Source organism: Anabrus simplex, chromosome 10 (genome assembly GCF_040414725.1).
Source record: "Anabrus simplex isolate iqAnaSimp1 chromosome 10, ASM4041472v1, whole genome shotgun sequence".
Classification (NCBI taxonomy): domain Eukaryota; kingdom Metazoa; phylum Arthropoda; class Insecta; order Orthoptera; family Tettigoniidae; genus Anabrus; species Anabrus simplex.
The window spans coordinates 103,432,649-103,576,827 of NC_090274.1; positions in this window are offsets into that span (position 1 = coordinate 103,432,649).

The window sequence follows — 144,179 nt, forward strand, 5'->3', positions numbered from 1 at the left end:
ATCCCGTTTGCGAGGAAGGGATACGACTCTTCGTCCGTCATGGATGCGGTAATTGTAGTGGAACTCTTGAAGAATAGCAGCATCCGTGTCGTCTAGTCGTCTGTGTTTCGTCTCTCGAATGCCGATTGTCTCGAGGTCCCAAAAACGTCGCATGGAGTCGTCAGATATCTCGTCATTGTTGACTGAGACGTGGTTCGTCATGACATTAGGACTAAAGAGGGTGTGATGGGCTGTGGTGGATCTAGTTTCACGACTTTCCAATAATTGTCTGCACCAATAAGGATTTCAATCGGCAAGTCATCTGCATCGTTGGTTTTTGGATCAGCGAGTGGCAGATTGCTGTGGTTAAGAGTGACTGCTGGATGAGATGAATAAGTGTTGGCACTTTCGAAAGCGGTTTTTGTCGAAAATCCGATAATTTCAAATTGGGTGAGTCGACGTGGCTGAAAGCTATTGCTAGTTGTTTCGAAGGCTGTGACTGCTAGGTCTCGAGTACAGATTACTGGTAGCTGTAGAGTGTCCAAAAATGACGTGGCAATAAAACATGATTGACTTCCAGCGTCTAGGAGGCATCGTGTGATTTTGTGTGCCCCTGTTGGTCCTTGTATGTGAACACGGGCTGTCTGCAGAAATGAAAAACTGGGTGGCCCTGTTTCAATCTTTCCGACAGAAGTTGACTGGGATTGGCTCTGGTTGCAGATGGATACGTGGTGAAGTTGTTTGCATTTAGAGCATGACACTCTTCCCTTCTTGTTGCAGTTCTGGACGTTGTGACCTCGATTGAGGCACAGAAAGCATCTTTTGGAGAGTTTCAGCTTCTCCACCCTAGCTTGGGGTAGGACTACTTGTGTGCATCCCTGTGCCCAGTAACCTCTGTTTTCGCAGAAGGCACAGAATGGTGTTATTGCGGACTTGTTCTGCTCCCTTCTTAACTTTTGTGGCTTAGTACTGACTTGGAGAGCAGCTGCTGTAGGTTGGTAAAGTGATGGAAGTGCGATGCTGGTCTCTCCCCTGAGTTTCTGAGTGCTAAGGGCAGCTTCTACCTCCTCACGAAGAAATTCTATCAGAGATTTTGTTGCGCTTTGCGTGAATTAGCCAACGTGTGCAGATTGGCGCTGGAAAAGCTCGTAAAACCTTCGGGGCAATCACGCGTCCGTAAACATTAATGTCTTCGCCGAGCGCCTTGAGGGCTTGAACTCTACGGTGGCACTCCAGGTATGTCACGTTGAGATCATCAGGATTCTCTGATAATGTGGGTGGTAAATTTTCCAGGTAGTTCAGATGAGCCTGAATTATTTTATCCTTGTCGCCATAACGTTTAGTAAGTAAAGTCTTGACCTGGGCGTAGGTTTCTGAACTAAGTGCTATACCATCGACGAGTTGCTTGGGTTCCCCTCGTAGATATCCTCGTAATAACACGTGCTTGCTAATGTCTGGAATCGTGGTGTTGTTGTCAACTGCTGTCTCGAACTGTTCCCAGAAACGAGACCAGGACTCTATGTCACCTGAGAATGGCTCAATGTGTATTGTCGGGAGTTTAAATTCTGGAACAACTGGGGGTGGAACGTAATAGCTAGAACTGGGAATGGATGCTGACGCATTTGTCTCTGCCGGTTTCCGTGTAAGAACTTTGTTGGCATGCTGTATAGCTCTTGTTGCACTGTCGACATAGTTTTCACATGCCTGTACATCTGTTTCATAATCTGTGTCGGGTAACTGGTCGTGTATAACATCGTCTGAGGAAACTAATAATTGCAAAGTGTTCTGAAGTCTATCACGAAGATATTCTATTTCGTCATAGTCTGGTGTACTTGTTTTGTCTTTTAAAAGATTAGCTCGCAGAGTACTTCGCTTTCTTTTCAGAAGGGACAGGTCTTGTATAGACATCGCTGACGGTGAGACAAACTGGCGATTTATGACGGCTGAGGAGGGGGTGCAGATGAACGTGCTGCAGGCAGGGCTTTGTTCCCGTGACTGTAGGTAGTTGGGCCGGTAATAGTCCGCCTTGTTTCCAGTCGGTGGCAGCACTTGTCACACAGACCGGCGTGTAGTTGTTCTAGAAAGAACGATATTCTTGAAGCATGCAGAAATAATATCTACACCAATGCAATAATGCCGTATAATCCCCATATAGCATGCTACGTTAGTGATTCAGTACATTGTATCTCAGAAGAAAGAACTGTTCTACTCATCGTGATCCTGGGTCGAGTGGCGTGATGAAACATTCCCTTTACAGGAGATCCATGGTTACTTGGCGTGAATGTTCTCCAAATCTTGAAAGTTCGTGATGAAACGTATCGTAACTTGAACAGATGGGTTATTTCGGCCACCATAAATGTTGGGGATATCACTAATAAATTAAACACTGAATCACTTTACTTCGTCATGGCTGCCATCTTTATTCTTACTTACTACAAACCAGTACAAAACAAAAGCAAAAATACAAGCGATATGGCAGTTCCCAGTAGCTCCGCTAGATAGCAGGAGCTCATACTTGAAATACTAAACTATGTACAGGGAGATTGCATATCCAAATCACATAACGCCGTTAGAGTGTGTACGAGGCCTTTTCTATGAATCTCCAACACAGTGTGCCATCTTCTCTATATAACGGAACCTGGTGTGTAGGTTAGTAGGATATAATGGATTGGCAATTTTCCCCATCTAGCAGAACCAGGTGTGACACTTGCTGACTTGCTGGGAGCCCTTTTCTCTATATGATCCTACCTGATGTGTCCGATCTAAGATGGATGGTTGGATGGATTCACAGTTGCAGGGAGCCATTTTATCTATATAGCCCTTTTATCTGTATAACAGTACATTGTGGGTGAGATCGCGGATGGTTACATTGGCACGGCGTGAACTTGCATGGTGCCACTTCCTTTAAATAACAGTAACTGGTGTGTCAGATTTACAGTGGTGACAATACACAGACTAACGCTTGCAGGTAGCAATCTACAGTATAAAACCCAACCAGAAGCGTCAAAAGAAGGAGGGTGAAGTTTTCACAGATGGACAGTTCCAAAATGCACAATTCTCTATGCAAAGGTTGTGTCAAAATAAGACGGTGACTTGTGCTTGGATGGTTACTTTTCTCAATGTAACAGTACCCGATGTGTCGGATCTCGGATAGTGACATTAACAAGGAGTGATACTTCCAAGGAGCCCTTCCACCTGTATAACCGTACGTAGTGTGTACGTGCAGGATAGTGACATTTGCACGGTTAGACACTTTCGCACGGATGGACAATTGCAGGGAGCCCTTTTATCTGCATTACAGTACCTTGTGGGCGAGATCCCGGATGGTTTCATTGGCGTGGAGTAATACTTGAATGGAGCCCTTAAATCTATTTAACCATACCATACATTAGCAAGGATTGGCATTAGAAAGTTATTTCCTCCATATAACCATACGTGGTGTGTCAGATGTAAGATGGTGACATTTGCAAGATTTTAAATTTACAGGGGACCATCTTGTCTATATAACCTTACCTAATAAGGCAGTTTGCACGGTTTGGGACATACAGGGATCATTTTTCTCTTAAGAGTACCTGGCTTGTCATATATAATGTTGAGACATCAGCACGGAATGTCACTTTCAAGGAGCAAGTTTCCCTATTTAAGACAATGTATCGGTGAAATTTGTTGAAAATTGTGTAAAAATCTCCTTTTAGTTTTTTACGTTCTAATATTGTTTATACCTTGTGCTTTCTTTTTGAGCTTTGTTTTATTTAAATATCAGAAATTTCAAGCCCTTAGCGGCCATTGAAGAGGCCCAGTGCAAGTGGAACACTATTCTCATGAAAATCTTTCGGTTGTTTTGTGAAAATTTTGAATTGAGCGCGGGGTTTGAATGTAAGAAATTTTGTTCCTGTGGGTCTTCTGACGGACTATCGATATATCGAGTTGAATTGGCTCTTATTTCAGTGATGGAGATTGTCCTTGTGTTGAATTTAAACAAAGAGTTGTGATCTCACGTTTTGAGTTTATCATTTGTGTTTTGGCCTACTCTGCTTTTCTGTAAATTCTTAAATGTTATATTTGTAATAAGTGTGTTATAAATGATCCATAAACATAACAGGATCTACTTAGTGCAAGCAATTTAGTTTTTGAGGTTGGGATTTGTGAAATTGTGCAATTATCAGTGTACATCATGGGAAGAGAATTGAGACTTGTCGTCGCCGGAAGAAACGTCCTAGTAAAGTGTTGGATAAAGTGAAAAATGCCATTTGTAACAGGAATAAGCATGTGAGTACTAGTTTACAGGATCAAGTAGGAAAAATTAAAATCCCTACACCATACATTGTACATAGTGTAATTTGATCTGTGTCCGAAGGAAGTGTTTATGTCAAATAACTGGAGATGGCAGTAACATCAGCAATTGCTGAATTCAACATTAGTGTCATGAGGGACAAGCGTTGAATTGACCACAATGGAGTGTCTGGGCGACAAGGGTTTAAAACAGCCTTAAGGTATGTATTAACGTTCGAAACCGACTTTTTCGCCCAAAAGTGCCATTTTAATTTTTTCACTCGAAATTAAAGCTTGAAGTCTCTACTTCAAAATGAGATATAATTCATACATACAGTATATTCCAACTGTATGTATCCGAAAATAATAAAATAGCCACGTGCTCGCGTGTCAGATTTTCTTATTCAAATTTACCTCTTTGGTGTGACATGCCTCCTGAGTACATAGTACACAGTTCTGACTAACAGATACTTGTATATACTTTGTATATTCCAAAGACTTTTATTCCATCGATAGGCAACGGATATAAACAAACCTTCCTTGTGGCCAAGTGGTCTTTCACATTGTGACCAAAGAGTTTGTTTCTCTGTGAAAGTGTATAAAATGTGTTCTAAAAGCCGATGTAGAGCAAAGAAAAAGGGAAAGTTTCATGTAAACAGACATAGCAAGGTGAATGTCAGTGTTGTGCTATCAGTATAAATAGTGAGACGGAAGGTAGGCCTAATGTAAGGGAATTATTTGCTAGTGATTCTCAGTCCAATCTTTCGTCTGTATATATTGAATCTGATAGTGTTAGGGGCATTTACAATATCATTATAGTCATATAGTCCTTTACACGTATATTATCTGCATTAGCTTGCCCTAGTTGCTTCAGCTGTAATACAGTTTTTGAGATTTGGTTGGAGAATGTCCCTTGCATTGTTTTGCAGCTGTGATTATGAATTCCGCAACTGACAGGAGCACTCATCGATTAGATGCAAAATTATTTGGAATTGCTTTACGTTCGAACACAAGCAGTATTCACGCCATGTCAAATGGCATATGGGCGACATTGTACCATTTGACAGCAACAAAGCACCGTCCCACCCACCATTGGTGTCCTCTAGGAACTGACAGCTGGTGCTCATATCAGTGAGCTAAAGCAAATAATTAGATAGAACAATTTTAATTCAAACCAGGCCTGTCCTTTGGCATTCTTCAAGCAGTGAAGCCTATATATGAGCGACTCACCGACCCAGAAATGCTAAGTCCTTGCATGGATTGATTGAAAATAATGAGTCATTCAATGCCATGGTATGGAGAAGGTGTCCTAAAGAGACATAAATGTTGATACCTTAAAATTAGGAGTTTGCCATTTCACCTGGGAGAACGGAGCGGAAATACAAATACTGAAGAGGATAGGAATTGCTCCTGGCAAGTACACATCATCGGGTGTACTTGAAGCTAATGCAGTACGGTTGTAGAAAGGTGCAAATCGAAGTACTGCAGAACACAAGCCGAGTAGGCAGTACTTGAGAGGCAGAAGAAAACTAAAAGAAGACAAGAAACTTCTAAACGACGGTCCAACCTATGGAGCAGGCAAGTTTTAGGTTCCCAAATAAGTGGGTTATGTTCATAACTTAGTCCTAAAACTTCAGTGCTGTTTTTCTTGAATGTAATTTTTTGCACACCTTCCCACATTTCAAATAAATTCAAATATCCTTAAAACTGAGACAGAAAAATCAATGATAGATTAAATTAAAGCTAATGAATGTGGGAATGTTTAAACTTCTTCTTCTTCCTCTACTTCTTTTCTAGCCTATTTCAATCCACTGCTGGATATAGGCCTCTTCCATGTGCTTCCATCGTCTTCGGTCTTGAGCCAGTTGGAACCAGCGTGTTCCAGCCAACAGCTTTATGTCGTCGAGCCATCTCTTCGGGGGTCTTCCAATGCCTCTCTTGTGTCCCCATGGTCTCCAGTGAACAATCCTAGAGGTCCACCTGTTGTAGTCTTGTCGAGCTACGTGTCCTACCCATTGCCATTTTAGTTTTGCTACTATCTCTAGGATGTCTGTTACATTAGTTTTTCTCCTGATGTCCTCTGAACGGATCTTATCCCTAAGGCTGATCCCTAGCATCTGTCGCTCCATGGCTCGTTGTGTTCGCTGAAGCTTGCGAGCACTTTCCTTCGTCAGAGTCATCGTTTCCAGACCGTAAGTTGTAACTGGCAGCACGCACGTATTATAAACCTTGGTCTTCAGGTTAATTGGAACATCCTTGTTAGTGAGGATGAATCTTAGTTTTCGGAATGCAGTCCAACTCATACCTATTCTGCGAGGAATTTCTGCACGTTGGTTGTCTTTTCCAAGTTTTATCTTGTGTCCAAGATAGATGTACTCATCGACAGCTATATATTGGTTTCCCGTTTTAAGTGGTCGACTCTCTGGGCTTAGTATTTTCGTTTTATTAATGTTCATTTCCAAACCAATCTTAGCAGAAGCAGTTTTTAATTCTTGGATCATGCTTTCTAGCTCATCTAGATTTTCACTTATGAGCAGAATGTCATCGGCAAAACGCAGGTGGTTCAAGTATACCCCGTTGATTTTTATTCCTTTATTATCCCAATGAAGGGTTTTGAATATATCTTCCAAGGCAAGGGTAAACAGCTTTATAGAGATTGTGTCACCTTGTCGAACTCCTTTGCCAACTGGGATTTTATTGATGAGGCCTTCGTCCACTCTGACTACCATTGTTGCTTGATCATAGGTTTTCTCCAGAAGAAGACGAATAGTCTGGATGTGTTCAACAGTTGAGAAGCCTTTACGAAATCCCGCTTGCTCGGCAGGTTGATAAAAATCCAGTTCTCTTGTGAGGCGGTTGGTTACAATTTTAGTCAGGAGCTTATAAAGGTGTGATAACAAACTCACAGGACGATAGTTCTCTAAATTTTCCTTATCACCTTTCTTGAAGAGAAGTGTCACTTCAGCATTTTTCCAATTTTCTGGTATTCTTCCAGAGTTAATACACTTGTTCATGAGTATTCTCACGGCTTCTAGCAGATCTCTTCCACCTAATTTCAGCATTTCATTCGTTATTTTATCCTCCCCAGGGGATTTTTTATTCCTTAGTTGTTTAAGAGCACTTTCAATCTCAGCAGTGGTGACTTCCGGTGTTACTTCATGTGTATAATTCTGGGCTAGTTGTTCATCACTGGATGGTTTATTAATGGTTGATGTATACAGCTTGTGGTAGAAATCTCTAATAACTTCAGTAATCTTTTGCCTATCTGTGACTATTTCTCCATTTTGGTTCTTAAGTTTTGTAATTTTTGGTCTTCCTGTAGACATGCTGTTCTTTAAAATCTTCATGTTTTTATTTTCTTCAATTGTCTGTATGATCATGTTATTATTAAATTTCCTTAGATCTTTTCTTATTTCCTTGCGAATGGTCTTGTTAAGATTTTTGTATTCTGCTGTATCCCTGTCCATTGTCTTCCTGTCCTTAATGAGCTGCATGGTATTGAGTGAAAGTCGGCTCTTCTTATTAGTTTTCTTCAATGGGATCTCCTTTGCTGCATTTTGAATACTGACTGTAATTTTCTCATTAAGTTCGTTCACGTCCAAGTATTTCAAATCTTCTGTTGGGTTAAGTTTTTTGGTAAGAGCTTGTTGAAATGATGATTGATGTGTTTCTAAGTCCTCTACTCTTGGAAAAGTGTACCCCCTTGTCAATTTGGACCGTTCAAGTTTGAGGTCAAATGTAAAGGTTGCTCGAACTAGCCTATGGTCGCTTCCTGTATCAAATCTATTGAGAACAGTAACATCTGTACAATATTTCTTCTTGTTGGTCAGGATAAAATCTATCTCATTCTTGGTTTGTCCATCGGGGCTCTTCCATGTCCATTTTCGTTGGATGGGCTTTTTAAAGAAAGTATTCATGCAATAGAGATTTTCGGCTGTGAGATATTCTAGCAATCTTTCTCCTCTTTCGTTTCGATCGCCTAGTCCATATGTACCAATGTTCTCTGGGTCTCCGATTTCCTTTTGACCCACTTTTGCATTGAAGTCTCCAATGATGATACAGAGTTGTGTCTTTTCTGAATTTTTCATACAGCTGTTCCACTGCCTCTTCGTCAGAAGTACTCGTTGGAGCATAGACATGTATGACTTGTATGGAGAATTTACTATTCAATTTGAGGACGATATATATCACTCTGAAAGAGACACAAATCTTCTTGAGTATGAATTCTTTGATATTTTTATTGACAAGAATAGCAACCCCATGTGTAGAAGCATCCCCGTTATTACGTAAGATGACATGACCTGATGGAAGGGTCTCAGCTTTTTCTCCTTGAAGGCGAGTCTCACAAATACGCAGAATATCCCATTTTATGTCATGCAGTTCATGTTCTAGCCTTTCAAGGTCTTCAGCTAGTCTCATAGTTCTTATGTTGTATGTGGCTATTCTTACTTTTTTAGTCGTTCTTTTCGAATTTATGCCTCCCCCAGAATCCTTGAGGCAGACTGACGTATTGTCAGTGTGAGATTCTGAGTCTTTCACTCTACTCACCTGGGGTAGTTTCGTTTGAAAATTCGAAGTCATAGGAGTTTATGGAAGGTGTTCGGCAATAAAACACCACGCTTGCCAGACGTGTTGGTGAGTTGTGATTCAGCCGCCCCTAACATGGGGAACAGACGCTGTCGGGGTACCGCCACTAACATGTGGAACCGTCGTGCCCTTTGTGTGTTGTACACGTATTAATCCCCATGTACAGGGCTGCCTCTTCCAACATCTCCGCCGTACCGAAGGTCACCCTCTCCGCCGTTGATGTCGTTGAGGTCTTCACTCGTAACCCTGAGCTGGGACCCTTACCAGATACTACACACCGGGTCAGCGTGCTCTGGGACTCGCATAGGCAGGGGCGCCACTCCCTGGGTAGAGCTGCCTCCAAGGAGGGTCTCTACCTGCTTTCAAACCCGTTGCCTTATCCTGTATGAATACAGCCGCTCCTAACATGGAGATCAGACGCTGGGTGTAGCCGCCCACTCTGGATCAGACGCTACACGTCGTATCAAAATTTGCCCTTCTTAAGATGGCTGACAAAATGGGCAGGCTCTGTGTCCTAGGCAACCGCGTGAAAAGAGAGTAGAGTGCACATCTTCTTTGTGGTCTCCATGGTACTGATGGCAGACGAGACAAGATGGGTGCCAGTTAGGGCAAAATGTTTAAAAGAGATATAGCGAGTTTCCATCTAAGTAGTGATATCTGTGGAACTATTGTAGCAGTGAACAAGATGGCAGATATTTAGGGCACAAAACTGAGAATACATATGACCCTAAAACACTATTAAATGAACGTGGACTCCCTAGATAACACTAGCATAAACTCAGCACCTAAAAGAAAATCACAAATACCCTCTGGAAACCACAAACGAAGTGCAGTTCTTCTTAACAGATGGATATAAGACTCACTGCCACTACACACCTCATTTTGCTGCACCAGAATATATGCTTAAACTAGTACTTTCTTAATATTGTGAATATTTTATAGCCATTGTCACACGGGTAATTAATTATTTTTAAACTTTTGTCAAAAATGATGTCTAGCTCCCTTTCTGTTTTTGTTTTATAGAAGATCCTAGTTCACAACATTCTATGAATGAAATACTTCAACTTGGTGAAAACAATTTCAAGGTTATAACATTTTTCCTCAGAATATATTTTCCAGCACTTTTCAAGATTCAAAATGCTCCTCATGCCAGAATTTTTTATCAGTCTACTTGAAACTTTTAGGATAATTTCAGATACAACACAATAACAAATTGATGTGCAAATTTTAAAATACATGCAATCTAGTTTTTTCTCATGATCATCATAAAAGTATAAAACCCAACCAGAAGCATCAAAAGAAGGATGGTGACGTTTTCACAGATGGACAGTTCCAAAATGCACTACACTCTATGCAAAGGTGACTAGTGCGTCGGTTCTGGGATGGTGACATTTCCAGTGATAGACACAGCCAGGAGCCCCTTCCTGCATATAGCCCTACTTGGTGTGTCAGATCTGGGATGGTTACACCGCAAGTTGCTTCTTCTTCATTTAACCGTACCTGGTTAGTAAGAAGTTTGTGACATTTGCACACATGCTTGGAACCATTTCCTCTATACTTGGTGAGATCTAGGATATTGACATTTGCATGGTTTGAAAAGTGCTGGGAGCTCTGTACTCTTATTGTACCTTCCACCTGTTTAACCGTACGTGGTGTGTCAGATACAGGTTGGAGACATTTGCACGGTGTGACACTTTTGTACGGATGGACAATCCGAGGGACACCTTTTATCTGCATAGAAGTGCCTTGTGCGTTAGATCATATAGGTGACATTGGCACGGTTTGAAACTTGCACGGCGCCATTTCCCCTATGTGTCAGATCTAGAATGGTGACATGTGCACTTAGTAACACTTGCAGGGAGCCCTGTTCTCTATGTAACTGTACATGATGTGTCAGATCCCTACCTTGTGTGTCAGTTTTAGGACGCTCACGTATGCGCGGTGCGACACATGAATGGAACCCTTCCTCTATACAATGGTACCTGGTGTGTCAGACCTAGGATGGTGACATTTGCACTGATTGAACATGGCAGGGAACACATATTCTCTCTCTTCCTGTACCTGGAGACTAGGATGGTGACATTTGAATTGAGTTACACTTTAGGATGACTCTACACTATATGACGTTACCTGGTGAGTTAGAAGTAATATTTTGATATTTGCACAGAGTGACATGCTTGGATTCGGAAATAAGATGGTCACACTTCATATATATATATAACCGAAAGTGATATGTCACACGCTTCTTCTGCATTATCTAACCTTGTGTGTAAGATCTAGGATGGTAAATTTTGTAGGGAGCCAATACCTGGTGTGTCATATCTAGGATGGAGATATTTGCACTAAATTATACTTACAAGGAACCCTTTCCCCCCAACCGAGTGTGTTGTGTCAATTCTCTGATGGTGACCTTTAGGGACCCTTTTGCACAGATGGACAAATGCAGGGAGCCCTTTTATGTGTACAAGAGTGGATGATATCACGGATGGTTACATTAGCACGGAGTAAACTTGCATGGAGCCTTTTTTTTCCTAAATAACAGGACGTGGTGTGTCAGTTCTAGTGGGGTGACAATGCACGGACTATCACTTGCAGGGAGTCAAAAAGAAAGTGGTGACTTTCTCACAGATGGACGGTTCCAGGATGCACTTTTTTCTATGTAAACATGCATGGTTTGTGAGATCTCGGATTGTGAGAATAGGATCTTGACATTTACACGATAGAAAGGTGCTGGGAGCCATCTTCTCTTATTGACCGTACCTGGTTAGTAGGAAGTAAGATGGTCATATATACATGGATTGGTAATTTTCCCCTATCTAGCAGAACCAGGTGTGACACTTGCTGACTTGCTGGGAGCCCTTTTCTCTATATGATCCTACGTGATGTGTCCGATCTAAGATGGATGGATGGATGGTTTCACAGTTGCAGGGAGCCATTTTATCTATATAGCCCGTTTATCTGCATAACAGTACCTTGTGGCGAGATCACGGATGGTTTCATTGGCGTGGAGTAATACTTGAATGGAGCCCTTAAATCTATTTAACCATACGTGGTCACGGATAGAGACATTAGCAAGGATTGGCATTAGAAAGTCATTTCCTCCATATAACCATACGTGGTGTGTCAGATGTAAGATGGCGACTGCAAGATTTGGAATTTACAGGGGACCATCTTCTCTATATAACCTTACCCCAGTGAGGCAGTTTGCACGGTTTGGCACATACAGGGTTCATTTTTCTCTTAAGAGTACCTGGGGTGTCACATATAATATTGAGACATCAGCACGGAATGTCCCTTTTAAAATTGTGAAAAAAATCCCCTTTTAGTTTTTTACGTTCTTATATTGTTTATACCTTGTACTTTCTTTTTGAGCTTTGTTTTATTTAAATATCAGAAATTTCAAGCCCTTAGCGGCCATTGAAGAGGCCCAGTGCAAGTGGGCGTTGCCGCCCATCAACACTTTTCTCATGAAAATCTTTCGGTTGTTTTGCGAAAATTTTGAATTGAGCGCGGGGTTTGAATGTAAGAAATTTTGTTCCTGTGGATCTTCTGACGGACTATCGATATATCGAGTTGAATTGGCTCTTATTTCAGTGATGGAGATAGTCCTTCTGTTGAATTTAAACAGAGTTGTGATCTCACGTTTTGAGTTTATCATATGTGTTTTGGCCTACTCTGCTTTTCTGTAAATTCTTAAATGTTATATTTGTAATAAGTGTGTTATAAATGATCCATAAACATAACAGGATGTACTTAGTGCAAGCAGCTTAGTTTTTGAGGTTGGATTTGTGAAATTGTGCAATTATCAGTGTACATCATGGGAAGAAGAATTGAGACTTGTCGCCGGAAGAAACGTCCTAGTAAAGTGTTGGATAAAGTGAAAAATGCCATTTGTAACAGGAATAAGCATGTAAGTACTAGTTTCCAGGATCAAGTAGGAGAAATTAAAATCCCCACACCATACATTGTGCATAGTGTAATTTGGGCTGTGTCCGAAGGAAGTGTTTATGTCAAATAACTGGAGATTGCAGTAACATCAGCAATTACTGAATTCAACATTAGTGTCATGAGGGACAAGCGTTCAATTGACCACAATGGAGTGTCTGGGCGACAAGGGTTTAAAACAGCCTTAAGGTATGTATTAACGTTCGAAATCGACTTTTTCGCCCAAAAATGCCATTTTAATTTTTTCACTCGAAATGAAAGCTTGAAGTCTCTACTTCAAAATGAGATATAATTCATACATACAGTATATTCCAACTGTAAGTATCCGAAAATAATAAAATAGCCACGTGCGCGCGTGTAAGATTTTCTTATTGAAATTTACCTCTTTGGTGTGACATGCCTCCTGAGTACATAGTACATCTGATAGTGTTAGGGGCATTTACAATATCATTATAGTCATATAGTCCTTTACACGTATATTATCTGCATTAGCTTGCCCTAGTTGCTTCAGCTGTAATACAGATTTTGAGAATTGGTTGGAGAATGTCCCGTGCATTGTTTTGCAGCAGTGATTGTGAATTCCGCAACTGACAGGAGCACTCATCGATTAGATGCAAAATTATTTGGAATTGCTTTACGTTCGAACATAAGCAGTATTCACGCCATGTCAAATGGCATATGGGCCACATTGTGCCATTTGACAGCAACAAAGCACCGTCCCACCCACCATTGGTGTCCTCTAGGAACTGACAGCTGGTGCATTTTCCAGCACTTTTCAAGATTCAAAATGCTCCTCATGCCAGAATTTTTTATCAGTCGACTTGAAAGTTTTAGGATAATTTCAGATACAACACAATAACAAATTGATGTGCAAATTTTAAAATACATGCAATCTAGTTTTTTCTCATCATGATCATCATAAAAGTATAAAACCCAACCAGAAGCATCAAAAGAAGGATGGTGACGTTTTCACAGATGGACAGTTCCAAAATGCACTACTCTCTATGCAAAGGTGACTAGTGCATCGGTTCTGGGATGGTGACATTTCCAGTGATAGACACATCCAGGAGCCCCTTGTGCATATAGCCCTACTTGGTGTGTCAGATCTGGGATGGTGACATTTGCACGGTGTTACACCGCAGGTTGCTTCCTCCTCATTTAACCGTACCTGGTTAGTCAGAAGTTTGTGACATTTGCACAGCGTGACACATGCTTGGAACCATTTCCTCTATACTTGGTGGGTGAAATCTAGGATATTGACATATGCATGGATTGAAGTGTGCTGGGTGCTCTGTTCACTTATTGTACCTTCCACCTGTTTAACCATATGAGGTGTGTCAGATACAGGTTGGAGACATTTGCACGGTGTGACAGTTTTGTACGGATGGACAATTCGAGGGAGACCTTTTATCTGTATAGAAGTGCCTTGTGCGTTAGATCATAAAGGTGACATTGGCACGGTTTGAAACTTGCACGGCGCCATTTCCCCTATATAAGTGTACGTGGTGTGTCAGAACTAGAATGGTGACACGTGCACTTAGTAACACTTGCAGGGAGCCCCGTTCTCTATATGATCCTACCTGATGTGTCCGATCTAAGATGGATGGATGGATTCACAGTTGCAGGGAGCCATTTTATCTATATAGCCCTTTTATCTCTATAACAGTACATTGTGGGTGAGATCGCGGATGGTTACATTGGCACGGCGTGAACTTGCATGGTGCCATTTCCTTTAAATAACAGTAACTGGTGTGTCAGATTTACAGTGGTGACAATACCCAGACTAACGCTTGCAGGTAGCAATCTACAGTATAAAACCCAACCAGAAGCGTCACAGATGGACAGTTCCAAAATGCACAATTCTCTCTGCAAAGGTTGTGTCAAAATAAGACGGTGAGTTGTGCTTGGATGGTTACTTTTCTCAATGTAACAGTACCCGATGTGTCGGATCTCGGATAGTGACATTAACAAGGAGTGATACTTCCAACGAGCCCTTCTACCTGTATAACCGTACGTAGTGTGTACGTGCAGGATAGTGACATTTGCACGGTTAGATACTTTCGCACGGATGGACAATTGCAGGGAGCCCTTTTATCTGCATAACAGTACCTTGTGGGCGAGATCACGTATGGTTTCATTGGCGTGGAGTAATACTTGAATGGAGCCCTTAAATCTATTTAACCATACGTGGTCACGGATAGAGACATTGGCATTAGAATGTCATTTCCTCCATATAACCATACGTGGTGTGTCAGATGTAAGATGGTGACATTTGCAAGATTTGGAATTTACAGGGGACCATCTTCTCTATATAACCTTACCTAGTGAGGCAGTTTGCACGGTTTGGCACATACAGGGTTCATTTTTCTCTTAAGAGTACCTGGCTTGTCATATATAATATTGAGACATCAGCACGGAATATCACTTTCAAGGAGCAAGTTTCCCTATTTAGGACAATGTATCGGTGAAATTTGTTTAAAATTTTAGTTTTTTACGTTCGTATATTGTTTATACCTTGTACATTCTTTTGGAGCTTTGTTTTATTTAAATATCAGAAATTTCAAGCCCTTAGCGGCCATTGAAGAGGCCCAGTGCAAGTGGGCGTTGCCGCCCATCAACACTATTCTCATGAAAATCTTTCGGTTGTTTTGCGAAAATTTTGAATTGAGCGCGGGGTTTGAATGTAAGAAATTTTGTTCCTGTGGATCTTCTGACGGACTATCGATATATCGAGTTGAATTGGCTCTTATTTCAGTGATGGAGATTGTCCTTGTGTTGAATTTAAACAAAGAGTTGTGATCTCACGTTTTGAGTTTATCATTTGTGTGTTGGCCTACTCTGCTTTTCTGTAAATTCTTAAATGTTATATTTGTAATAAGTGTGTTATAAATGATCCATAAACATAACAGGATCTACTTAGTGCAAGCAGCTTAGTTTTTGAGGTTGGGATTTGTGAAATTGTGCAATTATCAGTGTACATCATGGGAAGAAGAATTGAGACTTGTCGTCGCCGGATGAAACGTCCTAGTAAAGTGTTGGATAAGGTGAAAAATGCCATTTGTAACAGGAATAAGCATGTGAGTACTAGTTTACAGGATCAAGTAGGAGAAATTAAAATACCCACACCATACATTGTGCGTAGTGTAATTTGGGCGATGTCCGAAGGTACTACACGGCAGTATAGGCACTGTACTCCACTCAGTACTACACGGCAGTATGGACACAGTACTCCACTCGGTACTACATGGCAGTACAGGCACTGTACTCCACTCGGTACTGCACGGCAGTATACACACAGTACTCCACTCGGGACAACATGGCAGTACAGGCACTGTACTCCACTCAGTACTACACGGCAGTATGCACACAAACCCCCACTCGGTACTACACGGCACTATACACACTGTACTCCACTCAGTACTACACTGCACTATACACACAGTACTCCACTCAGTACTACACTGCACTATACACACTGTACTCCACACGGGACTATTCTGCAGTACAGGGAATGTACTCCACTCAGTACTACACGGCAGTATGCACACAGCACTCCACTCGGGACTACACGGCAGTACAGGCACTGTACACCACTCAGTACTGCACGGTAGTATACACACAGTCCCCCACTCGGTACTACACGGCAGTACAGGTACTGTACTCCACTCAGCACTACACTGCACTATACACACAGTACTCCACTCCAGACTACTCGGCAGTACAGATACTGTACTCCACTCAGTCTTACACGGCTGTATACACACAGTCCCCCACTCGGTACTACACGGCAGTACAGGCACTGTACTATACTCAGTACTACACGGCAATATACACACTGTACTCCACTCGGTACTAGACGGCACTATACGCACTGTACTCCACTCGGTACTACACGGCAGTACTGGCACTGTACTCCACTCAGTACTACACGGCAATATACACACAGTACTCCACTCGGTACTACACGGCAGTACAGGCACTGTACTCCACTCAGTACTACACGGCAGCATGCACGCAGTACTCCACTCGGTACTACACGGCACTATGCACACAGTACACCACTCGGTACTGCACGACAGAACCGGCACTGTACTCCATTCGGTACTACACGGCAGTATACACACAGTACTCCAATCGGGACTACATGGCAGTACAGGCACTGTACTCCACTCTGTACTCCACGGCAGTATGCACACAGTCCCCTACTCGGTACTACACGGCACTATACACACTGTACTCCACTCAGTACTACACGGCAGTATACACACAGTCCCCCACTCGGTACTACACAACAGTACAGGCACTGTACTCCACTCAGTACTACACAGCACTATACACACAGTACACCACTCAGTACTACACTGCACTATACATACTGTACTCCACTCGGGAATACTCCGCAGTACAGGGACTGTACTCCAATCAGTACTACACGGCAGTATGCACACAGTACTCCACTCGAGACTACACGGCAGTATACACACAGTCCCCCACTCGGTACTACACGGCAGTACAAGGACTGTACTCCACTCAGTACTACACGGCAGTATACACACACTCCCCCACTCGGTACTACACGGCGGTACAGGTACTATACTCCACTCAGCACTACACTGCACTATACACACAGTACTCCACTCGGGACTACTCGGCAGTACAGGTACTGTACTCCACTCAATACTACACGGCAGTATACACACAGTCCCCCACTCGGTACTACACGGCAGTACAGGCACTGTACTATACTCAGTACTACACGGTATGACAGGTACTGTACTCCACTCAGCACTACACTGCACTATACACACGGTACTCCACTCGGTACTACACGGCAGTACAGGCACTGTACTCCACTCAGCACTACACTGCACTATACACACAGTACTCCACTCAGTACTACACGGCAGTATACACACAGTCCACCACTCGGTACTACACGGCAGTACAGGCACTGTACTCCACTCAGTACTACACGGCAGTATACACACAGTCGCCCACTCGGTACTACACGGCAGTACAGGCACAGTACTCCACTCAGAACTACACGGCACTATACACACTGTACTCCACTCGGTACTACACGGCAGTACAGGCACTGTACTCCACTCAGTACTACACGGCACTATACACACTGTACTCCACTCGGTACGAGACGGCACTATACACACTGTACTCCACTCGGTACTACACGCAGTGCAGGCACTGTACTCCACTCGGTACTACACGCAGTACAGGCACTGTACTCCACTCGGTACTACACGGCACTATACACACAGTACACCACTCGGTACTACACGGCAGTACAGGCACTGTACTCCACCCAGTACTACACGGCAGTACAGGCACCGTACTCCACTCAGTACTAGACGGCAGCATGCACACAGTACTCCAATCGGTACTACACGGCAGTACAGGCACTGTATTCCTCTCAGTACTACACGGCACTATACACACAGTACTCCAATCAGTACTACACGGCAGTACAGGCATTATACTCCACTCGGGACTACACGGCAGTACAGGCACTGTACTCCACTCAGTAGTATACGGCAGTACAAGCACTGTACTCCACTAGGGACTACACGGCAGTACAGGCACTGTACTCCACTCAGTACTACACGGCAGTACAGGCACAGTACTCCACTCGGTACTACACGGCACTATACACACAGTACTCCACTCAGTACTACACGGCAGTACAGGCACTGTACTTCACTCAGTACTACACGGCAGTACAAGCACTGTACTCCACTCGGGACTACACGGCAGTACAGGCACTGTACTCCACTCAGTACTACACGGCAGTACAGGCACAGTACTCCACTCGGTACTACACGGCACTATACACACAGTACTCCACTCAGTACTACACGGCAGTACAGGCATTGTACTCCACTCGGGACTACACGGGAGTACAGGCACTGTACTCCACTCAGTACTATACGGCAGTACAGGCACTGTACTCCACTCGGTACTTCACGGGACTATACACACAGTACTCCACTCAGTACTACACGGCAGTACAGGCACTGTACTCCACTCACTACTACACGGCAGTACAGGCACTGTACTCCACTCGGGACTACACGGCAGTAGAGGCACTGTACTCCACTCAGTACTACACGGCAGTACAGGCACTGTACACCACTCGGTACTACACGGCACTATACACACTGTACTCCACTCGGTACTACACGGCAGTACAGGCACTGTACTCCACTCAGTACTACACGGCAATATACACACTGTACTCCACTCGGTACTAGACGGCACTATACGCACTGTACTCCACTCGGTACTAGACGGCACTATACGCACTGTACTCCACTCGGTACTACACGGCAGTACAGGCACTGTACTCCACTCAGTACTACACGGCAATATACACACTGTACTCCACTCGGTACTAGACGGCACTATACGCACTGTACTCCACTCGGTACTACACGGCAGTACAGGCACTGTTACTCCACTCGGTACTACACGGCACTATACACACTGTACTCCACTCAGTACTACACGGCAGTACAGGCACTGTACTCCACTCGGTACTACACGGCAGTATACACACAGTACTCCACTCGGTACTACACGCAGTACAGGCACTGTACTCCACTCAGTACTACACGGCAGTACAGGCACTGCACTCCACTGAGTACTACACGGCAGTACAGGCACTGTTCTCCACTCAGTACTACACGGCAGTATGCACACAGTACTCCATTCGGTGCTACACGGCAGTACAGGCACTGTACTCTACTCAGTACTACACGGCACTATACACACAGTACTCCACTCAGTACTACACTGCACTATACACACAATACTCAACTCGGGACCGCACGGCAGTACAGGCAATGTACTCCACTCGGTACTACACGGCAGTACAGGCTCTGTACTCCACTCGGTACTACACGGCAGTACAGGCACTGTACTCCACTCAGTACTACACGGCAGTATGCACACAGTACTCCACTCGGGATTACACGGCAGTACATGCACTGTAATCCACTCAGTACTACACGACAGTACAAGCAATGTACTCCACTCGGTACTACACGGCAGTACAGGCACTGTACTCCAATCAATACTACATGGCAGTACATTCACTGTACTCCACTCGGGACTACACGGCAGTACAGGCACTGTACTCCACTCAGTACCACACGGCAGTACAGGCACTGTACTCCACTCGGTACTACACGGCAGTACAGGCACTGCACTCCACTCAGTACTACACGGCAGTACGGGCACTGTACTCCACTCAGTACTACACGGCAGTACAGGCACTTTAATCCACTCGGTACCACACGGCACTATACACACAGTACTCCACTCGGTATACACGGCAATACAGGCACGGTACTCCACTCGGTACTACACGGCACTATACACACAGTACCCCATTCGGGACTACACGGAAGTACAGGCACTGTACTCCACTCAGTACTCCACGGCAGTACAGGCACTGTACTCCACTCAGTACTACACGGCAGTACAGGCACTGTACTCCACTCGTTACTACACGGCACTATACACACAGTACTCCACTCAGTACTACACGGCAGTACAGGCACTGTACTCCACTCGGGACTACACGGCAGTACAGGCACTGTACTCCACTCAGTACTACACGGCAGTACAGGCACTGTACTCCACTCGTTACTACACGGCACTATACACACAGTACTCCACTCAGTACTACACGGCAGTACAGGCACTGCACTCCACTCAGTACTACACGGCAGTACGGGCACTGTACTCCACTCAGTACTACACGGCAGTACAGGCACTTTAATCCACTCGGTACCACACGGCACTATACACACAGTACTCCACTCGGTACTACACGGCATTACAGGCACTGTACTCCACTCAGTACTACACGGCAGTAGAGGCACTGTACTCCACTCGGTTCTACATGGCACTATACACACAGTACTCCACTCGGTACTACACGGCAGTACAGGCACGGTACTCCACTCGGTACTACACGGCACTATACACACAGTACCACATTCGGGACTACACGGAAGTACAGGCACTGTACTCCACTCAGTACTACACGGCAGTACAGGCACTGTACTCCACTCAGTACTACACGGCAGTACACGCACTGTACTCCACTCGTTACTACACGGCACTATACACACAGTACTCCACTCACTACTACACGGCAGTACAGGCACTGTACTCCACTCAGGACTACACGGCAGTACAGGCACTGTACTCCACTCGGTACTACACGGCACTATACACACAGTACTCCACTCGGTACTACACGGCAGTACAGGTACTGTACTCCACTCAGTACTACACGGCAGTATGCACACAGTACTCCACTCGGTACTACACGGCAGTATACACACAGTACTCCACTCGGTACTACACGGCAGTACATGCACTGTACTCCACTCGGTACTACACCGCACTATACACACAGTACTCCTCTCGGTACTACACGGCAGTACATGCACTGTACTCCACTCGGTACTACACGGCACTATACACACAATACTCCACTAGGTACTACACGGCTGTATGCAAACAGTACTCCACTCGGTACTACACGCACTATACACACAGTACTCCACTCGGTACTACACGGCAGTGCAGGCACTGTACTCCACTCGGTACTCCACGGCAGTATACACACAGTCCCCCACGCGGTACTACACGGCAGTACAGGCACTGTACACCACCCAGTACTACACGGCAGTACAGGGACTGTAATCCACTCAGTACTACACGGCAGTACAGGCACTGTACTCCACTCGGGACTACACGGCAGTACAAGCATTCTACTCCACTCAGTACTACACGGCAGTACAGGCACTGTACTCCACTCGGTACTACACGGCACTATACACACAGTACTCCACTCTGTACTACACGGCAGTACAGGTAATGTACTCCACTCAGTACTACACGGCAGTATGCACACAGTACTCCAATCGGTACTACACGGCACTATACACAAAGTACTCCACTCGGTACTACACGGCAATACAGGCACTGTACTCCACTCGGTACTTCACGGCACTATACACACAGTACTCCACTCGGTACTACACGGCAGTACATGCACTGTACTCCACTCGGTACTACACCGCACTATACACACAGTACTCCACTCGGTACTACACGGCAGTACATGCACTGTACTCCACTCGGTACTACACGGCACTATACACACAATACTCCACTCGGTACTACACGGCTGTATGCAAACAGTACTCCACTCGGTACTACACGCACTATACACACAGTACTCCACTCGGTACTACACGGCAGTACAGGCACTGTACACCACCCAGTACTACACGGCAGTACAGGCACTGTACTCCACTCACTACTACACGGCAGTACAGGCACTGTACTCCACTCGGGACTACACGGCAGTACAGGCACTGTACCCCACTAACTACTACACGGCAGTACAGGCACTGTACTCCATTCAGTACTACACGGCAGTATACACACAGTCCCCCACTCGGTACTACACGGCAGTACAGGCACTGTACTCCACTCGGTACTACACGGCACTATACACACAGTACTCCACTCAGTACTACACGGCAGTACAGGCACAGTATTCCACTCACTACTACACGGCAGTACAGGCACTGTACTCCCCTCGGGACTACACGGCAGTACAGGCACTGTCCTCCACTCAGTACTACACGGCAGTACAGGCACTGTACTCCACTCGGTACTACACGGCACTATACACACAGTACTCCACTGGGTACGACACGGCAGTACAGGTACTGTACTCCACTCAGTACTACACGGCAGTATGCACACAGTACTCCACTCGGTACTACACGGCAGTACAGGCACTGTACTCCACTCGGTACTGCACGGCAGTACAGGCACTGTACTCCACTCAGTACTACACGGCAGTATGCACACAGTACTCCACACGGGACTACACGGCAGTACAGGCACTGTACTGAACTCGGTACTACACGGCAGTACAGGCACTGTACTCCACTCGGTACTACACGGCACTATACACATAGTACTCCACTCAGTACTACACGGCAGTACATCCACAGTACTCCACTCACTACTACACGGCAGTACAGGCACTGTACTCCACTCGGGACTACACGGCAGTACAGGCACTGTACTCCACTCAGTACTACACGGCAGTATACACACAGTCCCCCACTCGGTACTACACGGCAGTACAGGCACTGTACTCCACTCAGTACTGCACGGTAGTATACACACTGTCTCCCACTCGGTACTACACGGCAGTACAGGCACTGTACTCCACTCAGTACTACACGGCAGTACGGGCACTGTACTCCACTCAGTACTACACGGCAGTACAGGCACGTTAATCCACTCGGTACCACACGGCACTATACACACAGTACTCCACTCAGTACTACACGGCAGTACAGGCACTGTACTCCACTCAGTACTACACGACAGTACAGGCACTGTACTCCACTCAGTACTACACGGCAGTACACCCACTGTACTCCACTCGGTACTACACGGCACTATACAAACAGTACTCCACTCGGTACTCCACGGCATTACAGGCACTGTACTCCACTCAGTACTACACGGCAGTAGAGGCACTGTACTCCACTCGGTTCTACACGGCACTATACACACAGTACTCCACTCGGTACTACACGGCAGTACAGGCACGGTACTCCACTCGGTACTACACGGCACTATACACACAGTACCACATTCGGGACTACACGGAAGTACAGGCACTGTACTCCACTCAGTACTACACGGCAGTACAGGCACTGTACTCCACTCAGTACTACACGGCAGTACACGCACTGTACTCCACTCGTTACTACACGGCACTATACACACAGTACTCCACTCACTACTACACGGCAGTACAGGCACTGTACTCCACTCAGGACTACACGGCAGTACAGGCACTGTACTCCACTCGGTACTACACGGCACTATACACACAGTACTCCACTCGGTACTACACGGCAGTACAGGTACTGTACTCCACTCAGTACTACACGGCAGTATGCACACAGTACTCCACTCGGTACTACACGGCAGTATACACACAGTACTCCACTCGGTACTACACGGCAGTACATGCACTGTACTCCACTCGGTACTACACCGCACTATACACACAGTACTCCACTCGGTACTACACGGCAGTACATGCACTGTACTCCACTCGGTACTACACGGCACTATACACACAATACTCCACTCGGTACTACACGGCTGTATGCAAACAGTACTCCACTCGGTACTACACGCACTATACACACAGTACTCCACTCGGTACTACACGGCAGTATACACACAGTTCCCCACGCGGTACTACACGGCAGTACAGGCACTGTACACCACCCAGTACTACACGGCAGTACAGGGACTGTAATCCACTCAGTACTACACGGCAGTACAGGCACTGTACTCCACTCGGGACTACACGGCAGTACAAGCATTATACTCCACTCAGTACTACACGGCAGTACAGGCACTGTACTCCACTCGGTACTACACGGCACTATACACACAGTACTCCACTGGGTACGACACGGCTGTACAGGTACTGTACTCCACTCAGTACTACACGGCAGTATACACACAGTACTCCACTCGGTACTACACGGCACTATACACACAGTACTCCACTGGGTACGACACGGCTGTACAGGTACTGTACTCCACTCAGTACTACACGGCAGTATACACACAGTACTCCACTCGGTACTACACGGCAATACAGGCACTGTACTCCACTCGGTACTTCACGGCACTATACACACAGTACTCCACTCGGTACTACACGGCAGTACATGCACTGTACTCCACTCGGTACTACACCGCACTATACACACAGTACTCCACTCGGTACTACACGGCAGTACATGCACTGTACTCCACTCGGTACTACACGGCACTATACACACAGTACTCCACTGGGTACGACACGGCTGTACAGGTACTGTACTCCACTCAGTACTACACGGCAGTATACACACAGTACTCCACTCGGTACTACACGGCAGTACAGGCACTGTACTCCACTCGGTACTGCACGGCAGTACAGGCACTGTACTCCACTCAGTACTACACGGCAGTATGCACACAGTACTCCACACGGGACTACACGGCAGTACAGGCACTGTACTCCACTCGGTACTACACGGCAGTACAGGCACTGTACTCCACTCGGTACTACACGTTACTATACACATAGTACTCCACTCAGTACTACACGGCAGTACAGCCACAGTACTCCACTCACTACTACACGGCAGTACAGGCACTGTACTCCACTCGGGACTACACGGCAGTACAGGCACTGTACTCCACTCAGTACTACACGGCAGTACATTCACTGTACTCCACTCGGTACAACACGGCACTATACACACAGTACTCCACTCAGTACTACACGGCAGTACAGGCACTATACTCCACTCGGTACTACACGGCACTATACACACAGTACTCCACTGGGTACGACACGGCAGTACAGGTACTGTACTCCACTCAGTACTACACGGCAGTATGCACACAGTACTCCACTCGGTACTACACGGCAGTACAGGCATTGTACTCCAATCCGTACTCCACGGCAGTATGCACACAGTACTCCACTCGGTACTACACGGCAGTACATGCACTGTACTCCACTCGGGACTACACGGCAGTACAGGCACTGTACTCCACTCGGTACTACACGGCACTATACATACAGTACTCCACTCAGTACTACACGGCAGTACAGGCACTCTACTCCACTCGGGACTACACGGCACTATACACACAGTACTCCACTCAGTACTACACGGCAGTACAGGCACAGTACTCCACTCACTACTACAGGGCAGTACAGGGACAGTATTCCACTCAGCACTACACTGCACTATACACACAGTACTCCACTCCAGACTACTCGGCAGTACAGGTACTGTACTCCACTCAGTCTTACACGGCTGTATACACACAGTCCCCCACTCGGTACTACACGGCAGTACAGGCACTGTACAATACTCAGTACTACACGGCAGTACAGGTACTGTACTCCACTCAGCACTACACTGCACTATACACACTGTACTCCACTTAGTACTACACGGCAGTATGCACACAGTACTCCACTCGGTACTACACGGCAGTACAGGCACTGTACTATACTCAGTACTACACGGCAGTATACACACGGTCCCCCACACGGTACTACACGGCAGTACAGTCACTGTACCCCACTCAGTGCTACATGGCTGTACAGGCACTGTACTCCACTCGGTACTACACGGCAGTAGAAGCACTGTACTCCACTCAGTACTACACGGCAGTATGCACACAAACCCCCACTCGGTACTACACGGCACTATACACACTGTACTCCACTCAGTACTACACTGCACTATACACACAGTACTCCACTCAGTACTACACTGCACTATACACACTGTACTCCACACGGGACTATTCTGCAGTACAGGGAATGTACTCCACTCAGTACTACACGGCAGTATGCACACAGCACTCCACTCGGGACTACACGGCAGTACAGGCACTGTACACCACTCAGTACTGCACGGTAGTATACACACAGTCCCCCACTCGGTACTACACGGCAGTACAGGTACTGTACTCCACTCAGCACTACACTGCACTATACACACAGTACTCCACTCCAGACTACTCGGCAGTACAGATACTGTACTCCACTCAGTCTTACACGGCTGTATACACACAGTCCCCCACTCGGTACTACACGGCAGTACAGGCACTGTACTATACTCAGTACTACACGGCAATATACACACTGTACTCCACTCGGTACTAGACGGCACTATACGCACTGTACTCCACTCGGTACTACACGGCAGTACTGGCACTGTACTCCACTCAGTACTACACGGCAATATACACACAGTACTCCACTCGGTACTACACGGCAGTACAGGCACTGTACTCCACTCAGTACTACACGGCAGCATGCACGCAGTACTCCACTCGGTACTACACGGCACTATGCACACAGTACACCACTCGGTACTGCACGACAGAACCGGCACTGTACTCCATTCGGTACTACACGGCAGTATACACACAGTACTCCAATCGGGACTACATGGCAGTACAGGCACTGTACTCCACTCTGTACTCCACGGCAGTATGCACACAGTCCCCTACTCGGTACTACACGGCACTATACACACTGTACTCCACTCAGTACTACACGGCAGTATACACACAGTCCCCCACTCGGTACTACACAACAGTACAGGCACTGTACTCCACTCAGTACTACACAGCACTATACACACAGTACACCACTCAGTACTACACTGCACTATACATACTGTACTCCACTCGGGAATACTCCGCAGTACAGGGACTGTACTCCAATCAGTACTACACGGCAGTATGCACACAGTACTCCACTCGAGACTACACGGCAGTATACACACAGTCCCCCACTCGGTACTACACGGCAGTACAAGGACTGTACTCCACTCAGTACTACACGGCAGTATACACACACTCCCCCACTCGGTACTACACGGCGGTACAGGTACTATACTCCACTCAGCACTACACTGCACTATACACACAGTACTCCACTCGGGACTACTCGGCAGTACAGGTACTGTACTCCACTCAATACTACACGGCAGTATACACACAGTCCCCCACTCGGTACTACACGGCAGTACAGGCACTGTACTATACTCAGTACTACACGGTATGACAGGTACTGTACTCCACTCAGCACTACACTGCACTATACACACGGTACTCCACTCGGTACTACACGGCAGTACAGGCACTGTACTCCACTCAGCACTACACTGCACTATACACACAGTACTCCACTCAGTACTACACGGCAGTATACACACAGTCCACCACTCGGTACTACACGGCAGTACAGGCACTGTACTCCACTCAGTACTACACGGCAGTATACACACAGTCGCCCACTCGGTACTACACGGCAGTACAGGCACAGTACTCCACTCAGAACTACACGGCACTATACACACTGTACTCCACTCGGTACTACACGGCAGTACAGGCACTGTACTCCACTCAGTACTACACGGCACTATACACACTGTACTCCACTCGGTACGAGACGGCACTATACACACTGTACTCCACTCGGTACTACACGCAGTGCAGGCACTGTACTCCACTCGGTACTACACGCAGTACAGGCACTGTACTCCACTCGGTACTACACGGCACTATACACACAGTACACCACTCGGTACTACACGGCAGTACAGGCACTGTACTCCACCCAGTACTACACGGCAGTACAGGCACCGTACTCCACTCAGTACTAGACGGCAGCATGCACACAGTACTCCAATCGGTACTACACGGCAGTACAGGCACTGTATTCCTCTCAGTACTACACGGCACTATACACACAGTACTCCAATCAGTACTACACGGCAGTACAGGCATTATACTCCACTCGGGACTACACGGCAGTACAGGCACTGTACTCCACTCAGTAGTATACGGCAGTACAAGCACTGTACTCCACTAGGGACTACACGGCAGTACAGGCACTGTACTCCACTCAGTACTACACGGCAGTACAGGCACAGTACTCCACTCGGTACTACACGGCACTATACACACAGTACTCCACTCAGTACTACACGGCAGTACAGGCACTGTACTTCACTCAGTACTACACGGCAGTACAAGCACTGTACTCCACTCGGGACTACACGGCAGTACAGGCACTGTACTCCACTCAGTACTACACGGCAGTACAGGCACAGTACTCCACTCGGTACTACACGGCACTATACACACAGTACTCCACTCAGTACTACACGGCAGTACAGGCATTGTACTCCACTCGGGACTACACGGGAGTACAGGCACTGTACTCCACTCAGTACTATACGGCAGTACAGGCACTGTACTCCACTCGGTACTTCACGGGACTATACACACAGTACTCCACTCAGTACTACACGGCAGTACAGGCACTGTACTCCACTCACTACTACACGGCAGTACAGGCACTGTACTCCACTCGGGACTACACGGCAGTAGAGGCACTGTACTCCACTCAGTACTACACGGCAGTACAGGCACTGTACACCACTCGGTACTACACGGCACTATACACACTGTACTCCACTCGGTACTACACGGCAGTACAGGCACTGTACTCCACTCAGTACTACACGGCAATATACACACTGTACTCCACTCGGTACTAGACGGCACTATACGCACTGTACTCCACTCGGTACTAGACGGCACTATACGCACTGTACTCCACTCGGTACTACACGGCAGTACAGGCACTGTACTCCACTCAGTACTACACGGCAATATACACACTGTACTCCACTCGGTACTAGACGGCACTATACGCACTGTACTCCACTCGGTACTACACGGCAGTACAGGCACTGTTACTCCACTCGGTACTACACGGCACTATACACACTGTACTCCACTCAGTACTACACGGCAGTACAGGCACTGTACTCCACTCGGTACTACACGGCAGTATACACACAGTACTCCACTCGGTACTACACGCAGTACAGGCACTGTACTCCACTCAGTACTACACGGCAGTACAGGCACTGCACTCCACTGAGTACTACACGGCAGTACAGGCACTGTTCTCCACTCAGTACTACACGGCAGTATGCACACAGTACTCCATTCGGTGCTACACGGCAGTACAGGCACTGTACTCTACTCAGTACTACACGGCACTATACACACAGTACTCCACTCAGTACTACACTGCACTATACACACAATACTCAACTCGGGACCGCACGGCAGTACAGGCAATGTACTCCACTCGGTACTACACGGCAGTACAGGCTCTGTACTCCACTCGGTACTACACGGCAGTACAGGCACTGTACTCCACTCAGTACTACACGGCAGTATGCACACAGTACTCCACTCGGGATTACACGGCAGTACATGCACTGTAATCCACTCAGTACTACACGACAGTACAAGCAATGTACTCCACTCGGTACTACACGGCAGTACAGGCACTGTACTCCAATCAATACTACATGGCAGTACATTCACTGTACTCCACTCGGGACTACACGGCAGTACAGGCACTGTACTCCACTCAGTACCACACGGCAGTACAGGCACTGTACTCCACTCGGTACTACACGGCAGTACAGGCACTGCACTCCACTCAGTACTACACGGCAGTACGGGCACTGTACTCCACTCAGTACTACACGGCAGTACAGGCACTTTAATCCACTCGGTACCACACGGCACTATACACACAGTACTCCACTCGGTATACACGGCAATACAGGCACGGTACTCCACTCGGTACTACACGGCACTATACACACAGTACCCCATTCGGGACTACACGGAAGTACAGGCACTGTACTCCACTCAGTACTCCACGGCAGTACAGGCACTGTACTCCACTCAGTACTACACGGCAGTACAGGCACTGTACTCCACTCGTTACTACACGGCACTATACACACAGTACTCCACTCAGTACTACACGGCAGTACAGGCACTGTACTCCACTCGGGACTACACGGCAGTACAGGCACTGTACTCCACTCAGTACTACACGGCAGTACAGGCACTGTACTCCACTCGTTACTACACGGCACTATACACACAGTACTCCACTCAGTACTACACGGCAGTACAGGCACTGCACTCCACTCAGTACTACACGGCAGTACGGGCACTGTACTCCACTCAGTACTACACGGCAGTACAGGCACTTTAATCCACTCGGTACCACACGGCACTATACACACAGTACTCCACTCGGTACTACACGGCATTACAGGCACTGTACTCCACTCAGTACTACACGGCAGTAGAGGCACTGTACTCCACTCGGTTCTACATGGCACTATACACACAGTACTCCACTCGGTACTACACGGCAGTACAGGCACGGTACTCCACTCGGTACTACACGGCACTATACACACAGTACCACATTCGGGACTACACGGAAGTACAGGCACTGTACTCCACTCAGTACTACACGGCAGTACAGGCACTGTACTCCACTCAGTACTACACGGCAGTACACGCACTGTACTCCACTCGTTACTACACGGCACTATACACACAGTACTCCACTCACTACTACACGGCAGTACAGGCACTGTACTCCACTCAGGACTACACGGCAGTACAGGCACTGTACTCCACTCGGTACTACACGGCACTATACACACAGTACTCCACTCGGTACTACACGGCAGTACAGGTACTGTACTCCACTCAGTACTACACGGCAGTATGCACACAGTACTCCACTCGGTACTACACGGCAGTATACACACAGTACTCCACTCGGTACTACACGGCAGTACATGCACTGTACTCCACTCGGTACTACACCGCACTATACACACAGTACTCCACTCGGTACTACACGGCAGTACATGCACTGTACTCCACTCGGTACTACACGGCACTATACACACAATACTCCACTAGGTACTACACGGCTGTATGCAAACAGTACTCCACTCGGTACTACACGCACTATACACACAGTACTCCACTCGGTACTACACGGCAGTGCAGGCACTGTACTCCACTCGGTACTCCACGGCAGTATACACACAGTCCCCCACGCGGTACTACACGGCAGTACAGGCACTGTACACCACCCAGTACTACACGGCAGTACAGGGACTGTAATCCACTCAGTACTACACGGCAGTACAGGCACTGTACTCCACTCGGGACTACACGGCAGTACAAGCATTCTACTCCACTCAGTACTACACGGCAGTACAGGCACTGTACTCCACTCGGTACTACACGGCACTATACACACAGTACTCCACTCTGTACTACACGGCAGTACAGGTAATGTACTCCACTCAGTACTACACGGCAGTATGCACACAGTACTCCAATCGGTACTACACGGCACTATACACAAAGTACTCCACTCGGTACTACACGGCAATACAGGCACTGTACTCCACTCGGTACTTCACGGCACTATACACACAGTACTCCACTCGGTACTACACGGCAGTACATGCACTGTACTCCACTCGGTACTACACCGCACTATACACACAGTACTCCACTCGGTACTACACGGCAGTACATGCACTGTACTCCACTCGGTACTACACGGCACTATACACACAATACTCCACTCGGTACTACACGGCTGTATGCAAACAGTACTCCACTCGGTACTACACGCACTATACACACAGTACTCCACTCGGTACTACACGGCAGTACAGGCACTGTACACCACCCAGTACTACACGGCAGTACAGGCACTGTACTCCACTCACTACTACACGGCAGTACAGGCACTGTACTCCACTCGGGACTACACGGCAGTACAGGCACTGTACCCCACTAACTACTACACGGCAGTACAGGCACTGTACTCCATTCAGTACTACACGGCAGTATACACACAGTCCCCCACTCGGTACTACACGGCAGTACAGGCACTGTACTCCACTCGGTACTACACGGCACTATACACACAGTACTCCACTCAGTACTACACGGCAGTACAGGCACAGTATTCCACTCACTACTACACGGCAGTACAGGCACTGTACTCCCCTCGGGACTACACGGCAGTACAGGCACTGTCCTCCACTCAGTACTACACGGCAGTACAGGCACTGTACTCCACTCGGTACTACACGGCACTATACACACAGTACTCCACTGGGTACGACACGGCAGTACAGGTACTGTACTCCACTCAGTACTACACGGCAGTATGCACACAGTACTCCACTCGGTACTACACGGCAGTACAGGCACTGTACTCCACTCGGTACTGCACGGCAGTACAGGCACTGTACTCCACTCAGTACTACACGGCAGTATGCACACAGTACTCCACACGGGACTACACGGCAGTACAGGCACTGTACTGAACTCGGTACTACACGGCAGTACAGGCACTGTACTCCACTCGGTACTACACGGCACTATACACATAGTACTCCACTCAGTACTACACGGCAGTACATCCACAGTACTCCACTCACTACTACACGGCAGTACAGGCACTGTACTCCACTCGGGACTACACGGCAGTACAGGCACTGTACTCCACTCAGTACTACACGGCAGTATACACACAGTCCCCCACTCGGTACTACACGGCAGTACAGGCACTGTACTCCACTCAGTACTGCACGGTAGTATACACACTGTCTCCCACTCGGTACTACACGGCAGTACAGGCACTGTACTCCACTCAGTACTACACGGCAGTACGGGCACTGTACTCCACTCAGTACTACACGGCAGTACAGGCACGTTAATCCACTCGGTACCACACGGCACTATACACACAGTACTCCACTCAGTACTACACGGCAGTACAGGCACTGTACTCCACTCAGTACTACACGACAGTACAGGCACTGTACTCCACTCAGGCAGTACACCCACTGTACTCACTCGGTACTACACGGCACTATACAATCTACACGGTACTACACAGTACAGCACTGTACTCCACGGCATTACAGGCACTGTACTCACTAGTACTACACGGTTAGACGGCACTGATACTACATCAGGTTCTACACGGACTATAACACAGTACTCCACTCGGTATTACACGGAAGGCACGGTACTCCACTCGGTACTACACGGCACTATACACACAGTACCACATTCGGGACTACACGGAAGTACAGGCACTGTACCTCCACTCAGTACTACACGGCAGTACAGGCACTGTACTCCACCAGTACTACACGGCAGTACACGCACTGTACTCACTCGTTACTACACGGCATATACACACAGTACTCACTCACTACTACACGGCAGTACAGGCACTGTACTCCACTCAGGACTACACGGCAGTACAGGCACTGTACTCCACTCGGTACTACACGGCACTAATACACACAGTACTCCACTCGGTACTACACGGCAGTACAGGTACTGTACTCCACTCAGTACTACACGGCAGTATGCACACAGTACTCACTCTCGGTACTACACGGCAGTATACACACAGTACTCCACTCGGTACTACACGGCAGTACATGCACTGTACTCCACTCGGTACTACACCGCACTATACACACAGTACTCCACTCGGTACTACACGGCAGTACATGCACTGTACTCCACTCGGTACTACACGGCACTATACACACAATACTCCACTCGGTACTACACGGCTGTATGCAAACAGTACTCCACTCGGTACTACACGCACTATACACACAGTACTCCACTCGGTACTACACGGCAGTATACACACAGTTCCCCAGCGCGGTACTACACGGCAGTACAGGCACTGTACACCACCCAGTACTACACGGCAGTACAGGGACTGTAATCCACTCAGTACTACACGGCAGTACAGGCACTGTACTCCACTCGGGACTACACGGCAGTACAAGCATTATACTCCACTCAGTACTACACGGCAGTACAGGCACTGTACTCCACTCGGTACTACACGGCACTATACACACAGTACTCCACTGGGTACGACACGGCTGTACAGGTACTGTACTCCACTCAGTACTACACGGCAGTATACACACAGTACTCCACTCGGTACTACACGGCACTATAGCACACAGTACTCCACTGGGTACGACACGGCTGTACAGGTACTGTACTCCACTCAGTACTACACGGCTGTATACACACAGTACTCCACTCGGTACTACACGGCAATACAGGCACTGTACTCCACTCGGTACTTCACGGCACTATACACACAGTACTCCACTCGGTACTACACGGCAGTACATGCACTGTACTCCACTCGGTACTACACCGCACTATACACACAGTACTCCACTCGGTACTACACGGCATGTACATGCACTGTACTCCACTCGGTACTACACGGCACTATACACACAGTACTCCACTGGGTACGACACGGCTGTACAGGTACTGTACTCCACTCAGTACTACACGGCAGTATACACACAGTACTCCACTCGGTACTACACGGCAGTACAGGCTGTACTCCACTCGGTACTGCACGGCAGTACAGGCACTGTACTCCACTCAGTACTACACGGCAGTATGCACACAGTACTCCACACGGGACTACACGGCAGTACAGGCACTGTACTCCACTCGGTACTACACGGCAGTACAGGCACTGTACTCCACTCGGTACTACACGTTACTATACACATAGTACTCCACTCAGTACTACACGGCAGTACAGCCACAGTACTCCACTCACTACTACACGGCAGTAGAGGCACTGTACTCCACTCGGGACTACACGGCAGTACAGGCACTGTACTCCACTCAGTACTACACGGCAGTACATTCACTGTACTCCACTCGGTACAACACGGCACTATACACACAGTACTCCACTCAGTACTACACGGCAGTACAGGCACTATACTCCACTCGGTACTACACGGCACTATACACACAGTACTCCACTGGGTACGACACGGCAGTACAGGTACTGTACTCCACTCAGTACTACACGGCAGTATGCACACAGTACTCCACTCGGTACTACACGGCAGTACAGGCATTGTACTCCAATCCGTACTCCACGGCAGTATGCACACAGTACTCCACTCGGTACTACACGGCAGTACATGCACTGTACTCCACTCGGGACTACACGGCAGTACAGGCACTGTACTCCACTCGGTACTACACGGCACTATACATACAGTACTCCACTCAGTACTACACGGCAGTACAGGCACTCTACTCCACTCGGGACTACACGGCACTATACACACAGTACTCCACTCAGTACTACACGGCAGTACAGGCACAGTACTCCACTCACTACTACAGGGCAGTACAGGGACAGTATTCCACTCAGCACTACACTGCACTATACACACAGTACTCCACTCCAGACTACTCGGCAGTACAGGTACTGTACTCCACTCAGTCTTACACGGCTGTATACACACAGTCCCCCACTCGGTACTACACGGCAGTACAGGCACTGTACAATACTCAGTACTACACGGCAGTACAGGTACTGTACTCCACTCAGCACTACACTGCACTATACACACTGTACTCCACTTAGTACTACACGGCAGTATGCACACAGTACTCCACTCGGTACTACACGGCAGTACAGGCACTGTACTATACTCAGTACTACACGGCAGTATACACACGGTCCCCCACTCGGTACTACACGGCAGTACAGTCACTGTACCCCACTCAGTGCTACATGGCTGTACAGGCACTGTACTCCACTCAGTACTACACGGCACTATACACACTGTACTCCACTCGGTACTACACGGCAGTAGAAGCACTGTACTCCACTCAGTACTACACGGCAGTACAGGCACTGTACACCACTCGGTACTACACGGCACTATACACACTGTACTCCACTCGGTACTACACGGCAGTACAGGCACTGTACTCCACTCAGTACTACACGGCAATATACACACTGTACTCCACTCGGTACTAGACGGCACTATACGCACTGTACTCCACTCGGTACTACACGGCAGTACAGGTACTGTACTCCACTCAGTACTACACGGCAATATACACACTGTACTCCACTCGGTACTAGACGGCACTATACGCACTGTACTCCACTCGGTACTACACGGCAGTACAGGCACTGTTACTCCACTCGGTACTACACGGCACTATACACACTGTACTCCACTCAGTACTACACGGCAGTACAGGCACTGTACTCCACTCGGTACTACACGGCACTATACACACAGTACTCCACTCGGTACTACACGCAGTACAGGCACTGTACTCCACTCGGTACTACACGGCAGTACAGGCACTGTACTCCACTCAGTACTACACGGCAGTACAGGCACTGCACTCCACTGAGTACTACACGGCAGTACAGGCACTGTACTCCACTCAGTACTACACGGCAGTATGCACACAGTACTCCATTCGGTGCTACACGGCAGTACAGGCACTGTACTCCACTCTGTACTACACGGCACTAAACACACAGTACTCCACTCAGTACTACACTGCACTATACACACAATACTCAACTCGGGACCGCACGGCAGTACAGGCAATGTACTCCACTCGGTACTACACGGCAGTACAGGCACTGTACTCCACTCGGTACTACACGGCAGTATGCACACAGTACTCCACTCGGGATTACACGGCAGTACATGCACTGTAATCCACTCAGTACTACACTGCACTATACACACAGTACTCCACTCGGCACTACACGACAGTACAGACACTGTACTCCACTCAGTACTACACGACAGTACAAGCAATGTACTCCACTCGGTACTACACGGCAGTACAGGCACTGTACTCCACTCAGTAATACACGGCAGTACAGGCACTGTACTCCACTCGGTACTACACGGCACTATACAAACAGTACTCCACTCGGTACTACACGGCATTACAAGCACTATACTCCACTCAGTACTACACGGCAGTACAGGCACTGTACTCCACTCGGGACTACACGGCAGTACAGGCACTGTACTCCACTCAGTACTACACGGCAATACAGGCACCGTACTCCACTCGGTACTACACGGAACTATACAAACAGTACTCCACTCGGTACTACACGGCATTACAAGCACTATACTCCACTCAGTACTACACGGCAGTAGAGGCACTGTACTCCACTCGGTTCTACACGGCACTATACACACAGTACTCCACTCGGTACTACACGGCAATACAGGCACGGTACTCCACTCGGTACTACACGGCACTATACACACAGTACCCCATTCGGGACTACACGGAAGTACAGGCACTGTACTCCACTCAGTACTCCACGGCAGTACAGGCACTGTACTCCACTCAGTACTACACGGCAGTACAGGTACTGTACTCCACTCGTTACTACACGGCACTATACACACAGTACTCCACTCAGTACTACACGGCAGTACAGGCACTGTACTCCACTCGGGACTACACGGCAGTACAGGCACTGTACTCCACTCAGCACTACACGGCAGTACAGGCACTGTACTCCACTCGTTACTACACGGCACTATACACACAGTACTCCACTCAGTACTACACGGCAGTACAGGCACTGTACTCCACTCGGGACTACACGGCAGTACAGGCACTGTACTCCACTCAGTACTACACGGCAGTACGGGCACTGTACTCCACTCAGTACTACACGGCAGTACAGGCACTTTAATCCACTCGGTACCACACGGCACTATACACACAGTACTCCACTCAGTACTACACGGCAGTACAGGCACTGTACTCCACTCAGTACTACACGACAGTACAGGCACTGTACTCCACTCAGTACTACACGGCAGTACACCCACTGTACTCCACTCGGTACTACACGGCACTATACACACAGTACTCCACTCGGTACTACACGGCATTACAGGCACTGTACTCCACTCAGTACTACACGGCAGTAGAGGCACTGTACTCCACTCGGTTCTACACGGCACTATACACACAGTACTCCACTCGGTACTACACGGCAGTACAGGCACGGTACTCCACTCGGTACTACACGGCACTATACACACAGTACCACATTCGGGACTACACGGAAGTACAGGCACTGTACTCCACTCAGTACTACACGGCAGTACAGGCACTGTACTCCACTCAGTACTACACGGCAGTACACGCACTGTACTCCACTCGTTACTACACGGCACTATACACACAGTACTCCACTCACTACTACACGGCAGTACAGGCACTGTACTCCACTCAGGACTACACGGCAGTACAGGCACTGTACTCCACTCGGTACTACACGGCACTATACACACAGTACTCCACTCGGTACTACACGGCAGTACAGGTACTGTACTCCACTCAGTACTACACGGCAGTATGCACACAGTAATCCACTCGGTACTACACGGTAGTATACACACAGTACTCCACTCGGTACTACACGGCAGTACATGCACTGTACTCCACTCGGTGCTACACCGCACTATACACACAGTACTCCACTCGGTACTACACGGCAGTACATGCACTGTACTCCACTCGGTACTACACGGCACTATACACACAATACTCCACTCGGTACTACACGGCTGTATGCAAACAGTACTCCACTCGGTACTACACGCACTATACACACAGTACTCCACTCGGTACTACACGGCAGTGCAGGCACTGTACTCCACTCGGTACTACACGGCAGTATACACACAGTCCCCCACGCGGTACTACACGGCAGTACAGGCACTGTACACCACCCAGTACTACACGGCAGTACAGGGACTGTAATCCACTCAGTACTACACGGCAGTACAGGCACTGTACTCCACTCGGGACTACACGGCAGTACAAGCATTCTACTCCACTCAGTACTACACGGCAGTACAGGCACTGTACTCCACTCGGTACTACACGGCACTATTCACACAGTACTCCACTCTGTACTACACGGCAGTACAGGTAATGTACTCCACTCAGTACTACACGGCAGTATGCACACAGTACTCCAATCGGTACTACACGGCACTATACACAAAGTACTCCACTCGGTACTACACGGCAATACAGGCACTGTACTCCACTCGGTACTTCACGGCACTATACACACAGTACTCCACTCGGTACTACATGGCAGTACAGGCACTGTACTACACTCGGTACTGCACGGCAGTATACACACAGTACTCCACTCGGGACAACATGGCAGTACAGGCACTGTACTCCACTCAGTACTACACGGCAGTATGCACACAAACCCCCACTCGGTACTACACGGCACTATACACACTGTACTCCACTCAGTACTACACGGCAGTATGCACACAAACCCCCACTCGGTACTACACGGCACTATACACACTGTACTCCACTCAGTACTACACAGCAGTATACACACAGTACTCCACTCAGTACTACACGGCAGTATGCTCACAAACCCCCACTCGGTACTACACGGCAGTACAGGCACTGTACTCCACTCAGTACTACACTGCACTATACACACTATACTCCACTCAGTACTACACGGCAGTACGCACACAAACCCCCACTCGGTACTACACGGCAGTACAGGCACTGTACTCCACTCAGTGCTACACTGCACTATACACACCGTACTCCACTCAGTACTACACTGCACTATACACACTGTACTCCACACGGGACTATTCGGCAGTACAGGGACTGTACTCCACTCAGTACTACACGGCAGTATGCACACATCACTCCACTCGGGACTACACGGCAGTACAGGCACTGTACTCCACTCAGTACTACACGGCAGTATACACACAGTCCCCCACTCGGTACTACACGGCAGTACAGGCACTGTACTGCACTCAGTACTGCACGGTAGTATACACACAGTCCCCCACTCGGTACTTCACGGCAGTACAGGTACTGTACTCCACTCAGCACTACACTGCACTATACACACAGTCCCCCACTCGGTACTACACGGCAGTACAGGCACTGTACTGCACTCAGTACTGCACGGTAGTATACACACAGTCCCCCACTCGGTACTACACGGCAGTACAGACACTGTACTATACTCAGTAATACACGGCAATATACACACTGTACTCCACTCGGTACTAGACGGCACTATACGCACTGTACTCCACTCGGTACTACACTGCAGTACAGGCACTGTACTCCACTCAGTACTACACGGCAATATACACACAGTACTCCACTCGGTACTACACGGCAGTACAGGCACTGTACTCCACTCAGTACTACACGGCAGTATGCACACAGTACTCCTCTCGGTACTACACGGCACTATGCCCACAGTACACCACTCTGTACTGCACGACAGAACAGGCACTGTACTCCACTCTGTACTACACGGCAGTATACACACAGTACTCCAATCGGGACTACATGGCAGTACAGGCACTGTACTCCACTCTGTACTCCACGGCAGTATGCACACAGTCCCCTACTCGGTACTACACGGCACTATACACACTGTACTCCACTCAGTACTACACGGCAGTATACACACAGTCCCCCACTCGGTACTACACGGCAGTACAGGCACTGTACTCCACTCAGTACTACACAGCACTATACACACAGTACTCCACTCAGTACTACACTGCACTATACATACTGTACTCCACTCGGGAATACTCCGCAGTACAGGGACTGTACTCCAATCAGTACTACACGGCAGTATGCACACAGTACTCCACTCGAGACTACACGGCAGTACAGGCACTGTACTCCACTCAGTACTACACGGCAGTATACACACAGTCCCCCACTCGGTACTACACGGCAGTACAGGGACTGTACTCCACTCAGTACTACACGGCAGTATACACACAGTCCCCCACCCGGTACTACACGGCGGTACAGGTACTATACTCCACTCAGCACTACACTGCACTATACACACAGTACTCCACTCGGGACTACTCGGCAGTACAGGTACTGTACTCCACTCAATACTACACGGCAGTATACACACAGTCCCCCACTCGGTACTACACGGCAGTACAGGCACTGTACTATACTCAGTACTACACGGCATGACAGGTACTGTACTCCACTCAGCACTACACTGCACTATACACACGGTACTCCACTCGGTACTACACGGCAGTACAGGCACTGTACTCCACTCAGCACTACACTGCACTATACACACAGTACTCCACTCAGTACTACACGGCAGTATACACACAGTCCCCCACTCGGTACAACACGGCAGTACAGGCACTGTACTCCACTCAGTACTACACGGCAGTATACACACAGTCGCCCACTCGGTACTACACGGCAGTACAGGCACTGTACTCCACTCAGTACTACACGGCAGTATACACACAATCCCCCACTCGGTACTACACGGCAGTACAGGTACTGTACTCCACTCAGTAGTACACGGCAGTATGAACACAGTAATCCACTCGGTACTACACGGCAGTACAGGCACTGTAATATACTCAATACTACACGGCAGTATACACACAGTCCCCCACTCTGTACTACACGGCAGTTCAGAAACTGTACCCCGCTCAGTACTACACGGCAGTACAGGCACTGTACTCCACTCAGAACTACACGGCACTATACACACTGTACTCCACTCGATACTACACGGCAGTACAGGCACTGTACTCCACTCCGTACTACACGGCACTATACACACTGTACTCCACTCGGTACGAGACGGCACTATACACACTGTACTCCACTCGGTACTACACGCAGTGCAGGCACTGTACTCCACTCGGTACTAGACGCAGTACAGGCACTGTACTCCACTCGGTACTACACGGCACTATACACACAGTACTCCACTCGGTACTACACGGCAGTAGAGGCATTGTACTCCACTCGGTACCACACAGCACTATACACACAGTACACCACTCGGTACTACACGGCAGTACAGGCACTGTACTCCACCCAGTACTACACGGCAGTACAGGCACTGTACTCCACTCAGTACTAGACGGCAGCATGCACACAGTACTCCACTCAGTACTACACTGCACTATACACACAGTACTCCACTCGGGACTACACGGCAGTACAGGCACTGTACTCCACTCTGTACTGCACGGCAGTACAGGCACTGTACTCCACTCAGTACTACACGGCAGTATGCACACAGTACTCCACACGGGACTACACGGCAGTACAGGCACTGTACTCCACACGGTACTACACGGCAGTACATGCACTGTACTCCACTCAATACTACACTGCACTATACACACAGTACTCCACTCGGCACTACACGGCAGTACAGGCACTGTACTTCACTCAGTACTACACGGCAGTACAAGCACTGTACTCCACTCGGGACTACACGGCAGTACAGGCACTGTACTCCACTCAGTACTACACGGCAGTACAGGCACAGTACTCCACTCGGTACTACACGGCACTATACACACAGTACTCCACTCAGTACTACACGGCAGTACAGGCATTGTACTCCACTCGGGACTACACGGCAGTACAGGCACTGTACTCCACTCAGTACTAGACGGCAGTACAGGCACTGTACTCCACTCGGTACTACACGGCACTATACACACAGTACTCCACTCAGTACTACACGGCAGTACAGGCACAGTCTTGCCTAAGCCACGGACGAGTGAGGTCGCGTTGAGCGGAGGGTCCCGGGAGTGGGAGGTGTGGGTGAAAGTGCCGAGAGCTGGAAGGTTGTGGAGAAGTGTGCCGACAATGATTAGCATAGAGCAGTACAGGGCGACGGTAGGAAGATGGCAGGGAAGAATGAAGAAAGAAGAAATGAAATTAGGAAGGTGTTATACGGATTTGGAGAGAAAAGGTGAATTATTGATATCAGCGGCGGTGATTTTAATTTTGCTATGTATTGGGGGGGGGTCGAATTGAACCCAGGCCCGACCCCTAGTAGAAATGAAGAAAGGGAAAATATGGACGCATTCAAAAGAGCGGTAAAAGAGGTGGTGGAAGAAGTTGGCCATTTTGAGCAAATTAAAAATATGATTAAGGAACAAACCAGGGAATTTGAAAGAATGGAGGTATGGTTAAGAGAGAAAACGGAAGACATAACAGTACAAGTGAGACATAACACCGGAGAAGTGGCAGCATTAAGGGAAGAAATAGGACGAATAGAAAAGGAGAACTTGAAGCTGAAAATAGAAGTGGAAGCAAATACTTTATATCGAAGAAAGAAGTGCTTATTTATCTATGGTGTGCCTGAAGAGTTGAGAGAAGACAAAGTACTGACAACTTACAAAGTTGTGGACTTAATACAGGGGAAGTTGAAACTTAATTTTAGTGAAGTAGATATAGATGATGTGCAGAGGGTGGGAAAAATTAGGGGCAAAAGGCCTATCAAACTAGAACTGTTTTCTACGTTGATGGCTGATGCTGTGGTAAGAAGTGCGAGTAACATGCAGAGAGAGAAAATATGGATCAAGAGAGACGTTGGATGGGAGACGATTAGGAACGAGAAAATACTTAGAAAACACAAGATTCGTGCAATAAATCAAGGTTTGAGAGCGACTATTAAAGGGCAAGAGCTAGTGGTAGCAGGCAGAAATTGGAAGAAAATTTGGACTGTAAATGGACTGATTGACTTAGACAGGAGGATAAAAGAAGACGAAGAAAAAGTGAGTAGTGCAACGGAAGGTAGGAAAGTGAGGAGTGATATCAGTATTAGTATGGACTTAGAGATGAAGGCAAAGCGGGCTGAAGAAGAAGGGAGCAGTGCAGCGAGTAGTGGAGAGAATAGGCAAAATACAAGAAGTAACAGTGTAAGTGTAATTATAGGAAGTAGTTCTGAAAAGGGTCAAGAGAGACAGAGCGAGGTGCTAAGTGGAAGTACGATCAACGGTAAGGAAAGAGCAGTGGACGGACAATGCAGGAGAGAGGCTGAAGAACAAAGGGGTAATGAGGGAAAGGAGTATGAGCAACAAGAAGCCGAGAGAGCTGGGTGTAGTGGTGTAGTTAGACAAGATCAGGGTATAAAAGTAAGTCCAAAGTTAACCTATGAGTACCTCGCACAGAATTTGAATTTGAGCAGAGGGAGAGATAGAAGATATACGGACAATATGATGAGAGCTAGGTTAAAAGTAGTAAAAAACAATAATATAGTGAGTAAGTAAGCAATTAAGGGCGTGGAGGCTGAAATGTTGTGATGGAGAAGTGGTATACAAGTTATGATATGTTAAAAGGTGGAAAGATGGTGTCGGAGAAGTGGTGGTATAATATGGTGGATGGCAGTTTGTTGTTATTTGGAGCTGGAGGAGTGATGCTAAATGTGGTGTTGGATAAGTGTTGTAATTTGGCTATTTGTAAATTTTGGTTCGGTGGAAGATGGAGTTTTAGGGAGATAATTATGATGGGTAAGAGGATGAATATGAGTGTATGGCAAATTGAGCAAATTATGATATGTTACAGAGTTTAAATGTGGTGTGGGAGAAATGGTGGTATAAGAGGGTGAAGTGTAGTGTTGGAAGTATTGAAGGCTTAGTATTTAAGTTATGCTATGTTATAGGGTTGAAATGTGGTGTTGATGGCTATTTAATTTTTGGAGCTGGAAACAGGTGAGTTTATTATCATTTTGTATTGTATTGGTGACTGGTATAAATGCGGAGTGATGGCAGACGAGTGTGTGTTAGGGCTGACAGCCTAGTATTTATGATTAGGTGATGTATGGTTTGCTATTATGTGTATTGAGATGGTTTATTTACGGATGATTGCGTGGGAGTTGGGAGGTGGTATATTGTATTGGTGTTTGAATTTTTGGAGCTGGAGAGAGGCGAGTTTAATATCATTTTGTAAATTTTTGGTTTGTTTGTAATATAGCGAGCAAATGTTGTGATGACGAGTGAATGCTAGGGCTGAAATGTGGTGTTGGAAGTAGAGGTGGTAAATGTGGAAATGTGGTGTTGGAAAGGTATGGAGAAGTGGGGGTGTACTCATGAGTAAGTTGTATTGAATGTGATGATGGTATATGAGTGGGTGGTATTTGTGGATGTTGAAATGTGGTGTTGGAAAAGTATGAAGTGTAGTAATGTAATTTGGCTATTTGTAAATTTTGGTCTGGTGGAAGATGGAGTTTTCGGTAGGTAATTATGATGGGTAATAGGAGGAGTATGAGTGTATGGTAAATTGAATAAGTTATGTTATGTGATATGTCTGTTAAATAGATTGAAATTAGAGAAGTTGGATGTGGTGATATGAGATAGTGGAAAGCAGAAGGTGAGTGAAATTGTCGGAGAAGTAGAAGTGGTATATATAGAAATGAGGTGTTGGAAATGTGGTTATGAGGTGATGTATGGTGTGGTATTGAGATGGTTTATTTACGGCTGAATTCGTAGGAGTTAGGAGGTGGTATTGTGTCTGGTATGAGTATTGAATTTTTCAGAGTTGGAGAGAGATGATTTATGATCATTTTGTAAATTTTGGTTTGTTGGTGCAGAAGGGTCGAAGAAATATGTTGTTGGAGAGGTGTCGAAATTTCAATGTTATTATGGAGTGGTATGACGGAATGAAATGAAATGAAGCAATATTACCGAGGTTTTGTGAAAGTTGTGGTAGGGTGGATTGGAATGTAATGATGGAATATGGTTGTTATTTTGGCTGGTTTGGTATGTAGTCGCGTAATGTTGCTGTGGTAGTTTATTTTGGAGTAGGTCAGGGAACAATAAAGCTGATGTAAATGCTGAAGGTAAACATAGGCATGGTTGGCCTGAGCACACCAAAGCAGAGTAGGTCAAACAGAAAAAAACAATGGCGGTGTGGGAATGTGCTGAGTAAGAAAGGACAGTTGGTGGAAGGTGTAATCTTGCTCCGGGATCACATATGTGATATATTGCAAGTAAGGCAAACGGTTCATAGAGGGAATCTACCGTTGGCCAGTTGATTATTAATATTATTATTCCTTTATTATTATTATTTTATTATATTATGATTATTATTATTATTCCTTTATTATTATTATTTTATTATATTATTATTATTATTATTATTATTATTATTATTATTATTATTATTATTATTATTATTATATTATTTGTTTGTTTATTTATTCAGCTATTTATTTAGTTGTAATTTGGCTTAGGTAAGACTCTATTGTGAACATGTATTGGGGCTAAACGCCTGTGATGTTCATCAATAAATTGTTCGTACTACACGGCAGTACAGGCACTGTATTCCACTCGGGACTACACGGCAGTACAGGCACTGTACCCCACTCACTACTACACGGCAGTACAGGCACTGTACTCCACTCAGTACTACACGGCAGTATACACACAGTCCCCCACTCGGTACTACACGGCAGTACAGGCACTGTACTCCACTCGGTACTACACGGCAGTACAGGCACAGTACTCCGCTCACTACTACACGGCAGTACAGGCACTGTACTCCACTCGGGACTACACGGCAGTACAGGCACTGTACTCCACTCAGTACTACACGGCAGTACAGGCACTGTACTCCACTCGGTACTACACGGCACTATACACACAGTACTCCACTGGGTACGACACGGCAGTACAGGTACTGTACTCCACTCAGTACTACACGGCAGTATACACACAGTCCCCCACTCGGTACTACACGGCAGTACAGGCACTGTACTCCACTCGGTACTACACGGCAGTACAGGCACAGTACTCCGCTCACTACTACACGGCAGTACAGGCACTGTACTCCACTCGGGACTACACGGCAGTACAGGCACTGTACTCCACTCAGTACTACACGGCAGTACAGGCACTGTACTCCACTCGGTACTACACGGCACTATACACACAGTACTCCACTGGGTACGACACGGCAGTACAGGTACTGTACTCCACTCAGTACTACACGGCAGTATGCACACAGTACTCCACTCGGTACTACACGGCAGTACATGCACTGTACTCCACTCGGGACTACACGGCCGTACAGGCACTGTACTCCACTCGGTACTACTCGGCACTATACAAACAGTACTCCACTCAGTACTACACGGCAGTACAGGCACTCTACTCCACTCGGGACTACACGGCACTATACACACAGTACTCCACTCAGTACTACACGGCAGTACAGGCACAGTACTCCACTCACTACTACAGGGCAGTACAGGCTCTGTACTCCACTCAGTACTACACGGCAATATACACACTGTACTCCACTCGGTACTAGACGGCACTATACGCACTGTACTCCACTCGGTACTACACGGCAGTACAGGCACTGTACTCCACTCGGTGCTACACGGCAGTACAGGCACTGTACTCCACTCGTTACTACACGGCAGTACAGGCACAGTACTCCACTTACTACTACACGGCAGTACATGCACTGTACTCCACTCGGGACTACACGGCAGTACAGGCACTGTACTCCACTCAGTACTACACGGCAGTACAGGCACTGTACTCCACTCGGTACTACACGGCACTATACACACAGTACTCCACTGGGTACGACACGGCAGTACAGGTACTGTACTCCACTCAGTACTACACGGCAGTATGCACACAGTAATCCACTCGGTACTACACGGCAGTACAGGCACTGTACTCCAATCGGTACTCCACGGCAGTATGCACACAGTAGTCCACTCTGTACTACACGGCAGTACATGCACTGTACTCCACTCGGGACTACACGGCAGTACAGGCACTGTACTCCACTCGGTACTACACGGCACTATACAAACAGTACTCCACTCAGTACTACACGGCAGTACAGGCACTCTACTCCACTCGGGAACACGGCACTATACACACAGTACTCCACTCAGTACTACACGGCAGTACAGGCACAGTACTCCACTCACTACTACAGGGCAGTACAGGCACTGTACTCCACTCAGTACTACACGGCAGTACACCCACTGTACTCCACTCGGTACTACACGGCACTATACACACAGTACTCCACTCAGTACTACACGGCAGTACAGGCACAGTACTCCACTCACTACTACACGGCAGTACAGGCACTGTACTCCACTCGGGACTACACGGCAGTATACACACAGTACTCCACTCGGTACTACACGCAGTACAGGCACTGTACTCCACTCAGTACTACACGGCAGTACCGGCACTGCACTCCACTGAGTACTACACGGCAGTACAGGCACTGTTCTCCACTCAGTACTACACGGCAGTATGCACACAGTACTCCAATCGGTACTACACGGCACTATACACAAAGTACTCCACTCGGTACTACACGGCAATACAGGCACTGTACTCCACTCGGTACTTCACGGCACTATACACACAGTACTCCACTCGGTACTACACGGCAGTACATGCACTGTACTCCACTCGGTACTACACCGCACTATACACACAGTACTCCACTCGGTAATACTCGGCAGTACATGCACTGTACTAAACTCGGTACTACACGGCACTATACACACAGTACTCCACTCGGTACTACACGGCAGTATAGGCACTGTACTCCACTCAGTACTACACGGCAGTATGCACACAGTACTCCACTCGGTACTACATGGCAGTACAGGCACTGTACTCCACTCGGTACTACACGGCAGTATACACACAGTACTCCACTCGGGACAACATGGCAGTACAGGCACTGTACACCACTCAGTACTACACGGCAGTATGCACACAAACCCCCACTCGGTACTACACGGCACTATACACACTGTACTCCACTCAGTACTACACAGCAGTATACACACAGTACTCCACTCAGTACTACACGGCAGTATGCTCACAAACCCCCACTCGGTACTACACGGCAGTACAGGCACTGTACTCCACTCAGTACTACACTGCACTATACACACTGTACTCCACTCAGTACTACACGGCAGTATGCACACAAACCCCCACTCGGTACTACACGGCAGTACAGGCACTGTACTCCACTCAGTACTACACTGCACTATACACACTGTACTCCACACGGGACTACTCGGCAGTACAGGGACTGTACTCCACTCAGTACTACACGGCAGTATGCACACAGCACTCCACTCGGGACTACACGGCAGTACAGGCACTGTACTCCACTCAGTACTACACGGCAGTATACACACAGTCCCCCACTCGGTACTACACGGCAGTACAGGCACTGTACTCCACTCAGTACTGCACGGTAATATACACACTGTCTCCCACTCGGTACTACACGGCAGTACAGGTACTGTACTCCACTCAGCAATACACTGCACTATACACACACTACTCCACTCCAGACTACTCGGCAGTACAGGTACTGTACTCCACTCAGTCTTACACTGCTGTATACACACAGTCCCCCACTCGGTACTACACGGCAGTACAGGCACTGTACTATACTCAGTACTACACGGCAGTACAGGTACTGTACTCCACTCAGCACTACACTGCACTATACACACTGTACTCCACTTAGTACTACACGGCAGTATGCACACAGTACTCCACTCGGTACTACACGGCAGTACAGGCACTGTACTATACTCAGTACTACACGGCAGTATACACACGGTCCCCCACTCGGTACTACACGGCAGTACAGTCACTGTACCCCACTCAGTGCTACACGGCTGTACAGGCACTGTACTCCACTCAGTACTACACGGCACTAGACACACTGTACTCCACTCGGTACTACACGGCAGTAGAGGCACTGTACTCCACTCAGTACTACACGGCAGTGCATTCACTGTACACCACTCGGTACTACACGGCACTATACACACTGTACTCCACTCGGTACTACACGGCAGTACAGGCACTGTACTCCACTCAGTACTACACGGCAATATACACACTGTACTCCACTCGGTACTAGACGGCACTATACGCACTGTACTCCACTCGGTACTACACGGCAGTACAGGCACTGTACTCCACTCAGTACTACACGGCAATATACACACTGTACTCCACTCGGTACTAGACGGCACTATACGCACTGTACTCCACTCGGTACTACACGGCAGTACAGGCACTGTTACTCCACTCGGTACTACACGGCACTATACACACTGTACTCCACTCAGTACTACACGGCAGTACAGGCACTGTACTCCACTCGGTACTACACGGCCCTATACACACAGTACTCCACTCGGTACTACACGCAGTACAGGCACTGTACTCCACTCGGTACTACACGGCAGTACAGGCACTGTACTCCACTCAGTACTACACGGCAGTACAGGCACTGCACTCCACTGAGAACTACACGGCACTATACACACAGTACTCCACTCAGTACTACACTGCACTATACACACAATACTCAACTCGGGACCGCACGGCAGTACAGGCAATGTACTCCACTCGGTACTACACGGCAGTACAGGCACTGTACTCCACTCGGTACTACACGGCAGTACAGGCACTGTACTCCACTCAGTACTACACGGCAGTATGCACACAGTACTCCACTCGGGATTACACGGCAGTACATGCACTGTAATCCACTCAGTACTACACTGCACTATACACACAGTACTCCACTCGGCACTACACGACAGTACAGACACTGTACTCCACTCAGTACTACACGACAGTACAAGCAATGTACTCCACTCGGTACTACACGGCAGTACAGGCACTGTACTCCAATCAGTACTACATGGCAGTACATTCACTGTACTCCACTCGGGACTACACGGCAGTACAGGCACTGTACTCCACTCAGTACTACACGGCAGTACATGCACTGTACTCCACTCGGTACTACACGGCACTATACACACAGTACTCCACTCGGTACTACACGGCATTACAGGCACTGTACTCCACTCAGTACTACACGGCAGTAAAGGCACTGTACTCCACTCGGTTCTACACGGCACTATACACACAGTACTCCACTCGGTACTACACGGCAGTACAGGCACGGTACTCCACTCGGTACTACACGGCACTATACACACAGTACCCCATTCGGGACTACACGGAAGTACAGGCACTGTACTCCACTCAGTACTCCACGGCAGTACAGGCACTGTACTCCACTCAGTACTACACGGCAGTACAGGCACTGTACTCCACTCGTTACTACACGGCACTATACACACAGTACTCCACTCAGTACTACACGGCAGTACAGGCACTGTACTCCACTCGGGACTACACGGCAGTACAGGCACTGTACTCCACTCAGTACTACACGGCAGTACGGGCACTGTACTCCACTCAGTACTACACGGCAGTACAGGCACTTTAATCCACTCGGTACCACACGGCACTATACACACAGTACTCCACTCAGTACTACACGGCAGTACAGGCACTGTACTCCACTCAGTACTACACGACAGTACAGGCACTGTACTCCACTCAGTACTACACGGCAGTACACCCACTGTACTCCACTCGGTACTACACGCCACTATACACACAGTACTCCACTCGGTACTACACTGCATTACAGGCACTGTACTCCACTCAGTACTACACGGCAGTAGAGGAACTGTACTCCACTCGGTTCTACACGGCACTATACACACAGTACTCCACTCGGTACTACACGGCAGTACAGGCACGGTACTCCACTCGGTACTACACGGCACTATACACACAGTACCACATTCGGGACTACACGGAAGTACAGGCACTGTACTCCACTCAGTACTACACGGCAGTACAGGCACTGTACTCCACTCAGTACTACACGGCAGTACACGCACTGTACTGCACTCGTTACTACACGGCACTATACACACAGTACTCCACTCACTACTACACGGCAGTACAGGCACTGTACTCCACTCAGGACTACACGGCAGTACAGGCACTGTACTCCACAGGGTACTACACGGCACTATACACACAGTACTCCACTCGGTACTACACGGCAGTACAGGTACTGTATTCCACTCAGTACTACACGGCAGTATGCACACAGTACTCCACTCGGTACTACACGGCACTATACACACAGTACTCCACTCGGTACTACACGGCAATACAGGCACTGTACTCCACTCGGTACTACACGGCAGTATACACACAGTACTCCACTCGGTACTACACGGCAGTACATGCACTGTACTCCACTCGGTACTACACCGCACTATACACACAATACTCCACTCGGTACCACACGGCTGTATGCAAACAGTACTCCACTCGGTACTACACGCACTATACACACAGTACTCCACTCGGTACTACACGGCAGTGCAGGCACTGTACTCCACTCGGTACTACACGGCAGTATACACAGAGTCCCCCACGCGGTACTACACGGCAGTACAGGCACTGTACACCACCCAGTACTACACGGCAGTACAGGGACTGTAATCCACTCAGTACTACACGGCAGTGCAGGCACTGTACACCACTCAGTACTACACTGCTCTATACACACAGTACTCCGCTCGGGACTACACGGCAGTACTGGCACTGTACACCACCCAGTACTACACGGCAGTACAGGCACTGTAATCCACTCAGTACTACACGCCAGTACAGGCACTGTACACCACTCAGTACTACATTGCACTTTACACACAGTACTCCACTCGGGACTACACGGCAGTACAGGCATTGTACTCCACTCAGTACTACACGGCAGTACAGGCACTGTACTCCACTCGGTACTACACGGCACTATACACACAGTACTCCACTCAGTACTACACGGCAGTACAGGCACTGTACTCCACTCGTTACTACACGGCACTATACACACAGTACTCCACTCAGTACTACACGGCACTATACACACAGTACTCCATTCGGGAATACACGGCAGTACAGGCACTGTACTCCATTCAGTACTACACGGCAGTACAGGCACTGTACTCCACTCGGTACTACACGGCACTATACACACAGTACTCCACTCAGTACTACACGGCAGTACAAGCACTGTACTCCACTCGGGACTACACGGCAGTACAGGCACTGTAGTCCACTCAGTACTACACGGCAGTACAGGCATTGTACTCCACTCAGTACTACACGGCAGTACAGGCACTGTACTCCACTGAGTACTACACGGCAGTACAGGCACTGTACTCCACTCAGTACTACACGGCAGTACAGGCACTTTACTCCACTCGGTACTACACGGCACTATACGCACAGTACTCCACTCAGTACTACACGGCAGTACAGGCACTGTAATCCACTCGGGACTACACGGCAGTACAGGCACTGTACTCCACTCAGTACTACACGGCAGTACAGGCGCGGTACTCCACTCGGTACTACACGGCACTATACACACAGTACTCCACTCAGTACTACACGGCAGTACAGGCACTGTAATCCACTCGGGACTACACGGCAGTACAGGCACTGTACTCCACTCAGTACTACTGGGCAGTACAGGCACTATACTCCACACAGTACTACACGGCAGTACACCCACTGGACTCCACTCGGTACTACTACACGGCACTATACACACAGTACTCCACTCAGTACTACACGGCAGTACAGGCACAGTACTCCACTCACAACTACACGGCAGTACAGTCACTGTACTCCATTCGGGACTACACGGCACTACAGACACTCTACTCCACTCAGTACTACACGAAAGTACAGGCACTGTACTCCACTGGGTACTACACGCCACTATACTCACAGTACTCCACTCGGTATTTCACGGCAGTACTGGTACTGTACTCCACTCTGTACTACACGGCAGTATGCACACAGCACTCCACTCGGTACTACACGGCACTATACACACAGTACTCCACTCGGTACTACACGGCAATACGGGCACTGTACTCCACTCGGTACTACACGGCACAATACACACAGTACTCCACTCAAGACTACACGGCAGTACATGCACTGTACTCCACTTGGTACTACACCGCACTATACACACAGTACTCCACTCGGTACTACACGGCAGTACATGCACTGTACTCCACTCGGTACTACACGGCACTATACACACAGTACTACACTCGGTACTACACGGCAGTACAGGCACTGTACTCCACTCAGTACTACACGGCAGTATGCACACAGTACTCCACTCGGTACTACACGGCACTATACACAGAGTACTCCACTCGGTACTACACGGCAGTACCGGCACTGTACTCCACTCAGTACTACACGGCAGTATGCACACAGTACTCCACTCGGTACTACACGGCAGTACAGGCACTGTACTCCACTCGGTACTACACGGCAGTATACACACAGTACTCCACTCGCGACTACATGGCAGTACAGTCACTGTACTCCACTCAGTACAACACGGCAGTATGCACACAGTCCCCCACTCGGTACTACACGGCACTATACACACTGTACTCCACTCTGTACTACACGGCAGTATACACACAGTCCCCCACTCGCTACTACACGGCAGTACAGGCACTGTACTCCATACGGGACTAAACGGCACTATACAGAAAATACTTCACGCGGTACTACACGGCATTACAGGCACTGTACTCCACTCAGACTACACGGCAGTACAGGCACTGTACTCCACTCGGTACTACACGCCACTATACACACAGTACTCCACTCGGTACTACACGGCAGTACAGGCACTGTACTCCACTCGGTACTACACGGCACTATACACACAGTACTCCATTCGGGACTACACGGCAGTACAGGCAGTGTACTCCACTCAGTACTTAAGGGCAGTACAGGCACTGTACTCCACTCAGTACTACACGGCAGTACAGGCACTGTACTCCACTCGGTACTACACTGCTCTATACACACAGTACTCCACTCAGTACTACACGGCAGTACAGGCACTGTACTCCACTCGGGACTATATGGCAGTACAGGCACTGTACTCCACTCGGAACTACACGGCACTATACGCACAGTACTCCACTCGGTACTACACGGCAGTACAGGTACTGTACTCCACTCAGTACTACACTTCAGTACAGGCACTGTACTCCACTCAGTACTACACGGCAGTACAGACACTGTACTCCACTCGGTACTACTCGGCACTATACACACAGTACTCCACTCAGTACTACACGGCAGTACAGGCACTGTACTCCACTAGGGACTACACGGCAGTACAGGTAGTGTACTCCACTCAGTACTACACGGCAGTACAGCCACTGTACTCCACTGGGTACTACACGGCACTATACACACAGTACTCCACTCAGTACTACACGGCAGTACAGGCACAGTACTCCACTCACTACTACACGGCAGTACAGGCACTGTACTCCACTCGGGTCTACACGGCAGTACAGGCACTCTACTCCACTCAGTACTACACGGCAGTACGGGCACTGTACTCCACTCGGTACTACACGGCACTATACACACAGTACTCCACTCGGTACTACACGGCAGTACAGGTACTGTACTCCACTCAGTACTACACGGCAGTATGCACACAGTACTCCACTCGGTACTACACGGCAGTACATGCACTGTACTCCACTCGGTACTACACCGCACTATACACACAGTACTCCACTCGGTACAACACGGCAGTACATGCACTGTACTCCACTCGGTACTAAACGGCACTATACACACAATACTCCACTCGGTACTACACGGCAGTACAGGCACTGTACTCCACTCAGTACTACACGGCAGTATACACACAGTACTCCACTCGGTACTACACGGCAGTACAGGCACTGTACTCCACCCAGTACTACACGGCAGTACAAGGCACTGTAATCCACTCAGTACTACACGGCAGTACAGGCACTGGACACCACTCAGTACTACACTGCACTATACACACAGTACTCCACTCGGGACTACACGGTAGTACAGGCACTGTACTCCACTTACTACTACACGGCAGTACAGGCACTGTACTCCACTCGGTACTACACGGCACTATACACACAGTACTCCACTCGGGACTACACGGCAGTACAGGCACTGTACTCCATTCCGGACTACACGGCAGTACAGGCACTGTACTCCACTCAGTACTACACGGCACTATACACACAGTAATCCACTCGGGACTACACGGGAGTACAGGCACTGTACTACACTCAGTACTATACGGCAGTACAGGCACTGTACTCCACTCGGTACTACACGGCAGTACAGGAACTGTACTCCACTCAGTACTACACGGCAGTACAGGCACTGGAATCCACTCAGTACTACAAGGGAGTACAGGCACTGTACTCAACTCGGTACTTCACGGCACTATACACACAGTACTCCACTCAGTACTACACGGATTACAGGCACTGTACTCCACTCAGTACTACACGGCAGTACAGGCAATGTACTCCACTCAATACTACACGGCAGTACAGGCACTGCAATCCACTCAGTACTACAAGGGAGTACAGGCACTGTACTCCACACGGTACTACACGGCACTATACATACAGTACTCCACTCAGTACTACACGGCAGTACAGGCACTCTACTCCACTCGGGACTACACGGCAATACAGGCACTGTACCCCACTCAGTACTACACGGCAGTACAGGCACTGTACTCCACTCAGTACTACACGGCAGTACACCCACTGTATTCCACTCGGTACTACACGGCACTATACACACAGTACTCCGCTCTGTACTACACGGCAGTACAGGCACAGTACTCCACTATCTACTACACGGCAGTACAGGCACTGTACTCCACTCGAGACTACACGGCAGTACAGGCACTGTACTCCAAGCAGTACTACACGGCAGTACAGGCACTGTACTCCACTCGGTACTACACGGCACTATACACACAGTACTCCACTCGGTACTACACGGCAGTACAGGTACTGTTCTCCACTCAGTACTACACGGCAGCATGCACACAGTACTCCACTCTGTACTACACGGCACTATACACACAGTACTCCACTCGGTACTACACGGCAATAAAGGCACTGTACTCCACTCGGTACTACACGGCACTATACACACATACTCCACTCGGTACTACACGGCAGTACATGCACTGTACTCCACTCGGTACTACACCGCACTAAACACACAGTACTCCACTCGGTAATACACGACAGTACATGCACTGTACTCCACTCGGTACTACACGGCACTATACACACAGTACTCCACTCGGGACTACATGGCAGTACAGGCACTGTACTCCACTCAGTACTACACGGCAGTATGCACACATTCACCCACTCGGTACTACAAGGCACTAAACACACTGTACTCCACTCAGTACTACAAGGCAGTACAGGCAATGTACTATACTCAGTACTACACGGCAGTACAGGTACTGTACTCCACTCAGCACTACACTGCACTATACACACAGTACTCCACTCAGTACTACACGGCAGTATACACTTAGTCCCCCACTCGGTACTACATGGCAGTACAGGTACTGTACTCCACTCAGTACTACACGGCAGTATGCACACAGTACTCCACTCGGTACTACACGGCAGTACAGGCACTGTACTATACTCAGTACTACACGGCAGTATGCACACATTCACCCACTCGGTACTACACGGCAGTACAGGCAATGTACTCCACTCAGTACTACACGGCAGTACAGGCACTGTACTCCACTCGGTACTACACCGCACTATACACACTGTACTCCACTCGGTACTACACGGCAGTACAGGCACTGTACTCCACTCAGTACTACACGGCAGTATACACACTGTACTCCACTCGGTACTAGACGGCACTATACACACTGTACTCCACTCGGTACTACACGGCAGTACAGGCACTGTACTCCACTCGGTACTACACGGCAGTACAGGCACGGTACTCCACTCGGTACTACACGGCACTATACACACAGTACTCCACTCAGTACTACACGGCAGTACAGGCACTGTAATCCACTCGGGACTACACGGCAGTACAGGCACTGTACTCCACTCAGTACTACTCGGCAGCACAGGCACTATACTCCACACAGTACTACACGGCAGTACACCCACAGTACTCCACACGGTACTACACGGCACTATACACAGAGTACTCCACTCGGTACTACACGGCAGTACCGGCACTGTACTCCACTCAGTACTACACGGCAGTACAGGCACTGTACTCCACTCGGTACTACACGGCACTATACAAACAGTACTCCACTCGGTACTACACGGCATTACAGGTACTATACTCCACTCAGTACTACACGGCAGTAGAGGCACTCTACTCCACTCGGTTCTACACGGCACTATACACACAGTACTCCACTCGGTACTACACGGCAATACAGGCACCGTACTCCACTCGGTACTACACGGCACTATACACACTGTACTCCACTCAGTACTACACGGCAGTACAGGCACTGTACTCCACTCGGTACTACACGGCACTATACACACAGTACTCCACTCGGTACTACACGCAGTACAGGCACTGTACTCCACTCGGTACTACACGGCAGTACAGGCACTGTACTCCACTCAGTACTACACGGCAGTACAGGCACTGCACTCCACTGAGTACTACACGGCAGTACAGGCACTGTACTCCACTCAGTACTACACGGCAGTATGCACACAGTACTCCACTCGGTGCTACACGGCAGTACAGGCACTGTACTCCACTCAGTACTACACGGCACTATACACACAGTACTCCACTCAGTACTACACTGCACTATACACACAATACTCAACTCGGGACCGCACGGCAGTACAGGCAATGTACTCCACTCGGTACTACACGGCAGTACAGCACTGTACTCCACTCGGTACTACACGGCAGTACAGGCACTGTACTCCACTCAGTACTACACGGCAGTATGCACACAGTACTCCACTCGGGATTACACGGCAGTACATGCACTGTAATCCACTCAGTACTACACTGCACTATACACACAGTACTCCACTCGGCACTACACGGCAGTACAGACACTGTACAAAACTCAGTACTACACGACAGTACAAGCAATGTACTCCACTCGGTACTACACGGCAGTACAGGCACTGTACTCCAATCAATACTACATGGCAGTACATTCACTGTACTCCACTCGGGACTACACGGCAGTACAGGCAATGTACTCCACTCAGTACTACACGGCAGTACAGGCACTGTACTCCACTCGGTACTACACGGCACTATACAAACAGTACTCCACTCGGTACTACACGGCATTACAGGCACTATACTCCACTCAGTTCTACACGGCAGTAGAGGCACTGTACTCCACTCGGTTCTACACGGCACTATACACACAGTACTCCACTCGGTACTACACGGCACTATACACACAGTACCCCTTTCGGGACTACACGGAAGTAGAGGCACTGTACTCCACTCAGTACTCCACGGCAGTACAGGCACTGTATTCCACTCAGTACTACACGGCAGTACAGGCACTGTACTCCACTCGTTACTACACGGCACTATACACACAGTACTCCACTCAGTACTACACGGCAGTACAGGCACTGTACTCCACTCGGGACTACACGGCAGTACACTCACTGTACTCCACTCAGTACTACACGGCAGTACGGGCACTGTACTCCACTCAGTACTACACGGCAGTACAGGCACTTTAATCCACTCGGTACCACACGGCACTATACACACAGTACTCCACTCAGTACTACACGGCAGTACAGGCACTGTACTCCACTCAGTACTACACGACAGTACAGGCACTGTACTCCACTCAGTACTACACGGCAGTACACCCACTGTACTCCACTCGGTACTACACGGCACTATACACACAGTACTCCACTCGGTACTACACGGCATTACAGGCACTGTACTCCACTCAGTACTACACGGCAGTAGAGGCACTGTACTCCACTCGGTTCTACACGGCACTATACACACATTACTCCACTCGGTACTACACGGCAGTACAGGCACGGTACTCCACTCGGTACTACACGGCACTATACACACAGTACCACATTCGGGACTACACGGAAGTACAGGCACTGTACTCCACTCAGTACTACACGGCAGTACAGGCACTGTACCCCACTCAGTACTACACGGCAGTACACGCACTGTACTCCACTCGTTACTACACGGCACTATACACACAGTAATCCACTCACTACTACACGGCAGTACAGGCTCTGTACTCCACTCAGGACTACACGGCAGTACAGGCACTGTACTCCACTCGGTACTACACGGCAGTATACACACAGTACTCCACTCGGTACTACACGGCAGTACATGCACTGTACTCCACTCGGTACTACACCGCACTATACACACAGTACTCCACTCGGTACTACACGGCAGTACATGCACTGTACTCCACTCGGTACTACACGGCACTATACACACAATACTCCAGTCGGTACTACACGGCTGTATGCAAACAGTACTCCACTCGGTACTACACGCACTATACACACAGTACTCCACTCGGTACTACACGGCAGTGCAGGCACTGTACTCCACTCGGTACTACACGGCAGTATACACACAGTCCCCCACGCGGTACTACACGGCAGTACAGGCACTGTACACCACCCAGTACTACACGGCAGTACAGGGACTGTAATCCACTCAGTACTACACGGCAGTACAGGCACTGTACTCCACTCGGGACTACACGGCAGTGCAAGCATTCTACTCCACTCAGTACTACACGGCAGTACAGGCACTGTACTCCACTCGGTACTACACGGCACTATACACACAGTACTCCACTCTGTACTACACGGCAGTACAGGTAATGTACTCCACTCAGTACTACACGGCAGTATGCACACAGTACTCCAATCGGTACTACGCGGCACTATACACAAAGTACTCCACTCGGTACTACACGGCAATACAGGCACTGTACTCCACTCGGTACTTCATGGCACTATACACACAGTACTCCACTCGGTACTACACGGCAGTACATGCACTGTACTCCACTCGGTACTACACCGCACTGTACACACAGTATTCCACTCGGTAATACTCGGCAGTACATGCACTGTACTAAACTCGGTACTACACGGCACTATACACACAGTACTCCACTCGGTACTACACGGCAGTATAGGCACTGTACTCCACTCAGTACTACACGGCAGTATGCACACAGTACTCCACTCGGTACTACATGGGAGTACAGGCACTGTACTCCACTAGGTACTGCACGGCAGTATACACACAGTACTCCACTCGGGACAACATGGCAGTACAGGCACTGTACTCCACTCAGTACTACACGGCAGTATGCACACAAACCCCCACTCGGTACTACACGGCACTATACACACTGTACTCCACTCAGTACTACACAGCAGTATACACACAGTACTCCACTCAGTACTACACGGCAGTATGCTCACAAACCCCCACTCGGTACTACACGGCAGTACAGGCACTGTACTCCACTCAGTACTACACTGCACTATACACACTGTACTCCACTCAGTACTACACGGCAGTATGCACACAAACCCCCACTCGGTACTACACGGCAGTACAGGCACTGTACTCCACTCAGTACTACACTGCACTATACACACAGTACTCCACTCAGTACTACACTGCACTATACACACTGTACTCCACACGGGACTATTCGGCAGTACAGGGACTGTACTCCACTCAGTACTACACGGCAGTATGCACACATCACTCCACTCGGGACTACACGGCAGTACAGGCACTGTACTCCACTCAGTACTACACGGTAGTATACACACAGTCCCCCACTCGGTACTTCACGGCAGTACAGGTACTGTACTCCACTCAGCACTACACTGCACTATACACTCAGTACTCCACTCCAGACTACTCGGCAGTACAAGTACTGTACTCCACTCAGTCTTACACGGCTGTATACACACAGTCCCCCACTCGGTACTACACGGCAGTACAGGCACTGTACTATACTCAGTAATACACGGCAATATACACACTGTACTCCACTCGGTACTAGACGGCACTATACGCACTGTACTCCACTCGGTACTACACGGCAGTACAGGCACTGTACTCCACTCGGTACTACACGGCAATATACACACAGTACCCGACACGGTACTACACGGCAGTACAGGCACTGTACTCCACTCAGTACTACACGGCAGTATGCACACAGTACTCCACTCGGTACTACACGGCACTATGCTCACAGTACACCACTCGGTACAACACGGCAGTACAGGCACTGTACTCCACTCAGTACTACACTGCACTATACACACAGTACTCCACTCCAGACTACTCGGCAGTACAGGTACTGTACTCCACTCAGTCTTACACGGCTGTATACACACAGTCCCCCACTCGGTACTACACGGCAGTACAGGCACTGTACTATACTCAGTAATACACGGCAATATACACACTGTACTCCACTCGGTACTAGACGGCACTATACGCACTGTACTCCACTCGGTACTACACGGCAGTACAGGCACTGTACTCCACTCAGTACTACACGGCAATATACACACAGTACCCCACTCGGGACTACACGGCAGTACAGGCACTGTACTCCACTCAGTACTACACGGTAGTATACACACAGTCCCCCACTCGGTACTTCACGGCAGTACAGGTACTGTACTCCACTCAGCACTACACTGCACTATACACACAGTACTCCACTCCAGACTACTCGGCAGTACAGGTACTGTACTCCACTCAGTCTTACTCGGCTGTATACACACAGTCCCCCACTCGGTACTACACGGCCGTACAGGCACTGTACTATACTCAGTAATACACGGTAATATACACACTGTACTCCACTCGGTACTAGACGGCACTATACGCACTGTACTCCACTCGGTACTACACGGCAGTACAGGCACTGTACTCCACTCAGTACTACACGGCAGTACACCCACAGTACTCCACACGGTACTACACGGCACTATACACAGAGTACTCCACTCGGTACTACACGGCAGTACCGGCACTGTACTCCACTCGGTACTACACGGCAGTACAGGCACGGTACTCCACTCGGTACTACACGGCACTATACACACAGTACTCCACTCAGTACTACACGGCAGTACAGGCACTGTAATCCACTCGGGACTACACGGCAGTACAGGCACTGTACTCCACTCAGTACTACTCGGCAGCACAGGCACTATACTCCACACAGTACAACACGGCAGTACACCCACAGTACTCCACACGGTACTACACGGCACTATACACAGAGTACTCCACTCGGTACTACACGGCAGTACCGGCACTGTACTCCACTCAGTACTACACGGCAGTACAGGCACTGTACTCCACTCGGTACTACACGGCACTATACAAACAGTACTCCACTCGGTACTACACGCCATTACAGGTACTATACTCCACTCAGTACTACACGGCAGTAGAGGCACTCTACTCCACTCGGTTCTACACGGCACTATACACACAGTACTCCACTCGGTACTACACGGCAATACAGGCAAGGTACTCCACTCGGTACTACACGGCACTATACACACTGTACTCCACTCAGTACTACACGGCAGTACAGGCACTGTACTCCACTCGGTACTACACGGCACTATACACACAGTACTCCACTCGGTACTACACGCAGTACAGGCACTGTACTCCACTCGGTACTACACGGCAGTACAGGCACTGTACTCCAATCAGTACTACACGGCAGTACAGGCACTGCACTCCACTGAGTACTACACGGCAGTACAGGCACTGTACTCCACTCAGTACTACACGGCAGTATGCACACAGTACTCCACTCGGTGCTACACGGCAGTAGAGGCACTGTACTCCACTCAGTACTACACGGCACTATACACACAGTACTCCACTCAGTACTACACTGCACTATACACACAATACTCAACTCGGGACCGCACGGCAGTACAGGCAATGTACTCCACTCGGTACTACACGGCAGTACAGGCACTGTACTCCACTCGGTACTACACGGCAGTACAGGCACTGTACTCCACTCAGTACTACACGGCAGTATGCACACAGTACTCCACTCGGGATTACACGGCAGTACATGCACTGTAATCCACTCAGTACTACACTGCACTATACACACAGTACTCCACTCGGCACTACACGGCAGTACAGACACTGTACAAAACTCAGTACTACACGACAGTACAAGCAATGTACTCCACTCGGTACTACACGGCAGTACAGGCACTGTACTCCAATCAATACTACATGGCAGTACATTCACTGTACTCCACTCGGGACTACACGGCAGTACAGGCACTGTACTCCACTCAGTACTACACGGCAGTACAGGCACTGTACTCCACTCGGTACTACACGGCACTATACAAACAGTACTCCACTCGGTACTACACGGCATTACAGGCACTATACTCCACTCAGTTCTACACGGCAGTAGAGGCACTGTACTCCACTCGGTTCTACACGGCACTATACACACAGTACTCCACTCGGTACTACACGGCACTATACACACAGTACCCCTTTCGGGACTACACGGAAGTAGAGGCACTGTACTCCACTCAGTACTCCACGGCAGTACAGGCACTGTACTCCACTCAGTACTACACGGCAGTACAGGCACTGTACTCCACTCGTTACTACACGGCACTATACACACAGTACTCCACTCAGTACTACACGGCAGTACAGGCACTGTACTCCACTCGGGACTACACGGCAGTACACTCACTGTACTCCACTCAGTACTACACGGCAGTACGGGCACTGTACTCCACTCAGTACTACACGGCAGTACAGGCACTTTAATCCACTCGGTACCACACGGCACTATACACACAGTACTCCACTCAGTACTACACGGCAGTACAGGCACTGTACTCCACTCAGTACTACACGACAGTACAGGCACTGTACTCCACTCAGTACTACACGGCAGTACACCCACTGTACTCCACTCGGTACTACACGGCACTATACACACAGTACTCCACTCGGTACTACACGGCAGTACATGCACTGTACTCCACTCGGTACTACACCGCACTGTACACACAGTACTCCACTCGGTAATACTCGGCAGTACATGCACTGTACTAAACTCGGTACTACACGGCACTATACACACAGTACTCCACTCGGTACTACACGGCAGTATAGGCACTGTACTCCACTCAGTACTACACGGCAGTATGCTCACAAACCCCCACTCGGTACTACACGGCAGTACAGGCACTGTACTCCACTCAGTACTACACTGCACTATACACACTGTACTCCACTCAGTACTACACGGCAGTATGCACACAAACCCCCACTCGGTACTACACGGCAGTACAGGCACTGTACTCCACTCAGTACTACACTGCACTATACACACAGTACTCCACTCAGTACTACACTGCACTATACACACTGTACTCCACACGGGACTATTCGGCAGTACAGGGACTGTACTCCACTCAGTACTACACGGCAGTATGCACACATCACTCCACTCGGGACTACACGGCAGTACAGGCACTGTACTCCACTCAGTACTACACGGTAGTATACACACAGTCCCCCACTCGGTACTTCACGGCAGTACAGGTACTGTACTCCACTCAGCACTACACTGCACTATACACTCAGTACTCCACTCCAGACTACTCGGCAGTACAAGTACTGTACTCCACTCAGTCTTACACGGCTGTATACACACAGTCCCCCACTCGGTACTACACGGCAGTACAGGCACTGTACTATACTCAGTAATACACGGCAATATACACACTGTACTCCACTCGGTACTAGACGGCACTATACGCACTGTACTCCACTCGGTACTACACGGCAGTACAGGCACTGTACTCCACTCGGTACTACACGGCAATATACACACAGTACCCCACACGGTACTACACGGCAGTACAGGCACTGTACTCCACTCAGTACTACACGGCAGTATGCACACAGTACTCCACTCGGTACTACACGGCACTATGCTCACAGTACACCACTCGGTACAACACGGCAGTACAGGCACTGTACTCCACTCAGTACTACACTGCACTATACACACTGTACTCCACTCAGTACTACACGGCAGTATGCACACAAACCCCCACTCGGTACTACACGGCAGTACAGGCACTGTACTCCACTCAGTACTACACTGCACTATACACACAGTACTCCACTCAGTACTACACTGCACTATACACACTGTACTCCACACGGGACTATTCGGCAGTACAGGGACTGTACTCCACTCAGTACTACACGGCAGTATGCACACATCACTCCACTCGGGACTACACGGCAGTACAGGCACTGTACTCCACTCAGTACTACACGGTAGTATACACACAGTCCCCCACTCGGTACTTCACGGCAGTACAGGTACTGTACTCCACTCAGCACTACACTGCACTATACACACAGTACTCCACTCCAGACTACTCGGCAGTACAGGTACTGTACTCCACTCAGTCTTACACGGCTGTATACACACAGTCCCCCACTCGGTACTACACGGCAGTACAGGCACTGTACTATACTCAGTAATACACGGCAATATACACACTGTACTCCACTCGGTACTAGACGGCACTATACGCACTGTACTCCACTCGGTACTACACGGCAGTACAGGCACTGTACTCCACTCAGTACTACACGGCAATATACACACAGTACCCCACTCGGGACTACACGGCAGTACAGGCACTGTACTCCACTCAGTACTACACGGTAGTATACACACAGTCCCCCACTCGGTACTTCACGGCAGTACAGGTACTGTACTCCACTCAGCACTACACTGCACTATACACACAGTACTCCACTCCAGACTACTCGGCAGTACAGGTACTGTACTCCACTCAGTCTTACTCGGCTGTATACACACAGTCCCCCACTCGGTACTACACGGCAGTACAGGCACTGTACTATACTCAGTAATACACGGCAATATACACACTGTACTCCACTCGGTACTAGACGGCACTATACGCACTGTACTCCACTCGGTACTACACGGCAGTACAGGCACTGTACTCCACTCAGTACTACACGGCAATATACACACAGTACCCCACTCGGTACTACACGGCAGTACAGGCACTGTACTCCACTCGGTACTACACGGCAGTATACACACAGTACTCCAATCGGGACTACATGGCAGTACAGGCACTGTACTCCACTCTGTACTCCACGGCAGTATGCACACAGTCCCCTACTCGGTACTACACGGCACTATACACACTGTACTCCACTCAGTACTACACGGCAGTATACACACAGTCCCCCACTCGGTACTACACGGCGGTACAGGTACTATACTCCACTCAGCACTACACTGCACTAAACACACAGTACTCCACTCGGGACTACTCGGCAGTACAGGTACTGTACTCCACTCAATACTACACGGCAGTATACACACAGTCCCCCACTCGGTACTACACGGCAGAACAGGCACTGTACTATACTCAGTACTACACGGCATGACAGGTGCTGTACTCCACTCAGCACTACACTGCACTATATACACGGTACTCCACTCGGTACTACACGGCAGTACAGGCACTGTACTCCACTCAGCACTACACTGCACTATACACACAGTACTCCACTCAGTACTACACGGCAGTATACACACAGTCCCCCACTCGGTACAACACGGCAGTACAGGCACTGTACTCCACTCAGTACTACACGGCAGTATACACACAGTCGCCCACTCGGTACTACACGGCAGTACAGGCACTGTACTCCACTCAGTACTACACGGCAGTATACACACAGTCCCCCACTCAGTACTACACGGCAGTACAGGTACTGTACTCCACTCAGTAGTACACGGCAGTATGAACACAGTAATCCACTCGGTACTACACGGCAGTACAGGCACTGTAATATACTCAATACTACACGGCAGTATACACACAGTCCCCCACTCTGTACTACACGGCAGTTCAGAAACTGTACCCCGCTCAGTACTACACGGCAGTACAGGCACTGTACTCCACTCAGAACTACACGGCACTATACACACTGTACTCCACTCGGTACTACACGGCAGTACAGGCACTGTACTCCACTCAGTACTACACGGCACTATACACACTGTACTCTACTCGGTACGAGACGGCACTATACACACTGTACTCCACTCGGTACTACACGCAGTGCAGGCACTGTACTCCACTCGGTACTACACGGCACTATACACACAGTACTCCACTCGGAACTACACGGCAGTAGAGGCATTGTACTCCACTCGGTACCACACAGCACTATACACACAGTACACCACTCGGTACTACACGGCAGTACAGGCACTGTACTCCACCCAGTACTACACGGCAGTACAGGCACTGTACTCCACTCAGTACTACACGGCAGCATGCACACAGTACTCCAATAGGTACTACACGGCAGTACAGGCACTGTACTCCTCTCAATACTACACGGCACTATACACACAGTACTCCACTCAGTACTACACTGCACTATACACACAGTACTCCACTCGGGACTACACGGCAGTACAGGCACTGTACTCCACTCGGTACTGCACGGCAGTACAGGCACTGTACTCCACTCAGTACTACACGGCAGTATGCTCACAGTACTCCACACGGGACTACACGGCAGTACAGGCACTGTACTCCACACGGTACTACACGGCAGTACATGCACTGTACTCCACTCAGTACTACACTGCACTATACACACAGTACTCCACTCGGCACTACACGGCAGTACAGGCCCTGTACTTCACTCAGTACTACACGGCAGTACAAGCACTGTACTCCACTCGGGACTACACGGCAGTACAGGCACTGTACTCCACTCAGTACTACACGGCAGTACAGGCACAGTACTCCACTCTGTACTACACGGCACTATACACACAATACTCCACTCGGTACTACACGGCTGTATGCAAACAGTACTCCACTCGGTACTACACGCACTATACACACAGTACTCCACTCGGTACTACACGGCAGTGCAGGCACTGTACTCCACTCGGTACTACACGGCAGTATACACACAGTTCCCCACGCGGTACTACACGGCAGTACAGGCAGTGTACACCACCCAGTACTACACGGCAGTACAGGGACTGTAATCCACTCAGTACTCCACGGCAGTACAGGCACTGTACTCCACTCGGGACTACACGGCAGTACAAGCATTATACTCCACTCAGTACTACACGGCAGTACAGGCACTGTACTCCACTCAGACTACACGGCAGTACAGGCACTGTACTCCACTCGGTACTACACGCCACTATACACACAGTACTCCACTCGGTACTACACGGCAGTACAGGCACTGTACTCCACTCGGTACTACACGGCACTATACACACAGTACTCCATTCGGGACTACACGGCAGTACAGGCAGTGTACTCCACTCAGTACTTAAGGGCAGTACAGGCACTGTACTCCACTCAGTACTACACGGCAGTACAGGCACTGTACTCCACTCGGTACTACACGGCTCTATACACACAGTACTCCACTCAGTACTACACGGCAGTACAGGCACTGTACTCCACTCGGGACTATATGGCAGTACAGGCACTGTACTCCACTCGGAACTACACGGCACTATACGCACAGTACTCCACTCGGTACTACACGGCAGTACAGGTACTCTACTCCACTCAGTACTACACTTCAGTACAGGCACTGTACTCCACTCAGTACTACACGGCAGTACAGACACTGTACTCCACTCGGTACTACTCGGCACTATACACACAGTACTCCACTCAGTACTACACGGCAGTACAGGCACTGTACTCCACTAGGGACTACACGGCAGTACAGGTAGTGTACTCCACTCAGTACTACACGGCAGTACAGCCACTGTACTCCACTGGGTACTACACGGCACTATACACACAGTACTCCACTCAGTACTACACGGCAGTACAGGCACAGTACTCCACTCACTACTACACGGCAGTACAGGCACTGTACTCCACTCGGGACTACACGGCAGTACAGGCACTCTACTCCACTCAGTACTACACGGCAGTACGGGCACTGTACTCCACTCGGTACTACACGGCACTATACACACAGTACTCCACTCGGTACTACACGGCAGTACAGGTACTGTACTCCACTCAGTACTACACGGCAGTACATGCACTGTACTCCACTCGGTACTACACCGCACTATACACACAGTACTCCACTCGGTACAACACGGCAGTACATGCACTGTACTCCACTCGGTACTAAACGGCACTATACACACAATACTCCACTCGGTACTACACGGCAGTACAGGCACTGTACTCCACTCAGTACTACACGGCAGTATACACACAGTCCCCCACGCGGTACTACACGGCAGTACAGGCACTGTACTCCACCCAGTACTACACGGCAGTACAGGCACTGTAATCCACTCAGTACTACACGGCAGTACAGGCACTGGACACCACTCAGTACTACACTGCACTAAACACACAGTACTCCACTCGGGACTACACGGTAGTACAGGCACTGTACTCCACTTACTACTACACGGCAGTACAGGCACTGTACTCCACTCGGTACTACACGGCACTATACACACAGTACTCCACTCGGGACTACACGGCAGTACAGGCACTGTACTCCATTCCGGACTACACGGCAGTACAGGCACTGTACTCCACTCAGTACTACACGGCACTATACACACAGTAATCCACTCGGGACTACACGGGAGTACAGGCACTGTACTACACTCAGTACTATACGGCAGTACAGGCACTGTACTCCACTCGGTACTACACGGCAGTACAGGAGCTGTACTCCACTCAGTACTACACGGCAGTACAGGCACTGGAATCCACTCAGTACTACAAGGGAGTACAGGCACTGTACTCAACTCGGTACTTCACGGCACTATACACACAGTACTCCACTCAGTACTACACGGATTACAGGCACTGTACTCCACTCAGTACTACACGGCAGTACAGGCAATGTACTCCACTCAATACTACACGGCAGTACAGGCACTGCAATCCACTCAGTACTACAAGGGAGTACAGGCACTGTACTCCACACGGTACTACACGGCACTATACATACAGTACTCCACTCAGTACTACACGGCAGTACAGGCACTCTACTCCACTCGGGACTACACGGCAATACAGGCACTGTACCCCACTCAGTACTACACGGCAGTACAGGCACTGTACTCCACTCAGTACTACACGGCAGTACACCCACTGTATTCCACTCGGTACTACACGGCACTATACACACAGTACTCCGCTCTGTACTACACGGCAGTACAGGCACAGTACTCCACTATCTACTACACGGCAGTACAGGCACTGTACTCCACTCGAGACTACACGGCAGTACAGGCACTGTACTCCAAGCAGTACTACACGGCAGTACAGGCACTGTACTCCACTCGGTACTACACGGCACTATACACACAGTACTCCACTCGGTACTACACGGCAGTACAGGTACTGTTCTCCACTCAGTACTACACGGCAGCATGCACACAGTACTCCACTCTGTACTACACGGCACTATACACACAGTACTCCACTCGGTACTACACGGCAATAAAGGCACTGTACTCCTCTCGGTACTACACGGCACTATACACACATACTCCACTCGGTACTACACGGCAGTACATGCACTGTACTCCACTCGGTACTACACCGCACTAAACACACAGTACTCCACTCGGTAATACACGACAGTACATGCACTGTACTCCACTCGGTACTACACGGCACTATACACACAGTACTCCACTCGGCACTACATGGCAGTACTGGCACTGTACTCCACTCAGTACTACACGGCAGTATGCACACATTCACCCACTCGGTACTACAAGGCACTAAACACACTGTACTCCACTCAGTACTACAAGGCAGTACAGGCAATGTACTATACTCAGTACTACACGGCAGTACAGGTACTGTACTCCACTCAGCACTACACTGCACTATACACACAGTACTCCACTCAGTACTACACGGCAGTATACACTTAGTCCCCCACTCGGTACTACATGGCAGTACAGGTACTGTACTCCACTCAGTACTACACGGCAGTATGCACACAGTGCTCCACTCGGTACTACACGGCAGTACAGGCACTGTACTATACTCAGTACTACACGGCAGTATGCACACATTCACCCACTCGGTACTACACGGCAGTACAGGCAATGTACTCCACTCAGTACTACACGGCAGTACAGGCACTGTACTCCACTCGGTACTACACGGCACTATACACACTGTACTCCACTCGGTACTACACGGCAGTACAGGCACTGTACTCCACTCAGTACTACACGGCAGTATACACACTGTATTCCACTCGGTACTAGACGGCACTATACACACTGTACTCCACTCGGTACTACACGGCAGTACAGGCACTGTACTCCACTCGGTACTACACGGCAGTACAGGCACGGTACTCCACTCGGTACTACACGGCACTATACACACAGTACTCCACTCAGTACTACACGGCAGTACAGGCACTGTAATCCACTCGGGACTACACGGCACTATACAAACAGTACTCCACTCGGTACTACACGGCATTACAGGTACTATACTCCACTCAGTACTACACGGCAGTAGAGGCACTCTACTCCACTCGGTTCTACACGGCACTATACACACAGTACTCCACTCGGTACTACACGGCAATACAGGCACGGTACTCCACTCGGTACTACACGGCACTATACACACTGTACTCCACTCAGTACTACACGGCAGTACAGGCACTGTACTCCACTCGGTACTACACGGCACTATACACACAGTACTCCACTCGGTACTACACGCAGTACAGGCACTGTACTCCACTCGGTACTACACGGCAGTACAGGCACTGTACTCCACTCAGTACTACACGGCAGTACGGGCACTGCACTTCACTGAGTACTACACGGCAGTACAGGCACTGTACTCCACTCAGTACTACACGGCAGTATGCACACAGTACTCCACTCGGTGCTACACGGCAGTACAGGCACTGTACTCCACTCAGTACTACACGGCACTATACACACAGTACTCCACTCAGTACTACACTGCACTATACACACAATACTCAACTCGGGACCGCACGGCAGTACAGGCAATGTACTCCACTCGGTACTGCACGGCAGTACAGGCACTGTACTCCACTCGGTACTACACGGCAGTACAGGCACTGTACTCCACTCAGTACTACACGGCAGTATGCACACAGTACTCCACTCGGGATTACACGGCAGTACATGCACTGTAATCCACTCAGTACTACACTGCACTATACACACAGTACTCCACTCGGCACTACACGGCAGTACAGACACTGTACAAAACTCAGTACTACACGACAGTACAAGCAATGTACTCCACTCGGTACTACACGGCAGTACAGGCACTGTACTCCAATCAATACTACATGGCAGTACATTCACTGTACTCCACTCGGGACTACACGGCAGTACAGGCACTGTACTCCACTCAGTACTACACGGCAGTACAGGCACTGTACTCCACTCGGTACTACACGGCACTATACAAACAGTACTCCACTCGGTACTACACGGCATTACAGGCACTATACTCCACTCAGTTCTACACGGCAGTAGAGGCACTGTACTCCACTCGGTTCTACACGGCACTATACACACAGTACTCCACTCGGTACTACACGGCACTATACACACAGTACCCCTTTCGGGACTACACGGAAGTAGAGGCACTGTACTCCACTCAGTACTCCACGGCAGTACAGGCACTGTACTCCACTCAGTACTACACGGCAGTACAGGCACTGTACTCCACTCGTTACTACACGGCACTATACACACAGTACTCCACTCAGTACTACACGGCAGTACAGGCACTGTACTCCACTCGGGACTACACGGCAGTACACTCACTGTACTCCACTCAGTACTACACGGCAGTACGGGCACTGTACTCCACTCAGTACTACACGGCAGTACAGGCACTTTAATCCACTCGGTACCACACGGCACTATACACACAGTACTCCACTCAGTACTACACGGCAGTACAGGCACTGTACTCCACTCAGTACTACACGACAGTACAGGCACTGTACTCCACTCAGTACTACACGGCAGTACACCCACTGTACTCCACTCGGTACTACACGGCACTATACACACAGTACTCCACTCGGTACTACACGGCATTACAGGCACTGTACTCCACTCAGTACTACACGGCAGTAGAGGCACTGTACTCCACTCGGTTCTACACGGCACTATACACACAGTACTCCACACGGTACTACACGGCAGTACAGGCACGGTACTCCACTCGGTACTACACGGCACTATACACACAGTACCACATTCGGGACTACACGGAAGTACAGGCACTGTACTCCACTCAGTACTACACGGCAGTACAGGCACTGTACCCCACTCAGTACTACACGGCAGTACACGCACTGTACTCCACTCGTTACTACACGGCACTATACACACAGTAATCCACTCACTACTACACGGCAGTACAGGCTCTGTACTCCACTCAGGACTACACGGCAGTACAGGCACTGTACTCCACTCGGTACTACACGGCAGTATACACACAGTACTCCACTCGGTACTACACGGCAGTACATGCACTGTACTCCACTCGGTACTACACCGCACTATACACACAGTACTCCACTCGGTACTACACGGCAGTACATGCACTGTACTCCACTCGGTACTACACGGCACTATACACACAATACTCCACTCGGTACTACACGGCTGTATGCAAACAGTACTCCACCCGGTACTACACGCACTATACACACAGTACTCCACTCGGTACTACACGGCAGTGCAGGCACTGTACTCCACTCGGTACTACACGGCAGTATACACACAGTCCCCCACGCGGTACTACACGGCAGTACAGGCACTGTACACCACCCAGTACTACACGGCAGTACAGGGACTGTAATCCACTCAGTACTACACGGCAGTACAGGCACTGTACTCCACTCGGGACTACACGGCAGTACAAGCATTCTACTCCACTCAGTACTACACGGCAGTACAGGCACTGTACTCCACTCGGTACTACACGGCACTATACACACAGTACTCCACTCTGTACTACACGGCAGTACAGGTAATGTACTCCACTCAGTACTACACGGCAGTATGCACACAGTACTCCAATCGGTACTACGCGGCACTATACACAAAGTACTCCACTCGGTACTACACGGCAATACAGGCACTGTACTCCACTCGGTACTTCATGGCACTATACACACAGTACTCCACTCGGTACTACACGGCAGTACATGCACTGTACTCCACTCGGTACTACACCGCACTGTACACACAGTACTCCACTCGGTAATACTCGGCAGTACATGCACTGTACTAAACTCGGTACTACACGGCACTATACACACAGTACTCCACTCGGTACTACACGGCAGTATAGGCACTGTACTCCACTCAGTACTACACGGCAGTATGCACACAGTACTCCACTCGGTACTACATGGGAGTACAGGCACTGTACTCCACTAGGTACTGCACGGCAGTATACACACAGTACTCCACTCGGGACAACATGGCAGTACAGGCACTGTACTCCACTCAGTACTACACGGCAGTATGCACACAAACCCCCACTCGGTACTACACGGCACTATACACACTGTACTCCACTCAGTACTACACAGCAGTATACACACAGTACTCCACTCAGTACTACACGGCAGTATGCTCACAAACCCCCACTCGGTACTACACGGCAGTACAGGCACTGTAGTCCACTCAGTACTACACTGCACTATACACACTGTACTCCACTCAGTACTACACGGCAGTATGCACACAAACCCCCACTCGGTACTACACGGCAGTACAGGCACTGTACTCCACTCAGTACTACACTGCACTATACACACAGTACTCCACTCAGTACTACACTGAACTATACACACTGTACTCCACACGGGACTATTCGGCAGTACAGGGACTGTACTCCACTCAGTACTACACGGCAGTATGCACACATCACTCCACTCGGGACTACACGGCAGTACAGGCACTGTACTCCACTCAGTACTACACGGTAGTATACACACAGTCCCCCACTCGGTACTTCACGGCAGTACAGGTACTGTACTCCACTCAGCACTACACTGCACTATACACTCAGTACTCCACTCCAGACTACTCGGCAGTACAAGTACTGTACTCCACTCAGTCTTACACGGCTGTATACACACAGTCCCCAACTCGGTACTACACGGCAGTACAGGCACTGTACTATACTCAGTAATACACGGCAATATACACACTGTACTCCACTCGGTACTAGACGGCACTATACGCACTGTACTCCACTCGGTACTACACGGCAGTACAGGCACTGTACTCCACTCGGTACTACACGGCAATATACACACAGTACCCCACACGGTACTACACGGCAGTACAGGCACTGTACTCCACTCAGTACTACACGGCAGTATGCACACAGTACTCCACTCGGTACTACACGGCACTATGCTCACAGTACACCACTCGGTACAACACGGCAGTACAGGCACTGTACTCCACTCAGTACTACACTGCACTATACACACTGTACTCCACTCAGTACTGCACGGCAGTATGCACACAAACCCCCACTCGGTACTACACGGCAGTACAGGCACTGTACTCCACTCAGTACTACACTGCTCTATACACACAGTACTCCACTCAGTACTACACTGCACTATACACACTGTACTCCACACGGGACTATTCGGCAGTACAGGGACTGTACTCCACTCAGTACTACACGGCAGTATGCAAACATCACTCCACTCGGGACTACACGGCAGTACAGGCACTGTACTCCACTCAGTACTACACGGTAGTATACACACAGTCCCCCACTCGGTACTTCACGGCAGTACAGGTACTGTACTCCACTCAGCACTACACTGCACTATACACACAGTACTCCACTCCAGACTACTCGGCAGTACAGGTACTGTACTCCACTCAGTCTTACACGGCTGTATACACACAGTCCCCCACTCGGTACTACACGGCAGTACAGGCACTGTACTATACTCAGTAATACACGGCAATATACACACTGTACTCCACTCGGTACTAGACGGCACTATACGCACTGTACTCCACTCGGTACTACACGGCAGTAGAGGCACTGTACTCCACTCAGTACTACACGGCAATATACACACAGTACCCCACTCGGGACTACACGGCAGTACAGGCACTGTACTCCACTCAGTACTACACGGTAGTATACACACAGTCCTCCACTCGGTACTTCACGGCAGTACAGGTACTGTACTCCACTCAGCACTACACTGCACTATACACACAGTACTCCACTTCAGACTACTCGGCAGTACAGGTACTGTACTCCACTCAGTCTTACTCGGCTGTATACACACAGTGCCCCACTCGGTACTACACGGCAGTACAGGCACTGTACTATACTCAGTAATACACGGCAATATACACACTGTACTCCACTCGGTACTAGACGGCACTATACGCACTGTACTCCACTCGGTACTACACGGCAGTACAGGCACTGTACTCCACTCAGTACTACACGGCAATATACACACAGTACCCCACTCGGTACTACACGGCAGTACAGGCACTGTACTCCACTCGGTACTACACGGCAGTATACACACAGTACTCCAATCGGGACTACATGGCAGTACAGGCACTGTACTCCACACTGTACTCCACGGCAGTATGCACACAGTCCCCTACTCGGTACTACACGGCACTATACACACTGTACTCCACTCAGTACTACACGGCAGTATACACACAGTCCCCCACTCGGTACTACACGGCGGTACAGGTACTATACTCCACTCAGCACTACACTGCACTAAACACACAGTACTCCACTCGGGACTACTCGGCAGTACAGGTACTGTACCCCACTGAATACTACACGGCAGTATACACACAGTCCCCCACTCGGTACTACACGGCAGAACAGGCACTGTACTATACTCAGTACTACACGGCATGACAGGTGCTGTACTCCACTCAGCACTACACTGCACTATACACACGGTACTCCACTCGGTACTACACGGCAGTACAGGCACTGTACTCCACTCAGCACTACACTGCACTATACACACAGTACTCCACTCAGTACTACACGGCAGTATACACACAGTCCCCCACTCGGTACAACACGGCAGTACAGGCACTGTACTCCACTCAGTACTACACGGCAGTATACACACAGTCGCCCACTCGGTACTACACGGCAGTACAGGCACTGTACTCCACTCAGTACTACACGGCAGTATACACACAGTCCCCCACTCAGTACTACACGGCAGTACAGGTACTGTACTCCACTCAGTAGTACACGGCAGTATGAACACAGTAATCCACTCGGTACTACACGGCAGTACAGGCACTGTAATATACTCAATACTACACGGCAGTATACACACAGTCCCCCACTCTGTACTACACGGCAGTTCAGAAACTGTACCCCGCTCAGTACTACACGGCAGTACAGGCACTGTACTCCACTCAGAACTACACGGCACTATACACACTGTACTCCACTCGGTACTACACGGCAGTACAGGCACTGTACTCCACTCAGTACTACACGGCACTATACACACTGTACTCTACTCGGTACGAGACGGCACTATACACACTGTACTCCACTCGGTACTACACGCAGTGCAGGCACTGTACTCCACTCGGTACTACATGGCACTATACACACAGTACTCCACTCGGTACTACACGGCAGTAGAGGCATTGTACTCCACTCGGTACCACACAGCACTATACACACAGTACACCACTCGGTACTACACGGCAGTACAGGCACTGTACTCCACCCAGTACTACACGGCAGTACAGGCACTGTACTCCACTCAGTACTAGACGGCAGCATGCACACAGTACTCCAATAGGTACTACACGGCAGTACAGGCACTGTACTCCTCTCAATACTACACGGCACTATACACACAGTACTCCACTCAGTACTACACTGCACTATACACACAGTACTCCACTCGGGACTACACGGCAGTACAGGCACTGTACTCCACTCGGTACTGCACGGCAGTACAGGCACTGTACTCCACTCACTACTACACGGCAGTACAGGCACTGTACTCCACTCGGGACTACACGGCAGTACAGGCACTGTACCCCACTAACTACTACACGGCAGTACAGGCACTGTACTCCATTCAGTACTACACGGCAGTATACACACAGTCCCCCACTCGGTACTACACGGCAGTACAGGCACTGTACTCCACTCGGTACTACACGGCACTATACACACAGTACTCCACTCAGTACTACACGGCAGTACAGGCCCAGTATTCCACTCGGTACTACACGGCAGTATACACACAGTTCCCCACGCGGTACTACACGGCAGTACAGGCACTGTACACCACCCAGTACTACGCGGCAGTACAGGGACTGTAATCCACTCAGTACTCCACGGCAGTACAGGCACTGTACTCCACTCGGGACTACACGGCAGTACAAGCATTATACTCCACTCAGTACTACACGACAGTACAGGCACTGTACTCCACTCGGTACTACACGGCACTATACACAAAGTACTCCACTCGGTACTACACGGCAGTGCAGGCACTGTACTCCACTCGGTACTACACGGCAGTATACACACAGTTCCCCACGCGGTACTACACGGCAGTACAGGCACTGTACACCACCCAGTACTACACGGCAGTACAGGGACTGTAATCCACTCAGTACTCCACGGCAGTACAGGCACTGTACTCCACTCGGGACTACACGGCAGTACAAGCATTATACTCCACTCAGTACTACACGACAGTACAGGCACTGTACTCCACTCGGTACTACACGGCACTATACACAAAGTACTCCACTCGGTACTACACGGCACTATACACACAATACTCCACTCGGTACTACACGGCTGTATGCAAACAGTACTCCACTCGGTACTACACGCACTATACACACAGTACTCCACTCGGTACTACACGGCAGTGCAGGCACTGTACTCCACTCGGTACTACACGGCAGTATACACACAGTCCCCCACGCGGTACTACACGGCAGTACAGGCACTGTACACCACCCAGTACTACACGGCAGTACAGGCACTGTACTCCACTCACTACTACACGGCAGTACAGGCACTGTACTCCACTCGGGACTACACGGCAGTACAGGCACTGTACCCCACTAACTACTACACGGCAGTACAGGCACTGTACTCCATTCAGTACTACACGGCAGTATACACACAGTCCCCCACTCGGTACTACACGGCAGTACAGGCACTGTACTCCACTCGGTACTACACGGCACTATACACACAGTACTCCACTCAGTACTACACGGCAGTACAGGCCCAGTATTCCACTCACTACTACACGGCAGTACAGGCACTGTACTCCACTCGGGACTACACGGCAGTACAGGCACTGTCCTCCACTCAGTACTACACGGCAGTACAGGCACTGTACTCCACTCGGTACTACACGGCACTATACACACAGTACTCCACTGGGTACGACACGGCTGTACAGGTACTGTACTCCACTCAGTACTACACGGCAGTATACACACAGTACTCCACTCGGTACTACACGGCAGTACAGGCACTGTACTCCACTCGGTACTGCACGGCAGTACAGGCACTGTACTCCACTCAGTACTACACGGCAGTATGCACACAGTACTCCACACGGGACTACACGGCGGTACAGGCACTGTACTCCACTCGGTACTACACGGCAGTACAGGCACTGTACTCCACTCGGTACTACACGGCACTATACACATAGTACTCCACTCAGTACTACACGGCAGTACAGCCACAGTACTCCACTCACTACTACACGGCAGTACAGGCACTGTACTCCACTCGGGACTACACGGCAGTACAGGCACTGTACTCCACTCAGTACTACACGGCAGTACATTCACTGTACTCCACTCGGTACTACACGGCACTATACACACAGTACTCCACTCAGTACTACACGGCAGTACAGGCACTATACTCCACTCGGTACTACACGGCACTATACACACAGTACTCCACTGGGTACGACACGGCAGTACAGGTACTGTACTCCACTCAGTACTACACGGCAGTATGCACACAGTACTCCACTCGGTATTACACGGCAGTACAGGCATTGTACTCCAATCGGTACTCCACGGCAGTATGCACACAGTACTCCAAAGGTACTACACGGCAGTACATGCACTGTACTCCACTCGGGACTACACGGCAGTACAGGCACTGTACTCCACTCGGGACTACACGGCACTATACACACAGTACTCCACTCAGTACTACACGGCAGTACAGGCACAGTACTCCACTCACTACTACAGGGCAGTACAGGGACAGTATTCCACTCAGCACTACACTGCACTATACACACAGTACTCCACTCCAGACTACTCGGCAGTACAGGTACTGTACTCCACTCAGTCTTACACGGCTGTATACACACAGTCCCCAACTCGGTACTACACGGCAGTACAGGCACTGTACAATACTCAGTACTACACGGCAGTGCAGGTACTGTATTCCACTCAGCACTACACTGCACTATACACAATGTACTCCACTTAGTACTACACGGCAGTATGCACACAGTACTCCACTCGGTACTACACGGCAGTACAGGCACTGTACTATACTCAGTACTACACGGCAGTATACACACGGTCCCCCACTCGGTACTACACGGCAGTACAGTCACTGTACCCCACTCAGTGCTACATGGCTGTACAGGCACTGTACTCCACTCAGTACTACACGGCACTATACACACTGTACTCCACTCGGTACTACACGGCAGTAGAGGCACTGTACTCCACTCAGTACTACACGGCAGTACAGGCACTGTTACTCCACTCGGTACTACACGGCACTATACACACTGTACTCCACTCAGTACTACACGGCAGTACAGGCACTGTACTCCACTCGGTACTACACGGCACTATACACACAGTACTCCACTCGGTACTACACGCAGTACAGGCACTGTACTCCACTCGGTACTACACGGCAGTACAGGCACTGTACTCCACTCAGTACTACACGGCAGTACAGGCACTGCACTCCACTGAGTACTACACGGCAGTACAGGCACTGTACTCCACTCAGTACTACACGGCAGTATGCACACAGTACTCCATTCGGTGCTACACGGCAGTACAGGCACTGTACTCCACTCTGTACTACACGGCACTAAACACACAGTACTCCACTCAGTACTACACTGCACTATACACACAATACTCAACTCGGGACCGCACGGCAGTACAGGCAATGTACTCCACTCGGTACTACACGGCAGTACAGGCACTGTACTCCACTCGGTACTACACGGCAGTACAGGCACTGTACTCCACTCAGTACTACACGGCAGTATGCACACAGTACTCCACTCGGGATTACACGGCAGTACATGCACTGTAATCCACTCAGTACTACACTGCACTATACACACAGTACTCCACTCGGCACTACACGACAGTACAGACACTGTACTCCACTCAGTACTACACGACAGTACAAGCAATGTACTCCACTCGGTACTACACGGCAGTACAGGCACTGTACTCCACTCAGTACTACACGGCAGTACAGGCACTGTACTCCACTCGGTACTACACGGCACTATACAAACAGTACTCCACTCGGTACTACACGGCATTACAAGCACTATACTCCACTCAGTACTACACGGCAGTACAGGCACTGTACTCCACTCGGGACTACACGGCAGTACAGGCACTGTACTCCACTCAGTACTACACGGCAGTACAGGCACTGTACTCCACTCGGTACTACACGGCACTATACAAACAGTACTCCACTCGGTACTACACGGCATTACAAGCACTATACTCCACTCAGTACTACACGGCAGTAGAGGCACTGTACTCCACCCGGTTCTACACGGCACTATACACACAGTACTCCACTCGGTACTACACGGCAATACAGGCACGGTACTCCACTCGGTACTACACGGCACTATACACACAGTACCCCATTCGGGACTACACGGAAGTACAGGCACTGTACTCCACTCAGTACTCCACGGCAGTACAGGCACTGTACTCCACTCAGTACTACACGGCAGTACAGGCACTGTACTCCACTCGTTACTACACGGCACTATACACACAGTACTCCACTCAGTACTACACGGCAGTACAGGCACTGTACTCCACTCGGGACTACACGGCAGTACAGGCACTGTACTCCACTCAGTACTACACGGCAGTACAGGCACTGTACTCCACTCGATACTACACGGCACTATACACACAGTACTCCACTCAGTACTACACGGCAGTACAGGCACTGTACTCCACTCGGGACTACACGGCAGTACAGGCACTGTACTCCACTCAGTACTACACGGCAGTACGGGCACTGTACTCCACTCAGTACTACACGGCAGTACAGGCACTTTAATCCACTCGGTACCACACGGCACTATACACACAGTACTCCACTCAGTACTACACGGCAGTACAGGCACTGTACTCCACTCAGTACTACACGACAGTACAGGCACTGTACTCCACTCAGTACTACACGGCAGTACACCCACTGTACTCCACTCGTTACTACACGGCACTATACACACAGTACTCCACTCGGTACTACACGGCATTACAGGCACTGTACTCCACTCAGTACTACACGGCAGTAGAGGCACTGTACTCCACTCGGTTCTACACGGCACTATACACACAGTACTCCACTCGGTACTACACGGCAGTACAGGCACGGTACTCCACTCGGTACTACACGGCACTATACACACAGTACCACATTCGGGACTACACGGAAGTACAGGCACTGTACTCCACTCAGTACTACACGGCAGTACAGGCACTGTACTCCACTCAGTACTACACGGCAGTACACGCACTGTACTCCACTCGTTACTACACGGCACTATACACACAGTACTCCACTCACTACTACACGGCAGTACAGGCACTGTACTCCACTCAGGACTACACGGCAGTACAGGCACTGTACTCCACTCGGTACTACACGGCACTATACACACAGTACTCCACTCGGTACTACACGGCAGTACAGGTACTGTACTCCACTCAGTACTACACGGCAGTATGCACACAGTACTCCACTCGGTACTACACGGTAGTATACACACAGTACTCCACTCGGTACTACACGGCAGTACATGCACTGTACTCCACTCGGTACTACACCGCACTATACACACAGTACTCCACTCGGTACTACACGGCAGTACATGCACTGTACTCCACTCGGTACTACACGGCACTATACACACAATACTCCACTCGGTACTACACGGCTGTATGCAAACAGTACTCCACTCGGTACTACACGCACTATACACACAGTACTCCACTCGGTACTACACGGCAGTGCAGGCACTGTACTCCACTCGGTACTACACGGCAGTATACACACAGTCCCCCACGCGGTACTACACGGCAGTACAGGCACTGTACACCACCCAGTACTACACGGCAGTACAGGGACTGTAATCCACTCAGTACTACACGGCAGTACAGGCACTGTACTCCACTCGGGACTGCACGGCAGTACAAGCATTCTACTCCACTCAGTACTACACGGCAGTACAGGCACTGTACTCCACTCGGTACTACACGGCACTATTCACACAGTACTCCACTCTGTACTACACGGCAGTACAGGTAATGTACTCCACTCAATACTACACGGCAGTATACACACAGTCCCCCACTCGGTACTACACGGCAGAACAGGCACTGTACTATACTCAGTACTACACGGCATGCCAGGTGCTGTACTCCACTCAGCACTACACTGCACTATACACACGGTACTCCACTCGGTACTACACGGCAGTACAGGCACTGTACTCCACTCAGCACTACACTGCACTATACACACAGTACTCCACTCAGTACTACACGGCAGTATACACACAGTCCCCCACTCGGTACAACACGGCAGTACAGGCACTGTACTCCACTCAGTACTACACGGCAGTATACACACAGTCGCCCACTCGGTACTACACGGCAGTACAGGCACTGTACTCCACTCAGTACTACACGGCAGTATACACACAGTCCCCCACTCAGTACTACACGGCAGTACAGGTACTGTACTCCACTCAGTAGTACACGGCAGTATGAACACAGTAATCCACTCGGTACTACACGGCAGTACAGGCACTGTAATATACTCAATACTACACGGCAGTATACACACAGTCCCCCACTCTGTACTACACGGCAGTTCAGAAACTGTACCCCGCTCAGTACTACACGGCAGTACAGGCACTGTACTCCACTCAGAACTACACGGCACTATACACACTGTACTCCACTCGGTACTACACGGCAGTACAGGCACTGTACTCCACTCAGTACTACACGGCACTATACACACTGTACTCTACTCGGTACGAGACGGCACTATACACACTGTACTCCACTCGGTACTACACGCAGTGCAGGCACTGTACTCCACTCGGTACTACACGGCACTATACACACAGTACTCCACTCGGTACTACACGGCAGTAGAGGCATTGTACTCCACTCGGTACCACACAGCACTATACACACAGTACACCACTCGGTACTACACGGCAGTACAGGCACTGTACTCCACCCAGTACTACACGGCAGTACAGGCACTGTACTCCACTCAGTACTAGACGGCAGCATGCACACAGTACTCCAATAGGTACTACACGGCAGTACAGGCACTGTACTCCTCTCAATACTACACGGCACTATACACACAGTACTCCACTCAGTACTACACTGCACTATACACACAGTACTCCACTCGGGACTACACGGCAGTACAGGCACTGTACTCCACTCGGTACTGCACGGCAGTACAGGCACTGTACTCCACTCAGTACTACACGGCAGTATGCACACAGTACTCCACACGGGACTACACGGCAGTACAGGCACTGTACTCCACACGGTACTACACGGCAGTACATGCACTGTACTCCACTCAGTACTACACTGCACTATACACACAGTACTCCACTCGGCACTACACGGCAGTACAGGCCCTGTACTTCACTCAGTACTACACGGCAGTACAAGCACTGTACTCCACTCGGGACTACACGGCAGTACAGGCACTGTACTCCACTCAGTACTACACGGCAGTACAGGCACAGTACTCCACTCGGTACTACACGGCACTATACACACAATACTCCACTCGGTACTACACGGCTGTATGCAAACAGTACTCCACTCGGTACTACACGCACTATACACACAGTACTCCACTCGGTACTACACGGCAGTGCAGGCACTGTACTCCACTCGGTACTACACGGCAGTATACACACAGTTCCCCACGCGGTACTACACGGCAGTACAGGCACTGTACACCACCCAGTACTACACGGCAGTACAGGGACTGTAATCCACTCAGTACTCCACGGCAGTACAGGCACTGTACTCCACTCGGGACTACACGGCAGTACAAGCATTATACTCCACTCAGTACTACACGGCAGTACAGGCACTGTACTCCACTCGGTACTACACGGCACTATACACACAGTACTCCACTCTGTACTACACGGCAGTACAGGTAATGTACTCCACTCAGTACTACACGGCAGTATGCACACAGTACTCCAATCGGTACTACACGGCACTATACACAAAGTACTCCACTCGGTACTACACGGCAATACAGGCACTGTACTCCACTCGGTACTTCACGGCACTATACACACAGTACTCCACTCGGTACTACACGGCAGTACATGCACTGTACTCCACTCGGTACTACACCGCACTATACACACAGTACTCCACTCGGTACTACACGGCAGTACATGCACTGTACTCCACTCGGTACTACACGGCACTATACACACAATACTCCACTCGGTACTACACGGCTGTATGCAAACAGTACTCCACTCGGTACTACACGCACTATACACACAGTACTCCACTCGGTACTACACGGCAGTGCAGGCACTGTACTCCACTCGGTACTACACGGCAGTATACACACAGTCCCCCACGCGGTAATACACGGCAGTACAGGCACTGTACACCACCCAGTACTACACGGCAGTACAGGCACTGTACTCCACTCACTACTACACGGCAGTACAGGCACTGTACTTCACTCGGGACTACACGGCAGTACAGGCACTGTACCCCACTAACTACTACACGGCAGTACAGGCACTGTACTCCATTCAGTACTACACGGCAGTATACACACAGTCCCCCACTCGGTACTACACGGCAGTACAGGCACTGTACTCCACTCGGTACTACACGGCACTATACACACAGTACTCCACTCAGTACTACACGGCAGTACAGGCCCAGTATTCCACTCACTACTACACGGCAGTACAGGCACTGTACTCCACTCGGGACTACACGGCAGTACAGGCACTGTCCTCCACTCAGTACTACACGGCAGTACAGGCACTGTACTCCACTCGGTACTACACGGCACTATACACACAGTACTCCACTGGGTACGACACGGCTGTACAGGTACTGTACTCCACTCAGTACTACACGGCAGTATACACACAGTACTCCACTCGGTACTACACGGCAGTACAGGCACTGTACTCCACTCGGTACTGCACGGCAGTACAGGCACTGTACTCCACTCAGTACTACACGGCAGTATGCACACAGTACTCCACACGGGACTACACGGCAGTACAGGCACTGTACTCCACTCGGTACTACACGGCAGTACAGGCACTGTACTCCACTCGGTACTACACGGCACTATACACATAGTACTCCACTCAGTACTACACGGCAGTACAGCCACAGTACTCCACTCACTACTACACGGCAGTACAGGCACTGTACTCCACTCGGGACTACACGGCAGTACAGGCACTGTACTCCACTCAGTACTACACGGCAGTACATTCACTGTACTCCACTCGGTACTACACGGCACTATACACACAGTACTCCACTCAGTACTACACGGCAGTACAGGCACTATACTCCACTCGGTACTACACGGCACTATACACACAGTACTCCACTGGGTACGACACGGCAGTACAGGTACTGTACTCCACTCAGTACTACACGGCAGTATGCACACAGTACTCCACTCGGTACTACACGGCAGTACAGGCATTGTACTCCAATCGGTACTCCACGGCAGTATGCACACAGTACTCCACTCGGTACTACACGGCAGTACATGCACTGTACTCCACTCGGGACTACACGGCAGTACAGGCACTGTACTCCACTCGGTACTACACGGCACTATACAAACAGTACTCCACTCAGTACTACACGGCAGTACAGGCACTCTACTCCACTCGGGACTACACGGCACTATACACACAGTACTCCACTCAGTACTACACGGCAGTACAGGCACAGTACTCCACTCACTACTACAGGGCAGTACAGGGACAGTATTCCACTCAGCACTACACTGCACTATACACACAGTACTCCACTCCAGACTACTCGGCAGTACAGGTACTGTACTCCACTCAGTCTTACACGGCTGTATACACACAGTCCCCCACTCGGTACTACACGGCAGTACAGGCACTGTACAATACTCAGTACTACACGGCAGTACAGGTACTGTACTCCACTCAGCACTACACTGCACTATACACACTGTACTCCACTTAGTACTACACGGCAGTATGCACACAGTACTCCACTCGGTACTACACGGCAGTACAGGCACTGTACTATACTCAGTACTACACGGCAGTATACACACGGTCCCCCACTCGGTACTACACGGCAGTACAGTCACTGTACCCCACTCAGTGCTACATGGCTGTACAGGCACTGTACTCCACTCAGTACTACACGGCACTATCCACACTGTACTCCACTCGGTACTACACGGCAGTAGAGGCACTGTACTCCACTCAGTACTACACGGCAGTACAGGCACTGTACACCACTCGGTACTACACGGCACTATACACACTGTACTCCACTCGGTACTACACGGCAGTACAGGCACTGTACTCCACTCAGTACTACACGGCAATATACACACTGTACTCCACTCGGTACTAGACGGCACTATACGCACTGTACTCCACTCGGTACTACACGGCAGTACAGGTACTGTACTCCACTCAGTACTACACGGCAATATACACACAATACTCCACTCGGTACTACACGGCTGTATGCAAACAGTACTCCACTCGGTACTACACGCACTATACACACAGTACTCCACTCGGTACTACACGGCAGTGCAGGCACTGTACTCCACTCGGTACTACACGGCAGTATACACACAGTTCCCCACGCGGTACTACACGGCAGTACAGGCACTGTACACCACCCAGTACTACACGGCAGTACAGGGACTGTAATCCACTCAGTACTACACGGCAGTACAGGCACTGTACTCCACTCGGGACTACACGGCAGTACAAGCATTATACTCCACTCAGTACCACACGGCAGTACAGGCACTGTACTCCACTCGGTACTACACGGCACTATACACACAGTACTCCACTCTGTACTACACGGCAGTACAGGTAATGTACTCCACTCAGTACTACACGGCAGTATGCACACAGTACTCCAATCGGTACTACACGGCACTATACACAAAGTACTCCACTCGGTACTACACGGCAATACAGGCACTGTACTCCACTCGGTACTTCACGGCACTATACACACAGTACTCCACTCGGTACTACACGGCAGTACATGCACTGTACTCCACTCGGTACTACACCGCACTATACACACAGTACTCCACTCGGTACTACACGGCAGTACATGCACTGTACTCCACTCGGTACTACACGACACTATACACACAATACTCCACTCGGTACTACACGGCTGTATGCAAACAGTACTCCACTCGGTACTACACGCACTATACACACAGTACTCCACTCGGTACTACACGGCAGTGCAGGCACTGTACTCCACTCGGTACTACACGGCAGTATACACACAGTCCCCCACGCGGTACTACACGGCAGTACAGGCACTGTACACCACCCAGTACTACACGGCAGTACAGGCACTGTACTCCACTCACTACTACACGGCAGTACAGGCACTGTACTCCACTCGGGACTACACGGCAGTACAGGCACTGTACCCCACTAACTACTACACGGCAGTACAGGCACTGTACTCCATTCAATACTACACGGCAGTATACACACAGTCCCCCACTCGGTACTACACGGCAGTACAGGCACTGTACTCCACTCGGTACTACACGGCACTATACACACAGTACTCCACTCAGTACTACACGGCAGTACAGGCCCAGTATTCCACTCACTACTACACGGCAGTACAGGCACTGTACTCCACTCGGGACTACACGGCAGTACAGGCACTGTCCTCCACTCAGTACTACACGGCAGTACAGGCACTGTACTCCACTCGGTACTACACGGCACTATACACACAGTACTCCACTGGGTACGACACGGCTGTACAGGTACTGTACTCCACTCAGTACTACACGGCAGTATACACACAGTACTCCACTCGGTACTACACGGCAGTACAGGCACTGTACTCCACTCGGTACTGCACGGCAGTACAGGCACTGTACTCCACTCAGTACTACACGGCAGTATGCACACAGTACTCCACACGGGACTACACGGCAGTACAGGCACTGTACTCCACTCGGTACTACACGGCAGTACAGGCACTGTACTCCACTCGGTACTACACGGCACTATACACATAGTACTCCACTCAGTACTACACGGCAGTACAGCCACAGTACTCCACTCACTACTACACGGCAGTACAGGCACTGTACTCCACTCGGGACTACACGGCAGTACAGGCACTGTACTCCACTCAGTACTACACGGCAGTACATTCACTGTACTCCACTCGGTACTACACGGCACTATACACACAGTACTCCACTCAGTACTACACGGCAGTACAGGCACTATACTCCAGTCGGTACTACACGGCACTATACACACAGTACTCCACTGGGTACGACACGGCAGTACAGGTACTGTACTCCACTCAGTACTACACGGCAGTATGCACACAGTACTCCACTCGGTACTACACGGCAGTACAGGCATTGTACTCCAATCGGTACTCCACGGCAGTATGCACACAGTACTCCACTCGGTACTACACGGCAGTACATGCACTGTACTCCACTCGGGACTACACGGCAGTACAGGCACTGTACTCCACTCGGTACTACACGGCACTATACAAACAGTACTCCACTCAGTACTACACGGCAGTACAGGCACTCTACTCCACTCGGGACTACACGGCACTATACACACAGTACTCCACTCAGTACTACACGGCAGTACAGGCACAGTACTCCACTCACTACTACAGGGCAGTACAGGGACAGTATTCCACTCAGCACTACACTGCACTATACACACAGTACTCCACTCCAGACTACTCGGCAGTACAGGTACTGTACTCCACTCAGTCTTACACGGCTGTATACACACAGTCCCCCACTCGGTACTACACGGCAGTACAGGCACTGTACAATACTCAGTACTACACGGCAGTACAGGTACTGTACTCCACTCAGCACTACACTGCACTATACACACTGTACTCCACTTAGTACTACACGGCAGTATGCACACAGTACTCCACTCGGTACTACACGGCAGTACAGGCACTGTACTATACTCAGTACTACACGGCAGTATACACACGGTCCCCCACTCGGTACTACACGGCAGTACAGTCACTGTACCCCACTCAGTGCTACATGGCTGTACAGGCACTGTACTCCACTCAGTACTACACGGCACTATACACACTGTACTCCACTCGGTACTACACGGCAGTAGAGACACTGTACTCCACTCAGTACTACACGGCAGTACAGGCACTGTACACCACTCGGTACTACACGGCACTATACACACTGTACTCCACTCGGTACTACACGGCAGTACAGGCACTGTACTCCACTCAGTACTACACGGCAATATACACACTGTACTCCACTCGGTACTAGACGGCACTATACGCACTGTACTCCACTCGGTACTACACGGCAGTACAGGTACTGTACTCCACTCAGTACTACACGGCAATATACACACTGTACTCCACTCGGTACTAGACGGCACTATACGCACTGTACTCCACTCGGTACTACACGGCGGTACAGGCACTGTTACTCCACTCGGTACTACACGGCACTATACACACTGTACTCCACTCAGTACTACACGGCAGTACAGGCACTGTACTCCACTCGGTACTACACGGCACTATACACACAGTACTCCACTCGGTACTACACGCAGTACAGGCACTGTACTCCACTCGGTACTACACGGCAGTACAGGCACTGTACTCCACTCAGTACTACACGGCAGTACAGGCACTGCACTCCACTGAGTACTACACGGCAGTACAGGCACTGTACTCCACTCAGTACTACACGGCAGTATGCACACAGTACTCCATTCGGTGCTACACGGCAGTACAGGCACTGTACTCCACTCTGTACTACACGGCACTAAACACACACTACTCCACTCAGTACTACACTGCACTATACACACAATACTCAACTCGGGACCGCACGGCAGTACAGGCAATGTACTCCACTCGGTACTACACGGCAGTACAGGCACTGTACTCCACTCGGTACTACACGGCAGTACAGGCACTGTACTCCACTCAGTACTACACGGCAGTATGCACACAGTACTCCACTCGGGATTACACGGCAGTACATGCACTGTAATCCACTCAGTACTACACTGCACTATACACACAGTACTCCACTCGGCACTACACGACAGTACAGACACTGTACTCCACTCAGTACTACACGACAGTACAAGCAATGTACTCCACTCGGTACTACACGGCAGTACATGCACTGTACTCCACTCAGTACTACACGGCAGTACAGGCACTGTACTCCACTCGGTACTACACGGCACTATACAAACAGTACTCCACTCGGTACTACACGGCATTACAAGCACTATACTCCACTCAGTACTACACGGCAGTACAGGCACTGTACTCCACTCGGGACTACACGGCAGTACAGGCACTGTACTCCACTCAGTACTACACGGCAGTACAGGCACTGTACTCCACTCGGTACTACACGGCACTATACAAACAGTACTCCACTCGGTACTACACGGCATTACAAGCACTATACTCCACTCAGTACTACACGGCAGTAGAGGCACTGTACTCCACTCGGTTCTACACGGCACTATACACACAGTACTCCACTCGGTACTACACGGCAATACAGGCACGGTACTCCACTCGGTACTACACGGCACTATACACACAGTACCCCATTCGGGACTACACGGAAGTACAGGCACTGTACTCCACTCAGTACTCCACGGCAGTACAGGCACTGTACTCCACTCAGTACTACACGGCAGTACAGGCACTGTACTCCACTCGTTACTACACGGCACTATACACACAGTACTCCACTCAGTACTACACGGCGATACAGGCACTGTACTCCACTCGGGACTACACGGCAGTACAGGCACTGTACTCCACTCAGTACTACACGGCAGTACAGGCACTGTACTCCACTCGTTACTACACGGCACTATACACACAGTACTCCACCCACTACTACACGGCAGTACAGGCACTGTACTCCACTCGGGACTACACGGCAGTACAGGCACTGTACTCCACTCAGTACTACACGGCAGTACGGGCACTGTACTCCACTCAGTACTACACGGCAGTACAGGCACTTTAATCCACTCGGTACCACACGGCACTATACACACAGTACTCCACTCAGTACTACACGGCAGTACAGGCACTGTACTCCACTCAGTACTACACGACAGTACAGGCACTGTACTCCACTCAGTACTACACGGCAGTACACCCACTGTACTCCACTCGTTACTACACGGCACTATACACACAGTACTCCACTCGGTACTACACGGCATTACAGGCACTGTACTCCACTCAGTACTACACGGCAGTAGAGGCACTGTACTCCACTCGGTTCTACACGGCACTATACACACAGTACTCCACTCGGTACTACACGGCAGTACAGGCACGGTACTCCACTCGGTACTACACGGCACTATACACACAGTACCACATTCGGGACTACACGGAAGTACAGGCACTGTACTCCACTCAGTACTACACGGCAGTACAGGCACTGTACTCCACTCAGTACTACACGGCAGTACACGCACTGTACTCCACTCGTTACTACACGGCACTATACACACAGTACTCCACTCACTACTACACGGCAGTACAGGCACTGTACTCCACTCAGGACTACACGGCAGTACAGGCACTGTACTCCACTCGGTACTACACGGCACTATACACACAGTACTCCACTCGGTACTACACGGCAGTACAGGTACTGTACTCCACTCAGTACTACACGGCAGTATGCACACAGTACTCCACTCGGTACTACACGGTAGTATACACACAGTACTCCACTCGGTACTACACGGCAGTACATGCACTGTACTCCACTCGGTACTACACCGCACTATACACACAGTACTCCACTCGGTACTACACGGCAGTACATGCACTGTACTCCACTCGGTACTACACGGCACTATACACACAATACTCCACTCGGTACTACACGGCTGTATGCAAACAGTACTCCACTCGGTACTACACGCACTATACACACAGTACTCCACTCGGTACTACACGGCAGTGCAGGCACTGTACTCCACTCGGTACTACACGGCAGTATACACACAGTCCCCCACGCGGTACTACACGGCAGTACAGGCACTGTACACCACCCAGTACTACACGGCAGTACAGGGACTGTAATCCACTCAGTACTACACGGCAGTACAGGCACTGTACTCCACTCGGGACTACACGGCAGTACAAGCATTCTACTCCACTCAGTACTACACGGCAGTACAGGCACTGTACTCCACTCGGTACTACACGGCACTATTCACACAGTACTCCACTCTGTACTACACGGCAGTACAGGTAATGTACTCCACTCAGTACTACACGGCAGTATGCACACAGTACTCCAATCGGTACTACACGGCACTATACACAAAGTACTCCACTCGGTACTACACGGCAATACAGGCACTGTACTCCACTCGGTACTTCACGGCACTATACACACAGTACTCCAACGGTACTACACGGCAGTACATGCACTGTACTCCACTCGGTACTACACCGCACTATACACACAGTACTCCACTCGGTAATACTCGGCAGTACATGCACTGTACTAAACACGGTACTACACGGCACTATACACACAGTACTCCACTCGGTACTACACGGCAGTATAGGCACTGTACTCCACTCAGTACTTCACGGCAGTATGCACACAGTACTCCACTCGGTACTACATGGCAGTACAGGCACTGTACTACACTCGGTACTGCACGGCAGTATACACACAGTACTCCACTCGGGACAACATGGCAGTACAGGCACTGTACTCCACTCAGTACTACACGGCAGTATGCACACAAACCCCCACTCGGTACTACACGGCACTATACACACTGTACTCCACTCAGTACTACACAGCAGTATACACACAGTACTCCACTCAGTACTACACGGCAGTATGCTCACAAACCCCCACTCGGTACTACACGGCAGTACAGGCACTGTACTCCACTCAGTACTACACTGCACTATACACACTATACTCCACTCAGTACTACACGGCAGTACGCACACAAACCCCCACTCGGTATAACACGGCAGTACAGGCACTGTACTCCACTCAGTGCTACACTGCACTATACACACAGTACTCCACTCAGTACTACACTGCACTATACACACTGTACTCCACACGGGACTATTCGGCAGTACAGGGACTGTACTCCACTCAGTACTACACGGCAGTATGCACACATCACTCCACTCGGGACTACACGGCAGTACAGGCACTGTACTCCACTCAGTACTACACGGCAGTATACACACAGTCCCCCACTCGGTACTACACGGCAGTACAGGCACTGTACTGCACTCAGTACTGCACGGTAGTATACACACAGTCCCCCACTCGGTACTTCACGGCAGTACAGGTACTGTACTCCACTCAGCACTACACTGCACTATACACACAGTCCACCACTCGGTACTACACGGCAGTACAGGCACTGTACTGCACTCAGTACTGCACGGTAGTATACACACAGTCCCCCACTCGGTACTACACGGCAGTACAGGCACTGTACTATACTCAGTAATACACGGCAATATACACACTGTACTCCACTCGGTACTAGACGGCACTATACGCACTGTACTCCACTCGGTACTACACTGCAGTACAGGCACTGTACTCCACTCAGTACTACACGGCAATATACACACAGTACTCCACTCGGTACTACACGGCAGTACAGGCACTGTACTCCACTCAGTACTACACGGCAGTATGCACACAGTACTCCTCTCGGTACTACACGGCACTATGCTCACCGTACACCACTCTGTACTGCACGACAGAACAGGCACTGTACTCCACTCTGTACTACACGGCAGTATACACACAGTACTCCAATCGGGACTACATGGCAGTACAGGCACTGTACTCCACTCTGTACTCCACGGCAGTATGCACACAGTCCCCTACTCGGTACTACACGGCACTATACACACTGTACTCCACTCAGTACTACACGGCAGTATACACACAGTCCCCCACTCGGTACTACACGGCAGTACAGGCACTGTACTCCACTCAGTACTACACAGCACTATACACACAGTACTCCACTCAGTACTACACTGCACTATACATACTGTACTCCACTCGGGAATACTCCGCAGTACAGGGACTGTACTCCAATCAGTACTACACGGCAGTATGCACACAGTACTCCACTCGAGACTACACGGCAGTACAGGCACTGTACTCCACTCAGTACTACACGGCAGTATACACACAGTCCCCCACTCGGTACTACACGGCAGTACAGGGACTGTACTCCACTCAGTACTACACGGCAGTATACACACAGTCCCCCACCCGGTACTACACGGCGGTACAGGTACTATACTCCACTCAGCACTACACTGCACTATACACACAGTACTCCACTCGGGACTACTCGGCAGTACAGGTACTGTACTCCACTCAATACTACACGGCAGTATACACACAGTCCCCCACTCGGTACTACACGGCAGTACAGGCACTGTACTATACTCAGTACTACACGGCATGACAGGTACTGTACTCCACTCAGCACTACACTGCACTATACACACGGTATTCCACTCGGTACTACACGGCAGTACAGGCACTGTACTCCACTCAGCACTACACTGCACTATACACACAGTACTCCACTCAGTACTACACGGCAGTATACACACAGTCCCCCACTCGGTACAACACGGCAGTACAGGCACTGTACTCCACTCAGTACTACACGGCAGTATACACACAGTCGCCCACTCGGTACTACACGGCAGTACAGGCACTGTACTCCACTCAGTACTACACGGCAGTATACACACAATCCCCCACTCAGTACTACACGGCAGTACAGGTACTGTACTCCACTCAGTAGTACACGGCAGTATGAACACAGTAATCCACTCGGTACTACACGGCAGTACAGGCACTGTAATATACTCAATACTACACGGCAGTATACACACAGTCCCCCACTCTGTACTACACGGCAGTTCAGAAACTGTACCCCGCTCAGTACTACACGGCAGTACAGGCACTGTACTCCACTCAGAACTACACGGCACTATACACACTGTACTCCACTCGGTACTACACGGCAGTACAGGCACTGTACTCCACTCAGTACTACACGGCACTATACACACTGTACTCCACTCGGTACGAGACGGCACTATACACACTGTACTCCACTCGGTACTACACGCAGTGCAGGCACTGTACTCCACTCGGTACTACACGGCACTATACACACAGTACTCCACTCGGTACTACACGGCAGTAGAGGCATTGTACTTCACTCGGTACCACACAGCACTATACACACAGTACACCACTCGGTACTACACGGCAGTACAGGCACTATACTCCACCCAGTACTACACGGCAGTACAGGCACTGTACTCCACTCAGTACTAGACGGCAGCATGCACACAGTACTCCACTCAGTACTACACTGCACTATACACACAGTACTCCACTCGGGACTACACGGCAGTACAGGCACTGTACTCCACTCTGTACTGCACGGCAGTACAGGCACTGTACTCCACTCAGTACTACACGGCAGTATGCACACAGTACTCCACACGGGACTACACGGCAGTACAGGCACTGTACTCCACACGGTACTACACGGCAGTACATGCACTGTACTCCACTCAATACTACACTGCACTATACACACAGTACTCCACTCGGCACTACACGGCAGTACAGGCACTGTACTTCACTCAGTACTACACGGCAGTACAAGCACTGTACTCCACTCGGGACTACACGGCAGTACAGGCACTGTACTCCACTCAGTACTACACGGCAGTACAGGCACAGTACTCCACTCGGTACTACACGGCACTATACACACAGTACTCCACTCAGTACTACACGGCAGTACAGGCATTGTACTCCACTCGGGACTACACGGCAGTACAGGCACTGTACTCCACTCAGTACTAGACGGCAGTACAGGCACTGTACTCCACTCGGTACTACACGGCACTATACACACAGTACTCCACTCAGTACTACACGGCAGTACAGGCACAGTCTTGCCTAAGCCACGGACGAGTGAGGTCGCGTTGAGCGGAGGGTCCCGGGAGTGGGAGGTGTGGGTGAAAGTGCCGAGAGCTGGAAGGTTGTGGAGAAGTGTGCCGACAATGATTAGCATAGAGCAGTACAGGGCGACGGTAGGAAGATGGCAGGGAAGAATGAAGAAAGAAGAAATGAAATTAGGAAGGTGTTATACGGATTTGGAGAGAAAAGGTGAATTATTGATATCAGCGGCGGTGATTTTAATTTTGCTATGTATTGGGGGGGGGGGTCGAATTGAACCCAGGCCCGACCCCTAGTAGAAATGAAGAAAGGGAATATATGGACGCATTCAAAAGAGCGGTAAAAGAGGTGGTGGAAGAAGTTGGCCATTTTGAGCAAATTAAAAATATGATTAAGGAACAAACCAGGGAATTTGAAAGAATGGAGGTATGGTTAAGAGAGAAAACGGAAGACATAACAGTACAAGTGAGACATAACACCGGAGAAGTGGCAGCATTAAGGGAAGAAATAGGACGAATAGAAAAGGAGAACTTGAAGCTGAAAATAGAAGTGGAAGCAAATACTTTATATCGAAGAAAGAAGTGCTTATTTATCTATGGTGTGCCTGAAGAGTTGAGAGAAGACAAAGTACTGACAACTTACAAAGTTGTGGACTTAATACAGGGGAAGTTGAAACTTAATTTTAGTGAAGTAGATATAGATGATGTGCAGAGGGTGGGAAAAATTAGGGGCAAAAGGCCTATCAAACTAGAACTGTTTTCTACGTTGATGGCTGATGCTGTGGTAAGAAGTGCGAGTAACATGCAGAGAGAGAAAATATGGATCAAGAGAGACGTTGGATGGGAGACGATTAGGAACGAGAAAATACTTAGAAAACACAAGATTCGTGCAATAAATCAAGGTTTGAGAGCGACTATTAAAGGGCAAGAGCTAGTGGTAGCAGGCAGAAATTGGAAGAAAATTTGGACTGTAAATGGACTGATTGACTTAGACAGGAGGATAAAAGAAGACGAAGAAAAAGTGAGTAGTGCAACGGAAGGTAGGAAAGTGAGGAGTGATATCAGTATTAGTATGGACTTAGAGATGAAGGCAAAGCGGGCTGAAGAAGAAGGGAGCAGTGCAGCGAGTAGTGGAGAGAATAGGCAAAATACAAGAAGTAACAGTGTAAGTGTAATTATAGGAAGTAGTTCTGAAAAGGGTCAAGAGAGACAGAGCGAGGTGCTAAGTGGAAGTACGATCAACGGTAAGGAAAGAGCAGTGGACGGACAATGCAGGAGAGAGGCTGAAGAACAAAGGGGTAATGAGGGAAAGGAGTATGAGCAACAAGAAGCCGAGAGAGCTGGGTGTAGTGGTGTAGTTAGACAAGATCAGGGTATAAAAGTAAGTCCAAAGTTAACCTATGAGTACCTCGCACAGAATTTGAATTTGAGCAGAGGGAGAGATAGAAGATATACGGACAATATGATGAGAGCTAGGTTAAAAGTAGTAAAAAACAATAATATAGTGAGTAAGTAAGCAATTAAGGGCGTGGAGGCTGAAATGTTGTGATGGAGAAGTGGTATACAAGTTATGATATGTTAAAGGGTGGAAAGATGGTGTCGGAGAAGTGGTGGTATAATATGGTGGATGGCAGTTTGTTGTTATTTGGAGCTGGAGGAGTGATGCTAAATGTGGTGTTGGATAAGTGTTGTAATTTGGATATTTGTAAATTTTGGTTCGGTGGAAGATGGAGTTTTAGGGAGATAATTATGATGGGTAAGAGGATGAATATGAGTGTATGGCAAATTGAGCAAATTATGATATGTTACAGAGTTTAAATGTGGTGTGGGAGAAATGGTGGTATAAGAGGGTGAAGTGTAGTGTTGGAAGTATTGAAGGCTTAGTATTTAAGTTATGCTATGTTATAGGGTTGAAATGTGGTGTTGATGGCTATTTAATTTTTGGAGCTGGAAACAGGTGAGTTTATTATCATTTTGTATTGTATTGGTGACTGGTATAAATGCGGAGTGATGGCAGACGAGTGTGTGTTAGGGCTGACAGCCTAGTATTTATGATTAGGTGATGTATGGTTTGCTATTATGTGTATTGAGATGGTTTATTTACGGATGATTGCGTGGGAGTTGGGAGGTGGTATATTGTATTGGTGTTTGAATTTTTGGAGCTGGAGAGAGGCGAATTTAATATCATTTTGTAAATTTTTGGTTTGTTTGTAATATAGCGAGCAAATGTTGTGATGACGAGTGAATGCTAGGGCTGAAATGTGGTGTTGGAAGTAGAGGTGGTAAATGTGGAAATGTGGTGTTGGAAAGGTATGGAGAAGTGGGGGTGTACTCATGAGTAAGTTGTATTGAATGTGATGATGGTATATGAGTGGGTGGTATTTGTGGATGTTGAAATGTGGTGTTGGAAAAGTATGAAGTGTAGTAATGTAATTTGGCTATTTGTAAATTTTGGTCTGGTGGAAGATGGAGTTTTCGGTAGGTAATTATGATGGGTAATAGGAGGAGTATGAGTGTATGGTAAATTGAATAAGTTATGTTATGTGATATGTCTGTTAAATAGATTGAAATTAGAGAAGTTGGATGTGGTGATATGAGATAGTGGAAAGCAGAAGGTGAGTGAAATTGTCGGAGAAGTAGAAGTGGTATATATAGAAATGAGGTGTTGGAAATGTGGTTATGAGGTGATGTATGGTGTGGTATTGAGATGGTTTATTTACGGCTGAATTCGTAGGAGTTAGGAGGTGGTATTGTGTCTGGTATGAGTATTGAATTTTTCAGAGTTGGAGAGAGATGATTTATGATCATTTTGTAAATTTTGGTTTGTTGGTGCAGAAGGGTCGAAGAAATATGTTGTTGGAGAGGTGTCGAAATTTCAATGTTATTATGGAGTGGTATGACGGAATGAAATGAAATGAAGCAATATTACCGAGGTTTTGTGAAAGTTGTGGTAGGGTGGATTGGAATGTAATGATGGAATATGGTTGTTATTTTGGCTGGTTTGGTATGTAGTCGCGTAATGTTGCTGTGGTAGTTTATTTTGGAGTAGGTCAGGGAACAATAAAGCTGATGTAAATGCTGAAGGTAAACATAGGCATGGTTGGCCTGAGCACACCAAAGCAGAGTAGGTCAAACAGAAAAAAACAATGGCGGTGTGGGAATGTGCTGAGTAAGAAAGGACAGTTGGTGGAAGGTGTAATCTTGCTCCGGGATCACATATGTGATATATTGCAAGTAAGGCAAACGGTTCATAGAGGGAATCTACCGTTGGCCAGTTGATTATTAATATTATTATTCCTTTATTATTATTATTTTATTATATTATGATTATTATTATTATTCCTTTATTATTATTATTTTATTATATTATTATTATTATTATTATTATTATTATTATTATTATTATTATTATTATTATTATTATTATTATTATTATTATTATTATTATTATTATTATATTATTTGTTTGTTTATTTATTCAGCTATTTATTTAGTTGTAGGATGGCTTAGGTAAGACTCTATTGTGAACATGTATTGGGGCTAAACGCCTGTGATGTTCAATAAATTGTTCGTACTACACGGCAGTACAGGCACTGTACTCCACTCGGGACTACACGGCAGTACAGGCACTGTACCCCACTCACTACTACACGGCAGTACAGGCACTGTACTCCACTCAGTACTACACGGCAGTATACACACAGTCCCCCACTCGGTACTACACGGCAGTACAGGCACTGTACTCCACTCGGTACTACACGGCAGTACAGGCACAGTACTCCGCTCACTACTACACGGCAGTACAGGCACTGTACTCCACTCGGGACTACACGGCAGTACAGGCACTGTACTCCACTCAGTACTACACGGCAGTACAGGCACTGTACTCCACTCGGTACTACACGGCACTATACACACAGTACTCCACTGGGTACGACACGGCAGTACAGGTACTGTACTCCACTCAGTACTACACGGCAGTATGCACACAGTACTCCACTCGGTACTACACGGCAGTACAGGCACTGTACTCCAATCGGTACTACACGGCAGTACAGGCACTGTACTCCACTCGGTACTCCACGGCAGTATGCACACAGTACTCCACTCGGTACTACACGGCAGTACATGCACTGTACTCCACTCGGGACTACACGGCAGTACAGGCACTGTACTCCACTCGGTACTACTCGGCACTATACAAACAGTACTCCACTCAGTACTACACGGCAGTACAGGCACTCTACTCCACTCGGGACTACACGGCACTATACACACAGTACTCCACTCAGTACTACACGGCAGTACAGGCACAGTACTCCACTCACTACTACAGGGCAGTACAGGCTCTGTACTCCACTCAGTACTACACGGCAATATACACACTGTACTCCACTCGGTACTAGACGGCACTATACGCACTGTACTCCACTCGGTACTACACGGCAGTACAGGCACTGTACTCCACTCGGTGCTACACGGCAGTACAGGCACTGTACTCCACTCGTTACTACACGGCAGTACAGGCACAGTACTCCACTTACTACTACCCGGCAGTACATGCACTGTACTCCACTCGGGACTACACGGCAGTACAGGCACTGTACTCCACTCAGTACTACACGGCAGTACAGGCACTGTACTCCACTCGGTACTACACGGCACTATACACACAGTACTCCACTGGGTACGACACGGCAGTACAGGTACTGTACTCCACTCAGTACTACACGGCAGTATGCACACAGTAATCCACTCGGTACTACACGGCAGTACAGGCACTGTACTCCAATCGGTACTCCACGGCAGTATGCACACAGTAGTCCACTCTGTACTACACGGCAGTACATGCACTGTACTCCACTCGGGACTACACAGCAGTACAGGCACTGTACTCCACTCGGTACTACACGGCACTATACAAACAGTACTCCACTCAGTACTACACGGCAGTACAGGCACTCTACTCCACTCGGGAACACGGCACTATACACACAGTACTCCACTCAGTACTACACGGCAGTACAGGCACAGTACTCCACTCACTACTACAGGGCAGTAAAGGCACTGTACTCCACTCAGTACTACACGGCAGTACACCCACTGTACTCCACTCGGTACTACACGGCACTATACACACAGTACTCCACTCAGTACTACACGGCAGTACAGGCACAGTACTCCACTCACTACTACACGGCAGTACAGGCACTGTACTCCACTCGGGACTACACGGCAGTACAAGCATTCTACTCCACTCAGTACTACACGGAAGTACAGGCACTGTACTCCACTCGGTACTACACGGCACTATACACACAGTACTCCACTCTGTACTACACGGCAGTACAGGTAATATACTCCACTCAGTACTACACGGCAGTATGCACACAGTACTCCAATCGGTACTACACGGCACTATACACAAAGTACTCCACTCGGTACTACACGGCAATACAGGCACTGTACTCCACTCGGTACTTCACGGCACTATACACACAGTACTCCACTCGGTACTACACGGCAGTACATGCACTGTACTCCACTCGGTACTACACCGCACTATACACACAGTACTCCACTCGGTAATACTCGGCAGTACATGCACTGTACTAAACTCGGTACTACACGGCACTATACACACAGTACTCCACTCGGTACTACACGGCAGTATAGGCACTGTACTCCACTCAGTAGTACACGGCAGTATGCACACAGTACTCCACTCGGTACTACATGGCAGTACATGCACTGTACTCCACTCGGTACCACACGGCAGTATACACACAGTACTCCACTCGGGACAACATGGCAGTACAGGCACTGTACTCCACTCAGTACTACACGGCAGTATGCACACAAACCCCCACTCGGTACTACACGGCACTATACACACTGTACTCCACTCAGTACTACACAGCAGTATACACACAGTACTCCACTCAGTACTACACGGCAGTATGCTCACAAACCCCCACTCGGTACTACACGGCAGTACAGGCACTGTACTCCACTCAGTACTACACTGCACTATACACACTGTACTCCACTCAGTACTACACGGCAGTATGCACACAAACCCCCACTCGGTACTACACGGCAGTACAGGCACTGTACTCCACTCAGTACTACACTGCACTATACACACTGTACTCCACACGGGACTACTCGGCAGTACAGGGACTGTACTCCACTCAGTACTACACGGCAGTATGCACACAGCACTCCACTCGGGACTACACGGCAGTACAGGCACTGTACTCCACTCAGTACTACACGGCAGTATACACACAGTCCCCCACTCGGTACTACACGGCAGTACACGCACTGTACTCCACTCAGTACTGCACGGTAGTATACACACTGTCTCCCACTCGGTACTACACGGCAGTACAGGTACTGTACTCCACTCAGCAATACACTGCACTATACACACACTACTCCACTCCAGACTACTCGGCAGTACAGGTACTGTACTCCACTCAGTCTTACACGGCTGTATACACACAGTCCCCCACTCGGTACTACACGGCAGTACAGGCACTGTACTATACTCAGTACTACACGGCAGTACAGGTACTGTACTCCACTCAGCACTACACTGCACTATACACACTGTACTCCCCTTAGTACTACACGGCAGTATGCACACAGTACTCCACTCGGTACTACACGGCAGTACAGGCACTGTACTATACTCAGTACTACACGGCAGTATACACACGGTCCCCCACTCGGTACTACACGGCAGTACAGTCACTGTACCCCACTCAGTGCTACACGGCTGTACAGGCACTGTACTCCACTCAGTACTACACGGCACTAGACACACTGTACTCCACTCGGTACTACACGGCAGTAGAGGCACTGTACTCCACTCAGTACTACACGGCAGTGCATTCACTGTACACCACTCGGTACTACACGGCACTATACACACTGTACTCCACTCGGTACTACACGGCAGTACAGGCACTGTACTCCACTCAGTACTACACGGCAATATACACACTGTACTCCACTCGGTACTAGACGGCACTATACGCACTGTACTCCACTCGGTACTACACGGCAGTACAGGCACTGTACTCCACTCAGTACTACACGGCAATATACACACTGTACTCCACTCGGTACTAGACGGCACTATACGCACTGTACTCCACTCGGTACTACACGGCAGTACAGGCACTGTTACTCCACTCGGTACTACACGGCACTATACACACTGTACTCCACTCAGTACTACACGGCAGTACAGGCACTGTACTCCACTCGGTACTACACGGCCCTATACACACAGTACTCCACTCGGTACTACACGCAGTACAGGCACTGTACTCCACTCGGTACTACACGGCAGTACAGGCACTGTACTCCACTCAGTACTACACGGCAGTACAGGCACTGCACTCCACTGAGAACTACACGGCAGTACAGGCACTGTACTCCACTCAGTACTACACGGCAGTATGCACACAGTACTCCACTCGGTGCTACACGGCAGTACAGGCACTGTACTCCACTCAGTACTACACGGCACTATACACACAGTACTCCACTCAGTACTACACTGCACTATACACACAATACTCAACTCGGGACCGCACGGCAGTACAGGCAATGTACTCCACTCGGAGCTACACGGCAGTACAGGCACTGTACTCCACTCAGTACTACACTGCACTATACACACAGTACTCCACTCGGCACTACACGACAGTACAGACACTGTACTCCACTCAGTACTACACGACAGTACAAGCAATGTACTCCACTCGGTACTACACGGCAGTACAGGCACTGTACTCCAATCAGTACTACATGGCAGTACATTCACTGTACTCCACTCGGGACTACACGGCAGTACAGGCACTGTACTCCACTCAGTACTACACGGCAGTACATGCACTGTACTCCACTCGGTACTACACGGCACTATACACACAGTACTCCACTCGGTACTACACGGCATTACAGGCACTGTACTCCACTCAGTACTACACGGCAGTAAAGGCACTGTACTCCACTCGGTTCTACACGGCACTATACACACAGTACTCCACTCGGTACTACACGGCAGTACAGGCACGGTACTCCACTCGGTACTACACGGCACTATACACACAGTACCCCATTCGGGACTACACGGAAGTACAGGCACTGTACTCCACTCAGTACTCCACGGCAGTACAGGCACTGTACTCCACTCAGTACTACACGGCAGTACAGGCACTGTACTCCACTCGTTACTACACGGCACTATACACACAGTACTCCACTCAGTACTACACGGCAGTACAGGCACTGTACTCCACTCGGGACTACACGGCAGTACAGGCACTGTACTCCACTCAGTACTACACGGCAGTACGGGCACTGTACTCCACTCAGTACTACACGGCAGTACAGGCACTTTAATCCACTCGGTACCACACGGCACTATACACACAGTACTCCACTCAGTACTACACGGCAGTACAGGCACTGTACTCCACTCAGTACTACACGACAGTACAGGCACTGTACTCCACTCAGTACTACACGGCAGTACACCCACTGTACTCCACTCGGTACTACACGGCACTATACACACAGTACTCCACTCGGTACTACACGGCATTACAGGCACTGTACTCCACTCAGTACTACACGGCAGTAGAGGCACTGTACTCCACTCGGTTCTACACGGCACTATACACACAGTACTCCACTCGGTACTACACGGCAGTACAGGCACGGTACTCCACTCGGTACTACACGGCACTATACACACAGTACCACATTCGGGACTACACGGAAGTACAGGCACTGTACTCCACTCAGTACTACACGGCAGTACAGGCACTGTACTCCACTCAGTACTACACGGCAGTACACGCACTGTACTCCACTCGTTACTACACGGCACTATACACACAGTACTCCACTCACTACTACACGGCAGTACAGGCACTGTACTCCACTCAGGACTACACGGCAGTACAGGCACTGTACTCCACAGGGTACTACACGGCACTATACACACAGTACTCCACTCGGTACTACACGGCAGTACAGGTACTGTATTCCACTCAGTACTACACGGCAGTATGCACACAGTACTCCACTCGGTACTACACGGCACTATACACACAGTACTCCACTCGGTACTACACGGCAATACAGGCACTGTACTCCACTCGGTACTACACGGCAGTATACACACAGTACTCCACTCGGTACTACACGGCAGTACATGCACTGTACTCCACTCGGTACTACACCGCACTATACACACAGTACTCCACTCGGTACTACACGGCAGTACATGCACTGTACTCCACTCGGTGCTACACGGCACTATACACACAATACTCCACTCGGTACCACACGGCTGTATGCAAACAGTACTCCACTCGGTACTACACGCACTATACACACAGTACTCCACTCGGTACTACACGGCAGTGCAGGCACTGTACTCCACTCGGTACTACACGGCAGTATACACACAGTCCCCCACGCGGTACTACACGGCAGTACAGGCACTGTACACCACCCAGTACTACACGGCAGTACAGGGACTGTAATCCACTCAGTACTACACGGCAGTGCAGGCACTGTACACCACTCAGTACTACACTGCACTATACACACAGTACTCCACTCGGGACTACACGGTAGTACAGGCACTGTACTCCACTTACTACTACACGGCAGTACAGGCACTGTACTCCACTCGGTACTACACGGCACTATACACACAGTACTCCACTCGGGACAACACGGCAGTACAGGCACTGTACTCCACTCGTTACTACACGGCACTATACACACAGTACTCCACTCAGTACTACACGGCACTATACACACAGTACTCCATTCGGGAATACACGGCAGTACAGGCACTGTACTCCATTCAGTACTACACGGCAGTACAGGCACTGTACTCCACTCGGTACTACACGGCACTATACACACAGTACTCCACTCAGTACTACACGGCAGTACAAGCACTGTACTCCACTCGGGACTACACGGCAGTACAGGCACTGTAGTCCACTCAGTACTACACGGCAGTACAGGCATTGTACTCCACTCAGTACTACACGGCAGTACAGGCACTGTACTCCACTGAGTACTACACGGCAGTACAGGCACTGTACTCCACTCAGTACTACACGGCAGTACAGGCACTTTACTCCACTCGGTACTACACGGCACTATACGCACAGTACTCCACTCAGACTACACGGCAGTACAGGCACTGTAATCCACTCGGGACTACACGGCAGTACAGGCACTGTACTCCACTCAGTACTACACGGCAGTACAGGCACGGTACTCCACTCGGTACTACACGGCACTATACACACAGTACTCCACTCAGTACTACACGGCAGTACAGGCACTGTAATCCACTCGGGACTACACGGCAGTACAGGCACTGTACTCCACTCAGTACTACTGGGCAGTACAGGCACTATACTCCACACAGTACTACACGGCAGTACACCCACTGGACTCCACTCGGTACTACTACACGGCACTATACACACAGTACTCCACTCAGTACTACACGGCAGTACAGGCACAGCACTCCACTCACAACTACACGGCAGTACACTCACTGTACTCCACTCGGGACTACACGGCACTACAGACACTCTACTCCACTCAGTACTACACGAAAGTACAGGCACTGTACTCCACTGGGTACTACACGCCACTATACTCACAGTACTCCACTCGGTATTTCACGGCAGTACTGGTACTGTACTCCACTCTGTACTACACGGCAGTATGCACACAGCACTCCACTCGGTACTACACGGCACTATACACACAGTACTCCACTCGGTACTACACGGCAATACAGGCATTGTACTCCACTCGGTACTACACGGCACAATACACACAGTACTCCACTCAAGACTACACGGCAGTACATGCACTGTACTCCACTTGGTACTACACCGCACTATACACACAGTACTCCACTCGGTACTACACGGCAGTACATGCACTGTACTCCACTCGGTACTACACGGCACTATACACACAGTACTACACTCGGTACTACACGGCAGTACAGGCACTGTACTCCACTCAGTACTACACGGCAGTATGCACACAGTACTCCACTCGGTACTACACGGCACTATGCACAGAGTACTCCACTCGGTACTACACGGCAGTACCGGCACTGTACTCCACTCAGTACTACACGGCAGTATGCACACAGTACTCCACTCGGTACTACACGGCAGTACAGGCACTGTACTCCACTCAGTACAACACGGCAGTATGCACACAGTCCCCCACTCGGTACTTCACGGCACTATACACACTGTACTCCACTCTGTACTACACGGCAGTATACACACAGTCCCCCACTCGCTACTACACGGCAGTACAGGCACTGTACTCCATACGGGACTAAACGGCACTATACAGAAAATACTTCACGCGGTACTACACGGCATTACAGGCACTGTACTCCACTCAGACTACACGGCAGTACAGGCACTGTACTCCACTCGGTACTACACGCCACTATACACACTGTACTCCACTCGGTACTACACGGCACTATACACACAGTACTCCATTCGGGACTACACGGCAGTACAGGCAGTGTACTCCACTCAGTACTTAAGGGCAGTACAGGCACTGTACTCCACTCAGTACTACACGGCAGTACAGGCACTGTACTCCACTCGGTACTACACGGCTCTATATACACAGTACTCCACTCAGTACTACACGGCAGTACAGGCACTGTACTCCACTCGGGACTATATGGCAGTACAGGCACTGTACTCCACTCGGAACTACACGCCACTATACGCACAGTACTCCACTCGGTACTACACGGCAGTAGAGGTACTGTACTCCACTCAGTACTACACTTCAGTACAGGCACTGTACTCCACTCAGTACTACACGGCAGTACAGACACTGTACTCCACTCGGTACTACTCGGCACTATACACACAGTACTCCACTCAGTACTACACGGCAGTACAGGCACTGTACTCCACTAGGGACTACACGGCAGTACAGGTAGTGTACTCCACTCAGTACTACACGGCAGTACAGCCACTGTACTCCACTGGGTACTACACGGCACTATACACACAGTACTCCACTCAGTACTACACGGCAGTACAGGCACAGTACTCCACTCACTACTACACGGCAGTACAGGCACTGTACTCCACTCGGGACTACACGGCAGTACAGGCACTCTACTCCACTCAGTACTACACGGCAGTACGGGCACTGTACTCCACTCGGTACTACACGGCACTATACACACAGTACTCCACTCGGTACTACACGGCAGTACAGGTACTGTACTCCACTCAGTACTACACGGCAGTATGCACACAGTACTCCACTCGGTACTACACGGCAGTACATGCACTGTACTCCACTCGGTACTACACCGCACTATACACACAGTACTCCACTCGGTACAACACCGCAGTACATGCACTGTACTCCACTCGGTACTAAACGGCACTATACACACAATACTCCACTCGGTACTACACGGCAGTACAGGCACTGTACTCCACTCAGTACTACACGGCAGTATACACACAGTCCCCCACGCGGTACTACACGGCAGTACAGGCACTGTACTCCACCCAGTACTACACGGCAGTACAGGCACTGTAATCCACTCAGTACTACACGGCAGTACAGGCACTGGACACCACTCAGTACTACACTGCACTATACACACAGTACTCCACTCGGGACTACACGGTAGTACAGGCACTGTACTCCACTTACTACTACACGGCAGTACAGGCACTGTACTCCACTCGGTACTACACGGCACTATACACACAGTACTCCACTCGGGACAACACGGCAGTACAGGCACTGTACTCCATTCCGGACTACACGGCAGTACAGGCACTGTACTCCACTCAGTACTACACGGCACTATACACACAGTAATCCACTCGGGACTACACGGGAGTACAGGCACTGTACTACACTCAGTACTATACGGCAGTACAGGCACTGTACTCCACTCGGTACTACACGGCAGTACAGGAACTGTACTCCACTCAGTACTACACGGCAGTACAGGCACTGGAATCCACTCAGTACTACAAGGGAGTACAGGCACTGTACTCAACTCGGTACTTCACGGCACTATACACACAGTACTCCACTCAGTACTACACGGATTACAGGCACTGTACTCCACTCAGTACTACACGGCAGTACAGGCAATGTACTCCACTCAATACTACACGGCAGTACAGGCACTGCAATCCACTCAGTACTACAAGGGAGTACATGCACTGTACTCCACTCGGTACTACACGGCACTATACATACAGTACTCCACTCAGTACTACACGGCAGTACAGGCACTCTAATCCACTCGGGACTACACGGCAATACAGGCACTGTACCCCACTCAGTACTACACGGCAGTACAGGCACTGTACTCCACTCAGTACTACACGGCAGTACACCAACTGTATTCCACTCGGTACTACACGGCACTATACACACAGTACTCCGCTCTGTACTACACGGCAGTACAGGCACAGTACTCCACTATCTACTACACGGCAGTACAGGCACTGTACTCCACTCGAGACTACACGGCAGTACAGGCACTGTACTCCAAGCAGTACTACACGGCAGTACAGGCACTGTACTCCACTCGGTACTACACGGCACTATACACACAGTACTCCACTCGGTACTACACGGCAGTGCAGGTACTGTTCTCCACTCAGTACTACACGGCAGCATGCACACAGTACTCCACTCTGTACTACACGGCACTATACACACAGTACTCCACTCGGTACTACACGGCAATAAATGCACTGTACTCCACTCGGTACTACACGGCACTATACACACATACTCCACTCGGTACTACACGGCAGTACATGCACTGTACTCCACTCGGTACTACACCGCACTAAACACACAGTACTCCACTCGGTAATACACGACAGTACATGCACTGTACTCCACTCGGTACTACACGGCACTATACACACAGTACTCCACTCGGGACTACTTGGCAGTACAGGCACTATACTCCACTCAGTACTACACGGCAGTATGCACACATTCACCCACTCGGTACTACAAGGCACTAAACACACTGTACTCCACTCAGTACTACAAGGCAGTACAGGCAATGTACTATACTCAGTACTACACGGCAGTACAGGTACTGTACTCCACTCAGCAATACACTGCACTATACACACAGTACTCCACTCAGTACTACACGGCAGTATACACTTAGTCCCCCAATCGGTACTACATGGCAGTACAGGTACTGTACTCCACTCAGTACTACACGGCAGTATGCACACAGTACTCCACTCGGTACTACACGGCAGTACAGGCACTGTACTATACTCAGTACTACACGGCAGTATGCACACATTCACCCACTCGGTACTACACGGCAGTACAGGCAATGTACTCCACTCAGTACTACACGGCAGTACAGGCACTGTACTCCACTCGGTACTACACGGCACTATACACACTGTACTCCACTCGGTACTACACGGCAGTACAGGCACTGTACTCCACTCAGTACTACACGGCAGTATACACACAGTACTCCACTCGGTACTAGACGGCACTATACACACTGTACTCCAGTCGGTACTACACGGCAGTACAGGCACTGTACTCCACTCGGTACTACACGGCAGTACAGGCACGGTACTCCACTCGGTACTACACGGCACTATACACACAGTACTCCACTCAGTACTACACGGCAGTACAGGCACTGTACTCCACTCGTTACTACACGGCACTATACACACAGTACTCCACTCAGTACTACACGGCACTATACACACAGTACTCCATTCGGGAATACACGGCAGTACAGGCACTGTACTCCATTCAGTACTACACGGCAGTACAGGCACTGTACTCCACTCGGTACTACACGGCACTATACACACAGTACTCCACTCAGTACTACACGGCAGTACAAGCACTGTACTCCACTCGGGACTACACGGCAGTACAGGCACTGTAGTCCACTCAGTACTACACGGCAGTACAGGCATTGTACTCCACTCAGTACTACACGGCAGTACAGGCACTGTACTCCACTGAGTACTACACGGCAGTACAGGCACTGTACTCCACTCAGTACTACACGGCAGTACAGGCACTTTACTCCACTCGGTACTACACGGCACTATACGCACAGTACTCCACTCAGACTACACGGCAGTACAGGCACTGTAATCCACTCGGGACTACACGGCAGTACAGGCACTGTACTCCACTCAGTACTACACGGCAGTACAGGCACGGTACTCCACTCGGTACTACACGGCACTATACACACAGTACTCCACTCAGTACTACACGGCAGTACAGGCACTGTAATCCACTCGGGACTACACGGCAGTACAGGCACTGTACTCCACTCAGTACTACTGGGCAGTACAGGCACTATACTCCACACAGTACTACACGGCAGTACACCCACTGGACTCCACTCGGTACTACTACACGGCACTATACACACAGTACTCCACTCAGTACTACACGGCAGTACAGGCACAGTACTCCACTCACAACTACACGGCAGTACAGTCACTGTACTCCACTCGGGACTACACGGCACTACAGACACTCTACTCCACTCAGTACTACACGAAAGTACAGGCACTGTACTCCACTGGGTACTACACGCCACTATACTCACAGTACTCCACTCGGTATTTCACGGCAGTACTGGTACTGTACTCCACTCTGTACTACACGGCAGTATGCACACAGCACTCCACTCGGTACTACACGGCACTATACACACAGTACTCCACTCGGTACTACACGGCAATACAGGCACTGTACTCCACTCGGTACTACACGGCACAATACACACAGTACTCCACTCAAGACTACACGGCAGTACATGCACTGTACTCCACTTGGTACTACACCGCACTATACACACAGTACTCCACTCGGTACTACACGGCAGTACATGCACTGTACTCCACTCGGTACTACACGGCACTATACACACAGTACTACACTCGGTACTACACGGCAGTACAGGCACTGTACTCCACTCAGTACTACACGGCAGTATGCACACAGTACTCCACTCGGTACTACACGGCACTATACACAGAGTTCTCCACTCGGTACTACACGGCAGTACCGGCACTGTACTCCACTCAGTACTACACGGCAGTATGCACACAGTACTCCACTCGGTACTACACGGCAGTACAGGCACTGTACTCCACTCAGTACAACACGGCAGTATGCACACAGTCCCCCACTCGGTACTTCACGGCACTATACACACTGTACTCCACTCTGTACTACACGGCAGTATACACACAGTCCCCCACTCGCTACTACACGGCAGTACAGGCACTGTACTCCATACGGGACTAAACGGCACTATACAGAAAATACTTCACGCGGTACTACACGGCATTACAGGCACTGTACTCCACTCAGACTACACGGCAGTACAGGCACTGTACTCCACTCGGTACTACACGCCACTATACACACAGTACTCCACTCGGTACTACACGGCAGTACAGGCACTGTACTCCACTCGGTACTACACGGCACTATACACACAGTACTCCATTCGGGACTACACGGCAGTACAGGCAGTGTACTCCACTCAGTACTTAAGGGCAGTACAGGCACTGTACTCCACTCAGTACTACACGGCAGTACAGGCACTGTACTCCACTCGGTACTACACGGCTCTATATACACAGTACTCCACTCAGTACTACACGGCAGTACAGGCACTGTACTCCACTCGGGACTATATGGCAGTACATGCACTGTACTCCACTCGGAACTACACGCCACTATACGCACAGTACTCCACTCGGTACTACACGGCAGTAGAGGTACTGTACTCCACTCAGTACTACACTTCAGTACAGGCACTGTACTCCACTCAGTACTACACGGCAGTACAGACACTGTACTCCACTCGGTACTACTCGGCACTATACACACAGTACTCCACTCAGTACTACACGGCAGTACAGGCACTGTACTCCACTAGGGACTACACGGCAGTACAGGTAGTGTACTCCACTCAGTACTACACGGCAGTACAGCCACTGTACTCCACAGGGTACTACACGGCACTATACACACAGTACTCCACTCAGTACTACACGGCAGTACAGGCACAGTACTCCACTCACTACTACACGGCAGTACAGGCACTGTACTCCACTCGGGACTACACGGCAGTACAGGCACTCTACTCCACTCAGTACTACACGGCAGTACGGGCACTGTACTCCACTCGGTACTACACGGCACTATACACACAGTACTCCACTCGGTACTACACGGCAGTACAGGTACTGTACTCCACTCAGTACTACACGGCAGTATGCACACAGTACTCCACTCGGTACTACACGGCAGTACATGCACTGTACTCCACTCGGTACTACACCGCACTATACACACAGTACTCCACTCGGTACAACACCGCAGTACATGCACTGTACTCCACTCGGTACTAAACGGCACTATACACACAATACTCCACTCGGTACTACACGGCAGTACAGGCACTGTACTCCACTCAGTACTACACGGCAGTATACACACAGTCCCCCACGCGGTACTACACGGCAGTACAGGCACTGTACTCCACCCAGTACTACACGGCAGTACAGGCACTGTAATCCACTCAGTACTACACGGCAGTACAGGCACTAGACACCACTCAGTACTACACTGCACTATACACACAGTACTCCACTCGGGACTACACGGTAGTACAGGCACTGTACTCCACTTACTACTACACGGCAGTACAGGCACTGTACTCCACTCGGTACTACACGGCACTATACACACAGTACTCCACTCGGGACAACACGGCAGTACAGGCACTGTACTCCATTCCGGACTACACGGCAGTACAGGCACTGTACTCCACTCAGTACTACACGGCACTATACACACAGTAATCCACTCGGGACTACACGGGAGTACAGGCACTGTACTACACTCAGTACTATACGGCAGTACAGGCACTGTACTCCACTCGGTACTACACGGCAGTACAGGAACTGTACTCCACTCAGTACTACACGGCAGTACAGGCACTGGAATCCACTCAGTACTACAAGGGAGTACAGGCACTGTACTCAACTCGGTACTTCACGGCACTATACACACAGTACTCCACTCAGTACTACACGGATTACAGGCACTGTACTCCACTCAGTACTACACGGCAGTACAGGCAATGTACTCCACTCAATACTACACGGCAGTACAGGCACTGCAATCCACTCAGTACTACAAGGGAGTACAGGCACTGTACTCCACTCGGTACTACACGGCACTATACATACAGTACTCCACTCAGTACTACACGGCAGTACAGGCACTCTACTCCACTCGGGACTACACGGCAATACAGGCACTGTACCCCACTCAGTACTACACGGCAGTACAGGCACTGTACTCCACTCAGTACTACACGGCAGTACACCAACTGTATTCCACTCGGTACTACACGGCACTATACACACAGTACTCCGCTCTGTACTACACGGCAGTACAGGCACAGTACTCCACTATCTACTACACGGCAGTACAGGCACTGTACTCCACTCGAGACTACACGGCAGTACAGGCACTGTACTCCAAGCAGTACTACACGGCAGTACAGGCACTGTACTCCACTCGGTACTACACGGCACTATACACACAGTACTCCACTCGGTACTACACGGCAGTACAGGTACTGTTCTCCACTCAGTACTACACGGCAGCATGCACACAGTACTCCACTCTGTACTACACGGCACTATACACACAGTACTCCACTCGGTACTACACGGCAATAAATGCACTGTACTCCACTCGGTACTACACGGCACTATACACACATACTCCACTCGGTACTACACGGCAGTACATGCACTGTACTCCACTCGGTACTACACCGCACTAAACACACAGTACTCCACTCGGTAATACACGACAGTACATGCACTGTACTCCACTCGGTACTACACGGCACTATACACACAGTACTCCACTCGGGACTACTTGGCAGTAGAGGCACTATACTCCACTCAGTACTACACGGCAGTATGCACACATTCACCCACTCGGTACTACAAGGCACTAAACACACTGTACTCCACTCAGTACTACAAGGCAGTACAGGCAATGTACTATACTCAGTACTACACGGCAGTACAGGTACTGTACTCCACTCAGCAATACACTGCACTATACACACAGTACTCCACTCAGTACTACACGGCAGTATACACTTAGTCCCCCACTCGGTACTACATGGCAGTACAGGTACTGTACTCCACTCAGTACTACACGGCAGTATGCACACAGTACTCCACTCGGTACTACACGGCAGTACAGGCACTGTACTATACTCAGTACTACACGGCAGTATGCACACATTCACCCACTCGGTACTACACGGCAGTACAGGCAATGTACTCCACTCAGTACTACACGGCAGTACAGGCACTGTACTCCACTCGGTACTACACGGCACTATACACACTGTACTCCACTCGGTACTACACGGCAGTACAGGCACTGTACTCCACTCAGTACTACACGGCAGTATACACACAGTACTCCACTCGGTACTAGACGGCACTATACACACTGTACTCCACTCGGTACTACACGGCAGTACAGGCACTGTACTCCACTCGGTACTACACGGCAGTACAGGCACGGTACTCCACTCGGTACTACACGGCACTATACACACAGTACTCCACTCAGTACTACACGGCAGTACAGGCACTGTACTCCACTCGTTACTACACGGCACTATACACACAGTACTCCACTCAGTACTACACGGCACTATACACACAGTACTCCATTCGGGAATACACGGCAGTACAGGCACTGTACTCCATTCAGTACTACACGGCAGTACAGGCACTGTACTCCACTCGGTACTACACGGCACTATACACACAGTACTCCACTCAGTACTACACGGCAGTACAAGCACTGTACTCCACTCGGGACTACACGGCAGTACAGGCACTGTAGTCCACTCAGTACTACACGGCAGTACAGGCATTGTACTCCACTCAGTACTACACGGCAGTACAGGCACTGTACTCCACTGAGTACTACACGGCAGTACAGGCACTGTACTCCACTCAGTACTACACGGCAGTACAGGCACTTTACTCCACTCGGTACTACACGGCACTATACGCACAGTACTCCACTCAGACTACACGGCAGTACAGGCACTGTAATCCACTCGGGACTACACGGCAGTACAGGCACTGTACTCCACTCAGTACTACACGGCAGTACAGGCACGGTACTCCACTCGGTACTACACGGCACTATACACACAGTACTCCACTCAGTACTACACGGCAGTACAGGCACTGTAATCCACTCGGGACTACACGGCAGTACAGGCACTGTACTCCACTCAGTACTACTGGGCAGTACAGGCACTATACTCCACACAGTACTACACGGCAGTACACCCACTGGACTCCACTCGGTACTACTACACGGCACTATACACACAGTACTCCACTCAGTACTACACGGCAGTACAGGCACAGTACTCCACTCACAACTACACGGCAGTACAGTCACTGTACTCCACTCGGGACTACACGGCACTACAGACACTCTACTCCACTCAGTACTACACGAAAGTACAGGCACTGTACTCCACTGGGTACTACACGCCACTATACTCACAGTACTCCACTCGGTATTTCACGGCAGTACTGGTACTGTACTCCACTCTGTACTACACGGCAGTATGCACACAGCACTCCACTCGGTACTACACGGCACTATACACACAGTACTCCACTCGGTACTACACGGCAATACAGGCACTGTACTCCACTCGGTACTACACGGCACAATACACACAGTACTCCACTCAAGACTACACGGCAGTACATGCACTGTACTCCACTTGGTACTACACCGCACTATACACACAGTACTCCACTCGGTACTACACGGCAGTACATGCACTGTACTCCACTCGGTACTACACGGCACTATACACACAGTACTACACTCGGTACTACACGGCAGTACAGGCACTGTACTCCACTCAGTACTACACGGCAGTATGCACACAGTACTCCACTCGGTACTACACGGCACTATACACAGAGTTCTCCACTCGGTACTACACGGCAGTACCGGCACTGTACTCCACTCAGTACTACACGGCAGTATGCACACAGTACTCCACTCGGTACTACACGGCAGTACAGGCACTGTACTCCACTCAGTACAACACGGCAGTATGCACACAGTCCCCCACTCGGTACTTCACGGCACTATACACACTGTACTCCACTCTGTACTACACGGCAGTATACACACAGTCCCCCACTCGCTACTACACGGCAGTACAGGCACTGTACTCCATACGGGACTAAACGGCACTATACAGAAAATACTTCACGCGGTACTACACGGCATTACAGGCACTGTACTCCACTCAGACTACACGGCAGTACAGGCACTGTACTCCACTCGGTACTACACGCCACTATACACACAGTACTCCACTCGGTACTACACGGCAGTACAGGCACTGTACTCCACTCGGTACTACACGGCACTATACACACAGTACTCCATTCGGGACTACACGGCAGTACAGGCAGTGTACTCCACTCAGTACTTAAGGGCAGTACAGGCACTGTACTCCACTCAGTACTACACGGCAGTACAGGCACTGTACTCCACTCGGTACTACACGGCTCTATATACACAGTACTCCACTCAGTACTACACGGCAGTACAGGCACTGTACTCCACTCGGGACTATATGGCAGTACATGCACTGTACTCCACTCGGAACTACACGCCACTATACGCACAGTACTCCACTCGGTACTACACGGCAGTAGAGGTACTGTACTCCACTCAGTACTACACTTCAGTACAGGCACTGTACTCCACTCAGTACTACACGGCAGTACAGACACTGTACTCCACTCGGTACTACTCGGCACTATACACACAGTACTCCACTCAGTACTACACGGCAGTACAGGCACTGTACTCCACTAGGGACTACACGGCAGTACAGGTAGTGTACTCCACTCAGTACTACACGGCAGTACAGCCACTGTACTCCACAGGGTACTACACGGCACTATACACACAGTACTCCACTCAGTACTACACGGCAGTACAGGCACAGTACTCCACTCACTACTACACGGCAGTACAGGCACTGTACTCCACTCGGGACTACACGGCAGTACAGGCACTCTACTCCACTCAGTACTACACGGCAGTACGGGCACTGTACTCCACTCGGTACTACACGGCACTATACACACAGTACTCCACTCGGTACTACACGGCAGTACAGGTACTGTACTCCACTCAGTACTACACGGCAGTATGCACACAGTACTCCACTCGGTACTACACGGCAGTACATGCACTGTACTCCACTCGGTACTACACCGCACTATACACACAGTACTCCACTCGGTACAACACCGCAGTACATGCACTGTACTCCACTCGGTACTAAACGGCACTATACACACAATACTCCACTCGGTACTACACGGCAGTACAGGCACTGTACTCCACTCAGTACTACACGGCAGTATACACACAGTCCCCCACGCGGTACTACACGGCAGTACAGGCACTGTACTCCACCCAGTACTACACGGCAGTACAGGCACTGTAATCCACTCAGTACTACACGGCAGTACAGGCACTAGACACCACTCAGTACTACACTGCACTATACACACAGTACTCCACTCGGGACTACACGGTAGTACAGGCACTGTACTCCACTTACTACTACACGGCAGTACAGGCACTGTACTCCACTCGGTACTACACGGCACTATACACACAGTACTCCACTCGGGACAACACGGCAGTACAGGCACTGTACTCCATTCCGGACTACACGGCAGTACAGGCACTGTACTCCACTCAGTACTACACGGCACTATACACACAGTAATCCACTCGGGACTACACGGGAGTACAGGCACTGTACTACACTCAGTACTATACGGCAGTACAGGCACTGTACTCCACTCGGTACTACACGGCAGTACAGGAACTGTACTCCACTCAGTACTACACGGCAGTACAGGCACTGGAATCCACTCAGTACTACAAGGGAGTACAGGCACTGTACTCAACTCGGTACTTCACGGCACTATACACACAGTACTCCACTCAGTACTACACGGATTACAGGCACTGTACTCCACTCAGTACTACACGGCAGTACAGGCAATGTACTCCACTCAATACTACACGGCAGTACAGGCACTGCAATCCACTCAGTACTACAAGGGAGTACAGGCACTGTACTCCACTCGGTACTACACGGCACTATACATACAGTACTCCACTCAGTACTACACGGCAGTACAGGCACTCTACTCCACTCGGGACTACACGGCAATACAGGCACTGTACCCCACTCAGTACTACACGGCAGTACAGGCACTGTACTCCACTCAGTACTACACGGCAGTACACCAACTGTATTCCACTCGGTACTACACGGCACTATACACACAGTACTCCGCTCTGTACTACACGGCAGTACAGGCACAGTACTCCACTATCTACTACACGGCAGTACAGGCACTGTACTCCACTCGAGACTACACGGCAGTACAGGCACTGTACTCCAAGCAGTACTACACGGCAGTACAGGCACTGTACTCCACTCGGTACTACACGGCACTATACACACAGTACTCCACTCGGTACTACACGGCAGTACAGGTACTGTTCTCCACTCAGTACTACACGGCAGCATGCACACAGTACTCCACTCTGTACTACACGGCACTATACACACAGTACTCCACTCGGTACTACACGGCAATAAATGCACTGTACTCCACTCGGTACTACACGGCACTATACACACATACTCCACTCGGTACTACACGGCAGTACATGCACTGTACTCCACTCGGTACTACACCGCACTAAACACACAGTACTCCACTCGGTAATACACGACAGTACATGCACTGTACTCCACTCGGTACTACACGGCACTATACACACAGTACTCCACTCGGGACTACTTGGCAGTACAGGCACTATACTCCACTCAGTACTACACGGCAGTATGCACACATTCACCCACTCGGTACTACAAGGCACTAAACACACTGTACTCCACTCAGTACTACAAGGCAGTACAGGCAATGTACTATACTCAGTACTACACGGCAGTACAGGTACTGTACTCCACTCAGCACTACACTGCACTATACACACAGTACTCCACTCAGTACTACACGGCAGTATACACTTAGTCCCCCACTCGGTACTACATGGCAGTACAGGTACTGTACTCCACTCAGTACTACACGGCAGTATGCACACAGTACTCCACTCGGTACTACACGGCAGTACAGGCACTGTACTATACTCAGTACTACACGGCAGTATGCACACATTCACCCACTCGGTACTACACGGCAGTACAGGCAATGTACTCCACTCAGTACTACACGGCAGTACAGGCACTGTACTCCACTCGGTACTACACGGCACTATACACACTGTACTCCACTCGGTACTACACGGCAGTACAGGCACTGTACTCCACTCAGTACTACACGGCAGTATACACACTGTACTCCACTCGGTACTAGACGGCACTATACACACTGTACTCCACTCGGTACTACACGGCAGTACAGGCACTGTACTCCACTCGGTACTACACGGCAGTACAGGCACGGTACTCCACTCGGTACTACACGGCACTATACACACAGTACTCCACTCAGTACTACACGGCAGTACAGGCACTGTAATCCACTCGGGACTACACGGCAGTACAGGCACTGTACTCCACTCAGTACTACTCGGCAGCACAGGCACTATACTCCACACAGTACTACACGGCAGTACACCCACAGTACTCCACACGGTACTACACGGCACTATACACAGAGTACTCCATTCGGTACTACACGGCAGTACCGGCACTGTACTCCACTCAGTACTACACGGCAGTACAGGCACTGTACTCCACTCGGTACTACACGGCACTATACAAACAGTACTCCACTCGGTACTACACGGCATTACAGGTACTATACTCCACTCAGTACTACACGGCAGTAGAGGCACTCTACTCCACTCGGTTCTACACGGCACTATACACACAGTACTCCACTCGGTACTACACGGCAATACAGGCACGGTACTCCACTCGGTACTACACGGCACTATACACACTGTACTCCACTCAGTACTACACGGCAGTACAGGCACTGTACTCCACTCGGTACTACACGGCACTATACACACAGTACTCCACTCGGTACTACACGCAGTACAGGCACTGTACTCCACTCGGTACTACACGGCAGTACAGGCACTGTACTCCACTCAGTACTACACTGCACTATACACACAATACTCAACTCGGGACCGCACGGCAGTACAGGCAATGTACTCCACTCAGTACTACACGGCAGTATGCACACAGTACTCCACTCGGTGCTACACGGCAGTACAGGCACTGTACTCCACTCAGTACTACACGGCACTATACACACAGTACTCCACTCAGTACTACACTGCACTATACACACAATACTCAACTCGGGACCGCACGGCAGTACAGGCAATGTACTCCACTCGGTACTACACGGCAGTACAGGCACTGTACTCCACTCGGTACTACACGGCAGTACAGGCACTGTACTCCACTCAGTACTACACGGCAGTATGCACACAGTACTCCACTCGGGATTACACGGCAGTACATGCACTGTAATCCACTCAGTACTACACTGCACTATACACACAGTACTCCACTCGGCACTACACGGCAGTACAGACACTGTACAAAACTCAGTACTACACGACAGTACAAGCAATGTACTCCAATCGGTACTACACGGCAGTACAGGCACTGTACTCCAATCAATACTACATGGCAGTACATTCACTGTACTCCACTCGGGACTACACGGCAGTACAGGCACTGTACTCCACTCAGTACTACACGGCAGTACAGGCACTGCACTCCACTCGGTACTACACGGCACTATACAAACAGTACTCCACTCGGTACTACACGGCACTATACACACAGTACCCCTTTCGGGACTACACGGAAGTAGAGGCACTGTACTCCACTCAGTACTCCACGGCAGTACAGGCACTGTACTCCACTCAGTACTACACGGCAGTACAGGCACTGTACTCCACTCGTTACTACACGGCACTATACACACAGTACTCCACTCAGTACTACACGGCAGTACAGGCACTGTACTCCACTCGGGACTACACGGCAGTACACTCACTGTACTCCACTCAGTACTACACGGGAGTACGGGCACTGTACTCCACTCAGTACTACACGGCAGTACAGGCACTTTAATCCACTCGGTACCACACGGCACTATACACACAGTACTCCACTCAGTACTACACGGCAGTACAGGCACTGTACTCCACTCAGTACTACACGACAGTACAGGCACTGTACTCCACTCAGTACTACACGGCAGTACACCCACTGTACTCCACTCGGTACTACACGGCACTATACACACAGTACTCCACTCGGTACTACACGGCATTACAGGCACTGTACTCCACTCGGTTCTACACGGCACTATACACACAGTACTCCACTCGGTACTACACGGCAGTACATGCACGGTACTCCACTCGGTACTACACGGCACTATACACACAGTACCACATTCGGGACTACACGGAAGTACAGGCACTGTACTCCACTCAGTACTACACGGCAGTACACGCACTGTACTCCACTCGTTACTACACGGCACTATACACACAGTAATCCACTCACTACTACACGGCAGTACAGGCTCTGTACTCCACTCAGGACTACACGGCAGTACAGGCACTGTACTCCACTCGGTACTACACGGCAGTATACACACAGTACTCCACTCGGTACTACACGGCAGTACATGCACTGTACTCCACTCGGTACTACACCGCACTATACACACAGTACTCCACTCGGTACTACACGGCAGTACATGCACTGTACTCCACTCGGTACTACACGGCACTATACACACAATACTCCACTCGGTACTACACGGCTGTATGCAAACAGTACTCCACTCGGTACTACACGCACTATACACACAGTACTCCACTCGGTACTACACGGCAGTGCAGGCACTGTACTCCACTCGGTACTACACGGCAGTATACACACAGTCCCCCACGCGGTACTACACGGCAGTACAGGCACTGTACACCACCCAGTACTACACGGCAGTACAGGGACTGTAATCCACTCAGTACTACACGGCAGTACAGGCACTGTACTCCACTCGGGACTACACGGCAGTACAAGCATTCTACTCCACTCAGTACTACACGGCAGTACAGGCACTGTACTCCACTCGGTACTACACGGCACTTTACACACAGTACTCCACTCTGTACTACACGGCAGTACAGGTAATGTACTCCACTCAGTACTACACGGCAGTATGCACACAGTACTCCAATCGGTACTACGCGGCACTATACACAAAGTACTCCACTCGGTACTACACGGCAATACAGGCACTGTACTCCACTCGGTACTTCATGGCACTATACACACAGTACTCCACTCGGTACTACACGGCAGTACATGCACTGTACTCCACTCGGTACTACACCGCACTGTACACACAGTACTCCACTCGGTAATACTCGGCAGTACATGCACTGTACTAAACTCGGTACTACACGGCACTATACACACAGTACTCCACTCGGTACTACACGGCAGTATAGGCACTGTACTCCACTCAGTACTACACGGCAGTATGCACACAGTACTCCACTCGGTACTACATGGGAGTACAGGCACTGTACTCCACTAGGTACTGCACGGCAGTATACACACTGTACTCCACTCGGGACAACATGGCAGTACAGGCACTGTACTCCACTCAGTACTACACGGCAGTATGCACACAAACCCCCACTCGGTACTACACGGCACTATACACACTGTACTCCACTCAGTACTACACAGCAGTATACACACAGTACTCCACTCAGTACTACACGGCAGTATGCTCACAAACCCCCACTCGGTACTACACGGCAGTACAGGCACTGTACTCCACTCAGTACTACACTGCACTATACACACTGTACTCCACTCAGTACTACACGGCAGTATGCACACAAACCCCCACTCGGTACTACACGGCAGTACAGGCACTGTACTCCACTCAGTACTACACTGCACTATACACACAGTACTCCACTCAGTACTACACTGCACTATACACACTGTACTCCACACGGGACTATTCGGCAGTACAGGGACTGTACTCCACTCAGTACTACACGGCAGTATGCACACATCACTCCACTCGGGACTACACGGCAGTACAGGCACTGTACTCCACTCAGTACTACACGGTAGTATACACACAGTCCCCCACTCGGTACTTCACGGCAGTACAGGTACTGTACTCCACTCAGCACTACACTGCACTATACACACAGTACTCCACTCCAGACTACTCGGCAGTACAGGTACTGTACTCCACTCAGTCTTACACGGCTGTATACACACAGTCCCCCACTCGGTACTACACGGCAGTACAGGCACTGTACTATACTCAGTAATACACGGCAATATACACACTGTACTCCACTCGGTACTAGACGGCACTATACGCACTGTACTCCACTCGGTACTACACGGCAGTACAGGCACTGAACTCCACTCAGTACTACACGGCAATATACACACAGTACCCCACTCGGGACTACACGGCAGTACAGGCACTGTACTCCACTCAGTACTACACGGTAGTATACACACAGTCCCCCACTCGGTACTTCACGGCAGTACAGGTACTGTACTCCACTCAGCACTACACTGCACTATACACACAGTACTCCACTCCAGACTACTCGGCAGTACAGGTACTGTACTCCACTCAGTCTTACTCGGCTGTATACACACAGTCCCCCACTCGGTACTACACGGCAGTACAGGCACTGTACTATACTCAGTAATACACGGCAATATACACACTGTACTCCACTCGGTACTAGACGGCACTATACGCACTGTACTCCACTCGGTACTACACGGCAGTACAGGCGCTGTACTCCACTCAGTACTACACGGCAATATACACACAGTACCCCACTCGGTACTACACGGCAGTACAGGCACTGTACTCCACTCGGTACTACACGGCAGTATACACACAGTACTCCAATCGGGACTACATGGCAGTACAGGCACTGTACTCCACTCTGTACTCCACGGCAGTTTGCACACAGTCCCCTACTCGGTACTACACGGCACTATACACACTGTACTCCACTCAGTACTACACGGCAGTATACACACAGTCCCCCACTCGGTACTACACGGCGGTACAGGTACTATACTCCTCTCAGCACTACACTGCACTAAACACACAGTACTCCACTCGGGACTACTCGGCAGTACAGGTACTGTACTCCACTCAATACTACACGGCAGTATACACACAGTCCCCCACTCGGTACTACACGGCAGAACAGGCACTGTACTATACTCAGTACTACACGGCATGACAGGTGCTGTACTCCACTCAGCACTACACTGCACTATACACACGGTACTCCACTCGGTACTACACGGCAGTACAGGCACTGTACTCCACTCAGCACTACACTGCACTATACACACAGTACTCCACTCAGTACTACACGGCAGTATACACACAGTCCCCCACTCGGTACAACACGGCAGTACAGGCACTGTACTCCACTCAGTACTACACGGCAGTATACACACAGTCGCCCACTCGGTACTACACGGCAGTACAGGCACTGTACTCCACTCAGTACTACACGGCAGTATACACACAGTCCCCCACTCAGTACTACACGGCAGTACAGGTACTGTACTCCACTCAGTAGTACACGGCAGTATGAACACAGTAATCCACTCGGTACTACACGGCAGTACAGGCACTGTAATATACTCAATACTACACGGCAGTATACACACAGTCCCCCACTCTGTACTACACGGCAGTTCAGAAACTGTACCCCGCTCAGTACTACACGGCAGTACAGGCACTGTACTCCACTCAGAACTACACGGCACTATACACACTGTACTCCACTCGGTACTACACGGCAGTAAGGGCACTGTACTCCACTCAGTACTACACGGCACTATACACACTGTACTCTACTCGGTACGAGACGGCACTATACACACTGTACTCCACTCGGTACTACACGCAGTGCAGGCACTGTACTCCACTCGGTACTACACGGCACTATACACACAGTACTCCACTCGGTACTACACGGCAGTAGAGGCATTGTACTCCACTCGGTACCACACAGCACTATACACACAGTACACCACTCGGTACTACACGGCAGACAGGCACTGTACTCCACCCAGTACTACACGGCAGTACAGGCACTGTACTCCACTCAGTACTAGACGGCAGCATGCACACAGTACTCCAATAGGTACTACACGGCAGTACAGGCACTGTACTCCTCTCAATACTACACGGCACTATACACACAGTACTCCACTCAGTACTACACTGCACTATACACACAGTACTCCACTCCGGACTACACGGCAGTACAGGCAGTGTACTCCACTCGGTACTGCACGGCAGTACAGGCACTGTACTCCACTCAGTACTACACGGCAGTATGCACACAGTACTCCACACGGGACTACACGGCAGTACAGGCACTGTACTCCACACGGTACTACACGGCAGTACATGCACTGTACTCCACTCAGTACTACACTGCACTATACACACAGTACTCCACTCGGCACTACACGGCAGTACAGGCCCTGTACTTCACTCAGTACTACACGGCAGTACAAGCACTGTACTCCACTCGGGACTACACGGCAGTACAGGCACTGTACTCCACTCAGTACTACACGGCAGTACAGGCACAGTACTCCACTCGGTACTACACGGCACTATACACACAGTACTCCACTCAGTACTACACGGCAGTACAGGCATTGTACTCCACTCGGGACTACACGGCAGTACAGGCACTGTACTCCACTCAGTACTAGACGGCAGTACAGGCACTGTACTCCACTCGGTACTACACGGCACTATACACACAGTACTCCACTCAGTACTACACAGCAGTACAGGCACTGTACTCCACTCACTACTACACGGCATTACAGGCACTGTACTCCACTCGGGACTACACGGCAGTACAGGCACTGTACCCCACTCACTACTACAGGGCAGTACAGGCACTGTACTCCACTCAGTACTACACGGCAGTATACACACAGTCCCCCACTCGGTACTACACGGCAGTACAGGCACTGTACTCCACTCGGTACTACACGGCACTATACACACCGTACTCCACTCAGTACTACACGGCAGTACAGGCACAGTACTCCACTCACTACTACACGGCAGTACAGGCACTGTACTCCACTCGGGACTACACGGCAGTACAGGCACTGTACTCCACTCAGTACTACACGGCAGTACAGGCACTGTACTCCACTCGGTACTACACGGCACTATACACACAGTACTCCACTGGGTACGACACGGCAGTACAGCTACTGTACTCCACTCAGTACTACACGGCAGTATGCACACAGTACTCCACTCGGTACTACACGGCAGTACAGGCACTGTACTCCAATCGGTACTACACGGCAGTACAGGCACTGTACTCCACTCGGTACTACACGGCAGTACAGGCACTGTACTCCACTCGGTACTACACGGCAGTACAGGCACAGTACTCCACTTACTACTACACGGCAGTACATGCACTGTACTCCACTCGGGACTACACGGCAGTACATGCACTGTACTCCACTCAGTACTACACGGCAGTACAGGCACTGTACTCCACTCGGTACTACACGGCACTATACACACAGTACTCCACTGGGTACGACACGGCAGTACAGGTACTGTACTCCACTCAGTACTACACGGCAGTATGCACACAGTACTCCAATCGGTACCACACGGCACTATACACAAAGTACTCCACTCGGTACTACACGGCAATACAGGCACTGTACTCCACTCGGTACTTCACGGCACTATACACACAGTACTCCACTCGGTACTACACGGCAGTACATGCACTGTACTCCACTCGGTACTACACCGCACTATACACACAGTACCCCACTCGGTAATACACGGCACTGTACTAAACTCGGTACTACACGGCACTATACACACAGTACTCCACTCGGTACTACACGGCAGTATAGGCACTGTACTCCACTCAGTACTACACGGCAGTATGCACACAGTACTCCACTCGGTACTACATGGCAGTACAGGCACTGTACTCCACTCGGTACTACACGGCAGTATACACACAGTACTCCACTCAGGACAACATGGCAGTACAGGCACTGTACTCCACTCAGTACTACACGGCAGTATGCACACAAACACCCACTCGGTACTACACGGCACTATACACACTGTACTCCACTCAGTACTACACAGCAGTATACACACAGTACTCCACTCAGTACTACACGGCAGTATGCTCACAAACCCCCACTCGGTACTACACGGCAGTACAGGCACTGTACTCCACTCAGTACTACACTGCACTATACACACAGTACTCCACTCGGTAATACTCGGCACTGTACTAAACTCGGTACTACACGGCACTATACACACAGTACTCCACTCGGTACTACACGGCAGTATAGGCACTGTACTCCACTCAGTACTACACGGCAGTATGCACACAGTACTCCACTCGGTACTACATGGCAGTACAGGCACTGTACTCCACTCGGTACCACACGGCAGTATACACACAGTACTCCACTCAGGACAACATGGCAGTACAGGCACTGTACTCCACTCAGTACTACACGGCAGTATGCACACAGCACTCCACTCGGGACTACACGGCAGTACAGGCACTGTACTCCACTCAGTACTACACGGCAGTATACACACAGTCCCCCACTCGGTACTACACGGCAGTACAGGTACTGTACTCCACTCAGCACTACACTGCACTATTTACACAGTACTCCACTCCAGACTACTCGGCAGTACAGGTACTGTACTCCACTCAGTCTTACACGGCTGTATACACACAGTCCCCCACTCGGTACTACACGGCAGTACAGGCACTGTACTATACTCAGTACTACACGGCAGTACAGGTACTGTACTCCACTCAGCACTACACTGCACTATACACACTGTACTCCACTTAGTACTACACGGCAGTATGCACACAGTACTCCACTCGGTACTACACGGCAGTACAGGCACTGTACTATACTCAGTACTACACGGCAGTATACACACGGTCCCCCACTCGGTACTACACGGCAGTACAGTCACTGTACCCCACTCAGTGCTACACGGCTGTACAGGCACTGTACTCCACTCAGTACTACACGGCACTATACACACTGTACTCCACTCGGTACTGCACGGCAGTAGAGGCACTGTACTCCACTCAGTACTACACGGCAGTACAGGCACTGTACACCACTCGGTACTACACGGCACTATACACACTGTACTCCACTCGGTACTACACGGCAGTACAGGCACTGTACTCCACTCAGTACTACACGCCAATATACACACTGTACTGCACTCGGTACTAGACGGCACTATACGCACTGTACTCCACTCGGTACTACACGGGAGTACAGGCACTGTACTCCACTCAGTACTACACGGCAATATACACACTGTACTCCACTCGGTACTAGACGGCACTATACGCACTGTACTCCACTCGGTACTACACGGCAGTACAGGCACTGTTACTCCACTCGGTACTACACGGCAGTACAGGCACTGTACTCCACTCAGTACTACACGGCAGTACAGGCACTCCACTCCACTGAGAACTACACGGCAGTACAGGCACTGTACCTACTCAGTACTACACGGCAGTATGCACACAGTACTCCACTCGGTGCTACACGGCAGTACAGGCACTGTACTCCACTCAGTACTACACGGCACTATACACACAGTACTCCACAGAAAGGGAGCTAGACATAATTTTGACTCGGTACTACACGGCACTATACACACAGTACTCCACTCGGTACTACACGGCAGTACAGGTACTGTACTCCACTCAGTACTACACGGCAGTATGCACACAGTACTCCACTCGGTACTACACCGCACTATACACACAGTACTCCACTCGGTACTACACGGCAGTACAGGCACTGTACTCCACTCGGTACTACACGGCACTATACACTCAGTACTCCACTCGGGACTACACGGCAGTACAGGCACTGTAGTCCACTCAGTTCTACCCGGCAGTACAGGCACTGTACTCCACTCAGTATTACACGGCAGAACAGGCACTGTACTCCACTCGGTACTACACGGCACTATACACACAGTACTCCACTCAGTACTGCACGGCAGTACACCCACTGTACTCCACGCGGTACTACACGGCACTATACACACAGTACTCCACTCAGTACTACACGGCAGTACAGGCACAGTACTCCACTCACTACTACACGGCAGTACAGGCATTGTACTCCACTCGGGACTACACGGCAGTACAGGCACTGTACTCCACTCAGTACTACACGGCAGTACAGGCACTGTACTCCACTCGGTACTACACGGCACTATACACACAGTACTCCACTCGGTACTACACGGCAGTACAGGTACTATACTCCACTCATTACTACACGGCAGTATGCACACAGTACTCCACTCGGTACTACACGGCAATACAGGCACTGTACTCCACTCGGTACTACACGGCACTATACACACAGTACTCCGCTCGGTACTACACGGCAGTACATGCAATGTACTCCACTCGGTACTACACCACACGATACACACAGTACTCAACTCGATACTACACGGCAGTACATGCAGTGTACTCCACTCGGTATTACACTACACTATACAAACATTACTCCACTCGGTACTACACGGCAGTACAGGCTCTATACTCCACTCAGTACTACACGGCAGTATGCACACAGTACTCCACACGGTACTACACGGCAGTACAGGCACTGTACTCCACTCGGTACTACACGGCACTATACACACAGTACTCCACTTGGTACTACACGGCAGTAGAGGCACTGTACTCCACTCGGTACTACACGGCACTATACACACAGTACTCCACTCGGTACTACACGGCAGTACAGGCACTGTACTCCACTCGGTACTACACAGCAGTATACACACAGTCCCCCACTCGGTACTACACGGCAGTACAGGCACTGTACTCCACCCAGTACTACACGGCAGTACAGGCACTGTACTCCACTCAGTACTACACGGCAGTACAAGCACTGTACACCACTCAGCACTACACTGCACTATACACACACTACTACACTCGGGACTACACGCCAGTACAGCCACTGTACTCCACATAGTACTACACGGCAGTACAGGCACTGTACTCCACTCAGTACTACACGGCACTATACACACAGTACTCCACCCGGGACTACACGGGAGTACAGGGACTGTACTCCACTCAGTACTACACGACAGTACAGGCACTGTACAACACTCAGTACTACACTGCACTATACACACAGTACTCCACTCGGGACTACACGTTAGTACAGGCAATGTACTCCACTCAGTACTACACGGCAGTACAGGCACTGTACTGCACTCCGTACCACACGGCACTATACACACAGTACTCCATTCAGGAATACACGGCAGTACAGGCACTGTACTCCACTCGGTACTACACAGCAGTATACACACAGTCCCCCACTCGGTACTACACGGCAGTACAGGCACTGTACTCCACCCAGTACTACACGCCAGTACAGCCACTGTACTCCACATAGTACTACACGGCAGTACAGGCACTGTACTCCACTCAGTACTACACGGCACTATACACACAGTACTCCACTCAGTACTACACGGCAGTACAGGCACTGCACTCCACTGAGTACTACACGGCAGTACAGGCACTGTACTCCACTCAGTACTACACGGCAGTATGCACACAGTACTCCACTCGGTGCTACACGGCAGTACAGGCACTGTACTCCACTCAGTACTACACGGCACTATACACACAGTACTCCACTCAGTACTACACTGCACTATACACACAATACTCAACTCGGGACCGCACGGCAGTACAGGCAATGTACTCCACTCGGTACTACACGGCAGTACAGGCACTGTACTCCACTCGGTACTACACGGCAGTACAGGCACTGTACTCCACTCAGTACTACACGGCAGTATGCACACAGTACTCCACTCGGGATTACACGGCACTATACACACAGTACCCCTTTCGGGACTACACGGAAGTACAGGCACTGTACTCCACTCAGTACTCCACGGCAGTACAGGCACTGTACTCCACTCAGTACTACACGGCAGTACAGGCACTGTACTCCAATCAATACTACATGGCAGTACATTCACTGTACTCCACTCGGGACTACACGGCAGTACAGGCACTGTACTCCACTCAGTACTACACGGCAGTACAGGCACTGTACTCCACTCGGTTCTACACGGCACTATACACACAGTACTCCACTCGGTACTACACGGCACTATACACACAGTACCCCTTTCGGGACTACACGGAAGTACAGGCACTGTACTCCACTCAGTACTCCACGGCAGTACAGGCACTGTACTCCACTCAGTACTACACGGCAGTACAGGCACTGTACTCCACTCGTTACTACACGGCACTATACACACAGTACTCCACTCAGTACTACACGGCAGTACAGGCACTGTACGCCACTCGGGACTACACGGCAGTACAGGCACTGTACTCCACTCAGTACTACACGGCAGTACGGGCACTGTACTCCACTCAGTACTACACGGCAGTACAGGCACTTTAATCCACTCAGTACCACATGGCACTATACACACAGTACTCCACTCAGTACTACACGGCAGTACAGGCACTGTACTCCACTCAGTACTACACGACAGTACGGGCACTGTACTCCACTCAGTACTACACGGCAGTACACCCACTGTACTCCACTCGGTACTACACGGCACTATACACACAGTACTCTACTCGGTACTACACGGCATTACAGGCACTGTACTCCACTCAGTACTACACGGCAGTAGAGGCACTGTACTCCACTCGGTTCTACACGGCACTATACACACAGTACTCCACTCGGTACTACACGGCAGTACAGGCACGGTACTCCACTCGGTACTACACGGCACTATACACACAGTACCACATTCGGGACTACACGGAAGTACAGGCACTGTACTCCACTCAGTACTACACGGCAGTACAGGCACTGTACTCCACTCAGTACTACACGGCAGTACACGCACTGTACTCCACTCGTTACTACACGGCACTATACACACAGTACTCCACTCACTACTACACGGCAGTACAGGCACTGTACTCCACTCAGGACTACACGGCAGTACAGGCACTGTACTCCACTCGGTACTACACGGCAGTATACACACAGTACTCCACTCGGTACTACACGGCAGTACATGCACTGTACTCCACTCGGTACTACACCGCACTATACACACAGTACTCCACTCGGTACTACACGGCAGTACATGCACTGTACTCCACTCGGTACTACACGGCACTATACACACAATACTCCACTAGGTACTACACGGCTGTATGCAAACAGTACTCCACTCGGTACTACACGCACTATACACACAGTACTCCACTCGGTACTACACGGCAGTGCAGGCACTGTACTCCACTCGGTACTACACGGCAGTATACACACAGTCCCCCACGCGGTACTACACGGCAGTACAGGCACTGTACACCACCCAGTACTACACGGCAGTACACGGACTGTAATCCACTCAGTACTACACGGCAGTACAGGCACTGTACTCCACTCGGGACTACACGGCAGTACAAGCATTCTACTCCACTCAGTACTACACGGCAGTACAGGCACTGTACTCCACTCGGTACTACACGGCACTATACACACAGTACTCCACTCTGTACTACACGGCAGTACAGGTAATGTACTCCTCTCAGTACTACACGGCAGTATGCACACAGTACTCCAATCGGTACTACACGGCACTATACACAAAGTACTCCACTCGGTACTACACGGCAATACAGGCACTGTACTCCACTCGGTACTTCACGGCACTATACACACAGTACTCCACTCGGTACTACACGGCAGTACATGCACTGTACTCCACTCGGTACTACACCGCACTATACACACAGTACTCCACTCGGTAATACTCGGCAGTACATGCACTGTACTAAACTCGGTAATACACGGCACTATACACACAGTACTCCACTCGGTACTACACGGCAGTATAGGCACTGTACTCCACTCAGTACTACACGGCAGTATGCACACAGTACTCCACTCGGTACTACATGGCAGTACAGGCACTGTACTCCACTAGGTACTGCACGGCAGTATACACACAGTACTCCACTCGGGACAACATGGCAGTACAGGCACTGTACTCCACTCAGTACTACACGGCAGTATGCACACAAACCCCCACTCGGTACTACACGGCACTATACACACTGTACTCCACTCAGTACTACACAGCAGTATACACACAGTACTCCACTCAGTACTACACGGCAGTATGCTCACAAACCCCCACTCGGTACTACACGGCAGTACAGGCACTGTAGTCCACTCAGTACTACACTGCACTATACACACTGTACTCCACTCAGTACTACACGGCAGTATGCACACAAACCCCCACTCGGTACTACACGGCAGTACAGGCACTGTACTCCACTCAGTACTACACTGCACTATACACACAGTACTCCACTCAGTACTAGACTGCACTATACACACTGTACTCCACACGGGACTATTCGGCAGTACAGGGACTGTACTCCACTCAGTACTACACGGCAGTATGCACACATCACTCCACTCGGGACTACACGGCAGTACAGGCACTGTACTCCACTCAGTACTACACGGTAGTATACACACAGTCCCCCACTCGGTACTTCACGGCAGTACAGGTACTGTACTCCACTCAGCACTACACTGCACTATACACACAGTACTCCACTCCAGACTACTCGGCAGTACAAGTACTGTACTCCACTCAGTCTTACACGGCTGTATACACACAGTCCCCCACTCGGTACTACACGGCAGTACAGGCACTGTACTATACTCAGTAATACACGGCAATATACACACTGTACTCCACTCGGTACTAGACGGCACTATACGCACTGTACTCCACTCGGTACACTACGGCAGTACAGGCACTGTACTCCATTCAGTACTACACGGCAATATACACACAGTACCCCACTCGGTACTACACGGCAGTACAGGCACTGTACTCCACTCAGTACTACACGGCAGTATTCACACAGTACTCCACTCGGTACTACACGGCACTATGCTCACAGTACACCACTCGGTACTGCACGACAGATCAGGCACTGTACTCCACTCGGTACTACACGGCAGTATACACACAGTACTCCAATCGGGACTACATGGCAGTACAGGCACTGTACTCCACTCTGTACTCCACGGCAGTATGCACACAGTCCCCTACTCGGTACTACACGGCACTATACACACTGTACTCCACTCAGTACTACACGGCAGTATACACACAGTCCCCCACTCGGTACTACACGGCAGTACAGGCACTGTACTCCACTCAGTACTACAGAGCACTATACACACAGTACTCCACTCAGTACTACACTGCACTATACATACTGTACTCCACTCGGGAATACTCCGCAGTACAGGGACTGTACTCCAATCAGTACTACACGGCAGTATGCACACAGTACTCCACTCGAGACTACACGGCAGTACATGCACTGTACTCCACTCAGTACTACACGGCAGTATACACACAGTCCCCACTCGGTACTACACGGCAGTACAGGGACTGTACTCCACTCAGTACTACACGGCAGTATACACACAGTTCCCCACTCGGTACTACACGGCGGTACAGGTACTATACTCCACTCAGCACTACACTGCACTATACACACAGTACTCCACTCGGGACTACTCGGCAGTACAGGTACTGTACTCCACTCAATACTACACGGCAGTATACACACAGTCCCCCACTCGGTACTACACGGCAGAACAGGCACTGTACTATACTCAGTACTACACGGCATGACAGGTGCTGTACTCCACTCAGCACTACACTGCACTATGCACACGGTACTCCACTCGGTACTACACGGCAGTACAGGTACTGTACTCCACTCAGTAGTACACGGCAGTATGAACACAGTAATCCACTCGGTACTACACGGCAGTACAGGCACTGTACTCCACTCAGTACTACACGGCAGTATACACACAGTTCCCCACTCGGTACTACACGGCGGTACAGGTACTATACTCCACTCAGCACTACACTGCACTATACACACAGTCCCCCACTCGGTACAACACGGCAGTACAGGCACTGTACTCCACTCAGTACTACACGGCAGTATACACACAGTCCCCCACTCAGTACTACACGGCAGTACAGGTACTGTACTCCACTCAGTAGTACACGGCAGTATGAACACAGTAATCCACTCGGTACTACACGGCAGTACAGGCACTGTAATATACTCAATACTACACGGCAGTATACACACAGTCCCCCACTCTGTACTACACGGCAGTTCAGAAACTGTACCCCGCTCAGTACTACACGGCAGTACAGGCACTGTACTCCACTCAGAACTACACGGCACTATACACACTGTACTCCACTCGGTACTACACGGCAGTACAGGCACTGTACTCCACTCAGTACTACACGGCACTATACACACTGTACTCCACTCGGTACGAGACGGCACTATACACACTGTACTCCACTCGGTACTACACGCAGTGCAGGCACTGTACTCCACTCGGTACTACACGCAGTACAGGCACTGTACTCCACTCGGTACTACACGGCACTATACACACAGTACTCCACTCGGTACTACACGGCAGTAGAGGCATTGTACTCCACTCGGTACCACACAGCACTATACACACAGTACACCACTCGGTACTACACGGCAGTACAGGCACTGTACTCCACCCAGTACTACACGGCAGTACAGGCACTGTACTCCACTCAGTACTAGACGGCAGCATGCACACAGTACTCCAATAGGTACTACACGGCAGTACAGGGACTGTACTCCTCTCAATACTACACGGCACTATACACACAGTACTCCACTCAGTACTACACTGCACTATACACACAGTACTCCACTCGGGACTACACGGCAGTACAGGCACTGTACTCCACTCGGTACTGCACGGCAGTACAGGCACTGTACTCCACTCAGTACTACACGGCAGTATGCACACAGTACTCCACACGGGACTACACGGCAGTACAGGCACTGTACTCCACACGGTACTACACGGCAGTACATGCACTGTACTCCACTCAGTACTACACTGCACTATACACACAGTACTCCACTCGGCACTACACGGCAGTACAGGCACTGTACTTCACTCAGTACTACACGGCAGTACAAGCACTGTACTCCACTCGGGACTACACGGCAGTACAGGCACTGTACTCCACTCAGTACTACACGGCAGTACAGGCACAGTACTCCACTCGGTACTACACGGCACTATACACACAGTACTCCACTCAGTACTACACGGCAGTACAGGCATTGTACTCCACTCGGGACTACACGGCAGTACAGGCACTGTACTCCACTCAGTACTAGACGGCAGTACAGGCACTGTACTCCACTCGGTACTACACGGCACTATACACACAGTACTCCACTCAGTACTACACGGCAGTACAGGCACTGTACTCCACTCACTACTACACGGCAGTACAGGCACTGTACTCCACTCGGGACTACACGGCAGTACAGGCACTGTACCCCACTGACTACTACACGGCAGTACAGGCACTGTACTCCACTCAGTACTACACGGCAGTATACACACAGTCCCCCACTCGGTACTACACGGCAGTACAGGCACTGTACTCCACTCGGTACTACACGGCACTATACACACAGTACTCCACTCAGTACTACACGGCAGTACAGGCACAGTACTCCACTCACTACTACACGGCAGTACAGGCACTGTACTCCACTCGGGACAACACGGCAGTACAGGCACTGTACTCCACTCAGTACTACACGGCAGTACAGGCACTGTACTCCACTCGGTACTACACGGCACTATACACACAGTACTCCACTGGGTACGACACGGCAGTACAGGTACTGTACTCCACTCAGTACTACACGGCAGTATGCACACAGTACTCCACTCGGTACTACACGGCAGTACAGGCACTGTACTCCAATCGGTACTACACGGCAGTACAGGCACTGTACTCCACTCGGTACTCCACGGCAGTATGCACACAGTACTCCACTCGGTACTACACGGCAGTACATGCACTGTACTCCACTCGGGACTGCACGGCAGTACAGGCACTGTACTCCACTCGGTACTACTCGGCACTATACAAACAGTACTCCACTCAGTACTACACGGCAGTACAGGCACTCTACTCCACTCGGGACTACACGGCACTATACACACAGTACTCCACTCAGTACTACACGGCAGTACAGGCACAGTACTCCACTCACTACTACAGGGCAGTACAGGCTCTGTACTCCACTCAGTACTACACGGCAATATACACACTGTACTCCACTCGGTACTAGACGGCACTATACGCACTGTACTCCACTCGGTACTACACGGCAGTACAGGCACTGTACTCCACTCGGTACTACACGGCAGTACAGGCACAGTACTCCACTTACTACTACACGGCAGTACATGCACTGTACTCCACTCGGGACTACACGGCAGTACAGGCACTGTACTCCACTCAGTACTACACGGCAGTACAGGCACTGTACTCCACTCGGTACTACACGGCACTATACACACAGTACTCCACTGGGTACGACACTGCAGTACAGGTACTGTACTCCACTCAGTACTACACGGCAGTATGCACACAGTAATCCACTCGGTACTACACGGCAGTACAGGCACTGTACTCCACTCGGTACTACACGGCACTATACAAACAGTACTCCACTCAGTACTACACGGCAGTACAGGCACTCTACTCCACTCGGGACTACACGGCACTATACACACAGTACTCCACTCAGTACTACACGGCAGTACAGGCAGAGTACTCCACTCACTACTACAGGGCAGTACAGGCACTGTACTCCACTCAGTACTACACGGCAGTACACCCACTGTACTCCACTCGGTGCTACACGGCACTATACACACAGTACTCCACTCAGTACTACACGGCAGTACAGGCACAGTACTCCACTCACTACTACACGGCAGTACAGGCACTGTACTCCACTCGGGACTACACGGCAGTACAAGCATTCTACTCCACTCAGTACTACACGGCAGTACAGGCACTGTACTCCACTCGGTACTACACGGCACTATACACACAGTACTCCACTCTGTACTACACGGCAGTACAGGTAATATACTCCACTCAGTACTACACGGCAGTATGCACACAGTACTCCAATCGGTACCACACGGCACTATACACAAAGTACTCCACTCGGTACTACACGGCAATACAGGCACTGTACTCCACTCGGTACTTCACGGCACTATACACACAGTACTCCACTCGGTACTACACGGCAGTACATGCACTGTACTCCACTCGGTACTACACCGCACTATACACACAGTACTCCACTCGGTAATACTCGGCACTGTACTAAACTCGGTACTACACGGCACTATACACACAGTACTCCACTCGGTACTACACGGCAGTATAGGCACTGTACTCCACTCAGTACTACACGGCAGTGTGCACACAGTACTCCACTCGGTACTACATGGCAGTACAGGCACTGTACTCCACTCGGTACTACACGGCAGTATACACACAGTACTCCACTCGGGACAACATGGCAGTACAGGCACTGTACTCCACTCAGTACTACACGGCAGTATGCACACAAACACCCACTCGGTACTACACGGCACTATACACACTGTACTCCACTCAGTACTACACAGCAGTATACACACAGTACTCCACTCAGTACTACACGGCAGTATGCTCACAAACCCCCACTCGGTACTACACGGCAGTACAGGCACTGTACTCCACTCAGTACTACACTGCACTATACACACAGTACTCCACTCAGTACTACACTGCACTATACACACTGTACTCCACACGGGACTACTCGGCAGTACAGGGACTGTACACCGCTCAGTACTACACGGCAGTATGCACACAGCACTCCACTCGGGACTACACGGCAGTACAGGCACTGTACTCCACTCAGTACTACACGGCAGTATACACACAGTCCCCCACTCGGTACTACACGGCAGTACAGGCACTGTACTCCACTCAGTACTACACGGCAGTACAGGCACTGTACTCCACTCAGCACTACACTGCACTATTTACACAGTACTCCACTCCAGACTACTCGGCAGTACAGGTACTGGACCCCACTCAGTCTTACACGGCTGTATACACACAGTCCCCCACTCGGTACTACACGGCAGTACAGGCACTGTACTATACTCATCACTACACGGCAGTACAGGTACTGTACTCCACTCAGCACTACACTGCACTATACACACTGTACTCCACTTAGTACTACACGGCAGTATGCACACAGTACTCCACTCGGTACTACACGGCAGTACAGGCACTGTACTATACTCAGTATTACACGGCAGTATACACACGGTCCCCCACTCGGTACTACACGGCAGTACAGTCACTGTACCCCACTCAGTGCTACACGGCTGTACAAGCACTGTACTCCACTCAGTACTACACGGCACTATACACACTGTACTCCACTCGGTACTGCACGGCAGTAGAGGCACTGTACTCCACTCAGTACTACACGGCAGTACAGGCACTGTACACCACTCGGTACTACACGGCACTATACACACTGTACTCCACTCGGTACTACACGGCAGTACAGGCACTGTACTCCACTCAGTACTACACGGCAATATACACACTGTACTCCACTCGGTACTAGACGGCACTATACGCACTGTACTCCACTCGGTACTACACGGGAGTACAGGCACTGTACTCCACTCAGTACTACACGGCAATATACACACTGTACTCCACTCGGTACTAGACGGCACTATA